This window comes from Porites lutea, chromosome 3, assembly GCF_958299795.1.
Source record: "Porites lutea chromosome 3, jaPorLute2.1, whole genome shotgun sequence".
NCBI lineage: Eukaryota > Metazoa > Cnidaria > Anthozoa > Scleractinia > Poritidae > Porites > Porites lutea.
The window spans coordinates 38,864,466-38,994,353 of record NC_133203.1 but is presented as its reverse complement, the minus strand read 5'-3'; the positions used below and the strand labels follow the sequence as shown (position 1 = coordinate 38,994,353).

At 38.2% G+C, this 129,888-nt stretch overlaps 5 protein-coding genes and 1 pseudogene across 5 annotated transcripts; 5 read left to right on the top strand and 1 right to left on the bottom strand.

Annotated features, from left to right (window-relative positions):
• Positions 1-19,056: 19,056 nt before the first annotated feature.
• LOC140932275 (uncharacterized) lies at positions 19,057-41,843 on the top strand. Its single transcript, XM_073381897.1, has 27 exons — positions 19,057-19,116; positions 19,210-19,229; positions 21,439-21,819; positions 22,550-22,960; positions 24,301-24,411; positions 24,842-24,955; positions 25,864-26,244; positions 26,929-27,039; positions 29,931-30,044; positions 30,364-30,744; positions 31,219-31,329; positions 31,643-31,756; positions 32,385-32,482; positions 33,457-33,619; positions 33,865-33,978; positions 34,157-34,270; positions 34,430-34,543; positions 35,647-35,760; positions 36,411-36,527; positions 36,832-36,945; positions 37,037-37,150; positions 37,988-38,104; positions 38,618-38,731; positions 38,981-39,100; positions 39,747-39,894; positions 40,649-40,802; positions 41,719-41,843. Exons 1-26 carry the CDS (start codon positions 19,070-19,072, stop codon positions 40,785-40,787), a joined length of 3,996 nt encoding a protein of 1,331 aa, XP_073237998.1. The 5' UTR covers positions 19,057-19,069; the 3' UTR covers positions 40,788-40,802; positions 41,719-41,843.
• Positions 41,844-60,940: 19,097 nt separating this feature from the next.
• On the bottom strand, positions 60,941-66,882 carry LOC140932274 (uncharacterized). The gene is made up of 8 exons (XM_073381896.1): positions 66,778-66,882; positions 65,260-65,325; positions 64,127-64,308; positions 63,682-63,763; positions 63,256-63,324; positions 62,617-62,804; positions 61,920-61,998; positions 60,941-61,167 (listed from the first exon to the last, which is right to left on the bottom strand). Exons 1-8 carry the CDS (start codon positions 66,839-66,841, stop codon positions 60,941-60,943), a joined length of 957 nt encoding a protein of 318 aa, XP_073237997.1. The 5' UTR covers positions 66,842-66,882.
• A 3,395-nt stretch (positions 66,883-70,277) lies between these two features.
• On the top strand, positions 70,278-82,329 carry LOC140931098 (N-acetylated-alpha-linked acidic dipeptidase 2-like). Its single transcript, XM_073380847.1, has 5 exons — positions 70,278-70,564; positions 76,709-76,919; positions 77,831-78,019; positions 79,029-79,308; positions 80,176-82,329. The coding sequence occupies exons 1-5, from the start codon at positions 70,305-70,307 to the stop codon at positions 81,405-81,407; spliced, it is 2,172 nt and encodes a 723-aa protein (XP_073236948.1). The 5' UTR covers positions 70,278-70,304; the 3' UTR covers positions 81,408-82,329.
• Positions 82,330-85,865: 3,536 nt separating this feature from the next.
• Positions 85,866-87,503, top strand: LOC140931097 (uncharacterized). Its single transcript, XM_073380846.1, has one exon. It carries the CDS (start codon positions 86,421-86,423, stop codon positions 87,222-87,224), a length of 804 nt encoding a protein of 267 aa, XP_073236947.1. The 5' UTR covers positions 85,866-86,420; the 3' UTR covers positions 87,225-87,503.
• A 14,731-nt stretch (positions 87,504-102,234) lies between these two features.
• Positions 102,235-110,175, top strand: LOC140932273 (uncharacterized; annotated as a pseudogene).
• Positions 109,630-112,932, top strand: LOC140931096 (sentrin-specific protease-like). Its single transcript, XM_073380845.1, has 9 exons — positions 109,630-109,786; positions 110,113-110,157; positions 110,258-110,353; positions 110,671-110,736; positions 110,855-110,937; positions 111,040-111,115; positions 111,236-111,286; positions 111,381-111,425; positions 111,509-112,932. The coding sequence occupies exons 3-9, from the start codon at positions 110,267-110,269 to the stop codon at positions 111,566-111,568; spliced, it is 468 nt and encodes a 155-aa protein (XP_073236946.1). The 5' UTR covers positions 109,630-109,786; positions 110,113-110,157; positions 110,258-110,266; the 3' UTR covers positions 111,569-112,932.
• The last annotated feature ends 16,956 nt before the right edge of the window (positions 112,933-129,888 follow it).

Sequence of the window (129,888 nt, the reverse complement as noted above, 5' to 3'; positions counted from 1 at the left end):
ATATCACAGGTAAGTTAATTCAACGTTAATTTATCATTGATTTATATACGTATATATAGTTAGCGATATATCGCTATAGGTGAAGCAAACGGTAAATCCAGTACATTTACTATAGAGGCCTTCCAAGGGGTAAAAGCGACATGCGACACGGCCCTGAAAACTGGCGACATGGGAATTTTTAAAAAGCAAGAAGTGACATGCCTACGCTGCTAAAATGCGACAGCGACATACTAAACAGTGAAAAACGACGGTGACATTGGAAAGTTGTGCATTTTATCAATAAAAGTGACTCAGAATACAGGAAATTACATTTCTGAGGGTTCAGGTTTTCCAAATTTTCCCGCGGCAGCCAACCCTTAAAGAAGAAGAAGAAGCGTTCATCCTTCGCCGCTCACGAAATTTTGCCAACTGACCACCATGAAAATCCTGTTATAGCCCTGTTGCGAAACAGTTTCTCGCAAAACAAAAATGACTGGTACAGTTACGTACACTTCAAAAAACGACAGCGACATTTGCAGCTGTAGATTAGACGACAACGGTCTCCTAAAGCAAGCGACATTGCGACACAGCTACCCCCCTTGGAAGGCCTCACTATAAAGTAACAATCGGCTACACAAACAGATTGTGTGGGCTCCCTGTGGTTGTACTTGCGTTCATGTAGCATTTATTCTGACTGCAGTATCGGCTTTTTCACGCGTTGAATTGGAATCGGCTGACAACCGGGTGACAACTTGCAGTATGAACACCATGGTAACGGTCGCACCTGCTACGTTTCGTTCGCCAATATTTAAAGATTAATTTTACTGCAGCGGAAAATACAGAAACAAACGCCCTTCCTTCATTTTTTCCAACAGCTTGTGGAGACCAAAACAAGATGACTGGCTAAATGAATAATCATTTGACGCGTTTCCCATCTCAGAAATGGTCAATGCAAATTTGCTTCAACTGGTTTTATTTACCTTTAATTAAACCGAGTGTACTTGTACTTAAATGTTGAGCATTTTGCATAATATTTCTAAAAGCACTTAACGCCTAATCACGTGAAAAATAACCTTTAACAAAAACAGAGTAACATTCTAAATACAAAGCTTTTTTCTGTCCCCTATTTTTCGATTTTCCCTCCTTTAATTGTTGCGTGATGACAGATTGGTCAAATCCACCTGCTTCCATTGTTTGTAAGGATATATACCCTAAAACGCGTCCATTATGAGAATTTTAGTCTCATATACATGTAATAGCTATTTTTATACCTATCGAAATTGCGCAGTGTGCGTGTAAAGGCAGACGGCAATAAGCCTTGATAAACTAATAGTTATTCACCCCAGTCAGCTTTCATGAATGTGTCAACATTATGTAAATCGACGCAAGAGATGATCTTTTATAATTCAAGGCTTGGACATGCAAGTTAATCATCTATTTTGACCTCCCTTTTGTTTCCACCCGTTGTTTCAGCTTTAAAAAAATGTGACGTTAAATACTTTGTTTCTTTCCTTCGAGTTAAATCCGCCTTCATACGCTTTTCGCTACTTGCAGAGAGCAGAATTGAATATAATTTCCGTAAATTTGAAAAGTAATCAATAAATAGTAATAAAAGTTGAGGTTGGAGCAGAAGTTGATAAGTTAGGTACATATTTTTAAAATATTAATTCTTGGCGGGAAAGATCTTGGGTAATTCTGCTTGAACGGATAACACGAAAATCCATTTTCTGATGTTGGCTGATCCATATAGCCAGCTGTTAAGTATATTATTACTCGAGCTTAGTTATTATAGGGAATTTCAAGTAGATGACGCTACAAACAAACTGGATCAACCATTTAATTTTTTCAGTCTTATCTTTTGTGGTGAGAGCAGCAAAGACAAATCCAGCACTGTTAAGAAAAGTCCAGTCCAGTTCATCGCCCTCCTTCACGGCGTTTTCAGTTATTTTCACAAAATTGTTAAAGTCCTTATCTGTCATGTTATACCTTAGTTGCAATTCCTTCTCAAGTGTCTCTAACATCTTTTCCCTCCTCTCGTAACTTGACTCATCTCTTTTTTCTATCAAGGTAAAAATCCAAGCCACGAACAAACCATACGCGTAAAACGTGATCACGCTAGCAGCGTCTTTTTAGCAAGAAGACTAATCAGTCCGGGCCACAACCAGATCTGGATATGTAATTTCCTGCAATCTTATTGGCTCAGAGCTCAACCAAAACATTGACCTGACCGCGAAAGGACTAAGCTCGACAGAAATGTCGAACAGGGAAACTTCGAAGCAAATAGCTGTCGAGTGCTTTGGGTGGAATGTACCTTGAAGAAAAGTAACAGCAATACGGAGCCGATTAATCGAGATTATTTTATGCGTCATAGCGTTCGATTTACGAATATCGAGATGTTAATGATCGAGAACGCTTCTGTAAACACCCGTGGATTTCTGATAATATTTCAAGAGACCAGAAACAACTCGACGACTCCGATCGAATTGGAAGAATAGGGAATTTGAATACCGCGATACATTTTAAGTGGAAAGGTTTTAAGAAGTCCTGTTTGGAGTAATTTCTGCGAGCACAGCTTCGACCTGGAGAAGTCTGTTCTATTCTACTTCGGGCGCAATACCATACGCGCTAAAATCTAATTTCGATCGAAGGATTGATAACGATAATCTTAATGCTAATTATTCTTGCTATATATAAATTTCCAGTATATTGAATCGTCACACATGTTGGAAATATGCGAAGGTCAAAGAAATAAATAAAATTTGTAGAAATTGCACTCGCAAAGAGTCGTAAGCAGTCATTAACGAACTTCTGTCTTTGCTTATTTCAAATTGCAAAACCCCATTGCGGATGAAAATAATGCAAGTGGACGTATTCGTGTTCTAATAGCTGTTAAATAGTCACTGAGAGGACGTAAACATAATTTGACAATTCTATTTTGAAAAACCGCTTTGACAAAGGAAATAGATGTACAGACTTTACTATTGTTTGTGTCAAAATATTTAATAGAATCGTTTTTCACAAGACAAGAAAATATATATATTTATATCTCTATTTTTTTTTAAAAAATTGTTCCCTTAAATTATTGTTATTGAGGGGGTGCATCAGTTGAGACGACTGATGCGGTTCTAAATCTCAAAGGAAGGTGTCACATTGGGATGCAGGGCTAGTACAGCATCCCAGTAGTTTTTTGGCATGAGAGATTTCATAATACCATGTGTCTACTACCTAGGATATAGTAGTTTTACGGTAGATAGGAATACCACGACTGTAATATGGGTTACAGACGGATACAATTCTAGGTTAGTCACATTCTCACTTGGCATTGCAGTAGCAACATTCACTTTTATTGCACTAGCAATCATTTCCCTCCCTCCCTCCCTCCCTCCCTCCCTCCCTCCCTGTAGGGTTTTATTTTGTTCTATATTCATGGACAGTGTGATCACTTTTATTGTTTGATTGAGGTTGTTTTAATTCTTTTTGGTCTTTCTTATTTGTTGGAGCACTTTATTTTTATACTAATTATTACCTTTTAGTTATTTACCACGTATTGTATTTTGTTATGATTAATAAAGGCTGTCTTGTATCCCAAACAATGCCTGGGTTTCTGAGTTTTGTTGATTTAGTTTAAAAACTATGCCATTATAGTAATATCCTGTCACTGTAGGTGGAATACATACACACTGAAAAACGTAGTGGGCACTAAGCCTCTATTATTATTAGATTATGTTTGTCCTGTATCATACTGTCAAACCCCTCTTTACGGACACCAGCTTAAAGAGACAGTGTCCCGATTATGCGCACGCGCGAGCGTCATCTGTTTTTTCTTTTAAAGACAATAGAACTGTCAAATTGACTCGACAAGATTTCCTTCCGGACCGCACCGCCGACAGAGATTTGTTGTTTATATTCTCAAGTAATATTTTAGACTTTCGAAGAAGTCTTTCGTCTTATATAAAATTTGGCTCGCGGTTCGAAGACTCATCGCGATTTTATCGCTAGCTGGGCCGCCTCGCGACCCGAAAATCTCGTTCCGCTCGCTTTAAAAACATATTTTCTAATTTGAAAATCGTGTCAGAGGTCAATCGCTCCAAGTCCAGTAATATCTGCCTGATTTGCTCGCGTTCTAGCCTCAAACGTTTGAAAGACATAAACAAAAATGCAATCTCAACGCTATGAATCATCACAAAGATTAGTCAAGAATGATATTATGATTCATGTCACTAGTTTTTCAAAACGTGTAGCGCCTGTTTGTTCGATTTTGTCGGCCGTAACGAGATTCATTTAAAAGTTTACTAACGCGTCGTTGCAAAACATTCTGCTTCACGAAGCTCTCCTCCACAAGATCTCCTCAGTCACATCAATGTCTCAACGGTTTCTTTCTTACAGTCTTTATTGTTGCTGTTTCATTTCTGCGTATTCCTTTCACAATCAGTTATCTGAGCTTGTATGGAAGCTAGCAGAAGAAATAAGCCTTGAATCGGCATCAAAGTGCTTCCAACCTTTTGGTCCTCCGGCCAACGGCAATAAAAGTAACGCCAAAAAATCCAGATTTTGCCCAAATAAAAACTTAACAGGAACAAAACATCATTGATCTATAATCCTGAGAAGTTTTAGTGTCGTATTGAACCCGGCCAAGCGCGATGCAAACGGATTTTTCAAGATTCTCTTACTCTCCTTGCATCTTTTGATTTCGCGACATCCTGTCCAAAAATCAAAGTTTGGTGCATGCGCAGTAACGGAATACTGTTCCTTTAATGTGGACTCCCTGTTATTATGGAAAGTTTCCTTGGTCACTGGGGAAAACGCTTAATTTTTCTCTTTATTCAACCCACTTAATACGGACCTTTTTCTTCCTCAATGAACAGATTCTCGTATAAAGTCAACCTCGCTAATCCGCACACTTTATAGTCCATTGTGTGCTGTAGTCAACCTCTTTTTTTGTAGAGTAGAAAAACCTTTCACTTAATTGACAGTGACATCATAGTACACCAATGAATGAATTGTGCACAACAATAATAGACCATTTTGACATCAATGGAGTTGGTAGATTTTACATAACTTTTGATCGATTTTCTCGAGACTTCCGTGTGTTTTCATGGACACAGTCTGCAGAATAAGAGCTTAGTGATGTTTAAAGATGTTAGGTGTGATGCTGTAGTATTTTGATAAAAAGAGTGTATTTTTGACTTTTATAACAGGACCTGCTTGATATGGACACCTCCGTTATATAGACACTTCCTGTGGCCCCTTCAGTGTCCATATCAATGGGGTTTGACTGTAATTATGAAATATGGAACAGTTTTGTAAGATCGATCATTTGGTGTCCTGTTTAAAGTGTATTTTCAGCCATTCTTCACATTTTCCACCTTGCATGTCATAACCTAAGGCAAAGTAAAGTAACAAATAAATGATAAATTAAAAAATTATATGAGCAATCGAAAATACAGGCATTTTTTATGTACCTCAATCTGTGTACATTTATTTCATTGAAATGAAAGGGTTATCCAGGGATGACCAACGCTCTTATTATGTTGTCAGCATTGACATTTTAATTCAGTAATCGAAAATTACATAAGTGGGAAAATGGTTTGTACTGTTGCATACTGTCTCATGACAGTGATTAATTAACCATCATCATTTCAGGCAAGATTTTTGTATTCAAGGTTATCGTATTGCTTCCTACAATGTGGGCTCGCTTGGGGCTATTCTTGTTGTTTTCACATTTTTGAACTCGTGACAAGGCAGTCATTTAACTGCGCAACTGACTTTTGCATCTTTAAAAGCACAGCACTATGTGAAACTGCTTTGCACTACACCAAACAGACCACTATCAACAAGCAAATTTTATCTAGATTTCAAAAAATTTTTTTCCAAAGGTCCAAAAAATGACACTCACCTTCTCTTTTTCGATGTTTTGCTCCTTGTCGGGCATTTCTTGGAGCTGAAAAACTCTCGTGTTGGTCGTTTTAACTCCCAAGAACGCACAAACGTTCATCGGACGGCATTTTTTCTTCACACCCCTGATTTCTCGTTGTCTAAATTCACAGCTCTCAAAGTAGTATGGGGAAAGGACACTTCTAGGCGCAGCAAAGAGCCAGGAAGTGACCTTCCCTCGTGTTTCTCGGCGTGGGCGCCATTTTGCAAATGTGGGTGACGTCATCATATATCCAGATCTGGTTGTGACCCGGACTGCTAATCATTTTTATACGTTGAATAACAGGGACGCAGCAGTTCAGGACTGCATACAGGCTTAGCCAGCTGTAAATGACAATAAAATATTCACATTTTAAAATTTAAAAAGACAGCCAAAAAACTAGTTTTGACACTGTTGAATGTCGCCTCAGTAATGCGTATTAGCGGTCAACTAAGAGTCGATACATTAGTACATTAGTCGTACATTAGGGCCTGTCACCTAGCTATTCTTCTGGGCGAATAACCCTAATGCCACCAGTTAAAAAAAAAAACAAAAAACAAAAAACAAAAACAAAACAAATCAACGACTTGCACTCATTTTTCATTTAAAACTGACACAACCTACATTAAACTTTACATCATTCATTGAAAATGACCTGCCAAAATTCTCCTTTTTTATGCCAGCCCGATGGCACAACGTCTCTTGCGTTGTAAACCGTCAGTAGGGGTAGCCAGTAATAAGGACAGGACTGCTGCACGTTTCTTATTTTTTTTATTGCGTTCGAGGTACGAGAACGCAACCCCTAATTTATGTTGGGTGTTCTGTGCATTATTAGGTGTCCTGTGCAATTAATAAGATAGGTTTTTTTGAGATTAGATTCTCGTCGTCGTCGTCGACACACATTTGCCTCGCTTTGAGGCGCTTGGTTACGTTTTGCCTCACTTTGACGCGCTAACTCATGTGGTAATTCTTGTGTCCTCGGCGTTCATCTTTCAACGGTTTGCTGAGGTTTGATATTTTGTCTTCGTAAAGCGTTCATCTTTTAAAAAGTTTGCTGAATCTTCGTAAAGCGTACATCGATATGTGTTTACTAAATCGTCTAAAGCGTTCATCTTTCAGAAGTTTGCTGTTTAATTTTACTTTGGATTAAACCTTCATATTTTTCAGCATGGTTCGTCACTGTCTTTGGAAAATGTCTGCGACTCCTGGTACATGCATCAAACCGGGTTTAGTTCGGCGGCCGTTATGCCACAAAGTAAATTTACCGAGTTGTGTGGCTCGGCAGCCGTTGTGCCACAAAGTAAATCTATCGAGATGTGAAGCTCGGCGGCGCCATTTGATCATGACTTGTGATATTTTCGGCACCGGACAGACGAACACTTTAACTCTATGTTATTTATTAGGAAAAACTTATAAACCAGCCCACAGTAGCGCAACTCTCGAGTCACTGAAATCAACACGCTCGACCAAATTACTGGAAAAGTTATTGACGTGAGCCGCACACACAGTTTGAATTCAGATGTGAAAGCTTTTAAAGCAGTAAATTCAGTGTAATTCATTTTGTCAACAAATTGATGATTGGATGCTCTTAAAAATAACAGACAAATTATCCGAAGAAATGTTTTTGAAGAAAGAAAAAGAATCCCGGGTTAAGCACTAATCGCGGCCTTTGAGCAACTGCGCCCTGTAACTCGCGCCAGTAAAACAAAATGTTCCATTTACACACCCAACGCACTCTGGCCAATGTCTCCTCCGATTTAAAGCACTTGACACCGAACCATACGATATCTTTTGAAAACGTTCTTATAATGATACACAGTTTAAATAGAGGTTTCGCTGTACGCAATCCTTACGTTCAAAATATGCCATAATGATAGTTATCTATATCGCAACCACCCTTCCGCCTCAACTGCTACCTGTATGCCTAACAAACATATCGAACTCACTCTCCTCAGCTCCGATTACTCCTAGTTTAAGGGTTGATTTATTACTTACGTAGTCAGTAGAATCCTACTTGTTTTTAATAAGTGGCTAACTTTCTGAACATGATGGCCCTCAAGCCTTGGAAACGTGCACGACGGTCATCTGAATCGACCGATTGCGCAATATAAAACAAAGGAAGTGTTGACAACATAGTGCAGTACCGAAGATTCGGAACTATAAGAAATCTCTGGAACTTATTACTCGCACGTCATCGTGTGTTCATCTTGCTAACTCATATGACAGTTTGTTCCGACAGGAACAAAATGTGATTTTGTCTCCTCTAACGATAACCGAAACCTCCGTAAATACATCATCGATTTTATTGTAAAAACTACAAATGCCTTTTCAAACAGAGCAACTTCAGAACACTCGACCACTTTACACAAATTTATTTACATTGTGTGGGCCACGAAAAAACGTTTCTTTGTAACTACGACGTGAAATAATGAAACTAAAACCGAACCCTAAGTCTCCAGGTGATTAAAAGCAAAAGGCCGCCCGCGAGGAGAACGCGAGACCACAAAAATATTGTTTTCGAAATGTAACCGCATTTATTAGCAGAGATTCTCAGTGAACGGATTGCAACAGTATTTTTCTAAATAAATATCAAAAAGAAAGAGAAAAGCCTTCTTCCGAATAAAAGGTTACGTATTGTGCTTTCCAGTTTCCAGGACGTACTAAAAGTGCCGGAAATGGGAATATTGTTACGCGTGTTTTATTTGTAACGAAAAAACAAATCTTTTACTAATAAATGCCCAAAAATATAACTTGCGGAGGGTCTCCTACAAGAAAATCACCTAATACAAAACACTCAAAGACAGACATATAGATTTTATAGCTTGTATACCCCTTAATTTTCTAGTTATTGCGCAAGTGATTTCATAACACCTTGGTGTCTAACTCGCGGAATCACGGGCGCGCCACCTAGTGTTTCTGTTGCATAATAAAACTCGCACTTAGGAGTTTAGAACACCATAACATTACTATAACACTCGCTTACTCGAGCTTAAACATATTAAACTTTAAATTTCTACTGTCTGTCTGACTCACAGAATTACGAGCGTACCACCTAGTGTTTCTGTTACTTTAAAAATTGCACTTACGAGTTTACTGAGATCACCATGGCATTACAATAACACTAGCTTACTCGCGCTAAAACATATTAAACATATTAACCATTAATTTTCTTCTGTGCGCAAGTGATTTCATAATAACGTGGTGTCTAACTCACAGAATCACGGGCGTGCCCCAAGTGGTTCTGTTGCTTTAAAAGTCGCTCTTAGGAGTTTAGAACACCATGGCATTACAGTAACACTCGCTTACTCACGCTAAAAGGCAAAACATATTAACCTTTTAATTTCCGCTTGGTGCGCAAGTGATTTCATAATGCCGTAGTGTCTGATTCACAGAATCACGGGCGTGCCACCTAGTGTTTCTGTTGCTTTAAAAATTGCACTTAGGAGTTAAGATCACCATGGCATTACAATAACACTCGCTTGCTCAAGCTAAAACATATTAACCTTTAAATTTCCACTTGGTGCGCAAGTGATTTCATAATGCCGTGGTGTCTGATTCACAGAATCACGGGCGTGCCACCTAGTGTTTCTGTTGCTTTAAAAATTGCACTTAGGAGTTAAGATCACCATGGCATTACAATAACACTCGCTTACTCGAGCTAAAACATATTAACCCTTAAATTTCCACTTAGTGCGCAAGCGATTTCATAATGCCGTGGTGTCTAACTCACAAAATCACGGGCGTGCCACCTAGTGTTTCTGTTGCTTTAAAAATTGCACTTAGGAGTTTAGATCACCATGGCATTACAATAACATTCGCTTACTCGAGTTAAAACATATCAGACATATTAATTTTCTTCTGTGCGCAAGTGACTTCATAATGCCGTGGTGTCTAACTCACAAAATCACGGGCGCACCACCTAGTGTTTCTGTTGCTTCAAAAATTGCACTTAGGAGTTTAGAACACCATGACATTACAATAACGTTCGCTTACTCGAGTTAAAACATATCAGACATATTAATTTTCTTCTGTGCGCAAGTGATTTCATAATGCCGTGGTGTCTAACTCACAAAATCACGGGCGCACCACCTAGTGTTTCTGTTGCTTCAAAAATTGCACTTAGGAGTTTAGAACACCATGGCATTACAACAACATTCGCTTACTCGAGCTAAAACATATCAGAAGTATTAATTTTCTTCTGTGCGCAAGTGATTTCATTACACCGTGGTGTCTAACTCACAGACTCACGGGCGCGCCACCTAGTGTTTCTGTTGCTTTAAAAATCACACTTAGGAGTTTAGATCACCAAGGCATTACAATAACACTCGCTTACTCAAGCTAAAACATATTGAACTTTATATTTCCACTTGATGCGCAAGTGATTTCATAATGCCGTGGTGTCTGACTCACAGAATCACGGGCGTGCCACCTAGTCAGGGGCACCCAACGTCAATTTTCGGAAAATATCTGTTCGGAAGACGATTTGAGATCTAGAATTTTCGCAACATTTGTTGTAAAATTTTTTGTTTGCCTGCCTCTCCTAAGATTTTCGAACATCTAAAAAATGGTATAATTGCCCATTTTTAACAGATTTTTACCCTAAAAAGAACACCTAGAATTTTTGCCAGCGAGGCAACCGAGATAAGGAGCGAGGTTGCCTCGGCGTCAGAATTATAACGCCGCGGAATGTAGGCCAAAACTCTCACCATATTTTGGTGTAAGTCCCCACATTGGAATGGTGACGTCATAGTCTTGTATTTACAACTCGTGGTCCGAAATTGGGTGAATCAGTGTGCAGCTGTTCGTTGTCTGTTCAAGAGCACCTAACAGGTGAGCAAGCTTTAATACGATTTCTAGTTTGAAAGGGCAATTAGTGCTCTGGTTTGCTTTATAAATTGCGTTTAAAGCAGCAGCTGATCAAGGAATAGGGTTTTACGCTCAAATTTTTGTCAGAACCAGTTTGTTTTTTGCAGCTCGATTTACATTGAGGTAGCGTGTTCGCTTTTCGACTCAGAGCCAGGGGTTTCAGTGTTCTCTTTTCCTTTGTGAATTTCATTTTAAGTGGTAGTTGATCAAGGCGTAGGGTTATATTCTCAAAACTTTTATCAGAACCAGCGTGTTCTTCCCAGGTCAATTTACATCGAGCCAGTCCTCACCTCCCGTGAGGAAAGCAACGTATTTGCGGACCTTTTTTTCAGAATTTATTTATGTCTTTCGAGAGATTTTTGTCAACCAGCATGTTTTTTTGCTGCTCGATTTACATTGAGACAGCCCAAAACTCCCGTAAGGAATGCAACGAATTTGCGGACCTTTTGTTTTGAAGACTATCATTACGCCTTTCAAGAGACTGTCAGGCGACAAACTACACTGGAACGCATACCGCTTCTTTCGCCAAGAAGTCAAACGCGAAATTAGATTCGCGGAAATGGAACACGTTCGATCAGAGCTTCGAAATACTAATGGAAATACTAACTCCATCTGGGAAATTATTAATCGAGTAATCCCAAAGAAAAACTCATCATCTTTAATGACCGTAGAAGATTCTTATGCTTTAGCAAACAATTTCAACGAGTTTTATACCAACGTTGGACCAACAGCAGCTAAAAAGGCCTCTGCTCTTGCCAGCGAACACGGACTACTCTTCCAGGATATAAATCAACATCTAACTAGCATCAGCGATGAGGACAGTGTTAAGTTCAGATTCCATTCCGTTACTGAGGAAGATGTTTCGAAGATTATAAAAAACCTTCCATCTAATAAAGCACCTGGATACGATAAAGTTACTGCGAGAGTTTTGAAAGACAGTTCACCTGTGACTGTCCCAATTTTTACCAACCTTATTAACGGATCGTTTTCTCATAACACCTTTCCTAATGCTTGGAAAATGGCTGAAGTTATTCCCATCCAAAAGTGTCTGATTCACAGAATTACGGGCGTGCCACCTAGTGTTTCTGTTGCTTTAAAAATTGCACTTAGGAGTTAAGATCACCATGGCATTACAATAACTCGCTTACTCAAGCTAAACCATATTAACCTTTAAATTTCCAACTGGTGCGCAAGTGATTTCATAATGCCGTGGTGTCTGATTCACAGAATCACGGGCGTGCCACCTAGTGTTTCTGTTGCTTTAAAAATTGCACTTAGGAGTTTAGATCACCATGGCATTACAATAACACTCGCTTACTCGAGCTAAAACATATTCACCCTTAAATTTCCACTTAGTGCGCAAGCGATTTCATAATGCCGTGGTGTCTAACTCACAAAATCACGGGCGTGCCACCTAGTGTTTCTGTTGCTTTAAAAATTGCACTTAGGAGTTTAGATCAGCATGGCATTACAATAACACTCGCTTACTCGAGCTAAAACATATCACACATATTAACCCTTGATTTTCTTCTGTGCGCAAGTGATTTCATTTTCCTGCAATACATGGCTTTTTCTTGACTGGATAACGAGTCAAATAGCGGCAGCGGCGAGATTTGGTAATTTTTGGCGGGATGACGATTTCATTATTCGACCGAATCCATTTGATCGCTTGGTCTTTGTGTTTTCTGCCTCTACTATGACATCTTTAGGAATTTAGGCCGAGTGACTACTAACAAAAGTATTTCTGCAAACCCGTCATTAAATAAAGGAAATTTTTTTTATGTAGCCCGTTTGCACCCTTTTACATCATTAAAAGCAGATCATGCATAATGGTTACCAAACAAATGCAGTCGGATTAGAAGATCTAACGTTTTTTACATCAAAATGCCTACCAGACTGCCGATGAATATTACCACTTACACGTTTATCGAAATATCGTTAGGCTCAGAAACATTTTCAAGGCACAGGAAGACCGTCTTCTTCTCCTAATGTCATCTAAACCTACCCAGACGCACACACCGTCCTTTGCGATCATCTCAAGAAGGCAACGCTAGCTTTATTCGATCAGAGTTCAAATAAAATATTCACACTTCTTCCATGTAAAGAAAAAGTCAATTATTATTTCCATTGTTTGGGTTAAATTTTTAACTATAGTGCGTTGAAGGTACAAGATTCCATCAGAGAGAGGTCATAAACGTACAAGCACAACGCACCAGCGGGTGCGTGAAGTGAAATCACTGCGGAAACTGCAGTTTAGCAAGCTCAGGCCAAAAAATTGGCTGAATCTGCTCACACAAAGCCACGGAGATCAATGATTGCAATTTGCTTTGTCATCTATCTTTCCTTTACGATGAGTAGTATGCTGTGTGTCCACGGACTGTGGGTTATACATAATCAACATTTTGAACCAACGCTTTTACATTCGTCCGATCCTATTTAAATTCCGCGACCTTCAATACATTCAATACAATATGGAACTACGCTTCATTTTAATACTGGCAAAGACCAGAAAGACAACGCTTGAGTCATAGGCCACGCGCGATTATTCTGGATAACTCGTGAGCTGAGAACACAAATCTCAGGCATATGTTAAACTGTAATCCCTTCTCTAATTACTCTATCGCCAGATGCCGCCTTAATCTTGTTAAAAATTGTAACGCTTTAGCGAATAACTGACCACTGATGGTTGGATCAAACGGTGAAGAAACTAATTGCTTTTCGCAGTAGGAGGTTTATTGCTTGTCACTCAAAACCTAGCGTCCTTAACAACGCCGGCGTCATGTGGTGTGCAAAAGAAAGTCGTATGCGGGTCCTCATGTAACAGAGAAATTTCTGTGCGGTGCATGACTGATTACTAGGCTGGAGCCACGTGTGATTGATGGGGAAAACTAGAACAAATTAAACATTTGGCCCATTATGAACGTCTAGTCCATTGTGCGCCAAATTTTATGTAATCTTCTTAGTTATGTAAAAGATTTCTACATTATAAGCTTACTATACTAAGGAAGCGCGTTAAGTTTTTGTATTGCTCTAGTGTGTTAATTATGTTGTATAAATTTTGGCAAACAGTCGTTCGTTTATATCGCCGATCTCAAACTTGGTTGGCTGTTATTGTTAATAAAAATATATTCTAACCAGAAGATCCCAATTATCTAAATGCTTTGATCACAAAATACCCATAGGTTCGAAACGTCACGGAAGAAAATCATTTTAACATACTTGTTAGTTGGTACTATAGTTTATCGAATATACCTCACAATGCAACTTCTTTCTCTTGAATGCACCCTTTCAAAGGCGTTTGAAACTTTTGGAAAACATGTTGTTATAAAATAACAACAATGATATCACGTTCTTCGTGGATAAAAGATAATGTTTGACAATGTCATTTCCACACGATAAGGTGTATGTTGTTACAATTCACAGGCAATAATACATTTAAATTGCGACAGCTATACAAGCTTTCAGGTTGGAGCTAACTCTCACTCTAATGTACACTGTATAAGTGGACAACATGCATTGTCATTTGGTATTGGTCAAGAGCAACGAATATCTTTACGTGACGCTTTGCCATATGGCGAAGTGCTCATCACTTATTTATAGCAAATTTATTCAAACGAACAGCAGTAAATTGTTAAGTGGCTGTGTTGTACCACCTGCAGAAATTCAGTTAATGTTTACACTATATTTGTAAATTCTGTCAATGCAGTTTTCTTGGTACGTGTTGTATTTTGATTTTGTCTAATGCAAAACTTCGGTATGATTATTTACCCAAGTTTCATCTTCTTACTTCTTGGTGAAATTCGTTCACATTTTTTGCCTTTTAGCTTTGGCGTTTAAAGTAGGTCGAAGGACGATTAACAACTCAAATGTTTTACTTACAGCTAACCAGGAAAAAGCGAACAGGGCTTCGAACTACCCAGCTCTAAAGGTGTATCATATTGTCTTTTGAAGTACAATACGGATCCCTCTTAACTTCATTGACGGATAAATCGACCGAGTGGAGGAACGGGTCTAGTGGCCGACAAAAAAGATAAAAATAGACTGGGGAGCAGTCTAAGCTTTGGGGGGTACACAAGGTGCATTATGGACTATGTGAAAATGGTGAATGGACTTAATAGCTCACACATCATCTGTCAGCCTTATTAAAGATTATCTGATAGGAAGTCTAAAATAGTGGATCGTAGACAACTCCACGGCATTGCAAAGATAAATCTTTAGAAGACCTACGAGAAACGGATCCCGCGATTTAAAAAATCCACCGATTATTAACCAACAGATATATTGTACGTCATGTAGCTTTTTAGCCTAATTTGTTCAAGTCTGTAGTTTTTGACGATGATGCATTTTGGCGTTCCTCCATCCTCTTTATTTCTTATCCTCCTTTCAAGTTTTTGCAGTTTTTCAACCTTTATAAAATTTCCATTAATTTCCATAAAGTTTGATATTTTGGAAACTGATAAGACCCTTACGCGGGGGAAACCCTAAATGTAGATGTAAATCACAACGCCTTCCATTTATTATCATTTATTGCTCTTTTAAATATCTACACATAGATAAGTAAATTAAAAAATAATTTATGTCCGGTTCATCCAAAAGAATTATTAATTGGCACAGCTTTATCCGTTCATTTGTTATTATCTAGAACTAGAATCTGGCGCGCACCATGATTCTTTTTCTTTCTTTTGATTCAAATTAACGAGAAAGGCCAATGCATAGAAAAATAAACAACAACAAAAAAAACAACAAAAAAAAGAAAAAAGAGAAAAAAACCAGCATAAGCGCATTTAACATAGCCACTGTTACCAAAGGATGGTAAGTTTATGGTGAACCGATGATACGAAAGTATGCTTTGCTCTTTCTTCCAATCGGCAAAGAACGCACCTTTAATTTGTTTTTCTTTAATGAAAAATCATCTTTGTTTATTGATCAATAAAGATTGTTAATTTTGATATTTCTTAGGTTGCCGTTTTGTGTGCATGCTGTGTTTGGCAATGCCAAATTTATTTGATCGTTTTCGTTTGACTGGTTTTCGCAATATTAAAAAATATATTTAAGTAGGCGGAGGACTTGGTGGCATATATGGGCATATTATCGATTTAAAGTATCCACTCCCAGTTATAAAAGAAAAAAAAAACAGTTATTTGGAACTGATTCTCTTACGGTTCCAAAACTACCCTTTTTCTCAATTAAATGTGAATTTGCCCTTTATTAGATTAATCCATTATGCCAGTTAAGCGCGTTTACTTAACACAGAAACAACTAAAATTAATTTCAAATTGAAACTGACCTGGCTTTTAATCTTCTTTTGAGAACTACTATCACACAAAGACAAGTATATTTACCAATCTCGGTAAATTTAAACGAGTAGAAAAAAAAGGAGAACACTTTTTATCGTTTGGACACTTCGTGAAAGGTTAGTGAATGATACCTTCTACCCACGATATCAACTTTCCTATCAAACGCAACACTAGTGATTACAATCAATTCAGTAAAGCAAAGATTGGGTAGAAGTTGAATTACATAATGCTTTCGAGATGCCATGGAGATATTTAAGGGTGTTTGTAATTCTCAACTAAAATCTGAACAATTATCTTAATAGTGCTGTTGGAGTCTGACTGAAGCAGCTAAGACACGGCTGATAGCATGTACCTACGTAATGAGAGTGGGAATTAGATTAACCCAATGTGGTTATTTCACGGTCTCCTCTGCCTTCGAAACAGTCCGGACCAGTGGTGGGTTTCTGTGTACCAAGCTTTACGACCAAAAATGCTATATTGATTATTGAAAAGAATATTGTGGCGCTCTTCCGGTTAAATCGTGATTTTATTCTTCTGTGCATAAAATGTCTTGTATTTACCATAAAGTAGCTTTATATTTTCTTGATGGCCAAAGAAAAATCTTACAGAAAAGCAAACGACTAACAACAAAAATCATACAGAAATTTGTAGGACCGTTAGAAAAGCCATTTACTCGCTTAAATGGATAATTATGTCGTAAGAGGGAAATACACGAGACAGAGAACTGTATATCAGAGTAGCACTATGATAAATACGAGTTGTGCTGGCGGTTCGTATGCTTGATAAAACAGCTACCAAATCCAACACTGTTTTGAATATATTTTTAAGCTATTTTTGAAAACTGTTTCTAACCTGTTTTTAACCTGTTTTGTGAAATAGGTTTTAAATATGGTGAAAAGTGTATTTTTAATGTATTTTTCGACTTCTTTTAAAGATATTTTAACCTGTTTAAAACGCTATTAAAAAATAACTTTTAAAGTATTTTAATATTCGTTGAAAATATATAAAAAATTCCGGGGCTTTTGCAAGGCTCAAAACAGGTCTAAAACAGTTTTTAAATACCTTATAAATTGGAATAAAAACAGGATAAAAACAGTGTCAGAAACATATTTTAATTTGCTATACTATTTTAAAACTATTTAAAATGGCAATTTTAAACGTATTTTGCAAAAAAAAAAAAATAGGTACAAAAATATATTTTTAATATATTTTTCGACTGATTATAAAGGTGTTTTAACCTGTTTAAAACGCTATTAAAATGTTATGCTTCGAAATATATTTTAATAGCTGTTTAATCGGTTTCGAAATTTAGTAAAATACTCGTATTTGCAAATACAATAAAAATACTTTGAAAATAGTATTAAAATACCACAGAAGAAGAAAAGCAATAGCACGGATATATTGTGAAAATATAACAAAAATAGGATGCAAAAGTGCAAAAACGGTATAAAATTGTCGGAAAATAGCCTTAGAGTTGTCTGAAAACAGTACAAAAATCGGTCGAAAGAGCATAAAAACAGTACAAAAACAGGATGGAAATACCATTTAAATTCATGAAATAAAATGAATACAAAACCGTCGTAAATTACCCTGTAAAAGCAAGATTTACTTCTGCGAAATTTCTCCACACAGTCCTAGGCTAGGATTTCACGAGAATTATCTCTTAGCCGATTACTTTACGTTGATTTCCCTACGAATTCTCGGAAAATTCTTATGGAGGGGGTCTGTACACAGGCTATCAATCTTGGGTTTCAAAAGGGTATTGCGTTACTGACGTTACCGGTATATAATAATCTACATGTAACTTACATTGGTTATTAATTTATATTCACGGCCTTACTCAAATATTATCAGAAGCTTGCAGGCTACGCCTGAACATTAATTGTTGGCTGATAAAGAACAACATAAGAATAACACCATCAAATTTACGCGAGCATGAAAGAGGTCGGGTTATACAAAACAGCGAGGCTGAGTATGGAACCCTGTAAAAACTAAAATTGCCGTTCAGGAGGGAGTATATAAATGTCTACTACCCTTCACTTGTTTCTCATATGGCGTATACTTAAGCGTCTTAGTAACATGTTGTGTATATAGAGGGAACATTGTATCTGTACTCACATAAGAGAAGACTCTTGGCCGCGTGCCTCCAAGAGAACCTGAACCAGAGCCTTTCAAAGTACATAGCAGTCGCTGAGGAGTGATACCCATTTTTGATTCGTGATAAAAGCAACATCTACGTGTTCAGACAATCCGCAGAGTCGAAATGTACTTTTGTAAGATCGTAACAAACAGTAAAATCAAGCGCTCCCGCAATCACAGCAACCGCCGGTTCAAAATTTGAAATGAGCAAAGGGCAAAGGACGGTTTGTTTATCACGTGCATTTGTCACATCACCGCGGCGCGAAGTCGTGATTTCAGTCGCGCGTGACATCTCAGAAATAATATGCCATGCATGAGCGGAATAGTCTATCAGAGAAAGATAACCATATGTCAGAGTTTATTCAGATCTGAGCTTTGTTTCTTGATACAATATATACGAGGTGAGAGCTTAGCTTGGATAATTTATTTATTATGTAATTTCAAGGGCTTATTTTAGATAATCCTCTGTTGACCGCATGTATCCGGTTCTCGGCCCGCGGCTGTTTGTGAAAAATTTCTATATGAAATTAAAATGTGATTTTAAGAGGTTTCTTTTAAAAAAAAGCTTATGGAATTTCCCGTAACTGCATTAATTGAATCACGGCTAAAATCTACGCGAAGATTTTCGCAGAGAGCTTGCGGGTACAACAAGGTTTTTAATTGGAAATCGTGAAAAGGTACTTGAGTATATTTAATCTATTCCCATCTGATCCCCTTGTTCTTTGGCAAATTTATTAATTTCTTAAAACGAGTTTGATTTTAAGGACATTTTTAAGAAAGCCAATATTTAATTAAAACTGTATCATATATATCACTGCCCTACTCGAATCAGTTCACTTTTTTTACTGCCTTGCAGGAGTGGCCAAGCTTGGGTATGGAAATAATAATCATCAAATGGATAACGTTATTTATGTTTATAAGGTAAGTTAAAAAGGAAAAAGTTCAAAAATAATAAAAATCACATTATACACAGTTTTTAATGTTGATAAATCATGACTTTTTTTTATCTTTCAGGACTTGGAGACATTCACAAGGTGTGTTTAGTTATCTATCTAAAACAACTTAAGCAATTCAGCTGCGAGAAATTGAAACGACATTTAGCTTAACGGACGCTTTTGTCTCCAACTTATACCAGCTATCCTACTGAAAATCGTTAGAGTAACTGTATAGAAATCTTAACCGTAGGGATTGGAGAGCAGACTTTATATCACTCACAAACAAAGGGGGCTAGGGAAAGGTAGGAAAAGACCTAAATAAAGGATTGGACACTTTCTCTCCAGAAATAGTGTACTAAAAGCTCAGTAAGTCTACTATACTCAATCCAAAAATTTTATAGCTTTCTTAGAGACTGTAAAGAAATGGTCCTTGTTAAAGGAAAGATATTATATTACTGGTTATGTTGACACTAACAAAGGGGTATAGGGCACGGTCCTTGGGCCATTTCTATTCTCTCTGGACTGAGTTGTTGGAAAGATGGATAACGCCATCCGCTGGATAAAGCTTTATCCAATGTAAAGCGTAATTGGTTTCTCGAATACTTATCCGTTGGATAGTGATTTATCCGTTAGATAGCACTGTCCATCGTTTACAACAACCGGGGCCTGATGGTTAGTTGATCCAAACAATTGGATTTTGAAATATGCTGATGACATTGATTACTATTTTTGGACCTGTTAGTACTCTGACACAGCGCTTGCAGAGGCTAAGACCCTTGAGAGCTATATAGCAAATAAATGGATGTCTTTCAATTTGTTAAAGACGAACTTGCGAAGTGCTACTGCATGATACAAACGATGCTCCTTCTCCAGTGCTTAGTATTGAAAGAAAAGAGTGACTGAAACTTTTAGAGATGGCTTTGCACGAAGATCCTTGTAATAATTATAACTGACTGCTTGCTTTCTAGAGCTGCTAGTCGACTGAATTTTTTTAGACTATGTTCGTGTTATGGACATACAAAAGATCAGCCCTCCCCGGGGTTACTTGGGTTAAATTGTGCTGGGTATGTGCCGCTGGCCTCTCAGAACCCATACCTCATTACAATCTATTCTGTGGTCAAATATAGACCCCATCTTAGTCACTTTTTAAAAAAATGTAATTTTCGCGATCCCAGCTGAGTAACTTTCTGTTTATCCTTCTACTTTATAATGCCTTTTAACCAAGTTATCCTGAAATGAATTGACACATTGGTTAACCTAATGAAGTAAAAATCTTCCTATTTTAAAATCCCTACCTACCTGAATTTTCTGATCCCCCAAATCCCGAAATGTGCGATCCCATCCAGCAGGCTCCTCCCCTTTAGCCTGTTACTAGGAAGTTCCCCCGGGAGATCAGCTCGACTTGAAATTCTTCCAATCCTTGATTTTGTCATAATCAGTTCTGTATGGATTAGCGGTTTAGAGCTCTGCCTTCTAAAGGCAGATAGCTATATCGGATTGACGTCTCCAATCGGTGTTCCTTGCATTTTGGCTATGCAAATAAATCTTTTTAATCTCTAATGTTATGAAGAATAAGGATTGATCCTCAGGATTGATCCTCCGTTAACTGTTAACCATCACTGGAGATACTGGTCTTGTACAGTATGTATTATGTAACCTGGTTACCTAAACGTAATAGAGGAGGGCTTTAGAGATAGAGGCCATGAATTCATACTCCCTTGAGTTAAAACTGAACGGGTCGAAATGGGTTTGTGTATACAGGTATCTCTTTAGATTTTTAAAATTTTTTAAAACTTATTTTGTTTTCAATATCATAATTAAATCCAATCAAAGAGCAACAGAACCCAGGGGGTAAGTCCTAGGGCCTATACGGGGAGGCTCGGCCCGAACGTGGTACCTTTTCAAGCCTCAGGTATATGAAAAGGCGGGGATTTCACTTGTTGAAGCATATGAAAGGATAGAAAAATCTGTCATTTTAGGTCGGTAAAAAGGCTCAAAAAGGCTAACAGACAGATTTTTTGGCTGCGAAAAAGTGAAGCAAACTTTCTGGTTTTGTCATTTATTATATTTTAAAGACAGTGCATTTGCAGCAGGTGAAAGGGTTGCAAAGTTCTAAACTAGGTATGTGAAAAGGCTACCATTTGTTCAATAGAAGATATACGAAAGGGGTACATTTTCTGTCAAAAATGGTATACAAAAGGTTAAGGGGTCGGACCTCAGGGCCTCTCCCTACAAAACGTTTTTGAGTCCTCCCAGGCAACAGAGTTTGTATCTAACTAGTGTTAAAGTAACTTCGTAAAATCTTCAGGACATGATGATTGTCAAAGGTACCAGGTGCTCAATGATAGAACAAGAGCTGCAAGTTTAAACAGGGGTGCTGTTTTGAAATGTGATCAGAAGGACATTCCCCAAAGCAGATGGTACCGCTTTATGGGAGCCTCAGGCACGGAAATGCCAACTAAGTGCGTGCCCCAGCAGCGCTGCGGAACACACGCGCCAGGCTGGCTAAGCACTCCCCACCCCACCAGGGTTGGACAGATTGTCAACGGAAAAGTTTGCTTTCATTGGTCTGGAAAGTGTTGTCATTGGTCTGCAAATATCCAAATAAAGATGTGTAACGGGTACTATATCTACAAGCTAGGAAAAACGCCAGTTTGTCATGTTCGTTATTGTGGAAATGCAGGCTTTGGTAAGCTACTTAGCCTTTTCCCTCTTCATTATTTAGTACTTGGGGATGTTAGTTACGTCCCCTTACCAAAAACGGTCCCACCATGTTAACGTGGTCAGTCCTCTTCTTAGTTACTTTTAGTCTGTTGATCTGGTCCAGGGAATGAAACCTTCGACCTAAACCTCTGCAGACCAGCGCTCAACCTTATTTTCGACACCATTCGCACTTCTACATTTGATTTAAATCTACAGGGCGCTTTAGCAGCGAAGACGGCAACGGCAGTGAAAACGTCACTATAATTATTATTTTTTGCGTTTTTTTAAGTTTGCCGCGATTGTTTCAGCTCACTTTAAATGACGCCTCCAGGAATTCCCAGGACTTGACTTGCGGACCGAGCCCAAATTAAGAAGGAGAAAGAAAATATCTCCGTGGTGTGTTTTTCTGTCCTCTATAAAACATCTCGTGCGGGAATTTCTCAGTCGTTTTAGTCGTGCAGTAACAGCAAAAAATGTAAAAAAAGTGTGCTGCATGTGCAGAATAGGTTTTTTACTTATTAAACCTGTGCGCTTTTGACGTTCCCGTTGCCGTCGCGGTCGAAGCGCCAGGTTTATTTGAATAAAAGCATTTTGAAAGATTTCCAAAGCTAATGCAACGATTAAAGGTTTCCCCACGATTTCCTCCAATGAGTGCGTTACATCTTGGTCAATATATCCTTATACTATCAAGGCTGTTTTTTATACTTTTAAACTAGAAAGAATGTTAAACAAGTATTGTTTCTTTAAAGGCGACGACGGATGCACGAATTATCAACAACTAAACGACAGAACTCGGGCTGCAAGCATTCACCGTGGCAACACCCTTAGATGCGATCAGAAGGATCTGGCAACTAAATGGTACAGATTTACCGGTGTATCTGGAACTATGATGCCCACTTCGTGTGTTCCAAAACATCACTGTGGAACACATGCACCTGGGTGGTTGAGCGGTGCGCATCCAACAGGAGTTGGACAAACTGTAAGCAGCAAAGTTTGTTTTCACTGGGGAGGAAGCTGTTGTCACTGGCATACTTATGTTCAAATAAAGAAATGCAATGGTTTTTACGTCTATAAGCTTGGAAAGACTTCTCACTGTTGGCTTCGATATTGCGGCAATGCAGGATTTGGTGAGCTTTTATATTTTTGGGGGGCAAGGAAGTAATGTTTGATTCTTGCGTGCTAATGTGTTCTTCGGAAAGATAATGTTTGTTGTCTTTGCTTTTTGTTTGTCCCATGCAAAGGTAACGAAATACTATAGTTCACAGCCTTTCTCGAACTTTAACAATTGTTCTTTATAAGCTAAAGCGTTTGGCAATTAAGCTACATTTATTGTGCATATTTCTTTCATATCCCCCATGTACCCAATATCATACCAAATGTTTTGGCACCCTCCCTTTCGGCCAGAAGAAGAGAAGATGAAATTATATTCCCTGTTCTAATTAATTAAAGCCAAATTATCAGCTACAGCTACATCATTTATGCACTGGTTTAACACAAGAGAGGATTATCCTCTCTTGTTTAACATTTGCATTGGTAAGAATTTTTTTCTTTGAAAAGGAGTTTGAAATAATAATAATAGTAATAATAATAATAATAATAATAATAATAATAGTAAAGATGTATTTTGTGTCGATATGGTATGACGAATGCAGAAAGTGAGCTTTTTTTTCAAAGCTTAAAAGCTTTGAAAAATATTTAAAGTGGGCGTGAGTGGGTGTATTTAGATGATAATGAATGGTGTAATGGTGATGAAAAGGATAAAAGCAAGGATGATGGGTGTAATGAGAATGAAGACAAGTCATAATATTATTAATGGGAGATAATGAAGTTGGTGTCGATGAAGCTTTGAACTGTCATTCGGTAAAGGTAGTTTGGGATGATGGTGTAGATTGTACTGGGTACTTTACAAGCTAAAGGACATTAATTGATTTGTTATTACCTTGAACAAGTGCTAAGATGTAAATAACTTTGAACTTGGAAATAAGGGAATATAGGGACTTATTTTAATAAGCCATCACACGGCGTATTTAAAACTACTCCTGCCTTCAGAAAATTCTACTACCCTCCTTAGAAAATGTCAAGATCTCCCTCATAATCCTCTGCCCACCCCTCTTCTCCCACATAATGAATGAAGCCCTTCGCAAAATCTCATACCCTAGTTGTTCAAAAGGTGGATAGCACTATATATGTCCCGTTTAATTCTCCATCCAGTGTAAACTGCGTAAATTGGTTAATCTAATATTTATCCATTGGATGGTGCTTTATCAGGTGGATAGCGCAATTCAGTTTTTGAACGATTGGGGCCAGGCAGTTGACGTAACAAAACGAAAATACATTAACCTGAAATAAATGCTTTCCTCTAAAACAAGGCTCAATTAAGAGAAACACAATGTTATTGTTTATTTACAAAAAAAAAAAAAAAAGAAACCAGTTAAGTCAAGTTTTACTATGACTTTTACTGTGCCAGATATTTGTAAAGTGAGCAAACCTTGCAAAAATGGTGCCACGTGCATCCCTACCCAAGATGGTTATACGTGCCGCTGTAGGTCAGGCTACCAAGGAAAGAACTGCGACCAAGGTAAGAACTTTGAAGCGCAAAAGGTTAAATACCATCATCACTTCATACACCATGAAAAGAACTAAAATGCAATTGATCCTCGACAGCTGAAAGGGTTACGTTAGGAAAAGTCTCGACAGATGCATCTTTTTTGATTTTAACGAAGAAGAAGAACTTCAATAACATCGGTATATTATATGTTTTTTGTACATATGGTTGATAGGCTACCAAGAAAAACGAGCCTTTAAATCTTTCAATTTAATTTGATACTTTAAGTTGGCAACATACATGTATGGCATCAAATCGCTGCAGATAAAAAAAGGGCTGATTTGAAACTCCTTAACTGAAACAGCGGGTGAAGAATGTTTAAGAGAATACAGAGAACAATAAAACCGATAAAATTTAGAACTGAAGTGTTTCAGATAACAAAATTGTGTTTGTTAAATTTAAGATGTAAATGAATGTACCAGAAGACCTTGTCGCAATGGTGGAACGTGTGAGAATCTTCCGGGAAGTTACAGATGCAAATGCAGACCAGGTTATGTTGGAAGACACTGTGAAACTTGTGAGTATCTTAAGCAAAGAATCCTCCCGTGTTTTGGCAATTCTCTGTTTTCACTGTCACGTCATCAAAAATAAAAATCGAAATCATTCAATACAGAAAGTCAAGAATCTGGGAAGTGAAATAGATAGCTTAAATATGCCAGAAGCCTTGCCAAAAATCAGGTATGTGCGATATTTCAGATGCGAGATACGCAGGAAAATGTTTTATCTAAATTTAATATAAGGGTTTGTATGGAGACGCCATGTTGGTGTCCCTTTGAGGGGGCATTAGTATGGCGGCCTGGAACCAACAGGAACATCTGTTTCTGAGTTTCTTTACATTTTAAAAACGGGATTTTACAGTTTGAGAAGAAACCTTAAAGATTGAATCTAGTGTTTATTCTGAGACAAGGAATGTTTACATCGCAAAACCTCAAAAAACTGTAAGGTTTATATCCTAGATGAGAGCTTTCCCGGCCGTCTTCTAAATACCGCGACATTCAGGTCAACCCTATCGAACCAAAAATATGTACAATTAAAGGTGTTTAGCTGCTGTATAATGCCTCATGAAAGTGAACACTCAGAAAAATAGATAATCCTTTTTGACTTCCTAATCCCTTGTTTTAAGATCTAATTTTTAAATGTATTTTTATATAAATAAGGATCTAACCAAAGATGACTCTGTTGTCGACGATAAAGATTTCATCTTAAAACAGAAGGGAAGTTACTTTTAGATAACTAATCTTAACATCCTGACCCCAGTTATTCCAAAGGTGGATAGATATATCTGTGTCCAGACCATAACTCAATTGGTTTTCTTAATACTTATCCACTGGATAGGGATTTAATATCGAGTGGATAGTGCTATCCACCTTTCGTCCAACTGGTCCCTGATATATTTTTTTACCCCATTTATAATTCAATTTTCAGTTTCGGATCCGTGTTCACACCATGTCCAGCTAAATGACAGAACAAGAGCTGCAGGGGTTCACAGGGGCAATGTTCTTAAGTGTGACCAAAAAGATATGCCAGATACTAAATGGTACAGGTTTATCGGTTCATCTGGAACTATGATGCCGACCTCCTGCGTTCCCAAGCATTACTGCGGCACGCACGCACCTGGATGGCTCAATGGGGCTCATCCCACAAGACTTGGACAAACTATTAACGGCCAAGTGTGTTTTCACTGGGGAGGAAGCTGCTGCAACTGGAAAGCAAGCATTCAGATAAAGAAGTGTAACGGATTTTATGTATATAAGCTCGGAAAGACTCCTGTGTGCTGGCTTCGGTATTGTGGCAATGCGGGATTCGGTGAGTTGTAGAATAGTGCCCTATGCCTAGGTTTTCGGTAAACTGCCACTTTTCCGGCTCAAAAAAGTCGCCTCTTTTCACTTTTATTTTTAAAGTAATGAAACTTTGGCAAAACTATCATGTAAATTTGCATTGGAGCTATATTAAATTGCAAAATTTAATTTCAGGATGAAGCAGGAGCCTCCTGGATGAAGCTGTAACTTGTAAAAATCGTCACTGATGGAAATTTGAATTAATAGGAATCAAGAGCCCGGAATCTGATACCGTTCAGATCACGCTCAGTAGTCTTGCTAAGTTTTCCTACAACTGATTGTACTTAAACGGAAAAATAGTTATAAACGATTATTGTTTTGGTTCGAGAGCATGGTGGGATCGGGGTTGGAGGGAAGATCCTCCCGATAAGATAATAAAAAAGTTCGGCGCATACGTTCGTGGGACAATGTCAGTCCATTATTTACTCGTTTTTGACCGATTGGTGTAACGTACCTGAAAACGCTTAAATAAAATTAATTAGTGCTCAAAAAACTGAAGCCCTGCACCTTTATATGTAATTTTGCAGGCCACCCCTGTCCGGGTATCTGTCAAAATGCCGGCGTCTTTTCATTAATATTGTCAGGGACGATTCAAATAGAATAAGGAGGGTTGCAGCGAAGTGCATAACTGTTGGATCTTTTTATTTGTTAGATATATGCAGAGTAAGCAATCCCTGCAAAAATGGCGCCACATGTACGTCAACGAATAATGGTTATACTTGCCGCTGTAAGCAAGGTTATCACGGAAGAAACTGCGAACATGGTAAGCCCCTCAGTTATTGCAAGCTTAATAATCACACGTCAGTTCAACACGAGAAAAAATTAAGCATGCTGGCGCGCTAAAATATGCTATAAGCTAGAATTCCAAGACTGCGTGGGTGGCAAAGAATATCATTTTTTAAAGCAACTGGTAAAATGGTTGACCAGGCTTGATGTCAATATGGCTGGATATTAGCCAATAATTTTTTAGCGTTTAATTATATAGCAGTCAGTTAATCCAGTATTGTCAGCACGGCTATTATCCTTTAATTTCTCAGAACTGTCCAATTTGGGATTTAATTTGGACAATTTTCAATATGGAATTTGAGTAAAAAATGCAGAAACTGTCCTATTTGGGAAAAAATAGGACAGTTTGTTTCGGCCAATGAAATCCGAGAAAAAACAATGGATTGTGAAACCAACCAATCAGCAGTGAGCAAACGTCAGCACTAAAAGCCGCACAGGTCGCCATTGTTGTTGACAACATGGAGGAATTCAGTGAAGAAAATTTGCCAAATTTTTCCATCTTTAGCAGTTCTAACACAAATGAGAGATTTCCATGGTTGCAGGAAGAGGAAATTAATACTCTTAGAAGCAGAAACGAAAACTCAAACACCGCCAAGAGCACAAAAACGTGGCTGAACGTTTTCAACGAGTGGAAACTCCAGCGTAACGAAGCGAGACGTTTTGAAGATATCCCTCCAGAAGAGCTAGATGCAATTCTCTGCCGCTTCTTTGCCGAAATTCGAAAAAAAGACGGCGGCGAATATGAACCAGAAAGTCTGGCAGTGATGCAGAGCGCGTTGGACCGCCATTTAAAAAACGCTGGCAAAAAACACAGCATCTTGCGAGACCGCGAATTTGAAAAGTCAAGGCAACAACTTGAGGCGAAAGCAAGAGAATTGAGAGTGAAGGGTTACGGAAAGCGAAAAAATGCATCTCACGCTTTGAATGAAGAAGACGAAGAATTCCTCTGGCAGTCAGGTCAGCTCGGTGAACATTCTGCTCAAGCTCTGGTCAATGTAAACTTTAAAAATGTCACTGAACACTTTGGCCTCCGAGGGAGACAAGAGCACTATTCAATGACGGTGGAAGATTTCAGCATCATAACCAGTCCTGACAGCGTTGTCAAATACATAACTTTTAAAGAAGGTCCTACAAAAACGAGGCAAGGAGGTCTCCGGATCGCCCACAGAGCTGTACAACCCAAAATGTTTTCGACTGGCGGCGAAAGATGCCCTGTAATGCTTTTCGAAGAAATGCTGTCTAGAAGACCACCAGAAATGAGAGACAGTGGGCCATTCTACTTGACAACTATTTCAAAACCCAAGGGCCAAGTATGGTTTAGCAGACAACGAATGGGTGAACACAAAATTGGACAGCTTATGAAAGACATGGCTGTCAAGTCTGGTCTAACTGCTGCCACTGGTAAGAAAATTACCAATCATTCGAGCAGAAAAACTTGTGTGCAAAAGCTAAAGAATGCTGGTGTCCCGAGGGACAAGATTATTGATGTTACTGGACACCGTAATATTCTCAGCCTTAATTCATATGAAGGAGATGACGAGAATCAGGCAAGGGAACTGTCAAATATAATCAGTGGATGCAAGCAAACAAGTGATATTCAACAACAACCTGCTAACAGCAGCCCCAATAAGGATAGACTACCCCTTCAAGCCAGTTCTTCCAGCAACAGTTTCAGTACCATCAACAACTTTACAGGTCCAGTGAATTTCTATGGTGCATTTCCTGGCTTTCCAGGTCTATCTAATATGCCAGTGCCAACTCACCAAAGCACAGAGCCACCACATACATGGAAAAGGATCAGAGCTTCTGTACTCTCAGACTCAGATGAGGACTAGCTATTGCTGACTGCACAAAAACTTTAAATTTACACCTTTCTTGTATTCATTGTAGTTTTGCACTTTTTTAATGTGTGCATGTTTTGTACAGACTAAAATAATTAATTTTATTTTTTCTGCACTTTGTTAATTGCATTCTTTTCTTAATCTTTTCCATCTTTATTGTGTGTGTGTTATTTCTTTACACACTTTTATTTCTTGATATTGAAAACTGGATAGTTTCAAAATAATGGAATTCTAAATTTTTTGACCTTAAAGTTTTACAGTATTGTTATATTTATTATATTTATTAAATTCAATTGTGATAATGAAATTCATTTCTATTTGGACTACAGCATGTATTTAAAAATGAATTAAAATAAAAAAATTATTAAGATTTCAGTCTGTTTTTTATCAGAGACAGTTCCCATAGTTTTCCTTGCAAAGCTGTGTTTCCTCACTAGCTATATAATTAATAAGTAAGAGGACTACATGCTTGTCCAATTTGGAAATAATTGGATTCAAAAAATTCCTCTGACAGCCAAATTGGACTCGGCCTACGGCCTCGTCCAATTTTGGCTGTCCTCGGAATTTTTTTCATCCAATTATTTCCAAATTGGACAGCATGTAGTCCTATTACATATACTTATGGACCGAGACGAAGTCGAGGTCAATATATACGCAAAAAAGAACGAAGCGAGTATCCAGCCATCTTGAACGAACGAAAAGGTTGGTCAATGAAAACTTCTTCTTGTGGGACTCAACAGAGAGCATCCCTAGCACGCGAAACAGGCCCATCTTCCCTGCTCGGGTAGCAAATCAGAACACAGGATGCACTTCGTCTTGCCCGCTAACTAAACCGGCCATAAAATATGAGGATAACTCCCCCAGTATTTTTTTAATTGTGTGTTTTATAATTAGAATATACATTATTTTTGATGCAACATCGCTAGGAAATCCAAAGCATTTATTAAAAGTAAATCCATCGATCCAAAACCTTAAATTCGGGAACGGCCATTGAAAGGCATTCAAAACTGACTTGCTTTTCTTCTAGATGTGAACGAATGTAATTCTAGACCTTGTCGCAATGGTGGAACGTGTGAGAATCTTCCAGGTAGCTACAGATGCAAATGCAGAACAGGATTCCTTGGTCAACACTGTGAAATCGGTAAATAATTTGAACGTTATCCTGGTTTTGGGTTTTTCAGTAGCAAGTCTAGTTCGCGTAAAATTTAGCTTCTATTCGTGATTTCAAAGTTTTTTGTTTATTGTTGTCATAGTGACGTCGATTTTACTTAAAAGTGTATTTCGACAAACTTCAATCCAAAGTCAGTTAGAAGTGAAAATTTGATAGAGATCGGAAAAGGATAAACTCACATTTTAGGCGATTGAAAAATATCGGTATCGAAACGCGTTTAATTCTGTAATCCTAAAGGAGTAACTTTATGTTTATGTTAAATTGTTATTTATTATAATTTGTATTGTAGTATTTGATGAGTGTAAACATTACGTGTTACTGAGTGATCGTCAGCGAGCTGCAGGAGTCCACAGAGGCAACACCCTGAAATGTGACCAGAAAGACCTGACGACCCCCAAATGGTACAGGTTTTCTGGAGCAGCTGGTACTCAGATGCCTACCTCATGTGTGCCAATACATTACTGCGGAACACACGCACCTGGATGGTTAAGCACCGCGCACCCGACAAGAACTGGTCAGGTTGTTAACGGCAAAGTGTGCTTTCACTGGAGTAATAAATGTTGTAATTGGCATGCCAACATCCAAGTAAAAAGGTGCAACGGATTTTACGTTTACAAACTTGTGAAAACACCTGTATGCTGGTTACGATACTGTGGAAATGCAGGATTCGGTGAGTGAAGTGTTTTATCGCGCTGATCTATGCCATGAATCAATTCATGTATTTAAAAACCAAGATAAGACGCCCGCAACTTTTTCTCTTAATGTAGTTGTCCGGTGATTTTAAGCTCGGTTTACAGAAAATCATTGGAAATAATTATTTTTGGGCTTACTCAGTGGTTGCGTCTACTTAATATAGTCAACGAGCCAAGGAAATCGAAAAACCAGCGTAAAGCGAGCTTTTATGAAAACAATAACCACAAGAAATATGTTTGGAATGTTTCAGTGTTGCAAGGAGAAAGCTAATCAGGCATGAAAAAATAAGTTGCAAATAACAACGATTAGTTTTGTGTTCTGTGGCTTGCTCGTTAGTCCTCATCATTGTTGTGAAACGGTCAAAACTTAAGAAGCATCCTGAAATATTTCAGTTGTTTGCCGTTTTCTGCGTTTCATTGTTAATAACGATGTTATCTTCAAACCCACCTAGACCCATGCAAGGCAAGCAAGCCTTGTCAAAATGGCGGAACATGCGTTAATAACAATGGCGATTACATCTGTCGTTGCAAGCCTGGTTACCAAGGGAAAAACTGTGAGCAAGGTAAGACCAATAGTTATTACAGACATTACATACGTTTTCATCGCAACAACATATTTTGACACTATCCTACTTAAAGTCACAAGAATCCCTTACTTGAGTTCCTTATCTATGTGCTTGTAAAGATTTTCTCCGAAACTGCCTGGGCTAGCTACCTATTCCTGCAAACTATAAGAGAAACAAACCAACAGTTAAAACATTCGGATACATTACAAATTCACGAGTATTTTCCTTTATAAAAGACTGTCTGAAGGAGAATATAAGAAATGAATTAAGTGAAACTCAAAAGTTGACTCTGTTTGTTCTCTACTGGCAGATGTAAATGAATGCAACAGTAGACCTTGCCGGAATGGAGGAACGTGTCAGAACCTTCCAGGAAGCTACAGATGTCAATGCAAGCCAGGATTCTTGGGCAAGCAATGTGAAATTGGTAGGTAATTTGCATCCTAATTATTTCATGTTTGTTTTTTGTGAAAGTTTTTTCTTCATTGTTTTATGCTTAAATTTATTTAGCTGTTACATTTTGCCAGGGGAATCGATGATAATAATCGATGATAATCATGAACGAGGATCATGATCATGATGCTTCATCACACTTGTCGTTTCTCAAACTATCTGTATACAAATAATCAGTTACTTTGTCTTGATGTTGGGTAAGGAAAATTTGAAATGACTCCTGGGTTCAAACCTTTCACGATAATAATAATGTCCTTTGTTTACTCTCGATAGTATTTACTTATAGCACTTATGCTATTGGGGCCTAGCAAATGCCTGAAACAAATAATTCAAATCCAACTTACATAACAGGGTAAAGAATCCCAGCTGGCCTCTGGCGAACCAGCTGGAAATTTGCAATCATTAACGAGGACCATGATCATGATGCTTCATCAAACTTGTCGTTTCTCAAACTATCTGTATACAAATAATCAGTTACTTTGTCTTGATGTTGGGTAAGGAAAACAAAAAAAAAAAGAACGGGTGCTGTGTAAAAATATTCGAAATTGCGACAGGCCAATAATTAGAAAAAAATAGTCCTTTATATCATTTATTTACTGTAGTATTTGATGAATGTAAACACTACGAGCAACTCAGCGATCGTCAGCGGGCTGCAGGTGTCCACGATTTTCCCAAAAATGCACTGACTCAACGATTAACTGTTACCAAGAGAGGATAAAGGGGACAGAGAAGGCATCCCTCATACACACCCTATTTCATAGGTAATTCGTCTCGAGTTATTTTTAGAATCGGGATAAAGTTACCTCGCGCGCTGCGTGGATGTTTCGTGGAGGTTCGCACGACTAAACGCCGTACAAAACATGTCGGGCGAAAGGCAATGAAAGCGTAAAGAGATCGAGAGCATTCCTGAATATTGAAGCGAAATGAGTCGGCGCTCACCTGGGAAAAGGGAATCGCTGGACTCTTTAACAACCCGTGAAATCAGTTTAACTCGAAGTTGTCGTAACCTCAGTGCTTTAATAAAATGAGAAATTTCGCCGGTCTAATGAAACCAGTCGTTTGTTCAATAAAGCAAGTAGTATGCCAAGTGTTATTTTTGTTGAATAATAAAAGACTAATAAAAGAATAAATATCAAACCAGAAATTGCTCTCTTCAAACTGTAGATTATAAAAGATACCGAGAGAATATTCAGTGTGTTAAGGATTTCCCTGCTGTACTGTTAGCTCTATACAAGAGAAGAAGGGCGATTCTTTTTGAATTTCCGTTCCGCCGACACAGCTTTAGCAGAAATCTCTCTGTAGTCGTTTTCGTGGACAAAAAACGAATAGCAATATCGCTCTCCGCGTCGTCGTCGCTCTCCGCGTCGTCGGGAAGGACGCGTGGCTCTGAGCGTGGGTCATCCACGCGGAACACATTCGCGCTATGTGATTGGCTGTTGTCTAATCCCCCTTGGGATCTGTGGTCTTAACAATAACTCGAGACGAATTACCTTTGGAATACGGTGTGTATGGGGGATGCCTTCTCTGTCCCCTTTATCCTCTTTTGCTGTTACTGAGTTCCGTTGTTAAAACGTACCTTCTTGTTCTAATGATATTTTAGGATGTGGTAAAAGACGCAATTGCTCTGTCTTTTAGCACAAAACAACCTGTCTCACTTGCCATTGAATCCTGCAGCATTATCTATTTTTCACAAGAAAATTATTTTTATTTGCCTTTATAGATATAAACGAGTGTGTAGTGAGTAATCCATGTCAAAATGGCGCCACTTGTGTTAACAATCTTGGTGGCTACCAGTGTCTTTGTGTCCCGGGATACCAAGGAAAACACTGTGATCAAGGTGAGTTCTTTCGCGAGTCCGTAAATATCACATTTATTAGGTGAAACTGTTATATAACGAGAGTGCGTGAAATTTCCCTGTAAAATAAAATTATTGCGATGGAACACAAAGAAAACGAGCAGGAAAAAAACTTTTCTTTTAAAGCTTTTGTAACTTTTCCATCTCAGATTTTTCCTCTTAAAATTGGTAACGAAAGTTTAAATAAAAACACTGAAGTAAGTCTTCCTTTTGTTTCCCATTTTTAGATGTTGATGAATGCCAGATAAATCCTTGTCAGAATGGAGGAACTTGTTCAAACATACAGGGCAGCTATAACTGCAGTTGTGTCAGTGGTTTTACAGGAAAATATTGTGGAAACGGTAGGGAATTTACAGTGTTTACTGAGTGTCTTATTTTTTTGTCGCAAACTACATTGAATCACCGAGAGATAGAGGCTATAGGTGTCATCACAAGCATATTCACTATTTATAAGATATTTATTTTCTTTCTAGTTTTATTTTTATGGATGGAAAAGGTAAAGATGTTGTGTAATTTTAGATATTGACGAATGTCGAAATAGTCCTTGCATGAATGGAGCAACGTGCATCAACAATCCAGGCAGCTATCAGTGCAAATGCAAAGGCGGCTATGATGGCAAACACTGCGAAAACGGTAGGATGCATATAATGTCTGCCTTGTTTTTTCAATAATCTGCCCCTTTTCAATTACTTTTACTTTCTCTTTTTCTTTATTCTTTTTTTTTTTCTGAACGCAGGACTATACAATAGTTTTAGTCCAACGAACTTCTTTTTTTTTCTTTTTCCTGTATAGACATTGACGAGCGCCAGAATCAACCATGTCAAAACGGCGGAACGAGTCAGAATGAGCAAGGCGGGTATAAGTGTTCCTGTAAAACAGGCTTTCAGGGAAAGCATTGTGAAAATGGTAAGGAAAACATACTAAAAGACATAAACAACAGAAAGTTAGGTGTCTGCGACAACCAGGCTTCACTGCAAAACATCGAAATTTGGTCTTACAGTTGCAAGACGTTTCTTAGATTTAAATTTGGTAGATTTTGATGCGAGAGATATTTTTGTAATGTAATAATCTTAAGCAAAGTATCTACGACAGTTTGTCAGGAAAAAACTCAGACTTGAAAATGACGTCACTATAGCACCGAAAAGTCTATAAATCTTATCCGCATTTTTACTTTTTTTTTGGAAAGCTTAAACGTGTTTATTGCCAACGTGCATTATTAAATTAGGGAATGTGCAATAATTATCAGGGGAAAGGAAATAGTCCAAACATAGGATAACATTACGTAGCGCCCGCTCCCAACAAAGGCAAGTTAGATCTTATCCCCCTCCTGGTTACTTAAAAATTATGACCAGCCCCTCCCCCACTCCCGACTTGCACTTGCTTGTTCTTTCGTTATGTAAACTTATGAACTGTTTTGACGTCTGTGTCTGGAGCATTACCTCAAAACTACGCAGTGATACACACCCAACCATTTCAGAACAGTCCCATTGGGTATCGTCTTTTGAATACTTCTGTATGTGAATCACTGGATTGAAGTTCTGAGTCATTTGCGTCATTACGTTCGATCCAGTTGAGTCATGACCAGCATAAACATATCTCAGAACGCGAGCAACTAGCCTCTTTTTCCCTTCACTGACTTGTTAATGGTGTTGTTTCATGTACAGTCTTAACTGTTTTTCGCTCAGCGAACTACTCCAGCACTTCTTGATTCTTTTACTACCAGGTGGCTTCTTCCTCTGAATGAGATTCTGTAAGATCTTCTGCTAACTGGGGAGAAATAAAGAAGTCATTTTTCCTAGGATCTAGGCTCATCATGAATACAATCTGACACTTCCTTAGCCAACTTAAAAGTATTCCCCACCTTTCCATTAAGAGCTTGAAAGTATTTACAAATCCTCTATCATAAATTCAACTCTATTTTTTTGGAATGACAGTTTGTTAAATTTGTTGTCTTTTCAAGCTATATATTTTAACAATCACTTTATACTTTTGAACATGCTTTTGATTAGATGTGGACGAATGTAAGAGTTCCCCATGTAAAAACAGTGGAAAATGTGTCAATTTGCCTGGCAGCTTTAGATGTCACTGTACACAGGGATTTACAAGCAAACTTTGTGACCAAGGTGACTATCAAGCGCCTTTTGTAAACTTTCATGGCTTAAATGAGAGTTTTAGTTAGCTTTGATGTCTTGCGATCATTTTCAAATGACTCTGTAATTAAACTTTAATTACAGAATTAAAAATTAAAAATTAAACTGTAATAGTTTATTTAACTGTTGTCATACTTCTCGCTGATTTCATGGATGGGATGCGTCCTTGTATTGGCAGAGGTTTCACGTTTTTATTTTCTTACCAACTTGCTTTGGTTTTGTTTTCGGGGGTACAGCTTTAGCGATAGTGCAACTGGCGTCAGGTACACGGTAAAATTGTTCCCGAGTGCTAGCGAGAGATCGTTCTATATCGGATACTTAACTGGAGCAAACAAAGACGTTCGCTTTATACTAGGGGGCTCTTTAGGTGGGTTCGTTGACTTCAGACTTCAGGTCTTTTTACTTATTTATGTTTTTATAATTCTGTTAAAATAATAATAAAAAATTGAAATTAATTTAGAAAGGTTCTAGACTTTAGTAGGCCAAAAGACGTACGCTATACATTAGTATGTTCCTATAATAACTTGAATGAGGCTAGCCATGAATTCGCCATTTTACAAGCTTCTCCATGTTTTGATAAAGTGTGAACTGGTAATTGATGCTTTCTTTAAATTATTGTCTAGACATAAACGAGTGTTCAACCCACAGTCCATGTAAAAATGGCGCTACTTGCGTTAATACATTCGGTGGATATCAATGCAACTGTGCTAAAGGATTTCAAGGAAAAGATTGTGATCAAGGTGATTATTATTAAATACTTCCCTTTCCTTTTTAGTGAAGTTGACTTTTTCTTTTGAAAGGACAGATCAGACCATTTTTAGTTCGGTATTTGTAACCAAGTTTTGTTGACAATTTGTTAAGTTGAAGTGGTAGAAATTTTGCCCTTATCTCTATTTCTGCATTCGCTGTCAGCTATTTTGCTTTGTTTTTAACGGGCTATTATGCCTTACTTACCTGGAATTGATGTATTAAAGTCATGATATGGTCTAGTACACATGTTAAGTGTTTTGATAAGAAAATTATTGTTTCGATTTATTTCTTCAAATGTAGACGAATGCCAAACTAATCCATGTCTGAACGGGGGAAGTTGTACGAACAAACATGGGGACTACGAGTGTACATGTCCAGCGGAATTTACAGGCAAAAATTGCGAGCAGGGTAAGAAGAGGAATAAAGTTATAAAAAAGGCAGACATAGTAATCGTTGAAATAATAATATGCCGCCACTAACAGTTCGTTCACTTCTGTAGATGTCGATGAATGTCCAAGTTCACCATGCCAAAATGGAGGGACCTGTAAAAATGAGATAGGAACGTATAAATGTCTCTGTTTCCCCGGATACAAAGGAAAAAATTGCGATCAAGGTGAGGTAGATTACTCTCATTTGTACTGTTTTCAATCACACAGGAGGTGTGGAGGTACAGGAGTGTTACTTTATGTCTTAGAAAGGTCTAAACCGCGGTAGTATTGGCTTGTTTATGGTAGAGCAGAGGACGATGTCTCGGGTTCGATCTTGGATATGATCCATGCCTTGCTTCAAACTGCAGACACATAATTATTCCGGTTTAGTGTCTTAAATTGCTGTGCATAGGTAGTTTGTTTTGTTTCTTTGATTTAACTAATCTTTTGATTAATCTTGTGGGAAATTATATAACGATTCGCAAATGTAAAAGGAAAGTTTATTGGCCATTACAGTACCAAGCTGTAAGCCATTTCTGCGCGCATCGTGCGCTTGTCGGTTGAAAATGGAGACACGATAGAAGTGTGACTGAACAACCTTAGTGTTATAAGTTTAGATGAAACTGTTTATATTTTAATCTAGCCAATAGCAATATCGCTGCCGCTGTACCGGGTTCTCGGATGGATTATTACTGTGACACTAAAAACTCCTGAATGCCCTTGAGTGAAAAAATAGCTACACCGGGTGCTTAGCATAGCCTGTGGGATATCTAGATTGGAAAACGCCTTAAAACTTAGATATTATATCTATCCATTGAAAAGAAGTCCAGATGTACGTTAAAAACTGCCAACAGTACATAAAAATTGTTTAAAAAAGTTCAAGTTCCTTCACCTGTGCTAAATAATATGGCTATGCTTTCCATACGCATAAAATAGCGATCAATATAAATAATAATAATAATAACAATAATAATAATAATAATAATAATAATAATAATAATAACAATTATTATTTTATTTAGACGTGGATGAGTGCAAGCAAAGTAGCCTTTGCAAGAACAATGGTACTTGTGTTAACATACCTGGTGGATTTCAGTGTCGCTGTCAAGCTGGATACCAGGGCGATGACTGTAGTCAAGGCAAGTGATCTTCACCGAACCTGAAATCCTAAAATCCTTACTTTCCGCATTTTCTGAAACGGTTGTCAAACGTTGCCATATTGTATGTTTGCTGGTTAGCAGGGCTAGTAATCGGAGCGACTTATACCTGGGAGTATTATTCATGAACCGGAATAAAAATAATAAAAAAGCTCATCGAAACAAGCTGCTGATTTAGTTCAGCTCCAAAACGTCATGATAAATCGAATTCATTTCTATACAAGCTAGATGGAGCTTATATCCGGGGCGGGGGGGAGGGGGGAGAAGGGAGGGGGGTTGTAAATGGGATATATTTTTCTGCTTGGACAAGTAGGCCTATAAGTGGTTGCGCTTATAAGCGATAGTTTACGGGACACGAAGAGTAAATACTCGCTTAAAAAAAAACAAAAACCAAAACGTAAACGAAAGGAAAGAACCTTACTTACAATACAAATTTTTGTTGATGTTCATTCAATTACATCTTAAACACACATACTGTACCGAATTCTTTTTCGGACGTTGACGAATGCATTAACAATCCCTGTCAAAACACCGGTAACTGTACGAATAAACCAGGGAGTTACGAGTGCTATTGTATCGATGGTTTTGAGGGAAAGAACTGTGAAAAAGGTAAGAAAATCTCATGTCCTTTAGTATATGTACGAAGCTGTTTCCTTAGTTTTATTAATGCGTACCTCATAATTGTACTTCTTATTTAAATTGTAAATATAATTGTATAACGTTCGACGTCAGGGGAACACCACCTTAACCAGCTTAACACGCGAGAAGCCTGGACAAGAAAAATGAGCGGAAAGAAACCTAATTTTGTAGTTTCATTTCACTTATAACTATGCTTAAAATTTAATTTCTTTCTTGCAGACAAGGATGAATGTAGTGGAAGCAACAATCCATGTCAAAATGGTTCGACATGTGAGAACAAGATAGGCACATACAAGTGTATATGCCCGGATGGCTATACGGGATTCAATTGCGAGATAAGTAAGTTTTAGTTTTACCATACTCTCTTAGCTTTACAGAGCCAACTACTGGGTGTCGGGACTTAATGAAAAAGGGTGCAAGATATAGAAGAAGTTATGGAATCAAATCAAATTAGAATATAAATTACTTTTGAAAGTAATGGTCATACGAGATCAATTCCACGGCAATTGTAGTAAGTCATACGTCTCTTAGGCAATAGTACTTTTAAATATGAAAACAAACGATGGTAGCTAGAACGAGCAAGAACAGTCATCTTTCAACACCCCATCCTCAAAGGTTTTCTAGGTAGCCAAAAGCTTGTTATTCACCATTTTCACATAGACCAGAATACACATTGCCCCCCTTCCCCCCCCCCCCCCCCCCACACAAAAAAAAAAAATTCGTGACCATTGTTTCCTGCGAATTTTTCCTGGGTGTGACAGTCGTCCCAAGAGAAATTGAAGACAAATTTCTGGGGGTGAACAAGGTGCATTATGGTCTATATATGTGAATTATTTTTGGTGAATTATGATTTAAACTCTGGAGCATGTAGTGGGTCTTGCTTTACATCTCCTTTCCCCTGTTGCTCTCTCATCCCTTTTTAATTATGGCCTTTTATTCTGTCACTCTCCCTACTTCCTTTATTTCCATTTTTCTTTTCTTGTAGAAAAAAATTTCGTTGCACTTGGCTGTTTTCAAGACAATGCTAACGACCGCGCAATGGGAAAGTTACTTAAGAACTTACGGCAATCTATTGACAGGCGTGATATGTCAAAAACAGTCAAAAAATGCTCGGAGATTGCCAGGAGTCACTCGTAAGCATTAATATTAGTTTTTGCCTGTTGTTTTCCAGGTCTATGATGAATAGTTTACTTTTTTTCTAGACATTTGTGACAACTTTATTGTGTCCACCATTAATGTATTACTGATTAAAAACAAAACATATAATAATAATAATAATAATAATAATAATAATAATGTTTACAAGGCAATTAAGAAAAAATATCTAAAATATGGCAAAAACTTTGTAGCTATAGACTGCTAATTTAGCGCAGTTTATTATTTGGGAGTCATAAAGAAACGCACATAGCCTACATCAGTCAAAATCGGAATAATTCATTTGATATACCATGCTCTCCACGGATTTGCATGTGGTAAAACATTAACAATTATTGGACCGAGGTTGAGCAAAATATTGTGATTGTCAGTGGCGAGCAGATCAATTATTTGCCAAAGCCGAATAAGGAATATCTTCGGGAAGCGAAATCGATCTGTCATTTTCACGCAAAAGCGATCGCAAGAAGGAGAAAAGGGTGGTGTCATTTACGCATGAGCAGAATATTATTTGCAGCCAAACAAAGTTGGGCGACATTGCGCATGAGGAGAACATTATTTGTTGGCAATTATTTGCAGGTCACGTGGTGGGATCTCGGCCAATGAAAAGAAAGAAAAATTTTCAACGAATGATAACATCATTTGAGAGATATTTATGCGCCAAGAATCCCTTTTCCCTTTAATTAAGCCAAGGATAAGTCCTTTATTCATATGGTTTTCTTTTTGTGTTCAAAGGATGTATTACTTTGCTATCCAGTATTACGGAGAGTGCTGGGGTGCAAAGGCTGGAACGAAGTATGACAAGCATGGACCAGCCAATAACTGCTGGTCTGGTGTAGGGGGGCCGTTCAGCAACTATGTTTACAAACTGTGATAAAGTTCTCTTAAGGTTTGTACAAAAATGATCACCAGCTCTGGATGCATGGAAGAGTGTCATACCTACTAGTCAATTTGGCATTAAAGTTAGTCTTACATCGTACCTCCTAAAATGACACCAAAACGTAACCACTAGACCTCTTCTCCCCTCTTCTCGGGCATCTGTGTTCAGGGTGAGGGATGTTTTACAATGGCCGTACAAAAGTTGGAAATCTGTCAAAATGTTCTTCCTTTTGTCATGTAAATACAGTCGAACCTCCATGTGCGACCACCTCTCGTAAGCGACCACCTCCCATAAGCGACCCCTCATCCAAAACACCAAAATTTTCCAAGTCAAAGCTTAAAGTTGAAACGCTTCGTAAGCGACTCCGAACGCACTGTAGGATGACGGATTTAGAATTTTCCATTGATTTTTACCTCTTCAATAAAGAATAGTTAGTAGAGGAGACTGGTTTTGAAAGCCGGCAAACATCAAAGATGAAAACAATAGTGCTGCAGTTTATGTTGGAAGCTTCCTGACCTTGTACAATCCTTTGGTTTTGTTCACAAATTGTTACTGAATAAATTAATGCAATGTTTCTAGTGGTCAGTAAGTTCAAAAAATGTCTAAATCAAAGCATCGCGCATAAATTCCCTCAGCATACCAAAGATAAATAGACAAAAGACATATCTTGAGGTGTTACATACCATATTGAATTTTACACAATAAAGTGGAATCAATGGTGGTTTTTACTACGGCAAATTCTCTTTTTACAGCAACGCAATTTACAAATTGCGTGCATATTAGTAATTTTGTTGAGAATAGCATATTTTCGGCGGGAATACTATGTATTTCAGCATCAAAAATTGTACTTCTAACAGATATTTATAATTTGCAATTATTAAATATGTCTAGCAAACTCCTATAAATTATGTTTTCTACTTTACAGTGATGCCAAGTTCCTTAATTAAAGAAGAATTAAAGAAGAGATTAAAGAAGAAATTAATAGGATATAAGAGTATTTATCCTTAATTCTAAATATGACATCAGAGAATAAAGGAAAAGTGAAGGAAGATGAGACTGTACTTTTTTTTGATCTCACAAATGAAGGGCTAGATGGCAGTGCATAAAGTGAGGAAGAGGTTGTTACAATAAGATAACCGTGGTTCACTTTGAAAACGTTGGTATTGAAAACCACCGCATGGTGAACGCGCGCCAGCCATATTGTTGATGCATGTCATTCACTGTCCCCAACCCCCTTAAAAAATCACCAAACATAATATGCTCAATAGACAGACTTTGATTGGTCAATCATTCGTAAAGCCTTTTGAAACAATAGGGGACAAAGCTTTCTAGGGAAAGAGGGGACGAATTCGTGTCGACTTACCCCTACCAGGAGAGAACTTACGGACGTACGCACGCTGACGTCATAACCAAATTTTGTCTCATCGATGGGTTTTCCATAGAGGTTTGCACGCGAGGAGGCTCCGTTATTTTAATTTTCATTCAAAGAGTTGGGTCCTTTTTTTGGCTTGTACTATTCCCACCTTTGCCCGTTCGGGGTAAAGACAAAGTAACGACACAGTGTGAGATTGAGATTCTTACTTTCTTTAAATATTTTTCACAATTTACGTTATAAAATTTCAAAATCAAAGCTTTATTTTGTAAATAGTTTACACCGTTTTGAGAAAAAAATATCTTAAACTAGTTACACAAAGTGTTATTAAATTCTATGCAGCACATTCATTCAGTAATAATGGCTATAATAGTAATAATCACATTTTTTTTTCATATTAAAGTTACATACTTCAAACATTACCAAACATGAATGACATAAGACAATATAGCAAATAGCAAACATCAGTTTTACATAATATTTGAAATAAGTTTTGCCAAACAAATAACAACAACAATAATAATGACAGTAATAATAATGATAATAATAATGATGGGATAATGATATTTGTAATGATAATTATAATGATGATCCTAATGATAATTATAATGATAATCATAAATTCATAATCATTATAATAATAATAATAACAAATAAAAGATAAAGTGGCGTAGCAACAGAGGAAACAATTGAAAGAAAAGTTAGGAGCAAAACACTGTCATGATTCCAGTTTTACAAAAACTTTTATAAAACCAGCTGAGGTAAAAGCAATAACATTGGATTGATCTTACCGGTGTTAACGACTTCGACTGTTCCAACACGCCTCCCAATAGGGAAGAAGTTGTCTGCCTTACATTTGCGGTGCAACGTTAACCTCTCATATATCTAGAAGGAGATTGTTTTCAAACACTGAAATGTTTATTCAGTCTCGTTGCTCAACACAGATGAACACAGCCTGAACATGATTTCAAGTTCACGGTCAACTAAAAAGTTATTTCGACGAAGAGGGAAAGGAGTGTGTCAGAAGTATAATAGTATGTTTTGGCAATTAAATGTTTAGGGGCTCCCTACGCTTTATAACCCATTATATACTAATACAGAAAACAAAACGACTATTTTGCATGCTGTTCTGTATCTTTGGGCGATTGGAAGGGGTTCATTCAAGCTTCGACTGATTTCAAAACTGACACAATCTATTCGAGCAAGTTGGAATCTTACCCCAACCCTGGGTATCAGAGATTTTTTTCTCTCGTGCGGCTGGATGCTTCGGTGTCAGGCAGAATTGAAACCCGGAAGCCGCGCCTGTTAAGTGTCTGGCATCCTTTGTTACCTCAAGCGTCAAGTAATGAATTAACTGGGAACAGAATTTGAAAAACTGAAAAAGGACAGACCCTCCCGCCCTTAGCTAGTACTCGAAACTTGGGGGTTAACACTGCCTCCAGCTGCATTGCAGCTTCTAAAGCGTCTCAGGCAATAAATAAACGAGTTAACGCGTAAGCAATCATAAACTTATGATCGAGAGTGGAAGATATGACCAAACTCCTTTGAGTAAGATATAACCCAGACAGAGATACATGTGGTGAACTCAAGTCTTAACTGTCCTTTGTGACTTAACGCTTCGTGGAAGCTGGTGGGCAAAAATTCTTTAAATTGGGTAAGAGTCCAGTTTAAATAAAAAGCGACCTATTTCAACTCAACTTCTGTCCAGAACTTTTTCCATCATCAGGGGCGTAGCCAGCTTTTCGACTATTTGTAGGCCCGGTTGACTTGACTCCTAAAAATTGCACGCATGGCTAATACGCACTGACCTCGCCAGCACTTTGAGCTATTTAGCTCACCCCAACAATGCATAATTTATTACAAGCGGTAGAGTGTTCAAACCAAAAATTTGTAGGTCGGGACCCACAGGTATATGGGCCTGCTACGCCCCTGACCATTGCAATCCAATTAAGTTTGTTTCTTATAGTAATTTCAATAAGACCTTTGTTATCAAATAAGCTGTAAGGCGCTTGAGCTTGACTGTTTTAACTGCAAGTATTTATGTGTACCTATTATTATGAACTTACCCTGATACTATAGTTCCCAGGCTTTTCTGGGACCTTCACCGATCTCTTTACACATTTTTCCTCACAAACAAAGTCCTGGTCTGCAATATAGCTAGCAGCACACTCGCTTGAGCCAGCACCAGCGTTCAAGTATACTTGTCGTACACAGTGTGGACAAAAGAGTTTCTCGGTCTTGCAGTATCTGTAACATCCTGAGCAATGACAAAAAAGGGATTATACACATGCAGCACTGGCTATGAAAGACAACAAACATCAGTGATATAAACACGTCAGTGTTTTAGTTTTTGTTATAAGCTTCTTTGACGGTGCACAACCCTTTTCGTTTTTGTTCAAAAATTTGCGACGGAATAAATTAAAACGACTTTTTTATTGGTCAGTAAGATCACTATGAGCGGGATTTGGACTTTGTACACTTTTAGTTCCACCCCCAAAAATATGCAAAAAAAAATATAATAAGGAGTCTAACGAGCTTCAGAGATCCAGGTTTATATATTAAATTTGTTGTTCAAAAATTGTGATGGAACAAATTAAGGCGAAATTTTTATTGACCGGGCAAGATCAAAATGATAGGAATATTGGACTTTGTACACCATTAATTCCACAAAGTGCAAAAATATAGAATAAGGCGTCTGACGGGCTTCAAAGATCCGGGTAGATGCATTAAATCTGTAAATTACTTTATATCTTTTTTTTGAAATCCTGTCAAGTGTCATTTAATATTTCCTTATGGGTATATTTGACCTACCGTTCACCCAAATTATATCTCCTGGAGCCGCAGTGAAACTGTTCTTCCCCACAATCCAGAACAAAGGATCTGAATTATTGAGTAATCAGGTAAGGAGTTAATACAAACATAAACTTAAATATTGATAGTTTTGGGTCGCAACAAGTACAAACCCATACTTACGTAAACGTTTATTTGAATTCGAAGATAGAATAACTCGTAATAGCTAGCCAAGAATCTCCGAGCTCAAATCAGCATACAAAGATAATAAGTTAATAAAACAAAATAAATAAATAAGTCTTGTCTTAAAGGTACACTTCAATCTGGAACCTGATAACTCACCAACCTATCCCGCTAAGAATAGTTCAAAGTGAGTTGTGACGTCAGTTAATGATTCACATATTGAACTCTGGTTATTGACCTGATTGATCACTTATTAAGTCGTGGTGTTATTTGTCGTTGTGTCAAGCGTTGATGTTATTGGCTATGAGGGCTCGTTATGTCATTGGTGCGTTTCGATCCACCGATTGTCACAGTTAAACAGTCGTTTATTGTTAGTCAAATTTTCAGTTTTCCAGTCATTCTCTCGTAATTATTTTTTCTTGAGTCCGGCAATAGTAAGTCGCTTGTCCGGTGCCGCTAACTTTTGACTACGATTCAGTGGCGTTTGTTCTTAGTTAGTAAACCAGCTTTCTAAAGTGAGTCGTCGATAGCAGTCTATAGAACACGCAACACATGTTCCAGTTCAAGTCAATTTGATGTTTCGTCTGTAAATAGTGTTCAGCAATGTGATTGTTGACGTCACCATTTGACCCTATATAATAATAATAGTAATGATAGTAATAATAATAATAATAATAATAATAATAATAATAATAATTACAACAGTTATAACAAAGCTAACTATAAAATCCTATTTACAATTAATTTCGATTTAAAAATACTATTCATCCAAAGCACTATTTACAATTCCTTTCGATTAAAAAAATCACTTAGTTTCGATTAAAAGATTATTCGAATAACATTTCATTTCAATTAGAAAAACAATTACTTTCGACTGAAAAAAATTCCAATATATTAATAATTATATTATTATTATTACCATTTTTATCAGAGGAAGGGAAAATGTGAATGTTTGTTAATGTCACCTACTTCCGACGTGTATTGTTCCGACTTTAACTCCCCTTTCGCCTTTTGGTATGGTGCCGCACCCATATTGAAATGGACTGTACCACTTAAAAGGAAACACAGTTAAAAAGTAACAGTTAATCCAAAAATTAAGTTAGGAGGACAAAATTTTCGTATCAGATTATAAATTTACTTTTTGAAGTTAAAAACACGGCTATATATTTTTATAGACACACAAGGGAAAAAGAATTTTTTCCAGCAGTAATATATTAAAAAAAATTAGCCTTCTATCTTCCCCTTAATAGACACCAAGTTTAAAGCTGGCCACTGAAGCTAGACTACGAGTAGTCCCCCATTTTTCCTCAGGGATAGTAGAGCGTGCGAAACGAGAGCGCGCGTGAAAATCACCCCACGCCGCGTGTCGCCTTTTCTCGCGTGGGGTGATTTTCACGCGCGCTCGCGTTTCGCTCTCTCTACTATCCCTGAGGAAAAATGGGGGACTACTCGTAGTCTAACTGAAGCAAATTGCATTATTAATTTAGGAATTCTTTGTTTACCAATGACTGTAATGAGATGAAATAATTAACTGCTGACTGCAAAAGCCCAATGCCTTATTAAAACCCCACCCCGTAAACTGCACCTACAGGCAAAAAAAAAATTACGAAGACTAGAGAATCATAACACAGGTGCCAATACTTCAGGGTTTTATAAGACTTCCATCAAGTTAGAATATTTAGAGACTTTGATCAATATAAGTCAGAACTAAGGCATTTTTATTCTCTTTTGATTTATTGTTTACAAGTTGACTGGATTATTTCCTTCAAGAAACTACACTCAAGCAGAGGTGTTGATTTTTTTAAAGATTTTTTTTAACAGTTTTTGTTGCTGTATGTGTTATATTTTGGTTAAGAAAAGTTCAAGTTTATGAAACACTTAGGATACATATAACCATTGATCCCTGCCCGCAAATAGCCTAACTAATTGAGGCCAGAACGAAAAGAAAAAAATACAATAAAAGGGTTGAAACAGAACAATAATGAAAACAGATACACGGACATAAAAATATTGAATTAACAAGACAATGAGTACATATATTTCAAAATAGGTAAATGAAACAATGTGCGAATGAAATTAAATTGAAAATTTAATATTTACGATAAAAATTTGCCTCCAGTATGTTTTTTGGGGTATGGGGATTTGCCTTATTTGAAGGCAGGGATTCAGGATTTTAAAGTAAAATGGTGGCGGAATTCGGGATTGAAAGTATGCACGGGAAGCGGGATGTGGTTATAACAAATGGGATTACGGGATTGAGCGAAAAGTTGGGTCGGGATGACGGGATGGATGAACCCTTTTGGGGAACCTCCTGCTATAGTGCTTGATAACTTACCATGATTTTATATTTTCCGTCATTCTTGGGAACGATGGCATCAGCAGTGAAACTGTACTCTTTACAGTTCTTAATGTAGCGTAGATATCTTCTACCCAAACAGATGGTATGATCACCGATTTTCACGTACATCACCCGAAAACAGGAAGCACAGCTTTTGGGGTTGCAGAATTTAAAATAACCTACAAGGGAAAAGTATTGTTGGTTAGATGTTTTTATTTTTTTCTTCTTCAGGCCCAAGAGTTGACACCAGCCCTGGTGCATGCTCTGATTGTTTCGCCTTGACCGAGTTCACCCGGCTGAGCGAGCCAAAGTTTTTTTACGGGAAAAAAGTTGACCCGGCCTGGAGGGCCATCTTACCTGATAAAAGGGTGACCCGGCTTTGTGATTACCGTTTTAGTCGATCCCACTTTTTGTTACTCATATAAATGGTTTGCCAAGTTCTGTAAGAAAATGTTGGAAAAGTTGTTTTTCCCAGGGTAGCTCAGGTAGCCGAGTAACGCGTATAACCTCATTTAAACCGGGCCTTACTAAGTTACGTTTTCGGTCCAACATAACCATTGCCACATACCGTGCAAAGCTACTCTTGTCCCAGGTGCTTCATAGAAGGTTTTCTTTTGCAGCGTAAGATATTCACCTAAAATAAACTTTTATTCGTCAGTAAACTAGTTTCTTGATACAAGTAATGTTCCATGACTCGCGACGTGTAAACATAAAATAATAACACCCCTGAAGTGAATGCAAGCTCTTTTTTTAATAACTGATTTCTTTTATGGTGTAATACCTTCGTCCCTCTTCCTTTCTCAATACCTTGGCCACTTCAATAAACAGTAATTTGTATTTTTCTTGCGATAATGTTCCCCTCTTTACCATAACTAGCAAGACTTCATCTTCATTTAGCAGATAAAAAAGCCGTCCTTAAATATCTTTTATTAGAGGCTATCCCTCGATCAGTCATCTCTAACTGTTGTTAATTCGAGGTTTTTGTTAATTGTCTTATAGAAACCTAAACCTATTCTTCTGTACTCATTTGTAACACTGAAGCGCATCAGTTCATACCTACCTGAGCGAATTTCCTCGGAAGCTACAGAGATTATCCAAACCGCAATAAGGGCAAAGAGAAACATAGTATTCTTATCCTATAAACGAAACCATTTAAAGCATAAATTTAACTTGTGTATAAAGTTTAATTATTTTTAATTACAATAACGGTACTCTATCGATGTTATAAGTAATAAAATAATTTGGATAATAATAATATAAGATAAAATAAAATTGCTATTTTCCCAAAATGTTTACTGTATGAAAATATTATAGTCTAAACTAGGAATCCATATTAAGTTTCAATGTGAGGAATTAAAACCAAAAGTTATGAAGATAAACAAGCTTTTTTGCTACGGTTGCTTACCAACTGGAATATTATCATGGAGAGAGCCAACGCTACCTCTCGATTCTCGTTTTCGATATTAGAAGTTTTTAAATGACCATATCAAACAAAGTGCACATATTATACATGTACTTTTACAACTACGCCAGGAAAAAAATGGTCAGCAAAGCGATCGTACATTGTTCGTTACGGGGAACTAGTCGCCTCCTTGTGTCACTTTTAACAATGAAAAGATATTAATGTAGTGCCCCAATAGTAACTGAAATTTAAATGAGCTGTAACAGCCCAGCTTACCCTTTTCTTCTGAAGAAAGGTATTGTTGGTACGATTTTGTAATTAACAAAGGTTTGAACAATTAAACAATTACAAAACTTTGAATATTGAGCAATAAAGCGTGGTGGACCTGTACAAACGTTGATTAAGGTGCAAAAAGCTGCGTAAACTGTGCTTTGTCAAAAGTGTTACGTGCCGCCGGTTGAGTTGGAAATTTCCCACAATGAAAATATTCTTGATATTAAATACTGTTGGAAAAAGACAAAAACTTTCTTCATTCTTTAACCGGGTTGGCATATTCACTCGTTTAACTAGTTATAAATATTGTACAAAGACGCTATTAAATGTACTGAAAGAATCAGGAATCTTTTTAGACTTCTAGACCTTTCACTTTTCATTACAATTGTCTCCAGATGATCGCACCAACTTACGGAACTTTGGACCTTTCCCCTGTTGTTAAATCTGTACTTTTTAGTGGCTAAGGTTTTTTTTTTAATTAACCCTTATTTTTTTTAAATTTTATTTCATTTACCCTTGAATCGACATTTTGTAAAAGGTAGTCAGTAGTCACTAGTTTATATAGTTGTTAGCAGTTCAGGCCAAGAGCCAGCAGTTGCCAGTGTACTGAATTAGGACAGAGGCATTATTTAAGGACACTTTATTTCACCAGGTAAATACGCTTAGGAATACGGATATTTTACATGTCATACGGGTGGAATTAAGGCAAATAATAATAAAAATAAAAATAATAATAATAATAATAATAATAATAATAATAATAAAAAATAAAATACGGTACAAAAGGAAAAATTTGAATTACTAACTAAGGTTATAAATTAGCTATGATGTAACAATAAAAAACTCCTTTCAACTAAAATTATGAGTGAATAATAAAAGTCATAAAAATCCAAAAACTCTGGCTAAAAGTTTAAGTCGCGAGCCCCGCAAACAACCCCGCAAACCCCGCAGCCAAACTACGCAAATTGTCAGGTAGTGCATTCAAGTCAGTGTTTCGCGGCAAAGCTCAAGAAATCCAATTCACTCCTATTTTGCACAAATTTACAGTTAAGTAAGTATAAGAACGTCATATAGATTTTTCCTCGAAAGATCTCACCTTTTCTTAGAAGAATAATGGGAACCGTTTTACTTCACGAGTCAAAACCAAGATTAAAACTTATTAACTTATTACCGCGGTAGAAGAAAAAGGAGAAGAAGAAACAAAGCAGAAATCAAAACAAACAGACAAACAAACAAAACAACAACAAAAAAAAAAAAACGATCGAGTTTATCGAAAAGCTTGTATTACCTTAAAATCTGTGATTTCATAAGAGTCAAAGCAATGTGATTTGGAAAGCGAGGGGTTCTCTGTTTTTGTCCTTGCTCTGTAGTTAAAAAAGGAGCGGTTATTTTCTTCATGTGCCTTAGATGAGAATTTTGTAAGTTGGAGTGAGAAAATACTAAGGTGATCAGTCTTTCAAACTATAAGGAAAATTTCTAGGAGAAATCAATGTCTGTCGGTTACTAGCTAATTCTGAAAACGACAAAACAGACGATTTTATGTCAACCGTTTTTTTAAAAAAAAATGTGAAAAATAGTCATTGGTTTCGCAAGACAATTTTTATGTATTTTGAAATATTGTAAACTGTGGTATTTTCTAAATCAATTTTACAAAATTCTGAGTAAAGACATGGGCAAAAACTGCTCCTTTGGGAAATATAATGCAATTTACTGCTGACCACGTAAGGTGACGGCTTTGCACGTTTCTCGTTCTTAGCCCACCTCTCTCGCCTCCTCCTCCCCACTGGTGTATAATTAAAAGAACATAAGAAGAGCATGCGCATAAACTGTTCAAGGAGGGCATCTTATAAACTTTGGCTTGATAAGGTATTTGAGATAAAAATGTTCCGAGAGAATTTCGTGAGCTGTAAACAAGGCAAATTTCTTCTTCATTCCTGACATACTACATAACCTTGTTCGCGTAGTTTCCTGGCGTAATGCATTATTGATTTAGGTGGGCAAGTAGGTGGAAGGAGCTGAGCGGCTAATTTCACAAGGCTAAGACAACTTACTGATTGAATCCCGGGGGGAATTACTGCAGATTTCAAGTGACAGGGATGATCGAATGGGGGCAAAAATCAAAACCCAAAATAATCTCTAGGGCTTCCAACAAATTCCTCAAAAAATCCCTGGACCAAAAATTAACCCCCCTCCCCAACCCCCGCCAAAAAAATAAAAAAAACAAATACCATGCTGGATTTGCCAGCCTTAAAAATTTCCAGAAAGCATTAAACGATATAAAATGTTCAGGCGTTCTGCGAGTAAAGTACAACCAAATAAAGTAACGCGGCTGGGATACGTGCATGGGCACTTCCACGAATCTTCAGATTGTTTTGAATACCCCCGAAAATCCCTACTTAAATCAAGCCACCCTTCCCAAAATACTAATTTAATTTTCCTACCCAAAAAATCACGGAATTGAAATATTCAAACCAAAAAAAATCCTTTGACCATCACCGTTCCTTGAAATCGGGATTACCCCCCTGGGGGTTGAATACAGGTAACTCTTTTAAGAGTGGCTTCCTATCCTTTCTATCTGGAAAACTGAACAAATATGAATCATAATCTTATGCCAATGATAAATGTAGAGGATAGGAGCAAAAAGATTTAGCAGAAAGGTTGGCATCAGCAAGAAAAGCACGAAAACTTAGCCGCGTGTCGCAGTTGCCCTTGGGAGAATGAATGAAGAAGAAAGCACACGAACACAAGTTTCTGATAACGTCTTGAAAATGTTAGCCTCAAAAGTGGCATCATTATGGTTGACAGTTTTTTTGCAACTGTTTAAAGTGGAGCTGAGACGAAATGACTCAGCAGTATGGCTGTCAGAAACGGAAAGAGAAAAATCGGATAATGGTTGGCCCGTCTATATTTTGCTATTCCGAATACAGTGGAACCTCTATTCAGGGGACACCCTCGGGACCAAGGCAAGTGTCCCTGGGCGGAGGTTGGCCTTGGGTTTGTAAATAATTAACCAACAAATAAAATATTTTTATTAGAATCGAAAGGCGTATGTTCTCACGGGCTGAGGATCGAAACTGCTGCAGTCCTTATTTCAAGCGGCTAGATGATAGATAAAAATCATGATTAACTTATCTCTGCCATGTTAAGTGTTGAATTCCCACAAGTGCAGTATATCGATACAAGTGAGTTAATCGTGTTTTGAAAGCTGTCAAACACTTCAACTTATCACAATTTTTGTGGTAAGTCACTTTGTGATTGCTGAGGTGTCCCCTGAATGGAGGCTAAATCCAGTTATCGGAACCCAGAAAAAAGTGTCCCTTTCCCCTGAATAGAGGTGTCCCTTCAATGGAGGTAACAAATACAAACATTATGTAAACATTTTTCCGGGGCCAAATTTTGTGTTCCCTAAATGTGGGTGTCCCTTGAATAGAGGTGTCCCAAAGGAGAAGTTCCACTGCACGACAAAACATCGTGCGGCTAATAAATTGCTATAAGGGAAGGCGTTCTGAGACCACCGCCTTGCGATATAATCAGCATTTTTTTTTGCTTTCTGGGTTAAAAGTTTCTTAATGTTAAAAAAAAAAATCTTCTTTATGTCTGTGTTCATGAGCACTGGTGGTTTTATTCCAAGAGAGACAACAGAAGACAGGTAAACTGATAACATTTATTGCAGTTTCCATAACTTAGCGGAGTGGTCAGCTTAAAAAAAGCAAACACTTTCCACTCTGAAGATATATTCGTGTTAATGACACACCATTTACTTTTGACAGTCGATTCTGCAAACAGGCAAAGAAAACAAGAATAAGAATAGTATTCATGTTTGCTTCAACTTTATGTTTGAGGATTTTTTTGATTCAAGTGTATCGTGGGGACTTAGCAGAGCAGTGGCAGACAGCACAGCACAGAACCTAACGTCAGATGGCGTAATTACTTAGCGTCTTGCGTAAAATAAGTCAGAGTTTGGCTGGGGTTAATGTCAGTTATTAGAGCTTGCAGTTTACTTTAGCATACGGTTTATTATATTCTTCAAGTTGGCCTTGCGTCATTGAGCGGTACTTTCATGCAAGATGGTTGTGATTTTTTGACCCGTGTTGTAACGTTACTATAGTTAAACCATCTCCCCTCTCCCTGCTGTTAAGGCCCAGCAGACTACTTATAAGATTCTATAGCTATATGGAGGTTCAAAAAGCGTTTAACAGCAGTTTTAGTTTTGGCCATTAATTACCTTAAATTTTGCAAACTCAGTTCACAAACTGATAGACAAAGTTGGAATGAGAAACCCCTACTACTCCCTTGAAGCAATTCTTCGCCTTGCCATCCCTGGCGTATGTACTTCCGGTGTTTGGACCCGACCAGCATTCACCATAGTATTGGATGGCAAAGAACTTATACCTAAAAAAAAAAAATAATAATAATAACAAAAAATAAAAAGTTGGACTAACAGTTGAAGTTCGTGTGGACTATATTTAATATACATCTGCATGTACCACTACCAATAAAACAGGAGGGTGGTTTTATGTGTTCTGCATGACATCTAAGAGCTTATTTCAGTTAGTTCAATTAAATGCAAGTTACGTTTTTTAGGTGGTGAGAAGAGGGGAGGGGAAGTCCTTAAATTTACGAGAGTTGCGCAAAAGAGCTCTTATTCTTTATTACTGAATGTTAGTGGTTAAATAAAGAGAGAAGTGATGACGTCACAAAAACAACATTTATGAAATTATCGAATAGGTTGGCATATCTAGAAAGAATTAAATGAAAAATTTCCACTTGCTAAAAGTAAGCCTGTTGATACAAATGTCTCCGATGACTCCATATAAATTCTTCTAAAATAAGCCTGGGGACCGTTTTTCCTGGTAACTTTTCGGGCTCGGAAAGATATTTTATACTCACCGTGTTTGGATTCAAGATCAACGTTTCAATAATTATAATTTTGAAAATAATGATGCAGTGTAACTATCAGTTAACAAAGCAAAATTGGCTGATTTGTGTGCTAGGAACCGTGCTACTATTCTACAGGTTTTGATTTCAAAATTTGCCTTTGGCCCAAAAACGTTACAGGGCCTTTCGAGAAAGGGGCCCCTGGGAGGATCTTAAACTTTAAGATCCAAGCCAAGGATTTGTATGGAGCCATCAGAGCATAGTGTGCTAACCAATTCCATAATTTCATTAACTCGAATTTTTGTGACGTCACCCTTTCCTTCTCTATTCAGGTAGTCACCCTTTCTCCTTTGCCAATTCAGCACACTTGTCAACTACACTTTTCACATTTTGCCAGTCAAGTTCGGAACGGAAGTTTCCCAAAAGCTCTGGCAAGGGCCTGGGCTCCACAGCGCTGTCATGGAAACAGCCAACAGGTTCGTAATCACCTCCTGAAATGGAAATTGATTTAGGAAATTTGGCGTGAAACATTGTTTAATGCAGAATCAAATAACAAGTGCTCATAACTTACTTCTCTTTAATACAAAAATGAACGTAAGTAGCTGAATCAAAAACAGTTCATAATGGTTCAGTTATTAATCAATTTAAGTACTTTACTTACTTATGGCAGGCGTCGGCATGGACTGGACTGAAAACCAAATAAACATAAACTATTAATTTAGTTATTTGCTAAAATAAACTCCAACATCTTTTCTAAGAAAACTACTTTTGTTCTAACTATTAATAAATCGAAATATTGTACACTAGTAAATTCCTTATAACGGGAAAAGATGCAAAGAAATTTTACAGGAAATAAGCAAGGATGTATCATTTCCCACCAGCTTCACATTGAAGTGAGTATAACTATCCCGGCAGTCGCAGCATTTCAGTATCTTCTTTTATGTATCGCTCTCTGTCAACCGGTCTGTCTTTGTCCTTAACCGTTTCCTTAGGACCGGTTCAGACGCCGAACTTTTCATGCGCCGAACCTAATACATTGAATTAAGTACATGAAGAGTTGGGCGTCTGAATCAATTAGGAACGCCTGTTTCAGTTTGGAACGGCTCATCCGTTCTTTTCGGCTAGCCCGGCCGGGAATTTCGCCTTTGGAGCGACTTTGGAACGGCTTTGATTCAGACGCCGAACTTTTCACGTACCGATCTTAATGAATAAATTAATATTATTTTGTAAGCATTTTGACCGAGATGAACATTTTTCGCCATTTGAACCTAGTTCAGCTGCAATTATGATCGGCGTCTGAATCGATTCAGCCGGTCTAAATAATTTGCGTCGGCCTTAATTCGAATTAGGTTCGGCTCATGAACGTTCGGCGTCTGAACCGGGCCTTAGTGGTCATCGTCAGAACTGGTGGCGTTTATTTTTTATCGTAAGTTTTAGGGTTGCGTGGTCATTTTGTGTCTCTGGTGTGCTTGCCATTGAAAGTGGACAAAGTAAGCATTATGTTTGTAGTATAAGGTTCACTTTTCCATCTTGTAGGTATCTGGGTTATCTGAGGCGTGTCAAAAACTAGTTGTTTTCTTTTCAATGGTAGTTTATTAAATTTATCTTTTTAAGCTTTATGTTGTTGCAGTTCCGGCCTTTGAGAAAAACTTGGTTCTTCTCTATTCCCTAAGGACAGGGAAAACTGTGCAAAAGCGTAGAATTCTCTTCCACAACAAGAACAACTCATTTTGAATGCGCCTGAGCGGACATTGCCTCTAGGAAGTTATTGTAGGTGGCGTTATGATCTCTTGACCGATTGAAACTTTTTTATAAAAACAATTTGAATGGTTGTTATGTATATGCTAATTAAATGATAAGTTATTACCTATGTCGCAATGTTGACCTGTCGTTCCTGGTGGACATTCGCATCTGTATGAGCCTGGCTCATTGTAGCATGTCCCCTGATTCTGGCATGGATTGTTTTGGCACTCATCGATGTCTATTTTATATTATAAGATAGTTCAATAACATATAACCGATTAATGACAACGCAAAGCAATGATTGGAATGCGAGTCGAACTCACATAAATTGAAAGTGAAAGATGTAGTAATTTATCTTAAACCCTTTGGTCTTGAAATGTGGAATGAATCAGGTAAAGGTTGATGTTGAAATACACTACCATTCTTGACAGTAGAGGCGTTTTGGCGGAGCGGTTAACACGGACGTGATAGTTCGGGTTCAAGCGTTGCCTTGGAGAACATTGCGCTTTTACTCTCTTCGCCCACAAGTGTACAAAGGGGTATCTAGCTAAGCGAATAGACTAGCATCCCATCCAGGGGGTGGGGTGGGGTGGGGGGGGTTCGGGTTGGGTTGTTGGTGCTAATGTTCCAAGTTGCTTCCTGTTTAGAAATTATTAGAAAACGCAGGCCTTCTGGGCCTCATGGCTCGTGTTCGCCTTTTTCTTTTATCGCCATTATTGACACAAACACATATTATAGCCATTTTACTATTATTTAACAGAACAATGTTGGTTGACCGGCCCACAGGCCTTACTTCATGTGTACTGACAGGAAAATGAAAAAATGTAAAACATTCCGAGCTTACCCTCTGAGCAGTAGAAGCCTTCAAATCCAGCAGGACAGATACATCTGTAGCCAGCCATGTCATTCACACATGTAGCGCCGTTTTGACAGTAATGACTTGCGCATTCATCAATGTCTGAAATGGTTTATGTGAGATAACTCTTGTTGTTTTGTTGCTTAGACGGCTAATGTAACTAAATGTATAAAATCATACTGCTAAACAAGGCTTACCATGCTCACAATCCTTTCCTTCCCATCCCGGTATGCACTCACACACGTACCCACCGGCTGTGTTACGGCATGTACCTCCGTTTTGACAGGGAAACAGCTCACATTCATTCACATCTGTAAAGAGAAATCATATCCTCACATTTAAGGCTTCTTCTTTCCCAAAAAGAGTTTTTGATTCAAAGCTAAATGCTATCATTTTGGTATTTTTATCATTTTTGCCTTCCTTTGCTTTGCTTTGTTATTGCTGTCTCTGTTTAATTTTGTTGTACTCCTTGTTTTTCTTAACCTGAAACCTAACATGCCTTAACTGAAAGTGTCAAACTTTGATGTCCAGCATAGGGGTTATTTGGAGTCTTATCAGTATATAACACTGTTCCATTAACTCGCTATCTTTGTAGGGAACCTCTTCTCTTAAACTATCACGTTGCAAAATTCACATCGCACCTTCATCACAGTCTTTTCCACTCCACTGCGGCAAACAGCTGCAGGAGTATCCTCCATCTTTGTTATCGCAAGTTCCTCCATTTTGGCACGGGTTCTGTTTACACTGATCTAACACTAAGGAAATAAACTTTTTTCACTTTATGACAACATCATCCTATGCTAGAAATTTGGGTCAATACATTGTACGTTTACAACCTTAAAATGAGGATAAACTATCTGTCCATCAATAAATAGCAAGAGGACCATGAGCTATAATCTAGTAAGTCTGGAACTTATGCCTATCTGCATTTCGCCCTCGTAGGCCTCAGATTGCACACAACCGGGCTGACCGCCAAACAGCACTGGAGTCAAAATGTCTGTGTAGCACATTTCTGAGTGGGAGACTTCTTCATTTCCCTCTGGCCATGGTAGTGGGAGAGTAGTTTGAGAATTTATGATAATAACATAATTTTCCATTAGGGGTGTATTAAAGAGGTATGCCTGGCCAAACCTTGTTCACAGTGCTTCCCACCATATCCAGCATCACACTTGCAAGTGTAGGCTCCATCGGTGTTTTCGCAACTGCCCGCGTTCTGACACGGACTTGAATTGCACTCATCGACATCTGTTACCCCAAAAGTAATGATAATAAATTTTATACAATGTACCCTAGAAGAGTGAAGAAACAGCAACTACAATTTATGTTATGACATATTTCATTTTTTTTTCCCAACACCATGCATTGCAAGCGTGTAGGCGTGAACGTATAGCATGTTCTGCCATAATGTTTGCTTGAAGCCTATCGTACCTTTTTCGCACTGATCTCCTGTCCACCCTGCACCACACTGACACTGGTACCCTCCGTCATTGTTAACACACGTCGCACCATTTTTGCAGGGGCTGGTAAGACATTCATCAACATCTAGGAGATTAAAATGATTATCACAAAGTTATCATAGCGGCAAATAGTCGAATAAATGGCTATGACTGTAGGAATACACATGCTGTATGCTTAAGTAACAAACTTAGAGCTGGATCTCTGTCTTTCCCTGAAACGTCCATCAAAAAGAAGCAGAAGAAAAGAAATTTCAATTTAACATCTCAAGCTTTTTTGTCTGTCTTCAACAGCCACATTGCTCCAGTTCTATCAGGAGAATCTCCACAACATAGATGTTGCCTTGCTAGTGTACCGCCAGCTTAAGCAGTGTATCATAAAGCAGGTAAGTGACAGTCAGTTATAAGTCAAAAAATAAATGAGGCTAGCCCAGCACGACACCGCCAAATTGGTATGTCTCTTGGGCTTTTTCGGAACAGTGCGTCATTGTCATGATAATTATAAAGGTAACTAACCTGCTGACTGAAAACTTACCAGTTTCACAGTCTTTTCCAGTCCAACCTGAAGGACAAGTGCAGGTGTATTTTCCATATTTATTTGTACATTTACCCCCATTTTTGCATGGGCTTTTGTCGCACTCATTGATGTCTATAGAAAAAGATTGATGTGAAAAAGTAAGCTTCAATGTTAGCTTTCCCAACCTATTTGACAAAATAAGTGTAAAAGTAGCTTGACTTGCTTGTTAAACAGTAAGTTGTTAATTACTGCTTTAAAGTACGTGTATAACTATAATTTTTCTGTGATAGATGTGTAACAAATAAATCATATCATTTTCTGCTAATTACTATACTTCCTTGGACATTTTTTTACGTTGTTTCTTAAAATCTCACTTTAAGCCTCGATCAACAGTTAACCAATTTTTAAAGTCGTTTTTTCCCTTTCATTTTTTTCCATCTACATCCGCTAGTGATTCTATAGCGGTAAGGCGTATTTTAAAGGTCGAACTTAATATGTGCCGACTGATACAAATAAGCAAGAAAAATAACTATAGAGATGTTCCTCATTAGAATCGGTTTATTTGAGTAAAGTTTGATGTTTGAAACGAGCCTAAGGCAAAGAGAGCTGTCACACTGGACTTTTTTCCCTTCCTGTTTGAAGGAGGTACATGTAGGTATCCTTACTCCACAAAAGAAAGCAAAACGTTGCCTTTTTTTCCACTGGCGTTTCATCTCAGTCCACACTTTCACCAAGCAATTACCTTCGTCACAATCCTTCCCAGTCCACCCTGCGGAGCAGCTGCAACTGTAACTACCAGGCTTGTTGTTACACGTGGCTCCATTCTTGCAGGGGATGTTCAAACATTCATCTATATCTGCACACAGAATAACACAGATAAAGTTGATTCGGAAGAAAATGGGAAGGTATTCAGGTATTCGGAAAAAGTTGCAAAAACCCATAAATATACAGACATGTACAGTTAGCTACATATAACACATTGATAGAATCCGGCGCACGAGCTTAGCTTCTCTTCATGGATCACGTCTAAGATAGAACAGAACTATATTTCTGATCAGACCAAACATCCAATAACTTGGATTATTTTTTTTCTACTCTTTCTTATCCTTGGTTTTGGGGTAATCATTGACTAAGGGTGTGGCTATTTTCTAATGGATTTTAAATCCTTTGCATTTGGTAATTTGGTGATCGCACACTCGCAACACCTTCTCTAACTACACTCGCGATGTAAAAGGATTTTTAAACGCCTACCAATTTCACAATTTTTTCCTTTAAATCCAGAAGGACAGATACATTTGTATGTTCCCAGCAAATTGACACATTTACCGCTGTTACAGAAAGCTGTATTGTCCGCACATTCGTTGATGTCTGAAAAGGAAGAAATGTAAAGAAACAACAAACATAGCACAACAAATAACGTATTTACTTAAATGGCCTATTATCACAGTTTAATAAACAGCTATGACAGTTGCAATACCATACTACCATGAAAACAACACAGTTGGAAAGGCTGTGAAGTGCGCAAATTGCATTATCATTATTATTTTTCATTTTGGCTTTTTGATTTAAAAAGTGTCTTTACCCTGATCGCAAATTGTTCCTTTCCAGCCTTCGGCACATGCGCATGTGTATCCACCGTTTGTATTAGTGCACTTTCCTCCATTTTTGCACGGCTTTTTCGTACACTCGTTCACATCTGTATTCAAGGAGGAAAAACAAACAATAGCAAAGAGTTGTTGAAACAGAGAAATTTATTTGACTAAAGAAAATGAGCAAACGTTTCAGGTCCTGTAAGGTGACCTTTTAACGCGTGTTCGCTGTTAATCTGTTTTAATTTTAATTGAAACGAATTAAAAAAAAAAGACTGTATATACAGAAATCGTTGTTGGTAGCTCGAACATAACATAATTCATGTCGTTGCTTTATTATCTTAGTTTGTGACTCAGTAACCCTTGTTACCTCTGTTCAACGTTCTCAATTTGAAAAGATCTAGTGGCTGACTCGCGCATTATTGTTGGTTAAAACAGGCTAAAACAACATACCTGTGTCACAGTTTTTTCCAAGCCATCCGCTCGCACAAGTGCAACTGTATCCACCAAAGCTATTTTTGCAAGATCCTCTGTTCTTACATGGATTCATAGCACACTCATCAACATCTATGGAACGCAATCAACACAGCTGAAAGTACACTTCGATGGGTATAGGAAAACAGCTTCCTAGTAATGCAATTTAATAGAGAGATACGTAGGAACGCCCAGGCTGACATAACAGTTGATTCGCCAACTTAACTTAAGGGCAGAGAAACTGATTATGCTATCTGGGGATACGACGTAAAATCTAATCAGTTGAATTGAAGTCCAAAACGAAATATCTCTGAACGTCGGGGAAAGTAAAAAAAGTCGGACAAAATAAGTAAATTTCTCTTGATTTCTGACTTTTCATGTATCTTACCAGTCTCACAATGTTTTCCTGAGAACTCCTTACGGCAGGTACATTTGTAGGAACCAATAGTATTGACGCATGTTCCACCATTTTTGCATGGATTTCCCTTAGCGCATTCATTTATGTCTGTGGGTAGAAGATGAGAGAAAGCTTTGCTATATTTACTTTACTTAATTGGGTCCTATGCCGATAAATTAAAATGGCGTATGAAGATTTTTAACAACGGGATGCAAGGCTGAAGTAAGCATTCCTGGAGGTATATTTGAATGTCAGTCTACTGATCGTTTACAAACGACTCTTAATTTAAAGCTCTATTCCACAATCTAAGCTATTACTTTTTTTCTTGTAATTTGTAACCGTCGATATTTGGACTGATTTGAAAAATATCCAAACCACAATCATCGTCAAAAGTGTTTGGAAGGTTGGTACTTTTTACCTTTTTTCTTTCTTTCCTCCGCCCCTGGGCCAATGTTAAAAAAACTTACAATATGTGTTTGCGGGCGTAATTTATATGTTAACATTAAGATGAATTTATTTACTGCTAAGATGTACAACCTTTCCCACTAATTTTTCCCAGGAATTGCCGATAAAACTGTTTTAATATAGTGTACAAGGGGAGATGCACGCGTCAGAGACTAAAAAGGGTTTAAATCTTGAAAATCCAATGGAATATATATTTTTGTTATGTAATGGTAAGTTTAGAGAAAGTGAATGGAGTGTGGCCCTTCCAGATCTCGCGCACTATACGTCATCATTATTTTATGTCTGCATTTTGTGCTCATTTTACAGAATGAGATAGAAACTTAGAAAAACACCTTAGGGGAACTAACATGCTCCTGGCTACATGAGTATATTAAGGCCAAATTGTTTCTGATTACCTGTGACTTCAACCGTTCCTACTCGCATTCCTCCTTCATAGTCATTCGCACGACATTTGTATTCAAGAAGCTCATACACCTGAGTAACAGTTTTAGCACAGTTACCAAAAAGGTTGATTTGATACTGCATGTTACAAAAATCTCACCTTTACTTCTGCTTGATCACCCTTTCTATTCCCCCCCCCCCCCCCCACGCCTTCTCCACCTCAAACGGTCTCGTAATTGGTTATTAGCCTTTTTGGGAAAGGTATAAAAAACTGAGAACAATAATTATAGTAAAACTTATTCACCTGTTTGTGTTTAAAGTGTAGTGCACGGGTCATGTATAGCAAATAGGACGTGACAGATAGCTGAATAATTAAAGGCTTTCTAGACGAATTACGTCCAGTAGAACTTGTACATGTATATAGGTACTACAATCGAACCTTTATGGGCGACCCTCACCTATACGCGACAACCCATCCAAAAAACCGCACGTTTCCGGTCAAAGTGCTATAGTTAGAATTCTTTCAAAGGAGATCAACTCTCTTAAGAGACCTTTAGTACTGTTTGCGAATAATGGCATGATTCTTTGACGGTGTTGGAGGAGCTGAAGACATATTTTTGATGGAGACCCTATGGTCTAAAGCGACAACTTAAAGGTTTTTAGCAATTTTGATTAATCGCTTACGGGAGGTTCGACTCTAATTAAGCTCACCCTGATGCTGTATTTTCCTGGCGTTTTTGATACTTTTATGTCTTTTTTCACGCAGATTGGCTTACAAAGAAGATCGTAGCCCGCGTTAATGTGCGCGGCGCACACACTCGCTCCACCCTTTGCGTGGAAGTACACTTGACGAATACACCTGGGACAGTAGATGTTCTGTTTGCAATACTTGTAGCAGCCTGGTTAAAAATTAAAGTAAACGTAAAAATAAGATTTAAGTATATTTTACTTATACTAATGTATATATATATTTTTGTTTTCTTTCTTTCTTTTTTTTTTCCTGAACAATAAGAGTTGAATGTGCATGAAGAATATATATATATTTTTCATTCGCACATTCGCTTGCATTGAACCCAAGAATATTAACAGATAATTTTATACGATTCTTACCAAAGAAATATTAAAAAAAATCTTGATTTAAAACCGTCACGATATTTTTTTCGTGAGCTGCGCATAAGAAACTCCAGAATTCTTGAAATCCTATAAAGTCGTTCAGTTTGAAGTAATTGACTTTGCTTACCTGAAAGCAAGTGAATATTTTAATGAAAGTTAAAAATCTAAGCGATTTAGCAACGCGGCACATATATGTTGTGGGTTCAATATTTTCATAGCGCAGATTCATTGACTTACCCTTAACTGAGATTGTACCTCCTTGTGGGGCGGTGAAAGTGTTTCGTCCTTCAATCCAGTATAATGGATCTGAAATGTTGGAAATGCAGTATGCTCAGTTTAACTGATCTAAAGAGCAAAAGCACTTTAGGAATCAAGGGAACAGTTTTACAAGTACAACAACCAAATATCAACAAAATTCAGCACCACTTAAAAAATCTGCAAAAGCTAAAAAGGGCTAGAATATCTCAGCAAAAGCCCTAGGGACGAGGTTAAGGGAACTTGAAAGTTTAAATCGAGTGACAATATAAATAAGACCGCGCTGACTCATAATCAGAAACCTAGAAAATGGAGTAAAGGATTCGAGAAAGCATGCAGAGGACTGCTCAATTTTTCCAGATGATAAGACAAAACTAATACATTTGTATAGATTTTATTGTCACTTACTTCCAACTTGTATTGACCCAAGGACGACTCCTTTTGCGTTGTCAGGTATAGTGCCGCACTTATATTCAAGCAAGCTGTATGCCTATAACATACAATATAAAAGTTAAAAAAAATGAAATAATAATAATAATATTGATACTGATAATAATAATGATGATAGGAACGGCCAGTATTATGAGGAGGGAATTCGACAACATTAAACATCAACACAAATGCGAAATTAACTCATTCCGTAAAAAAGCTGACTACCGCCTTTTTTTCTTGTAGCCGGGATAAGTTTGCTAATGATAAGTATATATAGATTACACATTAGTCCATCAAATAGATCCATAAAAGATATAGTATCGGTTAGTCGTGCAAATTTGTTAGCTGGGCAATTCTAACCAACAAAACTAAAACGTTTTGTTTGATATTTCTCGAATATTTTAGTTGCATTTATACTTACGGTGATTTTGTAAATCCCATCTTTCATAGGTACTTTCATTTTGGCGCTGAATTTATACCTCCAGCAGTTCCATAATTTCACAGGAATTTTTTTAGCTAAGCACGTGCTAGATTCACCAAACTTCAAATACATAACTCGGATGCAGGTAGGACAGTAGATTGGTTTGCAGAATTTGAAGGCACCTTTATTAAGGGGGAAAAAGTACGAATTTTCCTTGTTGTATATGTTGCAGTTCTATTTTATCCTTGGTTTAAAATATTATTTTCCTTTGTTTCAAGCTCATTAACATACATTATCAACCCAAAAAGAAAGGAAAGTATAAAATGAACCAAGAATAAAATAAAACCACAACATATATACATGTATCACCTCACTGACTCACAAATACGAATACATTCTCGCTACATAGATTTTTGCTTGTCAAAAATGCTCCGAAAGATAATAAGAACTTGCGGTAGTGGTGACAGTAGTTCAGTTCCATGTTGAAGGTAGCTTAAGACAATTTTCGGTATGGAAACAAAAGAGCTTCCAAAAAATAGGATGATACACATTGGAGACCTTTAGATTCTAAGACGAGTACGACTACGAGTACGAGATTTTCACATTGCTAAGTAGTGTACGCGCGTGAACCAGCGTCATTTTGGCGGGAAAACGTGGTAGCCGTCGTCACTCTACTACGAGTTTTAGCGAAAATGTCGAAGTCGCGGAAACAAGTTATCAAATGTTAGAAGTTTTATCATTTTGCGATCGGGATGGGGTGTAACCTCCTTCACTAAAGGTAACAGTGCTAACTTTTCTAGTGAAAAATGTTAAAATGAAGCTTTCCGGGGAGTCTACATTTTGAGAAGACGCGAAAAAACTTGAAGTCAAATCTCGTACTCGTAGTCGTCCTCGTCCTTGAATCTAAAGGTCTCTATTAAAATCTAAGTCAGCGAACTTATGCGAACTTAACTGAATGCTATTTTACTACTATTTTTTTTACTATTTACTGCTAACATCACCAAACATAACCGGCTTGATAATCCTCAATGTTTTCGAAAACACAAATAAACTGTTTTTCTTTCCGTCAAGATTTTTGGTGGTTTAGTAGCTAATAGACAAGGCTATGATGAACTTTAGTAATACAATGTTACCTCTAAGCTCTATCTCTGCTCCTGGTAGCTCGTGGAAGTTTTTCGTGTAAAGTTCCATATGCTCACCTGTTAGAAACACACATATAAACACAACCAGTTTTGAGTAAGGGCTTTTGCGTCTTTCGAATAAAATAGAAAAGTTATGACCGACAGGTTTTTATTTCTAAAGCCTTTCATTGGCCGCCAAAGGTTTTTAGCTCTTAGGCCTATCTTTTCGCATGACAACTCTGAACATGTCATTAATTTAAATTGAAGCCCTTTGTAACTTTTTCTGCTTTTGTTTACGTCAAGTAAAATAATGTCAGACAGAAGAGTATATTAAGATGGCTTACTGCACCAAAACAGACGTACATCAGTACCTTATGTATGACTCCCATGACGAGACTTCTGACCGGCGAGAACGAGCAATGACTTTGTCCACAAAAAATTGTCGAGAAGTCTTTCTCTGATATGAAGGCGATTGGCCGCGATGCAGTTTGCAGAATACTAAAACTAAACTATATGTAGCCATTTTGTCAACAAATAAATTTTCTTTCATGTTCCGGTCCCGTTTTTACAATTGAAGCAGTATTATCATCCACAAATCCAGAATGAAGTGAGGTTTAAAAAATCCTATTAAATGTCACCTTATTCCCTTTTCAGTGGTGAATGTTCGATTGTGGTAACCACGCTGTAACAGACCGTGCAACGATCGGATAGTCCAAAACACACTTTAGCTTGAAAAATGGCAGCCTCAGTTACAGATCAAAGGCAATCCCGGAGTGCACGCGCCACCTCCGGGGTTTTCCCCGATAGGTGACGCATGTGGAATACTTTCGTCCGTGGAGGTCGTAAAAAGACAATTCTACGAATTTCCACGCTAAATTTCTCAAAACCTAGCCGTACCAACTGGGTTCAAATTTTGAGGATAATTAGAAAACATGAAAACGAAACCGGAAACATTTTTCAAACAAATCCTATAGACAGTTTTTAGTTATTATAAAAAGAGACAAAATTCCGCATTTTTGGCTTTTGCAAAAATTCTGTCCATAGGATTTCTCTCTAAAAACAGCAATTTCTAAGTACTAGATAAATTCTGAAATTTTCAGATGGGGTCGTACGGCCTTTAAAGGTCTAGTTTGCAGACCTCTTTTTGGGTGCTCAGTCACTCTATTTCGCGTTCTAATACGCAATAAAATGTTTTTAGAAGGTAAAACGATACTGAATTTACATCAATTGTAGTGATTAAAAATTCAGTAGTTACCTTTGATTGCTAAAAATGTTCCAATTTGAAAAAGGCTATAGTTTTCATCCCAAAACTATAGAAAGCCACCTTAAGCTTAGAAAATCGACTCTTTATCCAGTGGGCACCCTTGACTCAGCGAACGGTATACTCGAGATCCGTAGCACACAACTATCAATAAATCCCTTTAGTCGCCCTTCCCTGAGGGCTGGATACCCATTAAAAAGAGACTCGTCTACAGAAGTACAGAATTGAAAATAAGAATAGCACACAAGTACATGATCTAAACAACTTACCAGCACGAATTTCCTCTGAGGCTGCATGGTTAATCCACAACGCGAGTACAGCGAAAAGTAGCATCTTGTTTTACCTAAAAAAGGGCTGGATCAGCCTATTGCTTCCTTGCCATACTAGTCACGCCGATTTTTTGTTACCATTCGTACTCTTCAGACGACAAATCTAATTTGAAAGGGTGACGTAAATGAGCAAAGAACGCCCCTATTTTAGCCATTTTTAAAGTTATCCCTAGCTCGTGTTGTCTTACTGGCAAATAGGTTCTGAGAAGATAATTTCGACTTTCTAGTTAGATGGCTTAACAACTGAATAAAACTTCGCTTAGTTTAAGACGGATTATTTATCTCTTCAGTTTCATAGTGTGGCTGAAATTAAACCACTCAGTTGAAGGATGTCATGGATTGCTTTCATTTAAAATACTTCAATCGAGTTGAACAAGTTTACCATGAATTTTGTCGGTTTCTCTCTTCGATTTCAAACGTACTGAAAGTCAGTTTTCCTCACCTTCAAGAAGTACGACGGGGCTTAAGGAGTTTGTACAGCCCACAGCAAATAGCACTGAATATAAAAGAGGCGAGCCCCTTTATGGCACAAAATGTGCGTTGTTAGTAGAGAATGTCCTGTCAGGCTAAGCTGTTTAAACTGTGATTCACTTGGGTGTTAACTGAAACTAATTGATTTTCTAACCTACAGTAATGAAACAAAGCATTAAGCTTTCCTGTTTTACTTTTCAAAAGTAAGACAAAAGAAGAATAAAAAACTTATATTTTTGTATTTCTACATCTAAAAATTATTTAGAAATGATTCCAGCAGCAAATCTGATCTCACTGATCTGTGTGCTCCTTTACAGAACCTTAACTTCCATAGGAAACAGAAAGCTATTTGATCAAGTTCATTTTTCCGGTTACCGAGTATGGAAGTCTTTGTTAATAACCCTTCAATGTGTTCCCTATCATTATTTTGAGTTAATGAGGAAGATTTTACTGGAAGAGGCTTGGTATCCCTATATGAACACATTACCGGTGGAAAGGTTTCGGTACTTTTAGGAATTAAGAAATGTTAGCAAAAGGAAAATAATTAGCGAAGTAACAAAATGGTTCATTGTTTGGTCATTTCTTGTCTTAACACAATAAAACTAACATTTTGACTCACTTTGAACCAAAACGATCTTCTGTTAAGGATCTGAAATGTCATTGTCTTGCTACATTTTTATCAGTGAAAAAGGCTAATCTGAAGCAAATAATGGGAAGCTGTTAAGCTGGCAATTATTATAAACACAAGAAATAAATGACCGCAGAGTGTGGACATAGTATTTAAAGCATTCTTTCCTGTTTTTTTTTTCCACGAGGCCGGTGAGAATAATAGAAACATTCAGGAAATCTCTGCTATTCTGAATTCTTGAATAGCAAAGCTAGAAATTTTCCAAATTTTCTTTTTTAATCAATAAATAGACGAAAACAGTTGATTAAGCTAACACTTAGTCGCGGAAGTATTTTTAGTTCATAATCAAATGTTTTCTGTGGAATGCGATATGACCCAGCCTCAACATATCACTCCTCAAAATAAAATAAATCTTTAAACAATTGTTTACAAAATTAAATCATTCACTGGTCATAAGCAATCGTATTGCTTATGATCAAAAAAAATATCCCAAATGTAACAATCATATCATCAGATTTAATTTTATTACTGTCAAAGGAGTATTGTGGTGTTCGCTAATTCATTTACACATCGAATCTCTGTGTACACAGCTAGTTTGACTTTACACTTGACGCACAAATAGGCAAAAGCAACAATGGAAATTAAGAAATCCTTTAATCTAGGTTAAGTAAATAGTTTCGGAGGGTTGAAAGGACTAAACAATACCTTTAGGCGTTCGCGTTCATTTGATTTTTTTTCAACAGTTAAAAAAAATCTTCATTTACTAGGGCTCCGTCCACATAGTATCCAGATATTTTGAAAACAGAGATGTTTTTCTCCACTTTAGCCTTCCATCCCTCCAGCGAACGACTGTTTTTGAAAACGGTCCTCAGAATAATTTTTTTTTCTAAATAGCCCATGATTGCGTTTTCCTTCACTGAATGTGCGGGAAGAAGAGATTGGACTACGTTACGCTTTATGAGTATTTCTCGAAGACGGAGAAAAAAAAAACTCCGTTATAATTTTCAAAAGTGTCCTAAGGGACCTAAATCTCCACGCTCTTACTTTTTTGACATTTCGGACATATATTTGTGGCCAAGTTGTTCATTATCGTTATGAGAAATCTTGAGGCTTTATCTGAAAGGTTTTTACTTGGATATATATCGCTACTGAGAAATAGATAAAATATATTGAAGTTTGCATGAGCTGGGTGCTTATCCTTCTCATTCTTCAGAGTGAGTTTCACTAACAAAAATTGCCAGAAAAGGCAGCATTATAGTATTCTTATGGATATCAAGAAGAAAAGAGATAAAGAGCTAATAATAATAATAATAATAATAATAATAATAATAATGATAATAATAACAATAAACAATAATGATTTACTTATTACGACACAACAAATGTATTAAAAACCCTGACTTTACCTCTCACTGCCATCTGTGGCTTTGCAAACGGACTAGAAGATCAACCAATAAGAATAGAGAAAGCAATCAGTACCCATATCTGAGCCGACAGCGCTTCCGATTAGCTGAAATTTGCTTCATCCAATTAGAAGCACTACCCACATCTGAATAGTGACGCGTCATCAGTATAGAATTTCTGCGCTCGTTTCTCAGGCGTCATTTCGCTTATACCCGCAGATCACATAATCTTTAAGATTCAATTCTAATTAGTTGTCGCTATATACTTCCTCTAGAGGGGGTGCGAGAAATTTTTTAGGAATCAATTACAGTCAACTTGAATTTCTTATTATCACGACTCTTTTTATATGATTCAATTTGGAGAAATTTAATACTGGTCACTTAAATATATCGACTCCTTGCCTTCGTCCAACGCCCACCGTCAACCAGATATTAAAATTTACGAGCCTTGACACCTTGATCCTCGAGTTATGTTCATATGGTATACTAGTGAATTACTTGGTACACATCACCCCCCTGCCAAATCGAATCTAACCAGCTTTTTGTTTTAGCATGATTGTCATTCCCTTGTCAAAAGTGACTTGAATCAGGAGATGAACATGTTCACTGACCTGGACCTTTCCTTATCGACACATATCTTAACTGATCAATAAATTACAGTTTTGCAATTACTTAATTGATTAATCCCTTGTAAAGACCTGAAAGCAAGAAATTCTAAGAAGTTTGAAGTCACTGAAAAACAATACAAAGTTTTTAAACAACGTAAAGGAAGAAGAACAAATATTGATCTTGAAATACTTCAAGCGGATTAAAATTTTAATTAAATCTTTAATACCGCCCACTTGGATCATTTGACAACTCTGTCGTCTTTAATCCGATACCACGGCTGTTTGTCACTCAAGAAAAATTTTCAGCAGTCTTCACTGAGGTGTCTTGCGTTCAAAGGTGAGGTTGTAATCAAGATCATGGAGATGGAGATGCTTACAATCCACAGGCCAAGAAGACGGCGTGAAATTATGTGCATCGTTTTGCTGGTACTGGTGTTTGCAGTTGCAGGATTTTTGATTGGATATTTCGCTGTGAAGAATGTTACTGAAGACGGGGTGAAGTGTCAATCCAATGACGGCGACAAGCCTAAACCGACATTTCCTACATCCAATAAGGAAAAATACCACAAGATGTTTCAAGATGAGATAAAGGCGAAGAATATCGAGGACAACCTCAAGTAAGAAACATTTCAATATTATTTGGTGAAGGCGAGGTATTTGCCACTAGGTTTTTATCTGTCTCAGTGTAAGCAAAACTTCGTAAACTTCCACCTGAAGGAAAGACATATTATTGTACAGGTGAATTCGTGCATCGTGTATAGCTGCTTTTGTCATACAAGATACTCATTCACGACGAAGATTGAGCTTAAAGTCAGAGTTTAACGATAAGAGTCAGAGTTTAACAGATATGCTTTTCTACTTTCTTGGAACTTAATTTTCCCAGCTCTCGCCCCTACACTTGGATGTCAGGCTATCTTAATAGCACGCAAATTATGTCAATTAATGTTGGCGGGTGCTCTTTGGCAGTCTAAACTCAAAATATTTATGTGATAGAATGAAAATACAATTGTTTACATTTCTTGTCGTTTTGAGTAGATCGGGGATTAATTTATTGAACACATATCCTTAATAAAAATGAAAGTGTGCATGAGATTGTATTCTGTAAAGTAGCTCCAACACTTGTTCAACACTTTTTTCCCTTAAAAAACTCGCAAACAAATAGATGAGCCTCTCAAAAATGGATTACACTGCACATGTCAATAATTTGGCTTTTTTGGAGATTTTAAATGTTTTGTTGGCTATGGCAACGTGTACTTAGAAAACACAGAAGACATTTTATTTACAGTCTTTTCCCGATAACTGGAAACTTCAAGGGAAATCGAAAAAAGGTTCGAGTTATCGGGATTTCGAGTGTGGGGGTGTGTTCGAGTAACTCGCTCGCTACACGACGAGATACCAGGAATCTGATTTACATCTTGCTTTTATACTTCTTAATCTTCTTACAACTTCTGCTTACTCTACAACAACACTACTTCTCCTACATCTCTATTAACACCTTGTTCAAGTATAGTAGCGGTTTTAATAGCCAAAGCTGGACGTGTTTGGGTTAGCTGACCGGAAGAGTTTCTATTGTATTTCTTATCGCTAACACTGCAACGGGTTTGCTATTGTCAGAGAATAGATTAGCTTACGCACAGCCGCAGCTGATAATTACCAAAGAACGAAGGTCAGCTCTAACACCACAAACACGACCACCTGCAACATTCCTAATATGGCAATAAGTAGATTTGCGAGCTAAGAATAACTTCAAGTACAAGTAAAAACAAAAGATCAAAACAGGAAAACAGTACGTGGACAAAAACAATACTTAATGAAACAAAAACTAAACTCAAAAGTTAAGATAGATCCGTCTTAAAAATAACTTTCAAAATACTTCACAACATTCCTCCCCCCTTAGAAAAAGCATCGTCCTCGATGCAAAAGGACGTAATACATATAAATGGGAAAAAACTGCGTTAAATATCAAAACAAAACTATCACACTACACAATATTAATTAAAACAAGATCAACTGTTCAATGTCAATAGTTCAGTGTTCAATTCATTGTTCTTGAATCTTGAGACTTGAAAACTTGAGCTAAATAAATTGATGAGAGTGTTCTTGTGAAGGACTTGACTAGAGAACCACTTGAAAACGTTGAGAATTAATTAACAGCATAAATCATCCTGTAGTAGCATACAAGACGGTTGTTACAAACGTCATTTCAACTTGAATGTAGCGGGTAACGCATACTTGGAAGACAAGGCTATCTTGTTTGTAAATGTTATGAAACACAGCTCCAAATGAAGCGAACTCATCTGATGAAGACACAAAGTACTAACCAGTGATAAGTATCAACAAGCACAGTTCTGCTTAACCGTAACAAAGAAGGGGTCAAACTCGACCAAACAGAGTAGCGCATGCCATGCGGAGTGATCAAAGTGTGTTTAGACTTCTTGGAGACAAACAATCGAGTAATGCTCAGATCCATTTCAGTAGTTCAAAAGCGACGAAAATTCACCGACAAGCCATCGAAGAACAACAGAAGAATCGGTGATTGAATATATGACGAAATACCAATGCAAGCAACTTTACAAAATGACTATTACAAAGCACGTTATATATCAAATTGTCTAATTTCCGACGTCTAAGGTTATAATAACTATTTTACACAAAGAACTTAAACAAAATAGCCACAGAAACAAAACATAAATATAGAAGCTAATAGATCAATTTCAATTTCAATTTCTGCCAATCTCAAATGTTGCTACATCATTGTCAACACGCTCAAAATCTGCTAATTTGGTCCTACGAAAAATTTTAACTGGTTGAGCGGAAGGGTTTACCATCCTAACAGGAATAGTTACATCACTAGAAACCTTTACGAGCTCTGACGCTCCAAAAACTGAGTAACGGTGAGGTAAATCAGACTTAGGCGTGACCAATCCATAAATTTCACTGGCACTGGTGTTTACATCTTTCGGCACTGAACTTAATCTACCAATAACAACGACTTCTGATTGAGCGGGAATAGTAAAAGAATTATCAGCATGCACTGACAAAATACATTGATCAAAAACTTCAGCATCCAAATCATCATCAAAACTATCAGCAAAGGGGAGGGGATCCTCGGGGTGGAAAAATTCAATGATGTTCTCCATAAAATCAATTCTGGAACAATATTTTTGAAGAAAATCCCTGCCCAAAACAACGTCATGAGTTAAATCTTTGATAACATAGGCTTCAAAAGGAAAAACATCAGACTTAATAACAAAATTGAGCCATACTTTACCAAGAACGTTAAGAGGAGAACCACTCACAGTCGTTACACAACTGGTCGACGAGGAATCTAAACAACAATTTTTGTGACTAAGGTACTTGTCCCAAACTTGCGAACTAATTGCTGTTACAGCTGCTCCTGTGTCAAGGAGAGCACGATAACTATTTCCTTTTATTGTTACACTTACATTAAAATTGTCACTCTCGAAAGGAAGAATAGAATCAATTTTACTGGATGTGGCAGGCAAAGAAGCCCTGTCAGTCACATATGCCCTTGTCTCTGGGCTACTTGCGACAGACAAGCCACGACATTCACAACAAATATTATTTTTAGCCCCAACGATATTTACCTCCAAATTTTCTTCATTTTTAGACTCAGGCGCCAACTGTTCTTCTTTCTTAATTTCATCTATACTGACTTTTCGAGATAAATTTTCACTTGAAGACTTCTCATAAATGACTTCACGTTTAGGAGAAAACATAGGTACACTTGGCGAGTGAACATTTTCGTTTTCATTTGGCGATGATCCGGCGATCACACCATCAAATTTTGTTATGACCTGAGAAAGACACTTAATAACTCCAAACAAAATATTTTCATTAGGGACATCTTGAGGTTGGCAATCTTGAGAACACTCATGTTGACATGTGACGGAAACTTGAGGTTTAAACATTTCAGACTTTGGTGTAACAATAGGCTCACAGGGATTAGACACAACATGGCTAAACTCTTGAACATTCTTTTTAGTAACATTCTCGGCCGAATTTCCAGAGTTACTGAAAGCACATTTATCAGAACTAGATCCGACGGAAGAATGGTTATTACTTGTAGAATTTTCAAGCGCCCCCATCACGGGTTCACTACCACACACGACAGGGGCGCCAGCCAGTTTAACTGAGCGCCCATTTTTCCCTGGTGAAAAGCATTCTTCATACTGTTTTTCCGATACAGGCCACTAAAGTTGGGTTTCGAACTTCCATAACTACCCAATTTAGGATTCTTTCTGAAAATGCTGCCCCCATAACGAAAACGATTAAGTTTGCTCGATCGAAATTTACGATTAATACGACGATTTCCATTATTTTGGAAGTCTGTGCTCCAGACATTAAATTCGTCCCTGACAGATTGTTTGATTTCCTCTTCTGAGGGGTTAGACTGTAATTCTTTAAAATTCTCGACTTCTTGACCATTATTCGATTTACGGCTAAGAGTTACCAACTCTTTTAGTTTTGCAATGTTCAATGCAGACTCTAAATCAGGCGGTTGATGTAAAATAACATGTTCACGTATTTCAGGCCTTAAACCACGGACAAAACAATAAAGCCATTCACTTTTAGGTAAATTTAGACGACAGCAGAATGAAAGAATATCGTAATAATAATCGGCAACAGTCTCCCCTAACAACTGACGACGTTCTTCTAATTTTTGCCTCAACTGCCATAGAGTTACTTTTGATTCAAAATGGGAAATTAATTTTTGTGACAAAACTTGAAACGACTCATTCTCATCAGCCTCTGTTAAAGTTTTAAACCACACGCTAGCGTGTTTTTTTAGAAAAAGGGGAAGACCAAGAGCTAATTTTTCTTCGTCCCAACCATTTAACAAACCGGCGCGTCTATAATTGACAAGAAACTCACGAACATCTTCTCTCTCGTCGCCATAAAATAGTGGAAACTCAACAACAGGCCTATTCATTACTTAAAAACGAGACTGTGGCATTATTTTGTTTTAAATATAACTCTAGTATAGTAGCGGTTTTAATAGCCAAAGCTGGACGTGTTTGGGTTAGCTGACCGGAAGAGTTTCTATTGTATTTCTTATCGCTAACACTGCAACGGGTTTGCTATTGTCAGGGAATAGATTAGCTTACGCACAGCCGCAGCTGATAATTACCAAAGAACGAAGGTCAGCTCTAACACCACAAACACGACCACCTGCAACATTCCTAATATGGCAATAAGTAGATTTGCGAGCTAAGAATAACTTCAAGTACAAGTAAAAACAAAAGATCAAAACAGGAAAACAGTACGTGGACAAAAACAATACTTAATGAAACAAAAACTAAACTCAAAAGTTAAGATAGATCCGTCTTAAAAATAACTTTCAAAATACTTCACAACACGAGTTATCGGGAGTTCCAAGAAAATAGGCGAGAGTAAGGTAAACAACAGTTTTCACTGCACATTGAACATTTTAATCACATTTAATTGTAGAAATGTCAAGAGAAAAGATACTTCTAGATTATAAATCAGAACGTAATGTAACAAAACATAGCCTAAATAGAGCATGCGTTTTACTGTTTTGAAAAGAACAGCTGCTTCACGTTAGCCTTATGACAATCAACATCGGCTTCCACCAGTAAACTATACTTCTACAACACGTCAATAGGAAATCCAAAATTCAATGTTTCGGACACCAGTGTACAGCTTTTTCCCCGACTTTTAAAGGGCTCAAAATATGGTTCGAGTTATCGAGGGTAAAATTATATAGAAAATGACCTGAGGGGAAAGGAAAATTGGTTCGAGTTAGCGGGAGTTCGAGTTATCGAGGGTTCGAGTTACCGAGGGTAGAATTACAGTACATGTATGACGGAAATCCAGGGGAAATCGATTTTGGTTCGAGTTAGCGCGAGGTTCGAGTTAGCGAGGGTTCGAGTTATCGGGAGTTGACTGTATTTCCAAAATGTTTCTTTTCTTATACTTTTTTTTCTAGATAAAAAGAAACAACAAATAAACAAAAAACACAAATAAGGCAAAGCAAGGAACTTACTGCAAACTAATAAAAAAAATAAATAGGTCGCTATCATGCAAATATTGTTATCGGAAATATTTTAGAGCCCGGCCACAATACCTTTCGCCGCATTACAACTGCAACCATAAGAAAATTGGTACCGAGACGAGACCGGCCAGTTCTTGGCGAGGTAACCACGACATGCAGCCTTAGCCCAATTCAATACGGGCAAGTAACAGTTCCCTGCCCCCATAAAAGATTTATAGACCACACTATAGGGTTCGAACGACCCTTGAAGCTTGTTTGCTTTAAAGTGACACCAAAAATAGCTGAAATCGTGCTTTTGTGATCACCCACACGGTAAAGATATTTATTGAAAATAGAATCCACTCTGGAGTCGCTTTAAAGTACAAGTTTTTAATTTCGTTTTAGCCGCCACTATACTGACATCCAAAATTTCATGACACTCTGTAATCTTTGTCCAGAGTCTGTTAGGAAAGAGTTAAAGACTGATGTGACTGTTTTTACAGAAGATAAAAGCACGTTAACACCTTTCACACGAGCTACTGAGCTTCCAGCTTCGCACAGAGCACAGTGTTTGAATATCAAATAGAATTAGGTTCGTGTTAAAAGTCGGACTTGACATGTGCATGCAAATGATTTTTATCAATAAAATTAAATTCGGCTCATTTGAAGTTGGACATTTAAAACGGTCCTTAACTATCGAGTCTACTGTCTTTTCGTTCACATTTTTAAACTTTTGTCGTTACAGATTTTATACCTCGCAGCCTCATATTGCTGGATCTAAACACCAACATGATCTTGCATTACATTTAGCTGACAAATGGCGCACCTATGGATTTGATAAGGTAGAAATGCCTGAGTATAAAGTGTTACTTTCTCTTCCTCAAGAAGACAAACCTAACAAAGTGGAACTTATCAGCAATGGTACTACTCACTTTGCGATACTGGGAAAAGTAAAGGTACGCTGGGTTTCATGCTATAACGTACAATGTAACTATAATATTCTTTGTTAGTCCACCGCGACATGCAAAAACAAAAAAAAACAACAACAACAGCAAAAAAAAACCCAGTTGGTTTAATTGTTTTTGTCTTGGTTTGTATGTTCCTTTTGTTTTTATCAAAGACGCATTTAAATTCTTGGATCATTTTTTCTAAAATCGTTGCTGCCGACAGGCCTAATTCAAAACACCATAATTATACTCTTTGATTTCCCTTTAAAATCGTGCAAAAGCGCTGTTTTCAATTTTCCTTGGGAGTTACAGTCATCTCGAGAATACGACCTATTTCAGGTGTTTGAGATATATTCCTTATACTGTAACCACATTGAGGTTCCTCTTACTGTCACGTGACTTCGGCTGAACTATCACGAGACGAGTGTAAATATTTCTTAGGCTCAATAGGTTGACATCGGGGTGAAATCAGAGTAACTTCCATAAGTTCTACCAGAAAGGGTCGCTTTAAGATTTGTGGAAATTGAGAGCCGTTATGGTTTGTAGTTTCACGGGTCTCTCCAGCTTCTGAGCTGATGCTTCCAGGCAATTGAAATTGAACAAGGTCCATAATGAATTAGCATACTTTCCGGGAATACTTAGACTACCCTCGCCCCCCTCTCCTTTCATGAGTCAATTGTCTAACTCCTTCCTATTTGACAGACATGCATACCTATGACTGGCATTGCAAAATAACATACTGACCGAGTAGTGTCATAATGGGAATTTGAAGGAGCTCCTGGCCATAAAATCATGGTATTGTAGTTTATGATCATCATATCGGCTCATATAGTTACTTTTAATGGTGAAACCTCAACCAATTCATAAAAAACGTGTTATGATAATAATGAATATCTTACGCTATCTTTTTCTTTACTCAGGTTAAACCAGAGCCTTCTGCAAACGAAACTTATGACTATTTTCCGTATTTCGGATATGCACCAAATGGGACTGTTGAGGGCGAACTTCTTTACATCAATCAAGGTTCACTGAAGGACATCAGTTTTCTGCGGAGTCATAATATATCTGCAAAGGATAAAATAGTGATTATCAGGGGACAGTTCGCATCGGTAGGTAAATTTCAATAACACACTCTGGTGGAGCTCTTCATGTCGTACAGTAAAGTTCCTTATTGTAGTGCCCCTGAAAGTAGGATCTCACCAAGAGTTGTGATCAAATTTCACAATCCTTTAGAAAATTCTCTGACCAATGACCCTACGAAAGTAACTACTCGGCTTCGAAAGTAGCGTCCTCAACAGTTATTTCCTCAGTTACCAAAAAATCGCGAAATTTACGTATATAAAAAATATCTGAGGCTTATTTTCGGTGTGAAATCTAATTACAAGTTTTACTCTCTCACGAATATGACAGAATTAGCATTAAGGATCGAACTTGTTATAGTAAAATTCTTGTTAACGGGATATTGATTGAGTTCGTTGAGGTTAGGGGATAGAGAAAACTTGCAGATCGCGGGCTGGGAAAAATTCATATTAGCGTTCTTGAGGACAGATCAAAATCAGTCTGCCTGCAGACATCTCCCACCAAATTTGAGATAACAAACCCTTAACCGCAACAACAACAACCAAAAAAACCAAACAAATTTGAGTCGTTAAGTATTACTTACTCGTTTAGAATAATTCCAATCAATAACTAACAATCAACTAAGCTTTCGATTGCCTCTCCGCAAGTCTGACTTAGGATGGTCACGTGATTTTAAGGCCATGTTGTCTTCTGTCATCGTGGAATGTGGAAAGTAAATCGTAGCCCCCATATATATTCACGGTCATGAGCTAGCGTCTAATATAAGTAGCCTGTTTGCCGTTTGTTAGTTTGTTTTACCATTTAACTTCTGCGTTTCCGGGTAGATCATCTTGGACTTCTCTCAAACTTTTTCCCATGGTTAGTGCTGGACTAGTGTTGCAGCTTAACCACGAAATAAATCTGTACGAGACACAGTACATGATGCTTTTAATGTCAATCTACCAATTAGAATTACACTATGAATATTAACTTGAAAATTTCGAATAAATCTTTTCAATCAGTACTTGACCGGGCAAACCCTTGTTTCTTGATCACCAGATAAGTGTCGCTGCAGCGTCTGGTGCTATTGGAGCCCTTATCTTCATAGAGCCCAAATCCGGACACAATCCAAATGAAAGCTACCCTTACACACCCTGGACGTCAGGCGAAGCCATAATGGAACGGCCGATGGGGGAAAATTTAGGTGATCCACTGACACCTGGATTACCAGCCATCGACGACATGTACCGTGGGCCTAAGAACCTTACAAACTTTGCCTCAATACCTACACAGCCGATTTCATACAATGATGCAATGCATTTGCTGAAACATCTTAAAGGTAAATACATTATATTGAGAAAGATGTTTATTCAGTCAGTGACAGAGGTTGCTCGGATGAAAAAATCCGAGTACTCCTCCCAATCGGAAGTCGAACCTATGACCTCGAGGTACTAGTCTCGATGCTCTACCACTAACCTACAGAACACTGAATTACTTGTAGTGTGTATGTTTTGATTATTTCTGTAACTGGATTTTAGCTTGAATTTTTTTTTTTTTTTTTTTTTTTTTTCATATATATCGATTTTAGCTTAACCTTTTTATATTTTAATTGTATTATATAATATACATCTCGTAATTAGGACCTCTATGTAAACCACTCTTGTGATGGAGCATCCTATTAAAAGATTGTTATTATAACAGTCGTGAGAACTAAGACCGCTTAAACATGATCCTGCATACTGCTAGGACTGGAATGTTGATATGTGCTTATACGCAAAGATAGAAATGTGATGGTGAATTTTAAGCCTGGTGAATACACGACAAGGATGCTTATTCGGCCAGTGCTCCTAAAAGGAGTTGAACCCATGGTATTCTGTTTACTAGTCTAGATGCTCTAAGACTAAGTTAAAGATATATTAATTTTTCATCACAAGAAATGTTTTAACAGTTTTTCTTCCATGGTCACTTGGATTGAGATATTTGTAATAATATTAGCTGCGGTTACACCTTGGATCTCAGCCATGGGGTAGCAACTTTACTTGTCGTGTGATGATGATCTTCTCCAGCTGAAATTGCCTATGAAATGTTTCCAGGGAAACCTAAAAAAGATGACAGCTGCAGCGGTAAATCCAAGGGGTTTACAAGAACCTAACATTCATTACGTTCTTGCCATAGTCATTCACGCACCTTGGTTTTTTCCTGTTAGGTATGCAAGCGCCAAGAGATTGGCAAGGAGTGACAAACGCTTCCTTCAACGTTGGACCAGGCTTCAACATATCGAACTCAACTATTCGATTGGAAATCAATAACAAGATCGTCATGAAATCCATATATAACGTCATCGGAACTATTTACGGCCAAGAGGAACCGGACAGATATGTTTTGATTGGCAGTCATCGGGACGCCTGGTTTTTTGGAGCAGCAGATCCTTCAAGTGGTACAGCAGCTCTGACAGAAATATCAAGGGCAGTTGGCAAGATGTTAAAAGGTGGGTGGCGACCGCGAAGGACAGTTAAGTTCTGTAGTTGGGGAGCGGAGGAGTTTGGATTGGTTGGGTCAATAGAGTGGGTGGAGGAAAATGCGAAAATCCTTCAAGAAAGAGCCGTTGTTTACTTGAATACAGACGTGGCAGTTGGTGGTCGTTACGTTCTCGTAACTCAGAATTGTCCACTTCTATCACACGTCATCTTCTCTTGGGCCAAAAAAGTTAAAGATCCAAACGCACATGGCAATAAAACCAGCCTGTACGACATTATGGTTGAGCGAAACCCATCTAAAAATAATCCTGGAGAGCCTTATGTTGTTCCATACCAGTATATGAGCGACTATTTTCCGTTCTATATGTACTATGGCATACCATCGGCTGACTTTAGCTACTTCTTCGGTTCTGGAAATCCTGTGTCGCTCTATCCTGTCTACCACACTCAAGAAGACAACTTCTACTGGATGAAAACCTTTATCGATCCCAAGTTTGAGTTTCACGAGGCAGTGACCAAGTTTGAAGGAGGTTTATTGATCGATTTGGCGGATTCTTCTTTGTTGTCATTTGATGTAGTGCGTTACGCAAATGAGATGGTTAACAGTTTGAAATCACTTCCCGATCGCGTGGGGAACCAAAGCGTTTCTACTAAAATTATTCATAGGGCTGTATTAAATTTTATAAATGCCAGCAAGTCATTTGAGAAAGCAAAGTCCAAATTAAATCTGGCTTCAACGAGTCCATTAGTTTTACGCCGGTTCAATGATCAAATGGTGCAAGTAGAGAAAGCATTTATTGGCAAGTCAGGGCACGTCCTTCCGTGGTCAAAATTCTCTTTCCGGGCAATAAGAAGGGCGTTCTTGTCGGGAAAAGTAAATGAAGTCGAAAAGCAGTTGTCATCGGCAGCCCAAATAATATTTTCTGCCGCAAAAGTCTTGGAACCATTGCCAGTTGCTTGAGGTGGAAGAAGCTAGTTGACAAAATATTCGGAGATTGTTTCATTGAGTGGAATGACAATGAGATGAGGGGACAAATTTGGGCAGTTTGATGATTTTATTTGAAGTAAATGGTGTGAGGCGCTTAATCCTATCATTTAATGTTGCATAATTTTACCGCAAACGTTCGAAAAGGGAACACTTTCTTAGAATCCTCTTGATCAAATTGCATCATATCCTTAACATAAGAACTGTATAAGGGCTGAAGCCCAACAGTCTCACATGTAACTACATATTGTAAACTCGCATCTCATGCAGAAGTTCAGGGGATGATCTATGGGGGAGGGTGCAGGGGGTGCACATTCCCCTGCCATGAGTTGACATGCAACTCTCTAATACAACTTTTCTGCCAAACAACCTACGTGGTTTATTGGTGTTAAAGTAAAACCCATGAGACGAGGTTGAAGAATTTATGTTGCACGACGTTAAAAACGGTAGTTAGGCACGTCACGTCATCAGTCACTTATGCTACTTTCTTAGAGGTGCCACCCCTCCTAAGAAGAAAAATCCTGGATCCACCCCTGCAGTAGAACATTTCTTCACGTTCGACTTTCGACGAGCAAGGTTATACTAAGACTTTAATTTAAATTCCGATTCTTTTCTTTCAAGAAACGTTTGGTGAGTTGAAATTCATTCTACTGTCATAAGATGAGTAAATATTTGCTAAGAACTGCATGTATTTCTAGTATGTTCATTTTCATACATAACCATACATGTACTTGTTAACACCAATAAAAATATAATGAATAATAATAAAAATAGGAATCAAGGATAACTTTGAACAGGTCATGTGTTCATTATGCTTATAATTAGTTTCAGAATGGGCCAAAATTTAATGGCTTATTAATTAACGAATTCAGCCACGTTTGACTCAACAAGTTTAACATCAAAAGGAAAATTGCACTCTAGATGAAATAACCAAAATGAGACTGTGATTGTTACATAGATCAGGAAACTAGGCCTCGTCTTTTAACTCCTCTATATTTTGTTAAATAACCTTTAGGCTAATTTTGAACACTTCCAAGTCTACAGTTATTGACCATTAGTTTTCGATGTACACTTGTAAACAGCGTAAACCAAACGTCCAAGAGAGCAATATTCTAATCATAGTAAGAAACGTAACTATGATATACCAAAGTTTACCCTATTAAGTGGGTATGCATACCTCAAATTCCCTTACTTTTAAATTAAGACAATTAATAGTACAAATGTGGATATGTTGGATGACATACGGGGCACTAGTAGTAGTGCATGGTAGTTCTATATTGTCATTAGGAACAGTAGCTTTCAAAAGCTAGACACACTATATGCCATGAGTGTTTTACTATAAGTATCCAACCCCGTAAGCTGCTCCTGAGTTCTGATAACCTCTCGATGGTCTCGCGTCTTGCACCTCTAACCTTCCTTTTCTTTACTGATAAAAAATTAAAATAAATAAAAATAGACTGGTTGAGCAGCGTTTGATCTTCATCATATATTGCAACGGGAAGGGGGGGGGGGGGGGGTACTCGTAGTCCCTATGATGGCCTATACGGGAAGGCTCCAGCCGCTAGGGGTAACTTTTACAGGCTTCAGGTATATGAAAGGATGGGAATTTCACTCCTTGAAGTATATATAAGGGTAAGGAAACCTGTCATTTGGGTCTGTGAAAGGGCCCCAAGGGCCGAACAGGTGAATTTTACGGCTTCATAAAGTCGAGAAAACGTTCTATTTTTGTGATTGTTTTCTATTTAAAAGACAGTGCATTTACAGCAGTTAAAAGGGATGCAACATGTCTAAACAAGGTATCTCAAGGAGGAACCATTTCTCAATAGAAGGCATACAAAAAGGGTACCTTTTTCGTGAAAAAGGTAAGGGGTTGGACAACGGGACAGAGCTTCCCCGTACCTCCCCCCCCCCCTCCCGGGGAATTGCAACTCAGAGTTTCATGCTTCTTACGAAGCATGTAGTTAGATCAGTCTACTTGTATTCTGCTCTCGTTCAATTTTTGAGCACTATTGGTATTTGCCCCATGTAAGCGAATGCAAGACAGTCTTGGATTTTAGGATTCCACGCCTTGGATTTCGGATTCCAGGCAGTTGATTCGAGTCTTTTTCGGTGGATTCTGGATTCAAATCCTTAGTAGGATTCCGAATTCCTTGAGCTTTATTCTGGATTCCAAAGCCCAGGATTCCGGATTCCACAAGGAAAAATTTCACGGACTCCGGAATCCGGATTCCTCTACACTGGGTGATCTTATAATCAATGGTGACAACACTCTGGTACTTTGTTATATGAAATAAAATACATTTTTTGACTTGCAGTTGTTTTTTAGGGAACGGTTTATTTTGAGGTCCGGCTGCAGGGACTGTGTGTATGTTTTTATAATTATGTCAACTTACATCTTTGCTTTTTTTGGTGAGAAATATTGAAGGACACTTCGTAGTTGACCTGTATCAGGGCCACCTGACGACTGTTTTGTGAAATATCTGTTGGAAGAAGCACACATTGCCAAGAATTTTCTAAAGTTAGATGATCCTTCCATTCATGTACAAGTTTTCGAAGTTCATCTGATAAATTCCCTTTACAATTTCTGAGGTTCAATTTTTCTCATTTCACTCCTCAGGTAAAGCTATATTTCGAAAAAAAAAAAAGAACAAAATTTTTGATGGAGAGAGGAATCGGAAAAATTATAACTTTCGTAAAGCTTTAAATTTCATCTAAAACTTTCGGGATAAAAATAGTGAAGTCATTGTCATTTTAAAAATACTCAAGTTGCCCTAAGATGACCGAACAGATACATACTTAAAAATGCCGCTTAGAGTGTTTTTCATGATCTGTGATAAAGTACTCTGGATAGCCTAAAAAATGTTTTCAATGCATGTATCAAGAGAGGATAAAGGGGACAGAGAAGGCATCCCCCATACACACCCTATTCCATAGGTAATTTGTCTCCAGTTATTTTTAGAATCGGGATAAAGTTACCTCGCGCGCTGCGTGGATGTTTCGTGGAGGTTTCGCATGACTATAAACGCCGTGCAAAACATGTCGGGCGAAAGGCAATGAACGCGTAAAGAGATCGAGAGCATTTCTTTATTGAAGCGAAATGAGTCGGCGCTCACCTGGGAAAAGGGAATCGCTGGACTCTTTGACAACCCGTGAAATCAATGTAACTCGAAGTTGTGGTAACCTCAGTGCTTTAATAAAATGAGAAATTTCGCCGGTCTATTGAAACCGGTCGTCTGTACAATAAAGCAAGTAGGACGCCAAGTGTTATTTTTGTTGAATAATAAAAGACTAATAAAAGAATAAATATCAAACCAGAAATTGCTCTCTTCAAACTGTAAATTATAAATGGTCCTGAGAGAATATTCAGTGTCTTAAGGATTTCCCTGCTGTACTGTTAGCTCTATACAAGAGAGGAAGGGCGATTCTTTTTTAATGTCCATTTCGCTGACACCGCTTTAGAAGAAATCTCTCTTTAGTCGTTTTCGTCGACAAAACGAATAGCAATATCGATCTCCGCGTCTTCCGCCGTCTTTTTTCAGCGTCGATTCGTGAAGGACGCGTGGCTCTGAGCGTGGGTCATCCACGCTGAACACATTCGCGCTATGTGATTGGCTGTTGTCTAATCCCAATTCACCTTGGCGGTAGCTTTGAATCATTATTAAAGGTAACAATAGAAAGCCACAGCACTGAAGCTTGCAGCAAGAGTAGCAAGCGAGTGTAGAAGAGCATCAATCACCAAAAAGCATGGTTTGCCAGCATTTTTCTTGTTTACATGCTTAGCGACCATTCAGTAATCTTGAGAAAGTGCACCCCGGGATGGCGGGGTTGTAAGATTGCATGTAAAGGAGGGTAATTTTTTTACCCCACTTAAGGGGGTTACCTCACCTATCTGGGGTCCCCCACCTTTATGTAAAAAGGCCCTAGCCTACTGTCATCTAGTCTGGCACTTTTGCAATGCTTCGGATCGGAGAAAGCTAGAGCGGGTTCAGGAGCGAGCGCTAAGGGCGGTGTACAAAACCAGATCAGCGTCCTATCAAGAACTGCTAGACCGCGCTAAACTAACGACGTTGCACAATCGGCGTCTACAAGACATGGCCACTTTAATGTTTCAAGTTAAGCACAGTCTCGTACCCCTGAATATTTCGGACTTGTTTTATTTAAAGAACACTAAAAAAAAACTTACGGAATAGTGACTTCGAACTGCCAAGATTCGAAACTGTTAGATTTGTTAGTAATTCAATCAAATATATGGGACCTCTCATTTGGTCGAAGTTGCCAAGACACTTGAGAATGATGGAAAATCTATAACCCGGTTAAGAGGAACATTAGGAAAGTTGACCTTTCAACTCTTGTAAACATTTAGACGTTTTTTTAGGCTTTTTAACAAATCTTGTAAATAATTCTATAATCTACAGGCAATTTTTGATTTCTATTTTTTAGTGATTTGTATCTGGTAGTTGACGTATTATTTTACAGTGTCCCCCATTAGCTTATAGCTAAAAACATAGACACTTAAAATAAAGTTTAAAAAATTAATAAATGAATACAACAAAAGAATTCCCAAAAATATAATTACACGACCTAAGTAGGAAAAACACTGCTAAAGAAGTCTATTGTGACGATCATTTCTTCATTTGAATTTATTTGTATTGCTTGAATATAATATTACGTGACAAGAGATTTGATGTGATTAACGAATTGCATGACACGAAAGGTTCAGATTTCTTGTCCAAACTGACTTTCCTCGTTTTCCTTCAAAATTTTAAGACTATATAAATATCATTTTAAATTTTATTTGTGTTGTTTAGTTCCGAAAGGGACAACACTGTTGAACTTTTCGTTCTTTTCTTAGACTGTTCACAGGAATTACGTAGCGAGTGACTAGGAATTTTAATGTTTCACTTGCACAATACATAATTACACGTGCGAATTATTTTGAATAACATGTATGAAGTGAAGCGTTGAATCAGCGTATGCACTGTCGTATCGATGGCTTCTCTTTTAACAGCTGTTTTTAAAGCGACTGTTGGTTTACTTGTGGAAAAAGGCCGCGATGCTGCTGCCGAAAAGCTAAAGCATGGAGATATTACTGATCAAAAACTGCGAGACGTGATTGTTCGAGAAATCCATGATGTCAAATCGAAGCTGGATGGCCTGGCAAGGAAAGATCTCCTGGCAGCAATCGACTTCTTTGAAGAAGGAATTACTTTATTGTATGATCTGCCTCAATTGAAATACTCACCAGGGTACGATGCTGAAGATAATGTGGTTTCTCTACCTCGGGCAATGTCCAACTTGAAACTGACCCAAAGCATGGATGAAGCCTCAACATCAACTCTTTCTAGAGCCAAGAAAAGGTTCGAAGATTCTCGTAGGAAAGCAACAGAAGCGTTTAATGACGAAGCATTAAAACCTTCCGACCGCATCGTGGCAATGGGATACCGAGTTATGGCGACAGTGCTGGAAACAGTAGACAATCCTAAAGCCGCTTTATCAGCTTGCAGATTGTGCATTGAAAGATTGCACTCACTACCAGCGGTTCAAAATTGTTTTTCCGTCGAACTTAAGAAGGGTCTTCGTGGCTGGTTCAGCAAAGATGAACGCAGAGAAATCATTACAGCTATATGTCGCGTAAATAGCGTCATCTATGATGTAACGTGTATCGTTTATGGTTTTGGCAACAAAGAATTACAAGACATCACACAAACCTGGCCTTGTGTTAATATTGACAACGGAAATGTGAATGTTAATCCACTGATTGACGGAAGAGTTGCTATTACTTTACGAAAGTGAGGAATGAACCACTTCTCCGCGCACTGGTCATTTGGTCAGGAAGGGGAAGAGAAACAGAGGCTGAAGCAAGCTGGTGGAATCGCGACAAACACGCAGGGGGGCTTTATTGTTACCGACTGTGAAGACCGTAACGTAAAGGCTTTTGACAGCACTGAGGGGGGTGAATAGGTCCGCGGATCGGCGGATTTGGCCTTAAAAAGCTCACGGATTGTGGATTTCGGCGATAAATCGAGCGGATTCGCGGATTTGAAAAATACCGTGGATCGCGGATCAGCTAAAAGTTTTGGCCTGGTTTCCGGATTCTGTCTGTGTAGAAGTTCGGATTGTGGATCGGATCATCAATTTTCGGTCGGCCTTGGTCAATGCGCTGGTGTTTTGTCGGCTAACGTTTCCACTTCCGAGGTTTCCGGAAGAGACTTTCTCGTGACCCGACGCATATACATGTATTCTAGTGTAGACAGCGTGACGGAAATGACGTCAGGCAACCTTGTGCATGGTTCCTCCAAGGTGACACATGGTTCAGGTAATGGCGGTAATGCTAAGTGACCTGACAAGATCTGTGAATGCGTTCGTGTAAATTGTCTAAATTGCTAGATGGAAACTACAACTATCGAGTGTGTAGCCTTTTTCTACCACGAAGGTGCCAAAGGCGATGACTTCATTCAAAAAAATAAGTTCCGATGCTGCGTCAATTCCAGTCAGTGGGGAAGTGTGGTGAAACTACGCGAGCACGTTCGGTAAGTTTTATATTTGGTTTATACACGAACTGATATAAATTATGTTCTTCGAAGCTATTTCAGCTAGTTTGCTTGTCTTGATCGTTAACTTAATAGACCTTTTCACGGTTTCTGTCTCATCTTGGTTTAGGGCAAACACGGCAAAATTTACAATAACTGTATGGTAAAAGTCGGGAGTTTGATGCTCTATAATTTGAGGATCTTTGAGGAAAGTTGACATTCTGTTATTTTTATGATTTACCAACGAAAGATACTAGTAAAACAGTTAACCAATTAAGTTTGAAGGGCATCGGTTCGCTGAGAAGCGAGAAGTCTTACTTTTAGTTTTCATACAAATGCTTCTACGTTTTCCCGCTAACGGCAGCTCCATTTTACTGACAAATATCTTCTTGAAAATCGTCAAGTTAGTTGTTTTGCCGATTTAATGTTCTAGTTCTTTTGCTGGGCTGCACGTAACTGCAAAAGAGCTGGGGCTAGGAGAAAGCATCGCTATAAAGTTGAACAGAGGCTCCCGAGTATCTGGCCGTCAAGAGCGATATCAGATAGAGACTGACAGGCAGTTAGAATTAGAGATGCCATCGATTTTAAATGGCGTGGACAAGTTGATGGGTAAGCATGTGTAACCGTGCTCATTAAGACGATTTTAGAGCCATACCCTTTGAAAGCTTCAAACTAACTGTAAAATTTTTTCTATTAATAGTCATGGTGTATCCAGTAAAATTAGTGTTCTCCACGAAAACACCAATTATTAGAATTACCACAAAAGACGGCGACAGGTCCTACAGGAACACTTCCGGTAACACAAATCCTAAAGCGTCGTCCAGCGCAGCTACGCTACCGATGTCAAAGACCTTGTCTGACGATGAGCTTGGAAAGCTTAACATCGGTACGTTTAAGTTTCAAATTATTGCTGCGGAGTGAGAGCAGGGAGCGAGCAGTAGTTATAATCAGAGTTTAATGTAAATCTATGCAGAATCTAGATTTTGACCACACTATTTTTTAAAGTATAGTTGTGGGAAAATAAAGTGTAGGCAGCAAGAAATTTATCTTTTATTGATAGCACGGTTTTATGTTATACAGATCTTCAAAAGCTTGATGGAAGCAGTGTTGTTTTGTCGTCCACAAAAACTATTGCTAAGTACAAAGGCCAATTAGTGACATGGCCGTTTCACATCAAATGCGGGTTATGTGGAGTTGAAAGACGGGTGGACATTGATCGTAAGCACAGTGGAATCATTTCGAAATTTAAGTTGGGTAGGTTATTTTATATACATCAACGACAACGACAATTAAGTTGATATTTCCACAATGTATACATATTATTACCTAAAGGAAAAGTACAAAATAGGCACCGCACAGGCCCATGTGACTATTGCTTCCGATTTCTTTTGAGGGGGGAGGGGGGGGGGGGGAGCTGTGCACAGACTATTTAGAAGGTGAAAAAATACAATGTATAATTTCCCACTATTCATCAGAATTTTGGGGGATTGTCCTTCTCCCCCTCTGAAGCCTACGATCACAAGATATACGCTTGTTGCGCTCAAACCATATTCTGTTGTTACTTACTTACTTTCGGAAACTTCAGACGATGGCAATAGTGACTTCTGCGCAAGCGCAGTTGTCAAAAAAAACGCAAAAGAAAAATTACACAACGATGCAAATTTTAGGTGATTAAATGTTTACATGTCTATCTAAGTTGCATAACAGCATATATTCTTTTCTCCAGTTTTCCAGAAGGAAACAAATTTTCAAAAAAAAAAACGCAAATAAAGCTAACTAACCTGGTGTAAGTCAAAACGTAATTCAACACAACTGGTGTTTGGATTAGCTCGTCGTGTAGTCCATGTAGCTCATGCGGGTACTTTGAACTCTTACATAATTGACTCCTATCGGCCATAAATAGAGCCTAATACCGAGCTTTGCTCCTTTTCTTTCTTTTAGCACATTACAGCCGCTGCAAGGAGAGCTCTGCGAAAACTAAAAAGTGTACTCAGTCTAAATTAAGCTTTACCAACAAGAGAAAGGCTCCTACGAGTGATCCTACGACGTCAGAAGGAGAGGTGGTTTGCCTTACAGATCAACAACCAAGAAAAAAGGCTAAGTCCTCGCAAGACTCGGACGTCGACAGCTCTGACCTGGAGTAAATATACTGAAACCTGAAGAAATGGGACTTCTCTCAGAAAAGTTATCAGCGGAATAGTCAAAACTTAACCTAACTTTATAATTTTCCTCACAAGTTGTTTATAATGCAAAATAAGTTACAAATTGAGCTGTCCCGTTTCTCCTGATGTTTTACATAATACCTTTCACTATCAGTTTATGTCACCAGTACTCAGTATTTAGTGGGAGATTCTTCTATTATGAACTTCTTATCAATAATTCATTTCAAAAATGAGGTTCAAAAGTATTAAGATCTTAAATGACCTTTTTAAGCGATCCACGATCTGATTGAAGAATAACTTACAGTGTCTGTTAAAATGATTTTGTGGTAGGAATGGAGACCGAATAACTAATCAAACCTGTTCAGTTGCTAGTCGATCGTGTAATAGCAATTTTGGCACATTTTATGTAATAGCTATGTCTTAACTATTCTAGATGAAACTTTATTTAAAAAGTAGGACAAGGACTACTTTCAGTTATTAGTAAACTTATAAGGTTAAGTTAAAGTCTAGCAATCACAATACTTAATTTAGTATCCGTGTAACTTCTTTCTGACTTATAGCTCTAGTTGTATATTACTATCGTTTGATAAAGATAAAGAAACTACGAATAGACAAGATTTTGCTTGTTTAATATCAAGTAAAATGCATTTTTATTAAACGTTCTGTGTTGTAATTTCGTTGCCTTTCTTTCTTCAATTGTAGACCATTTGGGGAAAATGAAAGTGACATTGAATCTAATAGCGATGACAGTGTTGGTAGTAACAAATCCCTTCAATACTCCCTCGAAGAAAGTGAGGAGGAAAGAAGTGACTCGACTGACAGGTCTGACAATGAAAGCAACTCTGATAGCGAGATAGACAAAGATGACAGTGCCTCCTTCATTTACGGTGTTGAGTCAGCAGACCCGGTATGCGTAAAACTAAATGACTTAATCCGCAGAGGAAAGATTGAAAAGTCTCGTATATTTTATAAATATTTGAAAGATGTGCTTGAAGTTTATTACGATCCTCTGCACAAGTATGATAAGGATGTTATCGAATTTTTTAATTCCATTACTTATCTCGGAGGGAGGAAAGTCGCTTGCTTCATTAGAGGCCCCATTAACTGCAAGGAAGGAAGAGGAAGTCATCTCAACACCAACAACGAAAAGAGGATGAATCTCGGGGGACCCGCATATAAGACATGCCTTAAACATCAAGCTGGCTACACAAACGAACCTGGAGTCTGGAAACCGCTGTCGTTAGGCCATCTAAGTCTATTACAAATATTTAACTCCCTTCCAGTTCTCAAAACGGATGAGCTAATTGCATATCCCTGCTGTTTGGCCAACGATGGAACCGCGCTTAAACCAGCTATCGAGTTTGACGAAAGGCTTAAGGAAAATGTGGGATTAACAAGAAATCTAAAAATTGACTTTGTCAAAAGTAATCCCCAACCTACAACTGCATTTCTTAAAGATAACTTGGTTACCGAGGCCATCGTTTCCTCTGTGACCAGTCTTGATAACAAATGTAGTCTACCGTGCGCTATAGAGTACGCAACAAAAGCAGGAAAGACTGCAGAATCCTGCAAGGAAATGTTCGAAAAGCAAGTACGAATCCTGCAGACGTGCGAGGCTTGTCAAAAGAGATCTCTCACCACAAAGCACATTCTCGGGCATTGCTATGAACAGTGCCAAAGCTTTTGTGAAACATGCTTTGGTATGAAAGATGTGTGCGAAGAGTGCAAAGCAAAAGGTCATGTAAGCTACCATCCAGCAATTCGTGCTTGCTCATGGTGCCTTGAGAACGGTGCGCAGTGTGTAAGGAGAGTAATATTTGTTATTGTGGCGGATTGCGAAACAGGCAACAAAGGGGCTTTTATACTAATACGAAAGAGTATCGAGGAGGGAACAATAGATGCTTATCTTTCTCTCCTAACCATTTTGCCCGACTGTCCCCACGTAGGAAAAAGCTTAAAGGCCTCCTTTAGTAACTGGTGGCTTAAGTTATGTAATGAGCGCGGCAACCTTGGCTTGCTTCGTACCCTTAGGAATCGTGCCGGTAGTGCCACTATGACCACAATGAGGAAACTTGTTCAACGGAACGATCACGTAAAGAACAAGGACCGGCAAGATCCAGCTGCCGTGCTGACGTTATGTTCAGAAGATTTAACCTCGTTTCTATCTAACGTAGGTTATGTATGCCACACAATCATTCCGGAGCTGGACAAGTTCACGGAAAACAACCGTCTTGGGATGTACCCCAGCCCTATAAGTGTTGCCGTCGGAAAGTACGGATGGCTGCTGTTTCTGACATGGGACAGCAAACAGGGCTCTTCAATCCTTCATCGTGCTCGTCTGCACAGCCCTGTTGACAAGATATCAGTTGTCAAAAAGAATCTCCCTTCAAATCAGGTGAAATGTGTTCAAGATGTAGCATTCCTTTCTTCACAGGATGGTCCTGTGTTAGTGGTCGAGCTTGAAAAAAACAACTGTTACCTTAAACCAAGCAAGATAACATCATCAAAGAGATGGGACGAGCTGAAGCAACAGTTTAGCCTGACAATGACTGGAACTTTGGTTGAAATTCGCAAGCAAGCTGATCGTTTCCTACAAAGCAAAGAGAAGGAGTATTCGACGAATGGACACGACAGGGAGCAAATAAACTTCCATGACAAAGCCATGCAGGACCACATTCAGGCAATCACGCTGATTGACCGCGAGCTTATGTACTTGGCGGCTGCAAGCTCAAAGAGAATTTTAAGCGCCCAACTTAAATATGACGGTTATGGAATCTGTGCCACAAATGTCCAGGAAGTAATAGGGTATGGCGAGGGCTGGGAATGTGTCACCAGTGTTTGCGTTTGCCGCAACAAGTTATTTGCTTCACACGCTGAAGGAATATCTGTGGTGTGTCTTGAGTCGCATCAATGCCATGTTGTCTACAGGTCAAATCATGCCAAATGCACGGTGGTGCCCTTCAAAAATGGTGCTCTCTTTACCGATCAACAAAAAGCGACCCTCTACCAGATCGACGAAGAGGAAAATATTCATATATTTGCTGGCAGTGAAACAGAAGGTTCTCTTGATGGACTTGTCGCAGAATGCAAGTTCAAGCAACCACTGGGAATTGCCGTGGAGTTTGACAACGTTGTCTACATGTGTGATCCACAGTCAAATTGTGTTAAAGTGATGACGCCCCTCTCCCAAACTGCCAAGTTTTTAAGTGCGATAGGAAAGTTGTACGACGCATTTTCTGTCCATAAGAAAGGTCAGAGTGTCCAAACAAGAACCTTGCAAGAGGCTGAGAGCAGGATCACAGAGTGCAAACGCTTCCTTTCTGAGCTGGAAAGAGCCGTGCGCTCTGAAGACGGTTGTTCCAATATATCGCTTAATGGACCACAGGGGATGGTTTCCGCTGTTACTGTGAAATCGGTTGACCTTCTTGACTGGGGTGTACGAAGACTGAAGTCTCTCTTATCCAGTCTGTCGTTCGATGACACAAGTCTCCTTAGCTGTATGACTTTGGATGTTGAACATTTTCATTCCACGTCTCATGTAAAACATCCATTTCTTTCCAAAAAAGAATATTGCCGAGACTTTGGAAACACCGTCAAGGAGACTACAAAGCGGCTCTCTTGCTCCTCGTTTTATTACTTCACCAGCGAAAAGAGCTCGTGGTATCCAGAGCCAGAGCACGATATCCCGCTCTCTGCACTACCTTCCATTCCTCCACTTCCAGACGTAAAACTGTCCCAAAAGGAAATCGGTCAAATGTGAGATTATGCATTGACGTATGGAGCTGCTGTGAGGCAGAGAACCAACCGCCAAGAAACCACTATGGCACGGCATGGAACAATGCCTGAGCTTATCTACCAAAGGCAACTAGAGATATCTGCAGACAAGGTAGATGTTTCAACAGGTATAGGCCGTAGATCATCGATGCCATCAACAGATACACCAACGTGCAATGATGAAATTGAAAACGCAGCTATCAGTGATACTGACGAGATACCAGAGTATGACAGCAGCTCTGATGAAGAGCAAGTCGAGGAAGGTGCTGCTGTTTTGGAACTAGACAGGGCATCAACCTTTCTTGTTGGAGTTTCCACTCGCTTTGGGAGACAAGTTCGAATAAACAACAGACTCATTTCGTAAAAGGTAAAGCTTCGTGCCAAGTGGCCCATACTGCCGGAGCTTATCCCGGTTTCCGTAGCATTAAGCAGCTTGGAATATTTCTACTCCCCCCTGGATGGGATGCTAGTCCATCGCAGGGTTACCCCCAGCATTATTTCGCCGGTACCCATTTATACACCTGGGTGGAGAGTAAAGTGTCTTGCCAAAGAACACAACGCCGTGCCCCGGCCAGGGCTCGAACTCGGACCGTCCGCTCCACAGTCCAGCGCACTAACCATTAGCCCACAGCGCTTCCCACATTCACTTCGTAAGATGAGAGTTATTTTCCGTAATCACATCCGCTAGACTGTTATACTGGATTTTTGGGCCCTCAGATTTAATGCTAGGATTGACGGCGACTCATGAACTATTAAAAAATCAAATTTACAAATTGATCGGTGAAATGATATACTGGATTTTGCTCCTTATATTTAATGCTAGGATTGACGATCATTGAGTACAAAACAAACTACGAGTAAATAAAACTCTGTATCTGCACCGGCTAACCCTTTTACCAGTCTGTTGCCACTAAGTGGGAACATTTTTGTGTGAAAAAGATCTCAAGATCTCAAGACTTCCAAGATGAACCATGGAAAATACTTACTGGTAAGCAAATTACCATGAAGTTGAGTTTTGCCTCTTCCGAATTTGGCGGCTCGACTAGAAGCATGTCCAAAGTGATGTCAGTAAGTAAATACCTGATACTTTCATTTTGCACGCTTGCATACTCTTTTATTAGTCAAATCTGTATTTTTGGAAGAAACATTATAAACTCTGTCCCTAATGCTTAATGTTTTGAAGCTGTAACGAAAACTTTTTAAACATGAAGGCCCGCATCTGTTGTGATTACAGAACAACTATATTAAGTAATTCATTTTTTCATGCTACAACGCTACTTTCTATATACCAGAAAAAATTTTTAAAGTAACACGGATTCGGATTTGAACAAAAATTAAGTCGGATCGACGGATCGGGCCTAAAAATACCACGGATCGGCGGATTTGCATACCCCTATTCACCCCCCTCAGCACTGGTAAGTTTTTATACTCGTTCTACCCTGGGACTAACGAGAAGGCAAAAGATGACAAAGATGTAATTATTCATGATGTGGCGACTGACAAGAAAGACAATATCTACGTTCTCCTGACACGCAAGAGGCCCGGAGTCGAAGAAGAGTCTTTCGTGTACTTAAAAACGTCGGATCAATTTCTTCCTCTCAGGGGTGGGTTCAGGTCATGGTCTTTTGGATGTTCTTCACTTGCAATTAGCGACAACGATAAAGTGCTGGTACGCGGAGAGATGATTGGCGGGCACTACGTGGTTGACGTGTATGAGAAAGACGGCCAGTTTGTTAATCGTTTTGGAGAAGGCATCTTGAAAGGCGCAACATCCATTGCGACTGCAAATGACGGAAGTATTGTAGCAGCAGACCACGAGGGTGATTCGTATCATGTTTACACCTTTAGTGAAGAGGGAGAACAGTTTCCTAAGTTCACTGTGCAAAGATCGTACCACTGCCCTCAAACGACGTTCCATCAAGCGAGTGAACATTTCGTTGTAGCTGGTATTGAAAGAGGAGTAGAACTTCGCCTGCAAATCGTGATTTACACCAAAAATGGCGAAATTGTGCGAAGCATTGGGCACAACGAAACTGATTTAGTTTACTTACGAGGTATTGTAGTTACCGCGGATGGTCGCATTGCTGTGGGGCATAAACAAGGAACCGAGTTCAAGATACTTATGGTATGAATATTGATATAAACTAAGGGCGCTAATACTATTCGTCAGAACTGGCCGATCAGAGCAATGCAGTTGTAAAGAGAATTCCACTATATATCATTACTACCTTATTATAGGAAAGTCACCGCGCTTCATGAAATTAACGCGAATTTCGAAAATTCGCATTATTTCATGTCGCGTTGTAAACCTTAATTTCCGTGCTCGTAATAGTTAAGGAGTATTTTATAATAATAATAATAATAATAATAATAATAATAATAATAATAATAATAATAATATTTAAAACTTAATATAGCGCCTTTTAACATTAAAATGATCAAAAGTGCCTTACATGAATTTAAATATATATATATATATATATATATATATATATATAACAGTAAACAGACTACTCAATATGAGCACATACGGATTTTGATACACGTCTGTTTCGTAGACCAACAAAAAGTTGATCCACTCATCAGTTAAACTCCATACACACTGAAGCATGCTCATATTGAGTAGTCTATTTACTGTTAAACCGCTCCTTAATTGTTGAGCACTGTTCTGGATCCAACGGTGAATTACCTGGATTTGTTTATATATATATATATATATATATATAAATTCAATAACTATAATGAATTATAAGAAATTTCTATGAAACCTAATACTACACTGACAACTAAAATGATCTGTTTCAGCGGCCAAAGTGTCAATTCAGCCCTTCCTGGAGCCATTGGAGCACAATTCAGGCCAAAAAAGCTCACTCAAAAGGCTATTCCAGCCCACGGTAGGGCCCATGTCAGCCCTGGGACCAAATCAGCCCTGGCTAATTGGACTGTATTGGCCCTGATTTAAGGGAGCCAAATTAGACTCAGCCAAACGGCTTTATTTTAGGGCTAAAACAGATCTCTCTGATTTAGAGTGTAAAAATACACAAGTGACCACCCCCAAGAAAAGTGATTCGTTGTAAGCTAAATTTAAAAAAATGTGTCTTAAGTTTTTTCTTAAAAATGCTGAGTGATGTTATTTCCTGAATATTTGCTGGAAGACTGTTCCACAGTGTGGGGGCAGCAGCATAAAATGAACGAGCTCCTAATGTAGATAACATGCGCCCCTTGGGACGGTCCAAGGATAATGAAGAATTCGATCTAAGGGAATAAACAGAACACGACTTAATAGACACTAAGTTACTAATATAGCTAGGTGACATATTATATATAGCCTTTTAAGGCTATATATTTAAAAATGCAACAATTAAAATTTATTTTTAAAATAGATGCCGTAAAACACAGGTAGCCAGTGAAGGTTATATAAAGCTGCTGTGATATGATCACACTTTCTAGTGTTCGTTATTATATTTTATGAGGATGGAGCCCCACGAGTATCGGTGAATCCTCCAAGAGGCCAGATTTCTTTGCTTGACCCCCTCCCTACGTTTAGGGAAATTACAAAGAACAAAGTCTCAATTTCGGATTGCTGGTTTGTTCCTGTTGCCGTCTCGAGAACAAGTTTTGCTTCTTAAGCCTCGTGCGAACGAACGCAACATTGTTGGATGTTACATGTTGCGTCCACCCTGTTGCATGTTGTTGGCTGTTGTTGCGTGTTGTTGCGCAAAGTTTGAAACCGGTCAAACTTTTCAGCCAACAACTCCGAACATTTCTTTTGTTCCGTGATCGCCGAAGCGTAGCGCAACAATGTTGGATCCGTTTGCACAGCTCTTCCAACGTTGTTGACTTATGAGTTGTATTTTTCCCACGATGCACTGCAGGTCCCATCTTGTTAGGAGTTGTTGCATCCGTTTGCACACCACTGCCAACAAGCACGCAACAACTCCCAACATTGCTGGCGCAACAACGTTGGGAGTTGTTGCGCCCGTTTGCACGCAACCTTAGTGGTGAACGTCGCGTTAATTTTTTCGCAGACGTTCGAAAAGGAGGCATTTTATTAGAATCCTATAGTTTGATCAAAATGCATTCTTAACATAAGAACTGTGAAAGGGGCGAAGCCCAACAGTTTCATATGCAGACTGTGCATCTCATGCAGAATATAGGTGTTCACAGTATAACATTTCTTAACATTCGGCATTGACGAAGAGCAAGTTTATACTAAGACTTTAAATTCCGATTCTTTCCTTTCAAGTAATGTTTGATGAGTTGAAATTCCTTCTACTGTTATAAGATGGGTAAACATTTAGTAAGAACTGCATGTATTTCTAGTATGTTCATTTTCATACATGTACTTGTTACGACAAAGAAAAACATAATGGATAAAAAAAAAATAATCAATGATAACTATGAACAGGTCGTGTGCTCATTATGCTTAGCTTCAGTATGGGCCAAAATTTTATGGCTAGTTAACGTATTCAGCCACAATTGATTTAACAAATTAAACATCGAAAGGAAAATTGTATTCTAGATGAAATAACCCAAATGAGGCTGTGATTCTTACTGAGAGCTAAAGAGATCAGGAAATAGGCCTCGTCTTTTAACTCCTCTGGGGTCTGTTTAACAACCTTTAGACTACTTTTGAACATTTCCAAGTCTACACTTATCCGTTATTTTAGATGTATACATGTAAATAGCGTAAACCAAACGTCCAAGAGAACAATATTCGAAACATTGTAAGAAACGTATGATATAGGGAAGTTTACCCTATTAAGCGGGTACGCATACCTCAAATTAATCGTACAAATGTGGATATTTCGGATGTCATACGGGCACTAGAACTGGGGAAAATAAACAATGACTACTCAGTGTATTACTGGCATGGTAGTTCGGCTGAGGCTGATAACACTAACCTCGACCTTGATTATTCCGGATATCACAAAAACCTCATCCAATAATTGTTTACAATGGTCTCGTGCCTTGCACCTTTAACCTTCCTTTTCTTTACTGCTAAAGAAAAAACATATGTATTAAATAAAAGTAGACTGATGGAGCAGGGTTCTGATGATGGCCTATACGGTGAGGGTCCACCCGCAAGGCGTAACCTTTACAGGCTTCAGGTATATAAAAGGATAGGAAAATCTGTCATTTGGCTCTGTAAAAGGGCCCAAAGGGTCGAACAGATGGATTTTATCGCTTCATTAAGTCGAGAAAACGTTCTATTTTTGTGATTGTTTTCTATTTAAAAGACAGTGCATTTACAGCAGTTAAAAGCGATGCAAAGGTCTAAGCAAGGTATCTCAAGGGGGTACCATTTGTCAATAGAAGGCATACGAAAGGGGTACCTTTTTCGTGAAAAAGGGTGAGGGGCTGGACCACGGGACAGAGCTTCACTGTAAAGACATTTGTTGAGTACCTTCCCGGGATTTCAACTCAGAGTTTCACCCGGCTTCTTGCTAAGCATGTAGTTAGATCAGTCTACTTGTACTCTGCTCTCGTTCAACTGTTGAGCACAATTCGTATTCGTCCCATGTAAGGGAATCTTGGATTCTAGGATTCCACACAGTTGATTGCAGTCTTTTCTAGTGGATTCTGGATTTTTCATCCTTAGTAGGATTCCAGATTCCTTGAGCTGTATTCTGGATTCCAAAACCCAGGATTCCGGATTCCACAAGGAAAAATTTCACGGACTCCGGAATCTGATCTAACTGATCTTATAATCAATAGTGACAACACTCTGGTACTTTGTTACATAATAAAAAGTACATTTTTTGACCTGCAGTTGTTTTTTAGGGAAAGGTTTATTTTGAGATCCGGCTCCAGGAACTGTGTGTATGGTATGTCAACTTACATCTCTTTGCTCTGTTTGATGAGGAATTGGAGGTCACTTCGAGGTTGACCTGTCATCTGGGCCACCTGACGACTGTTTTCTGTAAAATATCTCGTCGAAGAAGCTGATATTGCCTAACATTTTCTATTGCTCTAGGATAGCTAAAAATACCTACATGATCCTTCCATTCACGTACAGTTTTTCGAAGTTCATTTGATAAAATTCCTTTACAATTTTCTGAGGTTCAATTTTCCTGATTTCACTCCTGAAGTAAAGCTATATTTTGAAGAAAAAGGAAACAAAATTTTAGGAATCGAAAATTTGATGGAGAGAGGAATCAGAAAAATTCTAACTTTTGTACATGTAGAGCTTTAAATTTCATCTAAAACTTTCGGGAAAAAACTTTGTCCTTTTGAAAATACCTTCAAGTTGCCCTGAGATGACCGAACAGATACATACTTAAAGGGGCTATGTCACCCCACATGCATGCGCGAGCCACCTTTTCGAATGGAAAAATCTCTGCTTTCCGTACGATTCAACCTGAATGACATGACCGAGTCCGAGTGTCTGTCAGAATTAAGATTTGGAAAAAGAGACATTCCGATGCGATAGCTGTTTTCCATATAAAGTTCGTTTCCTCTATATTAAAGATTTATGATTTGCCTGACCTAAATACGTACAAATAAATTTGTCACTTACGAGTTCGCTCGCTCGGCCTGCACAGCTCAGTGTTGGCTTCGAAGTAAACACAATTCATCATTCAAATTTTCAATCAACATTGCTTGTTAGGAGAAAAAAGAAAGGATACCTGGATTTACGAGGTGACAAACTACAAAGCTCTCGAAAAATCGCTTAAAAACGGGGAGTTATACCTGCCGAAGCTTGTGGATTACAGGACGACGTGATTCTACTGTGTTTGGCGTCGTCGACGACACCACCACGACGAAGTTTGTTAACCGCGCTTGCGCAGTGCACCGTATCTCACTTCCGGTCGTCGTCGACAAAGTCATCGTCGTGATTCTTAAGTTCCCTAATGACGGCTACTCCAAAATGAGTGATGGAATCTTTGATGGAATCTTCCCTATAGTTCAAAGAACCTTTCTATTGAGTTATTTTAGAGGCTGCTGGCTCTTGGATTTTTCTTGTGCTCAAAGTATGTGGACATATAATGAAGCGGCTATCGAGTTGGCGGCGGCCGTTTTTTGTAAACGATTACAAGAGCATCAGGCCATGGGTTTCGTGACGAAACTAAACTCCTGGCGAAGTAAATATTATAAAATTCGGCTAGATTCCTCCTTGTATTTATCTGGGTTCACGGAAAAGATAAACACGACCGTTTGCTCGTCCAGATTGTTGTCAACGGACTTACGGAGGCAGCTTAGTACGAGTTAGATCCTGTAAATGCCATGTTTTTGAACTGTTTGTGTTCGAGCATATTTTTGGAAAATAGCAGAGTTTACTTTCCCTTTTTATCAACGGACTGCTTATAGTGGAGTAGTATACCAATGATGCTTGGTTCTGTTTTTCTCGACGTCGCAGTGATTCGGCACGATCGAACAATTTTGCGCGATAATGTATGTATGTTTCCCTAAGATCAAAACAAAGACTTGATGTCTCTTGTTCTATCAGCATCTAAATTATAAAATCACTAGCGACAGACAAGTCTAATTGTTAATGATTTAAAACAGTCTTGGTCTTTATCTTCGGTCTAGCGTCTTTTGTAGCTCGTTTGTAAAATACAACTTCGATTTATTTTGTTGAATAAGACAATATGTTGTTGTTGAATTTTTGTTTGCGCTCTATTTTATGAATGGCACGCGTTTTTACTTCAAAACTACAAGTAAAATTGTCGTCACAATTTTATTCTTGATCTAGCATAACCCGAGAAGAAACGTTCCGTAAATTCTATCGAAATATCCCTTATCTAAACCCATTTTGCTTGTTAACCTCTCTAAATTCGGAGCCTTGGACGTGACAGAGAACATGGAGAAAGTCACGCGTTAAAAACAATAGAATTTTGACAGTTGATAGTAATTTGCATAACCTCAGAGCGCATGCTCTCCAGCTGACACAGCCTCTTTAAAAGGAAGTCCTTAGATAACAACAGCCGAAACCAGGTTGAGCCTGCGATACCAAAAACGTCATGCGGTCTTGCCCATAGTTTTGTACCAAAATGGCGGGCTTGATGTCGGCCACGGAGAAGGTTTTGTGGGGCTAAGAATGCAGTCTTTCTTCTAGAATTTTTGTCAGCTAGTGCAGAGAATAATTGTAAGGACGCAAGTAAATAAAATTAATTATGTATAATTGTTAATAAAATGAACTGAACATCGTATCCTTGTGTGAGTTCCTTCTCGTAGCCTCGCTCGTTGTTATTTAAGAAATACTACGAGGAATATTTAAATAACAACGACTTGGACCAGGTTTAGAAGGGTAGGGAGGGTGGGTAGAGGTCTACGACAGTTTGTTATGTCTGCGGCTATTCGGTAAAATATGCATATATTCCATGTTAAAAGAAAATGGCGGTAAATTCGAACACATGGAGTGATCTTTTTACCAAGAAGTTCTCGGATTATTCTGGTTATGTCTCAAGCCTTGTTGACGCCATGAGGGTTTTAAAAGCATATGAAGTCGCCACCACTTCGACCTTTACCGTTATTAAGCAAACAAAGGGATTTGGAAGCACTTCTATTACAAGAAATCTTAAAGGTATATATGTCATATATCTATAAATGTACTTTTTAATGAGCATTCTTATTTCAATATCAATGTTTTAATAATGCCTCAAGAATGAGTACTGGGGAACAACTTGATTAATTCACGAAGAATCATTTGGTTGAAAATCACTACTTTTACATTTGTATAACCTGAATTTTTTTTTTTTTTTTTGGGGGGGGGGGGGGGGATCGAGCGACTATGGAAATCGATGGAATATGCATTCCCAGGGGGGGGGGGTACTTTAGGAATTTCTGGGTGGGGATGTGCCGCTGGGACCCTGGAACCCTTAACCTATACCAGAGCTAATTCAGCTAAATTTTGCTAGCCTATACTAGAGTAAACACCCCAAATCTCCCTATCCTAGAGTAGCTGTTTCCCTAGTCTAGAGAAAATCTTCAACCAATTGATCAGTTTCCTGAAAAATGATACCTTATTCTAGACCCAAATGTTCTACCCTATCCTAGAGTAAACTGCTTGAAAACCATACCCTTCACAGCGGCACATACCTATATAGTCCATGTATGGCAGTACCCCCCCCCCCCCCCGTATGTATTGTGCACAGTAGACTGACCCCTACCTGGTCATAAGAGGTTACTCCCTTGCATACACTATAAATTATGCTCTATATGGGCATCTGCCACTTAACAGGATTTGCTTGTTGTCACTCTGACTGCTACAGGGTAAGAAAATCACCCTTATCTCTGAATCAGGGACAATATAGTTTTTTCTACTTTTTTCTCAATCAAGCTTAGGAGCAAAACTCAACTCCCTCTTCGCTTTTAATTATCACTGAGGATTGCAAGGTCCTTTCTGTTAATTTTGTCAGGATCAGCTGCAGAGTTCCAAGGACTCAGCAGCACCCTCCACCCCACCCCCAACTAGGGGGGGGGGGGGGGGGGGCGGTCCTGAATACCCTAATAGTGACCTCTTTGAAAATTAACACCTCTTGATTTTTAAAGAACTAAATCTGGAAAAAAGACACTTTGTTCTAAGCTGTGTGATACTGTGAAACATGAAAACACTTATGCCGTTTTTTATTCTAAGATCATCGTCAGGACCATCACCAGTCTAATTCTTCACATCGGATCTTTTGGAAAGATGTACAACAAACAAAGGGAACAAATCTCAACTTTGATGGCATTCCTTTTGTCATCTTGGGTGCCAAGCTTTTTGAATGTCAAAATGGACCTGATCGCAACAAGGCCTTGAAGGAAAAAAATGCTAAAAAAAAGGTAAGGTAATGGAACTATAGCACTAATGCAAATGAACATAATTTTCTCTGGTTTTGATGAAAGCAGAAGTCTTGTAAATAGGTGGATCAGAAATGTCATTGTAACACCACTCCAAACACTTTTAAACATCTCTCAGTTTTCTCTAATTCTGTTACTGATGCTTTTTTTTTTCAGGCATCTGGAGATCATGATTATTGTGGGAAAAGAAGATACATGGTGCAAAATACTAAGAAGTGCAACTGCACTGCTCAAATACACATGCGGGAAATTATTGTATACCCAACATACAAGGTTTGGGATCAAATTGTAACAGTACAATAACAATAACCATTGTTCCTACAAATTATAATATGAACACTAGAAAACTGGGAATGAGAGCAAATGCTAATGTTTCCATGCATCGAATCAATTGGTGGAAGTTTACAGGCCCAGGGTTCCAGGTCTCCAGAGGTAAACCCCTGCCCAATATACCCCAGCATACTCCTGGAAGAATTGGTATGCTTGTTGTCAAAACTGAGGGGGGAGGGGGTGGGGCTGCACTGCCCCAATTACAATAAATTACATCTAATGACCATGATGGTAGAAATGATAATAGTTGTTACTACCACTTAGACTTCTGTTTTCTGGTGAAACTAATCACCTATGTACTGGAGCAGAGATAACTAATCACTAAGGACTTATTTATGCTTGTCTCTAAAATTTAGATTATGTCATACATCAAGTACTGATTTGGACATCAGTTTTAAAATTCCAAATGGGTTATAGTACCCCTCACTTTATCATGGAATAATTATTAATTGCATAAAAATTTATTTACTCATAACAGATTGAATCAGAGACAAAATCCAGAAAGGAAGAAGCATCAAAAAAGCTCAGGAGCGATTTGCAGCAGGGAAAAGCTGAGGGGGAACATCGCATATACATTTCTCTGCCAAAAACTGATGAACACAAGAACCATCCTTTTGGCCAGGTTTGTGCAGAATTCTGGTTTGTGCAGAGAAATACAACGCTAGTCAGAAAAAAAACAAGATCACACTTTAAAAAATTTAATTTCCCATTAGGCACCCTTCAGCCTTTGACCTCCAGACTTAGAGAAGTTAACAGACAAAAATTCTGGAAATAATTCATTTATTAATAAACGAATATGACATGTTATTAATTCTAGAGAGCTGGATTAATGCAACGCATTGACGACAGAGTTGTGAAGAAAGTGAATGAACTAGTAAAAGATGGTGTCACTAGCGTTGCAGAGATGGAGAGGCATCTAGGCTTCTATGTAAAGAAGGAGCTTTATGATGGTTTACCTCTGCCAGATCCTGGTAACCGCCGTTTTTTCCCAAGTCGTAATGACATATATAACATCATGTACACGGCCTCTATACAGATGCGTCACTCCAAGATTGATCAAGAGGAACTGGCCCATAAGATTGCTCAATGGCAACAAGAATCCCCCCAAGATAAATTCTTTCTGCGACCAAGTACAAAGTCTGCATCAGAAAGTTTTCAGTCAGCACAAGTAGTGTTGGAGGAGGATGACATCATGTGGCAGATGAATGATGCAGATTTACATGCTGACAAACAGTCTACTGATCTGCTGTTTGTTCACCAAACCCACTGGCAGAGAACACTACTCGAAAAATATGGCAATGAAATTTGCCTCCTTGATGCCACCTACAAAACTTCCAGATATGCACTTCCTCTATTCTTTTTGTGCATCAAAACTAATGTCAATTACTGTGTTGTTGGATCATTTGTCATACAGCACGAGACCAGGCGGGCAATTGCTGAAGCACTTGATGTGTTACGTGAGTGGAACCCACAATGGTCGCCAAGATTTTTTATGACCGACTTCAGCGATCCTGAAATTAAAGCAATTGAAGAAGTTTTTAACCGTGAGTTTTAAAAATGCTGCCAAAAATTAATTTGTAACATAACAAACTTGAGATTATCATTAAAATACTTTATTTAATTAGGAAAACAGTTCCACAATAATCACTGAAATTCTGAGAAACTGCTCACCTACCCTATCCCTCCGAAAGTTTTCCCTAAGAGAGTTAGTGAATGGGAATGTTGGGTTAAGGATGGGGTGGGTGAGCAGTTACCCAAAATGGGTCAGCTTTGGTTGAGAATCATCAGCCTGAATCATATACATGTAGTAAGTTGGGTGGGGAAAATAACCTATTCACCTTGCCCTATTATTCATTTTCTACAAATTTTTCCATATCACATCTAGTGTGTGACCTCCTTAATTACAGCCTATGTTTTTGAATGTTAGAATGCACTGTGTACATCAGTGACTTCCATCGCCTCCAAGCCTGGCAACGATGGTTAAACACGTCCAGCCATGGACTAGTACAGGGCAAAGAGGAAGTCCTAGCTTTGTTGAAGAAACTAGCAAAGGCTCCCACAGAAACTGCTTATGAGACAGCATTACAATCTCTAAAAGAAAGTCAATACTGGAAGACCAACAGTGATCTCAGAAACTGGTTTGAAAAAAAGTGGCTTTGTGAGAACAAGGTAAATAAAAGGGCGATCTATTAATTGTTTGATTATGTTACATCTGTGCTGACCAAGGCAAAATTCTTGCACCATTATTTTATGATTTTCATGTAAAAATCCAAGGTACTTATTATATTTTGTTATCAATTTTACCTCAGACTACACTAGAAGGCTTACATATTCTTTTCATATCCTTCTCCTTAATATACCTCACTTATGTACGGTATTTTGTTCCTACTTATTCATAAAGAGATGGGTTTGGGCTTATCGCAAAGATCGATTCAACGGGCAATCAATACCAATAATGGTATTGAAAGACAGAACAGGTCATTCAAGTACGACTTCCTTGCTAAGCAACGTGATACAAGCCTTTCAGGGATGCTCACAGTGCTAGTGACACAGTTTCTACCTTCAAGTTTCCGAAGGTTTGTTTTATGTAACAGTATACTATTTTACTTTCCATCAGTAGATCTATTCTTTCATACATTGCATTTCCCGCATTTCCTTACTGGACAGTAACTGTAGCAGTACTTGACCGCTTGTACTCTATAAGTTAGTGGCTAAGACATTGATGAAGAATGCTGCAAACTGTCTACTAACTTGGTTTGATCTGATTCTGTTATTTTTTCTCATCCTGCATGGCAAAGTTTAACACTGCTCTTAGGCCAATTCTTACACAGGAGTAGAGTTTTTGACAATGATGAGCATTCTTCTGTGTTGGCACCATAACCTACATGTACACATACTGTCAGAAAAACACAAGAGAACAAATGCACATTATTTTCATTTGGTTGAAATGTGATTAAATTTTCCACCATCAAGTACATCTATGACTGTAGGAGGTGCGCAGTTTCCCTGTGTGCCTATCTCTAAATTGCTAGTTTAGATAAGAACCGCTTACAAATACTGGCTGTACAGGACAACTGCAGCTAACAACCAGGCCCACTTAAGGGCAGTTTTATTTACTGAGGTGTATGCTTGTTATTCAGACTTAGCATGCTCAGTCACATGTCATACCAAAAGAAAACAGAATACTTAAATTACCTTGCAGCTATCTATCATTAAATCAACGTTACTCTGGGGAGTTCAAGCAGTATAACCAATCACTTCCACAGTGGCTCCACAACCGCACACGTGCATTTGTTGACCATGTCAGAATGCGTCTGGACAGTTCTCTCAATGTACCCAAAGAAGACATTGAAGTCCTTCCAGATCAAACACCAACCTTTACAATTAAAAGTGAGAATCAAAAGTCAACATACAAAGCCTGCTTTGGAGACGACAACAGCATGCCCTTTTGTACCTGCCCAGACTGGACGGAGCACCACCTACCCTGCAAGCACATGTGTGCCATCTTTCGCAATTTTGCGCCTGAGTACAGCTGGGACTCCCTTTCTTCCCTTTACAGGCTAAGCCCATTTTTTCAACTTGAAAATGAGGAGTCAGTCATGGGAAATAATATATCAATGTCCCAAACTACTAACCATAATATTGAAGAAACTGAATGTGAAGTGGAAGAAAATGAATCTCTAGAGACAACTGTCAATAAAATAACAGAAACAAAGAAGAATACAGCCTTGAATGTGAAGAAGAAAGCCCTCCAATGTAGGGAGCTCCTCACCCAACTTAGAGATTTGACATACCTGTGTGAGAAAGAGGACGCCCTTGAAGATCTGAAGGCTTCACTAACAGCAAGTCTTATTAGCTTTCGCCCCCAAGTTCCATCAGAGAGTGGGCTTTTGTTAGAAAAAAATTGCCAGAGAAAAGTAAAGACCAACAAGAGAGTGTTAACTGCCGTGAAGTATGCCGACCTCCCCCCTCGAAAGAAACTGAGGAAGGCCAAGACAACAAACAACGAAAACCGGAAAAGAAAACTACATCTACCAAAGCTTAGTCAAAGCATGTCAAGCAAGAAAAAAGAGAGAAGAGCGGCGTCTGTACCAAGAAGAACTGCAACTCCGTCGCTCTCACAAAAAACGGCTCAAACCGAGACAATAGATCCAGCTTCATCGGCGCCTCCCTTATTACTACCACAGATGGCTCAGGCCAAGAGAACAGAATCAGCACCTGTATGTCAGCCAAAAATATCAGTATCTCCTTCACTGCCAGGCCAACCTGAGGTACTTGAGGGGGAAGGTACAACACCTGCAGTCCCCATGCCAAAGCAACCTTCATTTCCCACACCACAGATGCATGCAACTCTTGGCAATGATAATCCATTATATTCTGACCTATTGTCATTCCCTTCACTGCTACAGCAATCAACAGAGGGACAGCCATCCCCTGCAGAAAAGAAGTTTGTTCCTGTTAAAGTTGTTCAAGGATCCATGAGCCAGCAGAATGACAAATTCTCTGATAGTAACAGGGGCAAGCAATGCACAAGCAATAGTTTAACCTTCCTGCTTCATTACCTAACAAGTCCTGGTGAAAAACAAAGCAAAGCAACAATTGATGCAGTTCTGAGTGTTGGAGATAAACTACATACAGCTTTAACCAAAGCCCTAAAATGCCCAGGGGAGAGGTTGTCATTTGAAGATGTCTCAAAGGCTGTTAAACTGTTGGGGGAAGGCGACTCCATTCTATTCCCTCAAGGGATACTCAGTGGTGATATCTTCTCCTTGTCAAGCAACCCACCATTTTTACCTCTGAAGGTAGCATTACAAAATGCCCTGCTAAACAACTCAGGCACTTTGCTGAGGTTCCTGGAATTTACATTGGCTGTTTGTAAGCTACCAGATGGTTATTACAATCTGTTTGACCCTCACGCAAGAAATCAGAAGGGGTTTGTGGATGGAAATGGAACTGCAGTGATTATGTCCTTCCCTACAGTAGATTCATTAGTAAACCATGTCAGAACCTTTGTTGGACAAAATGGTTTGGAGACTGCCATTCAAGAGTCAGTGGACAGCTTATCCATGGCTGATCGTTCCTTTGAGTTGCTACCTGTTGTCATATCCAACAAAGATTATGGCCAACCACAAAAAAACAGCTGTTTGTCTAGGATGACCAGTGGAGTATCATCTGAAGAAAAGGAAATTTCTTTTCAAAGGTAAGAAAACAACTCACGACGCATAGTACACTCCATTATATTCAAAAAAGATGAGCTTATGACCAAGGCAATACTCACTTGGACATCAGTGAGAAACATCCATATTAATTTTGATTAAGCATGCTGGTAAACTTGACCCAACTTTTTTGTTTTGTTGAATAATCTTATTATACAGATAGTGATGTTGTTTACATTCCACTTTGGTTGTAGTGAGATGATCCAGCAAGCATGCAGGAAAAGGCCAGGAGGACTCAACATTGGTCAAACAGCAGATAAAAAGGTAAAGAATTGTTATTAATAAGTGAAGAAGGAAATTTCTTTGAAATTTTATTTTGAACATTTTTATTTTCCTGTTCCATTCATTAATATTAATTTGTGTAATACATTATGGGTCATAACCTTTTATTTCACTTTTGAAAATGAAATGCATTACTCCAATGAGTAATATTCTGCTACTTTCAGTCTACAAAATGGGACACCAAAGAAGCAGAAGCAGTACTCAATAAATTCAACATCACGCTCACAAGCCAAGACTTAAATAGACTTCATGATGGGGAAGAGCTTAATGATCAGGTACCCCTTTGAACTTGAAAAAGTAAAAACTGAAACTAAACTTACAACATCATATTATAGGACACATTTCTTTAATTTTGAAGTGTGTAGACCTGAGAATTTTATGTACATAAATAAAATGGAGGCAATGTATGAACAATTGCGCATTAATGAAAAGTCTAACCTCGCTCAAAGTTTACTGTTTCTGTGCAGCCATACATGGCTTCTATATTATCTATGCAACTAAAATTTAAATGAGTACAACCCTAAAAATTGGGCAACGGTGGAAATTCACCTTAACTTTTTTTTATAATAATATTAATTTCAACCTTTTCCTTTGCTTTTAGATTATCAATTTCTACTTAGAACTAATCAATCAGAGATCCAAGGAGGTCAGTCAATTTACATAATAATCAACACTTTCAGTAAGAGTTTGAAACCATAACAAAAATAAAGTAATTAACTACTGCTTGGGTTTTGGTCTCTTTCTAGAAATCAAACATGCCTAAAGTCCTGTGTATGAATACTTTCTTCTATAAAAAGTTGTCTACATGTGGAGCAAAGTGGCTTGCCAAGTGGACAAAGAAGGTATTAATACCCCACTCTAATCACATGATGGTTGATGGTCAATGTGACCATAATAATGTCATCTTGCAAAATCAACCAGACTAATGAAGGCTGAGTGACTCAGTTCAAATGTTAAAATCAGTATAAATTAGTGACATTTCTAGTCAAATCCTTGTAAATTCTCTAATCTATATGGGAAATGCATTGAGCTTTTCTGGTACATGTTACATTTTCAAAGTTTTTATGCTTAGTTCCTTAAGCATTCAATAAGGCCAAATTGGGAACATCTCAAAAAAAAGGACATTATTAACATTACTCTTTTACTGTGTCCTCCATAGATCAACATATTTGAATATGACAAGATCTTCATTCCAGTTCATCTACCTGGTCACTGGGTCCTTGGGGTGTGTACAGAGTAAAGTTTAAATGTCTGAAAACCATGCATTTATCTGATTAAAGCGTCCACTCTGCCTAACTGTACCTTAATTAATATTAACATAAGTTTAACTGTGCTATTATTAGGTGGTGGATTTCGGCTCAAAGGTTATATCTTACTGGGATTCTATGAAGTCATCTGCTAATTGCGCCTTCTACGAGAATCTCAGGTAATTAACAAGTGTTTTGGTGCCTATGTTTCACAGTGATAATTTAGTTTTTGTGCTTTTTAAGACAAACAGTAACAGAAATATTTGCCTCCATCATTGTAGGAGTTTTTTGAAGGAAGAAAGTGTCAAACGAGGAAGAACCTTCCTGGAAGAACAATGGCTCGATCAATATCCACAGGTATCACTGTGCATAAAGCTGTGTCATATTGGTATCATCAGTCTTAAATAAAACTTTTATAAGGTTCAAAAGAACAGATCATGAATCTTGTGGGTAATAATACTTATATATTTTTTCCAGGATATACCAAAACAGGACAATGCCTATGATTGTGGCATGTTTGTTTGCATGGTAAGTTTTGACCACTATGTTGACTGCATTGGAATGACTCAGAAATTAATAGAAGGCCATAATGAAATTAAATTATTATTGTTTACACTTTTAGTTTGCTGAATTCTTGAGCAGAGGGGATCTCCCCACATTTAAACAGGCAAGTATACCTGTATCGTAACACAAACCAAAGGCTTTTGTAAACAAATTATTTTATTTCACCTTTTATATTCTTTTTAACAGGATGACATGCCTTCAATGCGAAGAAAAGTTCACGACCAAATATTGCAAGGTTTCATCTAAGAGTACCAATACTGGTCAAAACATATCACATAATTGGCATACAAAAAAGTGGAAAAAACAATATGGTAACAGTTCTATGGAAACATGCCCTGTATTAAAGGAGCAATATTGACTACTCATTGTATCAAAGAATTGAAGTGGTTGCCAGGTTACTCTTTAGTTTATGTTATCTGTAAAATATGAGACACAGTGTTTCGACACAAGATAGAACACTAGAAAGAGCCTTGACACACAGCAACATATATTCCTGGTCAACTTCAAATTGTTTCATAGATACTTCCATAAAATATTTCCTCATGTGTAATATTAATCCTCCACAAATTATTAAGAATGCATGAATGATAAAATTTTAACCCAATCTCCAAACATGCATGAATCATTGATTGTGTTCGTATTTTTCTTATGATTTAGTAATTAGTTTGAGGAATTATTAACCACAAACGAAAAGAAACTTACGAAGCACAAGTGCTACCTACTTGTCAGTTTAGTTGAGTTTCCTAGTTCAGAAGTCATTAAAAAGGAAAGTAAATAATTATTAACAGAAAATTGTTTCTATTTATATTAATTAAGCTTAATTATTCTTAAATAGTGGTTATTGCATGAGTTTGTTGCAAAGTTAGGTATAATCAAGGTGAAAGTTGCTACATACAGATTAGTCAGTTATCTGCTGCAGATAACTGACTAATCTGTAGGTTGTGCGCGCAATGCATGATTCCCAATAACAATAATATTAATCAATTTAGGTTCCTTGCAACGATATGTTTGGCGTTATTTTCTTCAAATCAATGTATAATAAAACAATATTATTATTATATTATTATTCCGGATATCTCAAAAACCTCATGCAATGATATTGTTTATTAAGTGTGGGTTCAGCCAATGACAAGAAAGATATTAAATACAATGTACCAAACAAAGAATTTCATGTCTTTATGCATTTAGTTGTATGCCTATATCTTGACTAAGAGGCTTCAAGTTGATAAAAACGTATTGTGACTTTTTCTCAAATATTTTGATGTGATACCCCTTTGTTTTTCAAACCTGGTTCAGGTCGTTGTTAATCGTATAACAACGACCTGAACCAGGTTCACTCATTTTGTCAAATATTTCGACTTTGAAGCAAATATCATTATTACAGCAAAGTCATGAATGGATCAGGAAAAAAACTCCTTTTATTCGTTGAATAGACTCACCTTTTTTAATCTTGTACATGCATGTGCAACTTCACAGCTCTGCAACACTAGCGCGGCAAAACGGTTCCTCTGAGTGCCATTTTGGTACAAAACTATGGACAAGACCGCATGACGTTTTTGGTATCGCAGGCTCAACCCGGTTTCGGTCGTTGTTATCTAAGGACTTCCTCTTTAAAAAGGCCGCTCAAAATGCATTTCATGAACTTTCTGGACTGAGCCTAAAACGTGTTTTCAGCCATGCCATGTTGGAAGGCGCTTCATGCATTGCCACTGCTAATAAGCCCTAATATAACGGAAGTATCACCGACTATCAGAGTAGTTCACCACGGAAGTGATTCGCATCACATTTATGTTTTTTTTTTCAGTGTAGAGGGAAAACACCCGGGGTTCATATACCGCTGTAGTCAGGTGCCGCCTTAATGGGTAGGGTTTTTGCATGACCGGAACGTGACCGGAAATGTCGTGACACTCATTTAAACCGGATGTGACTCTTTTAGGCTGTGTTTACACTCTACATTTGTACAGTGTTTATACGGGCTTAAATAACTAAGGTAAATCTGTCATCAATCACAATCTAATCGAATTGGCAACAAATTCTAAATCCACGCATAAAATGCTCACGTAAGAGAAGCTGTGGCTCTTGTAGTCCTCGCGTTTTATTTTCTTGTTCTTGATCAGCAAATCGAGATTGCAGCAGCTCTTACTTTTGCAGCACCTAAAGAGGTCGAGGAGAAAGCGATTAATTCTGCTACAAATTGTCCTTCGCAAGACAAGGCGCGTTAGACGTGCGTGGTCGTGGCCGAGAAACCAATTCTGCTATACTATGGTGTTAACTTTACCTTTCCGGTTGGTCGCATTCGTAAAGATTTGTGTCTTTGTTTTTTGCCATAACTTCTTCGTAGATCGAAACCAAACGTGGAAATCTGGTCGAAAACGTGATCGAATGAGACTGACGCAATCCCGACACCACAGGATGTGAAATTCTATGCGACCGCAAGCGGATGTATCTGTCATCCAAACCTTGGTTACCGACCTTAACCATGCCTGCTCGCAGGGTAAACCGAACGTTTACCTTAGTTAACTTTCTATTGTCTTGAGCGGTGTTTACCAGGGTATCAGTTGGCGTTTACACGCGCAAAATATTTACCTATGTGCGGTGAGTTAACTCCAATACCTCGGTAGCACGCTCAAGTCTGAACACGGCATTAGTATCGTATTAGTGTTATCCTTTTTTGATTGACATTTGAAATCGGAGTAGCTGAAAAAGAGAGTACAGTCAACTCTCTCTAAGACGGACACCTTTGGGACCGGCATTAGCTGTCCGTCCTAGAGAGATGTCCGTCTTATAGAAAGTCAAATAAAAGGAGTAAAGAAAGGCAGGGACCAACTCTAGGTGTCCGTTTTACAGAGGTGTCCGTTAAGAGAGAGTCGACTGTAGTGCAAATTTACCTTTTGTTGAGATCTGTCGGAGAGGCAAAGTACGAACGGATGGTGATTTAAATAAAAGAAAGATTTATGATTTATGCGAGTTATTTTGTGCCCCACAAGTTCGGTACATGCACCGTTTTGGTCTGAAAACGGGTATAGTTTTTGCCCAGTTTGGTCTTGATCAGAGTCTGAAATCGGGAATGGTTTGAGAAAGGAGCTACGGTTGTGTATCAATGTGTTCGTCGTTTCAATTCGCAGATGAATAAGAAGGAAAGCGTAATATGCGAATTCGAAATGGATGTTAATAATTCTTTTTGTCGTGGTTTTAATCTCAGCAATGATGACATAATTTTTGTTTTATGTAGAATGTAATGTTGCATTTTCTGACCACCTCCTGGTCAGAATGGGTATGAATGGTCTGACAACGGGTGTTGAAAGTGACATTTTTGGTCTAACATAAGGTCAGGATTCGTAGACCCCGCCAAGAATTCCCAGGGGAGCAACTTTCACGTTGATAAATAAAAGAGTTTCCTAGAGTATAATCACAGGACCTACTTCGGAAAGAAGTCTATTGTGACGATTATATCTTCATTTGAAATTATTTGAATTGCTTGAATGTAATGTTACGTGACAAGTGATTATTTTGGTGTGATTTAGGAATTGCGTAACACGAAGAGTTCAGAATAAATTGAATTTCTAAATTGACTTCACCGTTTTCCTTTAAATATTTAAGATTAATTAAAATATATATTTTTTTAAATTTGTGTTCTGTTGTTTAGTTCCGAAAGGGGCAATACTCTTGTCCTTTTTTGTGTTTTCCGTGGCTGTCAACACGAAATACGTAACGACTAGGAAATTTCAATGTTTCCCTTGCGCAATACTACTCGTGCGTATCATTTTGAATTACAGATGAAAAAGTGAATCAGCGTATGCACCGTCGTATCAATGGCTTCACTATTAACAGCTGTTTTTAACGCGACTGTTGGATTGCTTGTGGAAAAAGGCCGCGATGCTGCTGCCGAAAAGCTAAAGCAAGGAGATATTACTGATCAAAAGTTGCGTGATGTGATTGTTCGAGAAATCCATGATGTCAAATCGAAGTTGGATGGCCTGGCAAGGAAAGATCTCCTGGCGGCAATCGACTTCTTTGAAGAAGGAATTACTTTATTGTATGATCTGCCTCAATTGGAATACTCACCAGGGTACGATGTTGAAGATAATGTGGTTTCTCTACCTCAGGCAATGTCCAACTTGAAACTGACCCAAAGCATGGATGAAGCCTCAACATCAAATCTTTCTAGAGCCAAGAAAAGGTTCGAAGATTCTCGTAGGAAAGCAACAGAAGCGTTTAATGACGAAGCATTAAAACCTTCCGACCGCATCGCGGCAATGGGATACCGAGTTATGGCTACGGTGCTGGAAACAGTAGACAATCCTACAGCCGCTTTATCAGCTTGCAGATTGTGCATTGAAAGATTGCACTCACTACCAGCGGTTCAAAATTGTTTTTCCGTCGAACTTAAGAAGGGTCTTCGTGGCTGGTTCAGCAAAGATGAACGCAGAGAAATCATTACAGCTATATGTCGTGTAAATCGCGTCATCTATGATGTAACGTGTATCGTTTATGGTTTTGGCAACAAAGAATTACAAGACATCACACAAACCTGGCCTTGTATTGATATTGACAACGGAAGTACGAATGTTAATCCAATGATTGACGAAAGGGTTGCTAATACTCTACGAAAGCGAGGAATGAACCACTTCTCCGCGCGCTGGTCATTTGGTCAGGAAGGGGAAGAGAAACAGAGGCTGAAGCAGCCTGGTGGAGTGGCAACAAACACGCAGGGGGGCTTTATTGTTACCGACTATAACGATCGTAACGTAAAGGCGTTTGACAGTACTGGAAAGTTTTTATACTCATTCTACCCCGGGGCTAACGAGAAGGCAAAAGATTACAAAGATGGATTAATTCATGATGTGGCGACTGACAAGAAAGACAATATCTACGTTCTCCTGACACTCAAGATGCCTGGAGCTGACGAAGAAAAGTCTTTTGTATACTTAAAAACGTCGGATCAATTTCTTCCTCTCAGGGGTGGGTTCAGGTCATGGTCTTTTGGATGTTCTTCACTCGCAATAAGCGACAACGACAAAGTGCTGGTACGCGGAGGGATGATTGGCGGGCACTACGTGGTTGACGTGTATGAGAAAGACGGTCAGTTTGTTAATCGTTTTGGAGAAGGCATCTTGAAAGGCGCTTCATCCATTGCCGCTGCTAATGACGGATGTATCATAGTAGCGGACCACGAGGGTGATTCGCATCATGTTTACACCTTTAGTGAAGAGGGGAAACGGCTTTCTAAGTTCACTGTGCAAAAATCGTACCACTACCCTCAAACGACGTTCCATCAAGCGAGTGAACATTTCGTTGTAGCTGGTATTGAAAGAGGAGCAGAACGTCGCCTGCAAATCATGATTTACACCAAAAATGGCGAAATTGTGCGGAGCATTGAGCACAACGAAATTGATGTAGTTTACTTACGAGGTATTGCAGTTAGTGCGGATGGTCGCATAGCTGTGGTGTATAAACAAGCAAGCGAGTTCAAGATACTTGTGGTATGAATTGATATAAACTAGGGCGCTTACCATGCATTCGTCAGAGCTGGCCGACCAGACCAATGCAGTTGTAAAGATATATATCAGTACTAGCTTATTATAGGAAATTAACGCGAATTTCGAAAATTCGTATTATTTCAGGTCGCGTTAATTTTTTTAAACGTTAATTTCCATTATTTTCGCCCCAAACTCTCGTCGATTTACATTTGACATTCTTGACACTTTGGAAAAAGTGGTATTTTATGAGGGTGAACACCCGTCAGTATCGGTGAAATTGTGAAGCAGATCCCTCGAAGAGACCAGATTTCTTTGCTTGACTCCCTCCCTACGTTTGGGGAAAGTACCAAGAACAAAGTCTCAATTACGGATTGCAAGTTATTAACTTTGTTCCTTTTGTCTCAACAAGTTTGGTTTCTTAGTTGTGAACGTCGCGTTAATTTCCTTCATTTCAAAATGGTATCCTCTCTTTCGCGTTAATTTCCTTTGTTGTTGTTTTACATTAAATTCGCGGTAATTTAAGTTCCAATTCCTTAATTTCATGAAGCGGTAATTTCCTATAATAAGGTATTCAGTCATATGATACGTGGTATACACCGAAATGACAGTTTTAGTGAAAATTTCGAGAAAAGACTTATCTTTCATTCTGAAAATCACCGGTCCGGCCGGCACCGGTGTTCTGACTTTTGGTAAGCACCCTCAGACTTGTCTAGAGTAGCTGTAGTAAGCATAGAACAGACGTCAGGCGAGAAGAGGGGCCACCAACTGGATCCAGCGGAGCTGAGTTTTAAAACATAAATTATTTTTTTAACGTTTTATCCCCCCAGAATGCAGAATCCAGGACTGTCTTGGATTCCCTTGCGTTAAAAACATAATTAATAATGGAATTCACACCATGGGTTATCCGGGTTTTTTGTCAATGGAACTTGGATTAAGGATCCCAATCGTTGGGATTCCAGATTCCTTGACCTGTATTTCGGATTCAAAAAACCAGTGTTCCGAATTCCACAAGCAAAATTTTTCGAATTCCTGATTCTTCAGGCAAAAATTTCCTGTTTCCCTTACGTGGGGCGAGTTTTGCCCTGTAAAATTTGTATGTGTAATCAAATGGTGACGAGTGAAATTAGGAAATAATTTCACGCGCGTTTTAAAGGCTCGGGAAATTATTAGGATTTGGACAAAACGCAAGTGAAATTATTCCCTAATTTCACAAGTATACCATTTGATTACCTATTAATATCATGGGTGACAAATTACGTTAGCAATCTTGGATTTTTTTATCCTATCGTCTGTTATGCGCATATGAAAATATTTCCATTGTATATGCGCAACATAAGTTTTCTATTTATTATTTATTATTATTAGTTAATCCTCCATTTTAGATTAGCCGCAATAAGGCTGCATAATTTCGGTCTTATTTCCCTGCCTTTACGTGCTTCCACCAAGATAAGTTGAAACGAACAATAATCCTCTATGTCGTATATTGTAATTGATTTCATTTTTTTGAAATTTATATTTGTTCAAAAGTAAAATTAAAATTTCTTGACTTGTGCTCGCACAGCGTGACCAGCGCATACGTTACCCACAAGCAATGTTTTCCACAAACCCAAAAATTGTGAAAAGTGTTAAGCTAAAAAGGATGGCCAGTCGATTAACTTTAGTTTATGAATTTCGCAAAAAAAAAAAAGAGAAAGAAAAAAGTGATTTTGCGCCCCCTGATAACTGTTACTTAATCGGTCATGACATTCGTTTGGCTCGAGAGCTAAAAAGCACTTCATAGAACGTGACCTTTATTTTTGACCAGCTGCTGGTAAAGGGTTAGGTGAGTCGTCATTTTTTATTATTTCCCTGCCCGACCCGAACTCAGTTTTGGTTCTAATTCCAACATAAACAGGCTCACCGAATAACAAACACGGACGGAAATTAAAATTAAGAAATGAAAGGCCATCTTATCTTCCCTTAAAACATTTAAATTTTTTGATTGCTGCAACTGTGTTAAAAAATATACCATATACTATTAGAGGTCGATGGTGACTGATACTGTGCCCACAATGCGTGTTATAATTATTCTTTACAGGCAGGCCTATATAACATGACAGTTTCTGCAAAAATACTTAAGGATTTATGACTCCTTATATAGGTTTCACGGAAAACTCCTTGAAGTGGATCCTCAAATTAAAGGAGCTTTGATACTTGTAAGATTCTGGTAAAATAATTTTTAGGACGTAAGAAGATCTTAGCAAGATTTTTTAAAGGATCCTGGACAATTTATTGAGGATCAATATCCTACAGTAGCCAACTTCTTTGAAAGATCCTTGGAGGCATCCTTTCATCCTTTAGAGCCCTCATGAATCTTGAAGGTTCTTAGCTACAGAACTGAGTAGTTTGAGAGATTCTCGAGGGCATAATTTTAAGCATCCTTGAAAAACACTCATTGAATCTTCAAGAATCTCAAGAAATTTTGCTAATGGACATCTTTTGTTAATGGGAACCTTTGAATAGGCCTGGAGACCACTCTTATGGTCATCAGTTGGACAACTTTCACTACATTTGTCAGTTAATTGTCATCTTTGAGGACTGCGCTATTAAAGGTTGTCTTAATTCGTGGACACCTTTGAATGCGTCTTACTCTTGAGGCAGCTGCTGTCTTTATGATATACATTACGGTATATATTTACGGTAATCAGTGAACTTCCGTTCTTCTTTCTTTTTTTTTTTGTAGTACTTAATATCGAATAAATACCAGTTACATTACTCGAAGGATAATTGTACCGGCAAACACAAGTCGCACACTCATTAAAGATGGCTTCTGGAGAAGCCCAACTAGCGGATATGTTGGTCAAGTCAAACAGTACTGAGATAATCGTGCTAGAATCATGTCTTTATGCGCTTATTTTATCAGCGTTACTTTTTGGAAATTTAATTACTCTGTTAGTCCTTGTTTTGAACCGTCGAACGCGAACAGTTCCTAACATGTTTGTGGCATCGCTCGCTATAACAGACTTGAGTGTGGGAATTTTTGCAAGTATTTTATCGTTTTATTCGGGAATAACTTCCCATTGGTGTTTTGGAGACGAAATGTGCCAGTTCCAGGGTTTTATATCGGTAACTTTTGCATTGGCCTCGATTCACACAATGGCATTGATGGCGGTGAATAGATATTTTCGAGTCGTCAAACCAGCAAAATATCGACAGCTCTTCACCAAGAAAAAAACGATGATCATGATTGTGACCGTATGGATTTATTCTATGTGCTCTCCTTTGTATTACATCCTCAGTGGGCAAAAAATGGTGTACCATCCTTTCAAGTATTTCTGTATTCTTCAACAGTTTGAAGGTAACAGATTATTTGAAGCCATTAAATCGGTAGTTTACATAGGTATTCCAAGCTTCGTAATATTTTTTTCCTAGAGCAGAATCTTCCAGACAGTTCGTAACCATAACCTCAATTTCAGCCCCTCTAATGGTACAAGGAGCTCTGTGAACGTGGAGGAAATTAAAGTAACTCATACGTTGTTCGTGATCGTAGTTTGTTTTCATATTTGTTGGCTTCCTATTCTTGCCATTGATTTAGTCGATATAATTCACGGGAGATGGATTTCTCCTCGCGAGGTTTACCTTGCATATAGCTTCTTGGGCACTATAAGCAGCGCGGTGAATCCCATTATATTAGTTTTAATTAACAGAAAGTTTCGGAGAGAATATTTGAAGGTGCTTCGTTGCAGCTACTGCCTCAATCAAAGAGTCGCACCCATTGTTATTATTGGATAAAAGGCTGGACGCACACCTGGGTGATATTAAGAAAAACTTTCGGAAGAAATACTTGAAGGTGATTCGTTGCAGATACTACCGTTAGCAAAGAGTCGCACCAATCTCTATTATAAGGTTACTGCTGACTGCTGGGCACACAGTCGAATGAAATTAACAGAACCTTTCGGTCGTGTAATACTGTTTTGACAACTGCCAATTGACCACAACATGGATGTGCTTGGATGTGCAATACAAATATTAGCCAGAAAGTGTGAAATTTCACATTGGTTTCCCTGTGGTGAGGACAGATGTACGGTCATGTGACTACCAAGATTTCTCGGATGAATAGATAACCAAACTTTCCTAGCTATGAGGCTTGGCGTGCAACTCCTCTATTAAGGAAAAGATGGTACATTACCCTCATATACGATTCGCCACTTGCACACCTCCCATAATGCACCTTGTTTGCTCCCCAAAATTTTGCATAAGCATTGTCTTCAGTTTCTCTTGGGACAACTGTAATACCCAGGAAAAATTAAAAACAAAGGTTCTGTAAAATTTTGGCGGGAAAACAAGGTGTATTGTGAGAGATTTGTAAACGGCGAACAAATCCTGTGCCAGTCATCTGTACTTAATAATTAAAATTTATACTGAGTAAATAAATCTGGCGACTAACAGAGTCAACCCGTTTAAAGGTTATATTATATTATAATTAATTAACGTACCTCTCAAAAAATGGTAACCTACATTTTTCGGTTTTGGTGGGTTTCGTTTCGTCAGCAAGATGAGATATTTAAAAAATAAATATTGTTTGTGTCAGTCTTATAGCAGTTAAGGAAAAAAATAAGGGGACACAAAAGATCACGGCTAAGGTTGTTAAAAATATTAGAGACCCTTACAGATTCGAGGACGAAAAGGAGATTTGACTTGAAGGTTTTTCGCGTTTTCTCAAAAAATAGACATCCCTGAAGTTTCATTGTACTTTTTGTTTGTTTGTTTGTTTGTTTTTTTTAATAAAAGTAATTAGCACAATTACCTTTATTGAAGGAGGTTAAGCGTTCTCCCGGTCGCAAAATGATAATCTCGTAGTAGAGCGACAACAACTACCACGTTATCCCGCCAAAATGACGCTGACTCACGCGCGAGGACTACTTAGTATTGAGAAAATCTCGTACGCGTAGTCGTCCTCTTCTTGGAATGTAAAGATCTCTATTGATAACGGCTCGGTGCTCACGATTACTAAAAATTCTAAGCAGCTGTTTTCGATGCAAGGATTGCGTAATTAAACTTGCAGTATGCCTGTTCTTTAGCGGTTTTTAGGACCTATTCACACAACACTTCATCTTAACAACTTCAATTAATAGAGACTGTTGAATTAATATAATACATAGATTTAGCTAGGGCTAAAAGCGAAGCTCCCGATTATATTTCCACTTGGCTCAAACAAAATGTAAAATCGTGTAATGCTAAGCGGCGAAGGCAACGAGAACGGTGAAAAAACAAAAATAGGTCTAATTAGCAAAAAAGCAACTTTGCACGAGTAGCACACTTTCTTTGTACATTTCTTTGCTGTTGTTTTGTACGACTACAATGTGAAACTTCCAGAAGCTTGCTGGTTACACGTTTTATGGAGGAAATGTCGTACGTGTTCTTGTTCACTTTTTTCCTCTGTCGCTCATTTTCACCCAGGTGGCCGCTAGCATTTCTCATTTTCTCACCGCCGCTACAAAATTTCATGCTGTTCCTCCAACAAAAAATGCCTCCTTTGTTTTTTCTATCTCGCTCTAGCTCTTTTTCTCGTTGAGCTTCGCTGGCCTGTCGCCTTATTTTCTCTTTTTCTCTGTCTTTCTCTTCCTCTATTTTCCAAATTTGTGGACATGACAGTTAATCTAAACTTGACACTTTAGACAACAGGATACAGTTTAGTTGTCTCTGCTTCACATGACGCGGACAGCCGTACGCTTTCCCGCCAAAATAACCTGACATTTGGCATCGGCTTACATGAAGTGGGTGTACGGACGGTCAGCGTTCGTACGCTACGTCATAACCAAATTTTCTTACTTTTATAGGTTACCAATTTATCTTAGCAATGGGGCTCCGCCACGCGCACTTCGCCCGCTAGCATGGAGCTCCGCTATGAATTCAATTGAATTGATCTGTTCCAAATGTCTGTGGGAAACTCTGCTTTTTGCAGCATCTTCTGACTTTGACATCGATATGTGTTCGAAATATGAAAATAGTATCGTAAAAATAATTATGCAAACATTCATTGTTCTGATCCTCATGTACTCACTGAAAGGAAGCAAGATTCTAGGAACGTGCTTAAAGTTTATTTGAATATAAACAGTATTCAAAATAAAATCGAAGAGCTAAAGGAACTATTCCGATCTTTTGAAAGCTCAAGTTTTGTTCCTGTCTAGACAAAGATTTCTAATTCCTACACTAACGATCAATTCAGAATTGAAGAATACCAATTAAATATTTCGAAAAGATCGTTTTGAAGATGGCGGTGGCCTGTAGGCTTACATCTCATGTGCATTAGGGTCGAAAAAGTTCAAGTTGCCCAAGGCATTCAAAACTATCGAAGTTCTGGCATGGGAAATGAACATTGCAGGCAAAGAACTCCTAATTCTAGGCATTAATAGAACTCCAAAAGCAAACAGTGAAGATAACTTTCTCAAGCTAGATTTGTTTATGTGGTCACCCCCGTTAAAGCATCATGTTGTCGTCGTGGGTGATTTGAACCTTGAAAGTATGCGCTTGGACAAAAGAGAGGGAAAATTGTTGATTGATCTGGAGGAAATCTACAATTTCAAAAGTCTATAGGCCTATATATACGCGGGTTACACCAACCACGCAAACACTTATCGAGGTTTTGCTGTCTAATAAACCTGATTATTTCAGACCAAGCGGAATAATAAATGCTAGTTTAAGTGATCAATTATTGATTCATGGTATTATGTACAGCAAAATGACAAGGATCAGGAAACTGGTACCAGAGAAGACCAAGCGTCTTTTTAAATCTCTTATCCTTCTTGGGTTAAACTATTGTTCAATTGTATGGTTATTCATAAGAGCATTCGACAAGCGCAAATTGAAACAAATTAATGCCACACCTGATGCAAGAAAATGCTTGCGAGCAGCATTTAATGACAATACATTAACACAGGAAGAACGCTTTCATTTTGGTGTCTTTAGTGAAAAATTAAAGCTCACCAAAAGTTCTGTTCCATCTTTAATTACCTTTAATTGTGACATTAAATTTCCGAAAGGTTTTCTGTCCCTTTCGTTTACCTTTAATTGACCTTTTGGTTACATTAAAGACTAATAACCTTTAGGTCTCGTTTTAATTGTCTTTAATTTATTCCAAAATTAGCTATTAAAATGTGGCACTTTTAATTTCAAATTAAAGCAAATTTAAATGATCTTAGGTCTTTCCTCATCTTTAATTTGAACTTAAACATTCGTAAAAGTAACGCAGAAAGAACGCTTGTATTTCAGAGTCTTTAATTACTTAATTAAAGCTTAACAAAACATCTTTGTGATTCTTGAAAATTAATAATTTGAAGTGAGATTAAGTTGACCTTTTGGGTCAAGACAAACCACGTGCACTCGCTCGCTCGCATGAGGAATCCTGACTACTCTATATGGCAACCCAATCAGCGTCTAAAAAACAAATTCTATCCAGGAGGACCCTCGGCGTTTATGCCAGTCCAAAGGATATTTTCAAGATTCGCCTCAGCTGAAGTGGATATAGAGGGACAAAAACAAGTTGTGATGGCTCCCATCAACAGGAATGTTCAACTGTAGTAACAATTGTTGCGAAGCTCATAAGAAAAATCCAGAACACACCCAGGCCTTTCATTTGACGCTTTACAGTATAGCTGGGTAAAAAGTGGCAAGATGATTTCTACTTTTACATACATATAATTATTAGCATCGTTTGAAACTAATGAATAATACTACTAACAAAAAGTTTAACTGGTGTTATCATGAATTGCTTTTTTAATTCTCTTTTTGTCACACAATGTCGCTGAAAGTTCATCTCAGTACCAAAGCAGTAACTGTGAATTCCTGAAAGAAAACTGAAACAAGTCTTTTCGCCTGATATCGGTGGAAACTCCATCGCCTGCTGCATAACCCTGTGTCAAAGAAAAAATAAAACCTCACATCATAATTGTCAAAACTCTAGAAAGCTATGGCTACTGTCATTAAAAGCACCATTTGTGTGCAATTAGTCATTCAAGTGATACAAAATTTGCTGCTTAATATGTGTTGACTGGAAAAGGTGCAGAAACTCAAAGATCTGACAAAAAGCCGTCACTCGCATTCTGCACCATAAGCAGTAAAATCTCACATCAGAATTGTTGAATCTCTAGAAAGCTATGGCCACTGTCATTGAAAGCACCATGTTATTCAAGGAACACAAAATCTGCTGCTTAATATGTGTTCACTGAAAAGGGTGCAGAAACTCAAAGATCTGACTAAAAGCCGTCACTCGCATTCTGCACCATAAACAATAAAATCACACATCATAATTGTTGAATCTCTAGAAAGCTATAGCCACTGTCATTGAAAGCACCATGTTATTCGAGTAACACAAAATCTGCTGCTTAATATGTGTTCACTGGAAAGGGTGCAGAAACTCAAAGAACTGACTAAAAGCCGTCACTCGCATTCTGCACCATAAGCAATAAAATCTCACATCACAGTCATTGAAAGCACCATGTCATTCAAGTAACACAAAATCTGCTACTTAATATGTGTTCACTGGAAAGGGTGCAGAAACTCAAAGATCTGACAAGAAGCCGTCACTCACATTCTGCACCATAAACAATAAAATCTCACAGCAAAATTGTTAAATTTCTAGAAAGCTATGGCCACTGTCATTGAAAGCACCATGTTATTCAAGTAACACAAAATCTGCTACTTAATATGTGTTCACTGGAAAGGGTGCAGAAACTCAAAGATCTGACAAAAAGCCGTCACTCGCATTCTGCACCATAAACAATAAAATCTCACATCATAATTGTTAAATTTCTAGAAAGCTATGGCCACTGTCATTGAAAGCACCATGTTATTCAAGGAACACAAAATCTGCTGCTTAATATGTGTTCACTGGAAAGGGTGCAGAAACTCAAAGATCTGACAAAAAGCCGTCACTCGCATTCTGCACCATAAACAATAAAATCTCACATCATAATTGTTAAACTTCTAGAAAGCTATGGCCACTGTCATTAAAAGCACCATGTTATTCAAGTAACACAAAATCTGCTGCTTAATAAGTGTTTACTGGAAAGGGTGCAGAAACTCAAAGATCTGTCTAAAAGCCGTCACTCGCATTCTGCACCATAAGCATAAAAACTCACATCACAGTCATTGAAAGCACCATGTCATTCAAGGAACACAAAATCTGCTGCTTTATATGTGTTGACTGGAAAGGGTGCAGAAACTCAAAGATCTGACTAAAAGCCGTCACTGGCATTCTGCACCATAAGGAATAAAATCTCACATCAAAGTCATTGAAAGCACCATGTCATTAAAGGAACACAAAATCTGCTGCTTAATATGTGTTCGCTGGAAAGGGTACAGAAACTCAAAGATCTGACAAAAAGCCGTCACTCGCATTCTGCACCATAAACAATAAAATCTCACATCATAATTGTTAAACTTCTAGAAAGCTATGGCCACTGTCATTGAAAGCACCATGTTATTCAAGGAACACAAAATCTGCTGCTTAATACGTGTTTACTGGAAAGGGTGCAGAAACCCAAAGATCTGTCTAAAAGCCGTCACTCGCATTCTGCACCATAAGCATAAAAACTCACATCACAGTCATTGAAAGCACCATGTCATTCAAGGAACACAAAATCTGCTGCTTAATATGTGTTCACTGGAAAGGGTGCAGAAACTCAAAGATCTAACAAAAAGCCGTCACTCGCATTCTGCACCATAAACAATAAAATCTCACATCATAATTGTTAACCTTCTAGAAAGCTATGGCCACTGTCATTGAAAGCACCATGTTATTCAAGGAACACAAAATCTGCTGCTTAATATGTGTTCACTGGAAAGGGTGCAGAAACTCAAAGATCTGACAAAAAGCCGTCACTGGGATTTTGCACCATAAGCAATAAAATCACACATCATAATTGTTGAATTTCTAGAAAGCTATGGCCACTGTCATATTTGAAAGCACCATGTTATTCAAGTAACACAAAATCTGCTGCTTAATATGTGTTGACTGGAAAGGGTGCAGAAACTCAAAGATCTGACTAAAAGCCGTCACTGGCATTCTGCACCATAAGCAATAAAATCTCACATCATCAGCACCTGGTCCTGCCTGGTGGCCTCTGGCAACCTGCCTTTGTTTTGGTGACGGTGAAATAATTACTGTTTTTCGAGTATAGGCTCTCCAAGAAGATACCCCTTATATGAGAAAGTGATGAGTGAGTACAAGAGAAACGCAACTCGCTTTTCTAGGTAAATTTTGTGTACGCTTGAGCGTTTTCTGCTTACCAGATGCATATGAATAACCTCATTGATGGTAGAGCTTATACTGAGAGAAAATCGATGTCTGCTTAAATTAGCTTAAATAAATCGCTCTGTAGGTTTTTTCTTTCTGGAAGTATTAAACATGCATCGCTATTTATAAATTAACGATAAATAGAACTACGTAAAAATTACCTTTTGATTCCAAAATTACAAGCCAACACGCTTTCAACGACGTTTCACTGTGATTTTCCCGCCGATCTCCCGCCAGTGACGCCAGTTTGAGCCATTGTGTTACTGGTCAGCGACAAAAGATCAGAGCGAGGCGCTTGCGCAACAGGGGACCAAATATAAAAATATTCGAAAAATAGCGGGCAAATCCTCTAAACTCCTTCGTCTTCAACTGTTGAGAGTTCGTTTGTCGGTTTCAAAAGGCTAGGTCGTTAGCGCTTACGGCTTGCATCAATACTTTTTTTTTCTCGGAATTTATAATTGTTATTGTACAGCTGACTGTACAGCGAGAAAGCTTGTAGATCTTCGGAATTTTTTATTGTTTATATTGTGCAGCTAGAAATCGGTTCGCTATGGAAGGTCGATCGGCTGAAGATTGTGTTATGCTACTAGAGGAACTAATCCAAAGTAACCGAAAACTCGCCGCAGAAAATGAGAAGCTGCGGCGAGAACACGAGGCAGCTAGAAGAAATCAAACACAAGTCCTGCAAAGGATTGAGCAAAGGTTAAATGAGCGAGAAGCTCCTGGCCAAAGACATCGCTCCAGCTGACGCAGGGCTGCCGCTCATACAATTGCCTTTCCTGTGGCATGCAGGGTAAGTATCAAAAGAAACGTGCATTTGAATGACGCAAAGACGATTTGCTATAAAAAAATTACATGAAAATTATACATTACAAAACTGGTATGACTGAAGTAGGAGGACATGCAGAATGAGGCGTAAAATTGGTTTGAATGGTTTTGGCGCGCAAATCCTGCATAAATTACCATCGTTCGGTCAGATACACGACACTCGTGACACTTTAGGCTGAATAGGTCACTTTTATTTCATTTTACTTATTTCTTTGTTTGAGAAAAAGACCTGCACGGTTTTAATAGACAAGGAAGAAATTTGTGTAACAAGATTAAGGAAGATTTCATTTGTATTTTCTACCTCGGCCGCCACAAAAAATGTATGCATGTAATAAATTACTGTACCATTACATGGGCATATGAGGTGGTGACAATAACTGACAATAAGCGTGGGACGTCTTTTTTTTGCATTGCAGGAGTTAATTTTTTCAAGCCACCTGTTTTTTGAGTGAGACATAAATGACATCAAAACGAAACCAAAGCAGACATCTGAATTTTTAATGCTAAATTCTGGCTCCTGTCCCCGAGAGTCATAACCTGGGATGTCTTTTGACCAGCATATTATTGTCAAACTGAGAAAGGGATGTGATTTCTTTCATTTATAGAGAACACTAAGGCAAATATACAAGGTCCTTTCTAAAAAGGAAGACTTTCACGGCTTCTACCTTGATGAAGAGTAAGTATAATAAACATCTATCAAATTTTAAATTTAACTACCAAACAGGTCTTAGCTTCACTTAAAAAACCTAGTAAGTTCTAATTTGAAGAGAAAGTAAATTACTGCACATACATCAATGGTAGGCCACACCTGGAGGGAATCTACGCAGATTTGGAACAGGTCAATTACACGTAGTATAAAATAAAAACCAACTGAAATAGTAATGACAGGAGGATTTATTAGTACCTCAGGATGTTTCTTTGGAAGCCACTACAGAACTTGGAAGGGTCAACAGTGAACACCTCCACCTCATGAATGACAATAGTACCCATTGTATTATGCCTTCCAACCCAATTTAGCTCTAGTTTTTCACCTGCCTTTTTTGTAGATTAACCCTTTAACCCCAAAAATCAACTTGCATATTCTTTACACTGTTCTCTGTTCATTGGTGATCATTTTAGTTTATTCTGTTTGATTTGTCTGTGATACTGTAAGGAGAAATTTGATGATGGTCGCTGCTAGGGGTTAAAGGGTTAAAAAGAATTTCCTTCAGAAGTTCAAAATGCCAGTGTCATTGAACATTGATGCCAATAATATGTACCTGATACCTGCCAAATAGACAATATGTATCAAAGATCAAGAAAGTGACTTTGCTTTGGTGATATATCTTTTTAGAGTAAGCTCTGACAACGCTACTATCTTCCAAAGAGTAGTGGCCCAAGTGTTACACCAACATGGAGGAGGGGACAGGTGTCCATAGACAAGGGCTGTGATGGAAGGTACACTGTCATTCACATAAGGCAATTCACAGTCCAACCTTTATAATTGCTGTGGTCACCCTTTGGGAAAGGGCAAAATGACGGGTTAGTTTGACCCATTTAATACAGGTTCAAAACGCTTTAAGGGACATTAACAAAAACACTACAAAGATACAGTAGTGAGTGAGAGTAGCGAGGGATTAATCGTTAACTACCTCAAGGAGTTTTCCATTCCTCCAGATGAAGAGAGAAAAAAAGTCAACAACAAAACAGTTCATTACAAGGAATGCACAATTTCATTTAGTGCAGCGGTATGCTAATTGTTTTAAGAAGTGACCATTTAAACAGCCTGAAAGTGGGACTGCTTAATGTAAATTTACCTGTATTCATATGTATAATAGTCACACGTCATTAAAGTCGGACAAATTTAGGCCATCTCCTGTTTATTTTAATTTTGGAACAGATCACGTGATATAATATAAATATAACATCAATTAAGATTTTAACCATCCAGTGGTAGCTTCATATCATTTGTAAAACATTGACAGGTTGGCCACAGTGTTTAT

What these genes read in the sequence shown, in the direction of transcription:
- LOC140932275 (XM_073381897.1), top strand. Translation starts at nt 19,070, where the DNA reads ATGGAAATAATAATCATCAAATGGATAACGTTATTTATGTTTATAAG. An exon ending in AGGCAAAAATTGCGAGCAGG is followed by an intron (nt 36,946 to 37,036) that starts GTAAGAAGAGGA and finishes TCACTTCTGTAG; the next exon opens with ATGTCGATGAATGTCCAAGT. An exon ending in GGGCGATGACTGTAGTCAAG is followed by an intron (nt 38,105 to 38,617) that starts GCAAGTGATCTT and finishes ATTCTTTTTCGG; the next exon opens with ACGTTGACGAATGCATTAAC.
- LOC140932274 (XM_073381896.1), bottom strand. Translation starts at nt 66,841, where the DNA reads ATGCTACTTTTCGCTGTACTCGCGTTGTGGATTAACCATGCAGCCTCA. An exon ending in AGCAGAGATAGAGCTTAGAG is followed by an intron (nt 64,309 to 65,259) that starts GTAACATTGTAT and finishes CCCTTAATAAAG; the next exon opens with GTGCCTTCAAATTCTGCAAA. An exon ending in AGGTACAATCTCAGTTAAGG is followed by an intron (nt 62,805 to 63,255) that starts GTAAGTCAATGA and finishes ATTTTTAACCAG; the next exon opens with GCTGCTACAAGTATTGCAAA.
- LOC140931098 (XM_073380847.1), top strand. Translation starts at nt 70,305, where the DNA reads ATGGAGATGGAGATGCTTACAATCCACAGGCCAAGAAGACGGCGTGAA. An exon ending in AATATCGAGGACAACCTCAA is followed by an intron (nt 70,565 to 76,708) that starts GTAAGAAACATT and finishes TTGTCGTTACAG; the next exon opens with ATTTTATACCTCGCAGCCTC. An exon ending in CGATACTGGGAAAAGTAAAG is followed by an intron (nt 76,920 to 77,830) that starts GTACGCTGGGTT and finishes TTCTTTACTCAG; the next exon opens with GTTAAACCAGAGCCTTCTGC.
- LOC140931097 (XM_073380846.1), top strand. Translation starts at nt 86,421, where the DNA reads ATGGCTTCTCTTTTAACAGCTGTTTTTAAAGCGACTGTTGGTTTACTT.
- LOC140931096 (XM_073380845.1), top strand. Translation starts at nt 110,267, where the DNA reads ATGCCTAAAGTCCTGTGTATGAATACTTTCTTCTATAAAAAGTTGTCT. An exon ending in GCCTTCTACGAGAATCTCAG is followed by an intron (nt 110,938 to 111,039) that starts GTAATTAACAAG and finishes CCATCATTGTAG; the next exon opens with GAGTTTTTTGAAGGAAGAAA. An exon ending in ATCTCCCCACATTTAAACAG is followed by an intron (nt 111,426 to 111,508) that starts GCAAGTATACCT and finishes TCTTTTTAACAG; the next exon opens with GATGACATGCCTTCAATGCG.